The sequence below is a fragment of the Ornithodoros turicata genome, chromosome 1, assembly GCF_037126465.1.
Source record: "Ornithodoros turicata isolate Travis chromosome 1, ASM3712646v1, whole genome shotgun sequence".
Taxonomy (NCBI): Eukaryota; Metazoa; Arthropoda; class Arachnida; order Ixodida; family Argasidae; genus Ornithodoros; species Ornithodoros turicata.
Window position 1 is genome coordinate 104,290,339 of NC_088201.1, and position 144,179 is coordinate 104,434,517.

Sequence of the window (144,179 nt, forward strand, 5' to 3'; positions counted from 1 at the left end):
TTTGTGAAGTTGCACGCTGAGATCCTACCTGTTAAAGTATGGCTGAAGGAGAAAGGTTTTGATCTACCGGAGACTGACAGATGTTATGTGTGTGACTCACCGGAAACGCTAAGTCACCTTTTTCTGGAGTGCAGAAACGCCAGGCTGTTCTCGGCTGACCTAACGGCATCTCTTGGATTAGACTTTCACTTGACCTGGGAGGCGCTGAAACGACTAGAAGTTGGAGGGTGCACGGATACAGTTCTCAAACAGGTTCTTCTGGTGTCGGCTATGCATGCTCTATGGAGAGGAAGAACTGCTTCTGTGATGTGCCAAGAGAAGCCCATGCCACTATGGTGGTATTTTAAGACGGCTGTGCTGTGGTCTTATTCCATTGTGGGGGAAAGGTCTCCAGTTTGGTCAGAAAGTTGGAGCAAGTTCAGGAAAATTGTTACAGCACTGGAGAGTTCATGGTTTGGGAGCCACAGCATGATGCCTGTCAGGATAACCGGTACTATCTACTACCGGGGGGGGGGGGGGGGTCGGTACCCAGTGGGCACAGTGCTCGGCTGCAATGTATGAGGCCCGGGGATCGATTCCCGTCCGCGTTTTCTTCCTCAGGACAGGCACTGCTATAACGTGCACACTGACTCCACAAGAGGGTGGAGGGTCGGTAGCACAGTTTGCACACTGCTCGGCTGTGATGTGTGAGGGCCTGTGATCGATTCCCCTCCCATCCAAGTTTTCTTTCTCAACTGTGGACAGGCACTGCTATGACATACACTTTGACTTCGCAGGAGGGCGGGGGTTCGGTAGCAGAGTGGGCACAGTACTTGGTTGCCACGTTATGAGGTCCAGGGATCGATCACCCCCTCCGACCAACATTTCTTGGCCCTGCACACGAGGGCGGGGGATCGGTAGAACAGTGGGCACAGTGCTCGGCTGCGATGTATGAGGCCCGGGGATCGATTCCCTCCCGTCCAACATTTCTTTCTCAACTGTGGCCAGGCACTGCTATGACATACACTTTGACTCCAGAGGAGGGCGGAGGGTCGGTAGCACAGTGGGTACAGTGCTCGATTGCAAGGTACGAGGCCCTGGGGTCGATTCCCCTCCCATCCAACATTTCTTTCTCAGCTGTTTACAGGCACTGCGATGGCATGCACTTTGACTCTAAAGGAGGGTCGGGGATCGGTAGCTGAATGTTTTGTAGAAGTTGTGTTATTAACGTGTCCGGTATAGAGGAGAAACGCCATATTCTGTCTCTGTGATTGTGTCGTATTGTGTATGGTATTGTGAGTTATTGAGTCGTACGTGACTCAGCGTAGTAAGCTCTGAAAAATAAAGGTGGAAAAGAAAAAAGGGATCGGTAGCAGAGTGGACACAGTACTCGGTTGCCATGAATGAGGTGGAGGGATCGATTCCCCTCCCGTCCTACATTTTTTTTTTTTTTCAACTGTGGACTGGCACTGCCTATGACATGCACTTTCACTCCGCAGGACGGCGGGGGGTCGGTAGCACAGTGGGCACAGTGCTCGGCTGCGATGTATGAGGCCCGGGGATCTATTCCACTCCCGTCTAACATTTCTTTCTCAACTGTGGGCAGGCAATGCTATGACATACACTTTCACTCCACAGGAGGGCTGGGGCTCGGTAGCACAGTGGGCACAGCGTCGGCTGCGATGTATGAAGCCCGGGGATCGATTTCCCTCCCGTCCAACATTTCTTTCTCAACTGTGGACAGGCAGTGCTATGACATACACTTTCACTCCACAGGAGGGCTCGGTAGCACAGGATTCTACTTCAGGCAGCGTTAGCGAACGGACCTGGGAATCATGAGCTCCCCGGGAGCGGTCACAACGGCTAGGCGTAGCCGGGCTAGAAAGGATAATGCGACTGAAAACGCCTACAAGGTTATTTTGCCCACAATACCTCCAGGTAGTGTGTCTTACAATACTCTTTTGCTACATGCTGACCCGTTTGGGAGACCATACAACGCTGACAGCTTCGGTGATGCTCTGAAGGACATTGTTGGTAAAGAAGATGTGGCGGGGTTTGGGTCATATCAGTTCAATCGTGTCTGGGCCATAACATTTCACCGACGTTTTGAAAAAGAAAAGTTGCTAGCACAAGGGGAGCTGGTTGTGAAAGGAAAAAGGTGTATTATGGTTGACCCAAATAAGAAGGAAGTCAACATAAAGATCAATTGGATTCCCATACACGTGCCAAACGAAGACGTTGTGCAAGCGTTGCGGCCTTTTGGAACTGTGAAGGAGGTCGAACGTGTCAAATGGAAAGATACCTTCTTTGAAGGCGTAGAAACTACAACACGAATTGCTCACATGGAACTGAAAGGAGGAATTACCGCGGATGACGTTCCCCATCTGATACACATATCAGGGTGCCAGGTCTTGCTGGCAATACCGGGTAGACCGCCTTTATGCCTCAAGTGTAAATTGGTGGGGCACATTCGAAAACAATGTAGGACGCACTGGTGTAAATCGTGCCGTACGTTCGGACACACAGAAGAAGAATGTGTGAACAGCTATGCATCGAAGCTCCGCAGGTCCACCAGGGAAACAACTGACCACGACGCCCTAGAGCTTGCAGACGACCCGGAGATGGAGATTGAAGCACATGAACGTGTTGGTGAAAAAGAGGAAGAACCATCTACTGCAGTGACTATAAACAACGAGCATATAGACGAAGAAAGTATTCTATGCGAAAGTAACCAGGCAATAGAGAAGGATACCAATGCCAAGGATGATAAGGATGTCGAGGATGATAAGGATGCCAATAAAAAGGAGGATGCGAAAGGAGGATTCCAGAGCGTTGGACGACAGAGACAAACAAATGAAGCAACAACGAGATGGTGTAGTACCGATGGAAAGAGACGAACTTGCAGATGGAAGGAACAACAGGAGGAAACCGGAAAGCAACACTGGGAAAGGCCTTGAAATTGTGCCTGTAGGACAGTCGGCGCTGGAGAACATGAACGTTGGGGACATTTGATGTGAACCATGTGTCGTGAGAGTGAATGCCCGTCTTCATTGTAGTTATGAGGTAAGCTAAACAGTTTCCTCTAGAGAAGGAGAATGGGTGTGTGATCCTTTTAAACATGATGGAAGGGCATATAACTGTCGCGACAATCAACGTACGAGGTCTGTGTTCACGGAAAAAGCAGTATCATTTGAAAAGGTTTTTAGATTCGCAACCTGATATAGATGTGATAGCACTGCAGGACACGAAAATTAGTAGTGACGAAGGGACTAAAGAACTGCTTGAAAACTTTTTCCTACCGCAATATGAGGCAGTTGTAAGCCATTCATTTCAACACTCTGGAGGTTGTTTGCTGCTTGTTAAAAGATCACTGAAATATGTGCCAGTTTACATTCATGTTGATAGTAGTGGTCGTATGGCTCTGTTGGACATTGCTTATGAAAATGAAATCTGGCGACTCATATGTATTTATGCACCGAACGATGCAAAGGAGAGACAGACCTTTTTTAATTCTGTGGAAAAGTATGTTGACACAGACTACACTACAGTGCTGCTGGGTGATTTTAATTGTGTGCTGAATAATGTTGACACAAGTAGTTGCCGATTACAGCAGGATGTAGGCATCGAAGCATTGAGGAATATCACGCGAGAGTGTAATATGGTGGATGTAGCCGAATGTGCGAACCAGACTATCAAGTACACTCATTTCCAGAAGGGATGTGACGCGCGGCTCGACCGCATATACATTTCAGGAAATATAAGGGGCGAAATCAGCAAATACAACGTCATACCAGTTCACTTCACCGACCATTGCATGGTTATCGCTTCCATTGGGAAGATTCCGGCCAAAAGTAAAAAGTTTGGAGGGGAACACTGGAAGCTTAACAACAAACTATTGGAAGATGAAAGTTTTAATGACCTTGTAAGGGAACAGATTGAACAAATGAAAAAGTCGGATGAAGAATGGGGTATCAAGTGGGAACGTCTGAAGTTGAAAGTTCGGGAGGTGGCTATTGAAAAATTCAGTGTGATGGCGTATAAAAGAAAATACGAAGAAAACAACTTGAGGAAAAGGTTATGCACGCTGATTACACTAGAGTGCAAGATGCCTGGGGAATTTTGTGATGACATCCAGCATACAAAAGCTTCAGCTGAGCCTGATAGACGAAAACAAAAGCCAGGGCGCACTGATAAGGTCAAGGTCACAAAACTTCCTTGCGGATGAGCAGCCATGGAAAACATCCCATCAGGAGGAAAGGAAACATGTGGCTCGAAACAAGATTACAGAAATAAAAGTCGGTAATCGAATTTTTTAATCGACTATTTTAACTCATCACTTGGGACTGAGTCTTCGGATGGTGACAACATGATATATGAGCAAATGAAGGATACGATGCCCCAACTGCACAATAAGGAGAAGGAAGAGCTAGAGTTACCGATCACTGTTTGTGTACAATGTTTTCCTGCTCGCAAGGATTGTGTATTTGTTGCATGTATTGCCGTGTACGCGGAAGAGCATTCACGCGCTTCACAGGGTTTTTGCCACATTCATTTGGTGCTCTAAGTTTGAGCCAATGCGTCGGGAAAATATCTTCAAAAGTGTCAAAGATGGCGGCCTCGGACTGCATCATTTATTTGTTAAAAATCGTACTACGACTATTCTTTTTTCGTAATGCGAGCCATCCTGTTTTAAGAACTATGATACAATGCATAGCTGGTGAATATCTGCAAGGTGTAGCTGTGTTGGTGATAAAAGTAAGGCCTAAACTCCGCGGCTTTTACAAGGAGATTGTTGAATGTGTGAATTTTCTACTCTGTAGATTTTCTGTTGAAGAGACTGACAAATGATCTCATAGATTCGCTGTTCCCAACACCCATCTATCGTAGTGCTCCACAGATAACGCACGGCACTGATATATTATGTCGCGTTAAGAAAATGCCAATCAGGTCGAAAATCAAGACATTTTTCTTTCGACTCCATACGGGTACGCTTCCAGTGAAAACGTGGCTGGCCTCAAAAGGTATATTCGTGCCATGGACTGTTAATTGCCGTTTCTGTAAGGTACCGGAGACCATTGACCACGTCTTCCTGGATTGCACAGAAGCAATCTTTTTCTGGGATGATGTACAAAGAAAGCTGAAGAAAAACCTGTACTTAAATCCTCACACAATCCGGTTTTTACCCTTGGCTGGAAAAACAGGTGCACGTTACGATATGGTCGTTCTAATTGGACTTCATGCGTTTGGAAGCTTAAAGTTCGGGACATGAATGAGGAACCCCTACAGCCTCCGTTTGTGTATTTCAGACAGGAACTGGTAGAAACTTTCAAAATAAGCCAATACAGGGACGATGTGCCTGAATGGTTTCCATATATCATTAGAAATGTGTGTGATGAACAATGTCTTCCTTGGATGTAGCATGACGAGTGCACAAGATAGTTTAACAATAATCTTGTGCTGTGACGTGTACAAGCGTACGCGGTTTGCGGAATAAAAGCTTTTAAAACGAAAAAAAAAAAAGGCTCGGTAGCACAGTGGGCACAGCGTCGGCTGCGATGTATGAGGCCCGGGGATCGATTTCTCTCCCGTCCAACATTTCTTTCTCAACTGTGCACAGGCAGTGCTATGACATACACTTTCACTCAGCAGGATGGTGGAGGGTCGGTAGCACAATGGGTACAGTGCTCGGTTCGAATGTATGAGGCTCTGGGGTTGATTCCCCTCCCATCCAACATTTCTTTCTCAATTGTGTACAGACACTACAATGACATACATTTTGACTCCACACGGGGGCGGGGGGTGGGTAGCACAGTGCTCGGTTACGACGTATGAGGCCCGGGGATCGATTCCCCTCCCGTCCAACATTTCTTTCTCAACTGTGCACAGGCAGTGCTATGACATACACTTTCACTCAGCAGGATGGTGGAGGGTCGGTAGCACAATGGGTACAGTGCTCGGTTCGAATGTATGAGGCTCTGGGGTTGATTCCCCTCCCATCCAACATTTCTTTCTCAATTGTGTACAGACACTGCAATGACATACATTTTGACTCCACACGGGGGCGGGGGGTGGGTAGCACAGTGCTCGGTTACGACGTATGAGGCCCGGGGATCGATTCCCCTCCCGTCCAACATTTCTTTCTCAACTGTGCACAGGCAGTGCTATGACATACACTTTCACTCAGCAGGATGGTGGAGGGTCGGTACCACAATGGGTACAGTGCTCGGTTCGAATGTATGAGGCTCTGGGGTTGATTCCCCTCCCATCCAACATTTCTTTCTCAATTGTGTACAGACACTGCAATGACATACATTTTGACTCCACACGGGGGCGGGGGGTGGGTAGCACAGTGCTCGGTTACGACGTATGAGGCCCGGGGATCGATTCCCCTCCCGTCCAACATTTCTTTCTTAACTGTGCACAGGCAGTGCTATGACATACACTTTCACTCAGCAGGATGGTGGAGGGTCGGTAGCACAATGGGTACAGTGCTCGGTTCGAATGTATGAGGCTCTGGGGTTGATTCCCCTCCCATCCAACATTTCTTTCTCAATTGTGTACAGACACTGCAATGACATACATTTTGACTCCACACGGGGGCGGGGGGTGGGTAGCACAGTGCTCGGTTACGACGTATGAGGCCCGGGGATCGATTCCCCTCCCGTCCAACATTTCTTTCTCAACTGTGCACAGGCAGTGCTATGACATACACTTTCACTCAGCAGGATGGTGGAGGGTCGGTAGCACAATGGGTACAGTGCTCGGTTCGAATGTATGAGGCTCTGGGGTTTATTCCCCTCCCATCCAACATTTCTTTCTCAATTGTGTACAGACACTGCAATGACATACATTTTGACTCCACACGGGGGCGGGGGGTGGGTAGCACAGTGCTCGGTTACGACGTATGAGGCCCGGGGATCGATTCCCCTCCCGTCCAACATTTCTCTCTCAACTGTGCACAGGCAGTGCTATGACATACACTTTCACTCAGCAGGATGGTGGAGGGTCGGTAGCACAATGGGTACAGTGCTCGGTTCGAATGTATGAGGCTCTGGGGTTGATTCCCCTCCCATCCAACATTTCTTTCTCAATTGTGTACAGACACTGCAATGACATACATTTTGACTCCACACGGGGGCGGGGGGCGGGGGGCGGGGGGTGGGTAGCACAGTGCTCGGTTACGACGTATGAGGCCCGGGGATCGATTCCCCTCCCGTCTAACATTTCTTTCTCAACTGTGCACAGGCAGTGCTATGACATACACTTTCACTCAGCAGGATGGTGGAGGGTCGGTAGCACAATGGGTACAGTGCTCGGTTCGAATGTATGAGGCTCTGGGGTTGATTCCCCTCCCATCCAACATTTCTTTCTCAATTGTGTACAGACACTGCAATGAGATGCATTTTGACTCCACACGAGGGCGGGGGGTGGGTAGCACAGTGCTCGGTTACGACGTATGAGGCCCGGGGATCGATTCCCCTCCCGTCCAACATTTCTTTCTCAGCTGTGGACAGGCACTGCTATGACATGCACTTTGACTCCACAGGAGGGCGGGGGGTCGATAGCACAGTGCTCGGCTGCGATGTATCGATCCCGGGGATCGATTCCCATCCAACATTTCTTTCTCAATTGTGTACAGGCACTGCAATGCCATACACTTTGACTCCACACGAGGGCGGGGGGTCGGTAGCACAGTGGGCACAGTGCTCGGTTGCGATGTATGAGGCCCGGGGATCGATTCCCCTCCCGTCCAACATTTCTTTCTCAACAGTGGACAGGCACTGCTATCAAGTACGGGCCGTCGGTAGCACAGTGGACACAGTGCTCGGTTGCCATGTATGAGGTCCAGGGATCGGTTCCCCTGCCATCCAAGTTTTCTTTCTCAACTATGGACACGCACTGCTATGACATGCATTTTGACTCTACATGAGGCGGGGGGTCGGTAGCAGAGTGCTCGTTTGCGATGTATGAGGCCCCGGGGTCGATTTCCCTCCCGTCCAACATTTCTTTCTCAACTGTGGACAGGCACTGCTATGACATACACTTTGACTCCACAGGAGGGCGGGAGGTCGGTAGCACAGTGGGCGGTGTACGCACCAAACGTTACCACAGATAGGAAAGAGTCCTTTGAGTACTTGAAAGAATTTTTGGATACTCCTTCGAAAGTTGTCCTGGCAGGCGACTTCAACTGCGTGCTCAGCGAAAAAGATCGCACGGGTAAAGGACGCGTCAATGATGCCAGCACCAAAGAACTACGGTCTTTGTTGCAACAACCTGTACGATGTGGCCGAAGGGATTTCGGATGAGGTTTTAAAATTCACGCACTGGCAAGGGTCGTCGCATTCAAGGCTGGATAGGATATACCTTTCCGAAGAGCTGCACTCGTCTGGCTACAGAGTAACACCAGTGAGCTTGTCCGACCACGGATTCGTCGAGGTATGCGTCACATTTGGGCGCTCAGCGCGCGTTAAGGGAGATCAGTCGCTGCCGTGGAAATTAAATGTGAGTATTCTAGAAGATGAAGATTTCACGAAGAAAGTTGAAGAAATCCTGAAAGCTCTCAAGAAAGGAGGGGAAACAAATGCGTGTTCATGGGAAGAATTTAAACTTTAATTTCGGCAAGTGGCTATCGGATATGGCGAAAAGAAAAGTTCGCAGAGGAAGGTTCAGAAGGCACTGCAAGTAGAGACACTTCGTCGGTTAGTAAAACTCGAAGAAGAAAATCCAGGAAGCTATGTAGCGGATATCAAGGAATGCAAGAAACCACTCCAGAGGTGGCACGAAGAAAGGTGTAGGGGAGCAATGATTAGAAGTCGTATTGCTTTGCAAGAACGAGACGAAGTACCAAGCAAGGTGTATCGAACATTGGAGAAGAAGCACCACCTCAGCAAACAGATAAACTATATCAGACACAGCGACCAGGTTGTAACAGATCTCATGGACATCGAGCGAATCTTGGTGAAAGAATACGAACAGATGTTTAGAAAGGTGACATTGCCCGCAAACTGTGAATCTTTGTTTAAGGCAGATCCGAAGGTAACGGAGTCGGTGAGGGAACAGCTGGAGAAGCCAACCACTCCGAACGAAGTCGACAGGGCCATTAGAAAGCTAGCGGAGAATAAGGCTCCTGGGCATGATGGAATCGGAGCAAGCTTCTATAAGAAGTATCGAGAGCCACTCAGTGAGATCCTTGCAAGTGTGTATGCCGACATCCAAAAGCGACAGCTGCTTCCGCCATCAATGCGGCAGGCTATCACAGTTCTCATACCCAAGAACACCAAGAACGACGTTAAGGAAGTAGGTCACTTTCGGCCTACAAGTCTACTGTCAACTGACTACAAGATCCTGGCAAAGATTATTGCGAGCCGTCTAGAAGTAGACCTGCGAGGCACCATCGGACAATATCAAGTATACGGAATCAAAAAGCGCCGAATCAGCACGCACCTTCATCAGATGAGAGTGATATGCGAAAGAGCTAGTGCACGGTGTGCCCACCGCAGTGCTTCAACTGGACTTAAGCCGGGCTTTCGACCGGGTGTCCCATGACTTCCTGCTTCAGTTGCTGCAGTGGTGTGAGGTGGGAGAGGTCACAATTCAATGGATCTCAATCTGCTATCGTGAGCTGACGACGAGCCTAGTGGTAAACGGAAGAAGGACAAGAAGCATAGCCGTGAAGCGATCCGTACGCCACGGATGCCCCCTTTCCCCAATTCTCTTTGCACTCTACCTTGAGCCTATCTGTCGCATCATAGAAGCGGATTCTACGATAACCGGCATGAAGTGTGTAGCTGGAGAGGTAAAGCTGCTAGCTTACGCAGGTGACGTTACGCTGATATGCACAAGTAAGGAGAGTGTAGAACGGGCAACGCAAGAAATACAGCGGTTTTGTAAGGTGTCGGGAGCACTTCTCAACTGGGAGAAAACAAAAGGAGCTTGGCTGGGCGATTGGGTTGAAACTCCAACACGTTACATGGGAGCAACGTGGCCAACGCAGGTGGACACATACCTAGGTGTGCCCTTTAATCTAGAACTTCAGTTTTCTGGAGGAGAGATGTGGAGCACCAGACTGAACAAGTTAAAAGCGTCGTTGACAGTGTGGAACGGGACATATGTGTCCATTCTGAACCGTAGCATCATCTGCAACGTCTCCTTATATCCGGCGGTGTTGTACTACGCGCAGGCCAGAGTCTGCAGTGGACCGACGACTCACAGAATCCATCGCATTTTTCCCACTTTCATCTGGCGTTCAAGGATGGAGACGATGCGGCGCACAAATCTTTTCCACTCAAGGCTGCGAGGTGGCTTCCAGCTGGTGAATGTGGCAGTGAAGCTCGTCGTTCACCGCTTGATGCTGTTCCAAAGTGAGAAGAACGGTCACTTCCGGGAAGCGCTGCAGTGATTAGGAGCCGCATACTTGCTGCCATGGATAGCTACAACAGCGATCTTGCCTAAGAAGAACCCAGCCCTTGGCTTCTATAAAGATGTCGCCGAAGCGATACGCTTTCTAACCGACAGGTTCTCTTGGGACTACCTCAGTACAGTTAACAGTAGACAGCTGTATTATGACATCATCGATGTTGTGTTCCCGTCCCCCCTGTACCGGAGCAGCTTCTCCAACAGAAAAGACTCAGATGTCTTCAGTAAGGTTACGCGAATGCCTATCCCTACCTGGGTAAAAGACTGCTTCGTCCTCCTCCACACTGACACTTTGCCTGTCAAAACATGGAAGCACGCCAAGGGCTTTATCGTTCCGTGTTCTTTAAGATGTGACAGCTGCTTCGCTGAGCAAGAAACACCGGTGCACGTGTTCCTCAACTGCAGAAATGCAGTGCAGTTCTGGGGAGAAGCACGCTACGTAGCAGAGGTTGATAGCCCCTTTCAATGGGAACAGCTGAAGTTTTTAGACTTTAAGGATCACGCACGGAGGGAGTTAGTGGAAGTTATTGCAGTGGTGGGCATTCATTCCCTCTGGCCATACCGGCAAGACTACGTCAACTGTAAGGAAATACAGAAGCCGACACTGAAGATGAAGACATCTTCAATGTCGGCTTCTGTATTTTGTTTATGTGATCTACAGGACTTGACTCCCCTCTTCGTATACGCTTCCTCAACTGTAAGGAGAATATCAGCACTCCCTGGTTGCGTTTTGTGACCACCCTGTTGTGGACGATAGAGCTCGTGAACTCTTCGGAGTATTATGAAGTGGACGGCCTTCTCCGACTGAAAGAGAGGCTCATGCGAAACTCTTACTCATTTTGAGGAGCAAACTACATCGTGTGCCCTGGAAACACGCGCATATGCCAGTGTTGTAGTGCATTGTGATGACAGTGTTTAGGGAAAAATGTTGCAGTTGTGCGTGTGTTCAGCTGTGTGTTGTCGTAAGTGAGGAAATGAGGGCCCTCATATTTGCTTAAAATTTCTTTTTTGTCACCTGATATTACTGTCTCGCGAAGTGGTGATACATTGCGTTTTCTTGGAATGTGGAGTTTGTGACTTATGAAATGTGACGTTATTGATTTGATTATGAACTGAACTTATGGGCATGCAGTGTGGGCCTATGACATGCACTTTGACTCTACAGGAGGGCGGGGGGTCGGTAGCACACTGGTCGGCTGCGATGTATGAGGCCCGGGGATCGTTTTCCCTCCCGTCCAACATTTCTTTCTCAACTGTGGACAGGCAGTGCTATGACATGCACTTTCACTCCAAAGGCAGGCGGGGGGTCGGTAGCACAGTGGGCACAGTGCTCGGCTGCGATGTATGAGGCCCGAGGATCGTTTTCCCTCCCGTCCAACATTTCTTTCTCAACTGTGGCCAGGCACTGCTATGACATACACTTTGACTCCACTGGAGGGCGGGGGGTCGGTAGCGCAGTGGGCACAGTGGTCGGCTGCGATGTATGAGGCCCTGGGGTCGATTCCCCTCCCGTCCAACATTTCTTTCTCAACTGTGCACAGGCACTGCTATGACATACACTTTGACTCCGCTGGAGGGCGGGGGGTCGGTAGCACAGTGGGCACAGTGCTCGGCTGCGATGTATGAGGCCCTGGGGTCGATTCCCCTTCCGTCCAAATTTTCTTTCTCAACTGTGCACAGGCACTGCTATGACATACACTTTGACTCCACTGGAGGGCGGGGGGTCGGTAGCACAGTGATCGGCTGCGATGTATGAGGCCCGGGGATCGTTTTCCCTCCCGTCCAACATTTCTTTCTCAACTGTGGACAGGCAGTGCTATGACATGCACTTTGACTCCACATGAGGGCGGGGGGTCGGTAGCACAGTGGTCGGCTGCGATGTATGAGGCCCGGGGATCGTTTTCCCTCCCGTCCAACATTTCCTTCTCAACTGTGGACAGGCAGTGCTATGACATGCACTTTGACTCCACAGGAGGGCGGGGGGTCGGTAGCACAGTGCTCGGCTGCGATGTATGAGGCCCGAGGATCGTTTTCTCTCCCGTCCAACATTTCTTTCTCAACTGTGGACAGGCAGTGCTATGACATACACTTTCACTCCAAGGAGGGTGGAGGGTCGGTAGCACAATGGGTACAGTGCTCGGTTGCCATGTATGAGGCCCGGGGACCAATATCCCTCCCGTCCAACATTTATTTCTCAACTGTGGACAGGCACTGCTATGACATACACTTTGACTCCACAGGAGGGCGGGGGGTCGGTAGCACAGTGGTCGGCTGCGATGTATAAGGCCCGGGGATCGTTTTCCCTCCCGTCCAACATTTCTTTCTCAACTGTGGGCAGGCAGTGCTATGACATACACTTTCACTCCAAGGAGGGTGGGGGGTCGGTAGCACAATGGGTACAGTGCTCGGCTGCGATGTATGAGGCCCTGGGGTCGATTCCCCTTCCGTCCAAATTTTCTTTCTCAACTGTGCACAGGCACTGCTATGACATACACTTTGACTCCACTGGAGGGCGCGGGGTCGGTAGCACAGGGGGCACAGTGCTCGGTTGCGATGTATGAGGCCCGGGGACCAATATCCCTCCCGTCCAACATTTCTTTCCAACTGTGGACAGGCACTGCTACGACATACACTTTGACTCCACAGGAGGGCGGGGGGTCGGTAGCACAGTGATCGGCTGCGATGTATGAGGCCCGGGGATCGTTTTCCCTCCCGTCCAACATTTCTTTCTCAACTGTGGACAGGCAGTGCTATGACATGCACTTTGACTCCACATGAGGGCGGGGGGTCGGTAGCACAGTGGTCGACTGCGATGTATGAGGCCCGGGGATCGTTTTCCCTCCCGTCCAACATTTCCTTCTCAACTGTGGACAGGCAGTGCTATGACATGCACTTTGACTCCACAGGAGGGCGGGGGGTCGGTAGCACAGTGCTCGGCTGCGATGTATGAGGCCCGAGGATCGTTTTCTCTCCCGTCCAACATTTCTTTCTCAACTGTGGACAGGCAGTGCTATGACATAGACTTTCACTCCAAGGAGGGTGGAGGGTCGGTAGCACAATGGGTACAGTGCTCGGTTGCGATGTATGAGGCCCGGGGACCAATATCCCTCCCGTCCAACATTTATTTCTCAACTGTGGACAGGCACTGCTATGACATACACTTTGACTCCACAGGAGGGCGGGGGTTCGGTAGCACAGTGGTCGGCTGCGATGTATAAGGCCCGGGGATCGTTTTCCCTCCCGTCCAACATTTCTTTCTCAACTGTGGGCAGGCAGGGCTATGACATACACTTTCACTCCAAGGAGGGTGGGGGGTCGATAGCACAATGGGTACAGTGCTCGGCTGCGATGTATGAGGCCCTGGGGTCGATTCCCCTTCCGTCCAAATTTTCTTTCTCAACTGTGCACAGGCACTGCTATCACATACACTTTGACTCCACTGGAGGGCGCGGGGTCGGTAGCACAGGGGGCACAGTGCTCGGTTGCGATGTATGAGGCCCGGGGACCAATATCCCTCCCGTCCAACATTTCTTTCCAACTGTGGACAGGCACTGCTACGACATACACTTTGACTCCACAGGAGGGCGGGGGGTCGGTAGCACAGTGGTCGGCTGCGATGTATAAGGCCCGGGGATCGTTTTCCCTCCCGTCCAACATTTCTTTCTCAACTGTGGGCAGGCAGTGCTATGACATACACTTTGACTCCACTGGAGGGCGGGGGGTCGGTAGCACAGGGGGCACAGTGCTCGGTTGCGATGTATGAGGCCCGGGGACCAATTTCCCTCCCGTCCAACATTTCTTTCTCAACTGTGGACAGGCACTGCTATGACATACACTTTGACTCCACAGGAGGGCGGGGGGTCGGTAGCACAGTGCTCGGCTGCGATGTATGAGGCCCGAGGATCGTTTTCTCTCCCGTCCAACATTTCTTTCTCAACTGTGGGCAGGCAGTGCTATGACATACACTTTCACTCCAAGGAGGGTGGAGGGTCGGTAGCACAATGGGTACAGTGCTCGGTTGCGATGTATGAGGCCCGGGGACCAATATCCCTCCCGTCCAACATTTATTTCTCAACTGTGGACAGGCACTGCTATGACATACACTTTGACTCCACAGGAGGGCGGGGGGTCGGTAGCACAGTGGTCGGCTGCGATGTATAAGGCCCGGGGATCGTTTTCCCTCCCGTCCAACATTTCTTTCTCAACTGTGGGCAGGCAGTGCTATGACATACACTTTCACTCCAAGGAGGGTGGAGGGTCGGTAGCACAATGGGTACAGTGCTCGGTTGCGATGTATGAGGCCCGGGGACCAATATCCCTCCCGTCCAACATTTATTTCTCAACTGTGGACAGGCACTGCTATGACATACACTTTGACTCCACAGGAGGGCGGGGGGTCGGTAGCACAGTGGTCGGCTGCGATGTATAAGGCCCGGGGATCGTTTTCCCTCCCGTCCAACATTTCTTTCTCAACTGTGGACAGGCAGTGCTATGACATGCACTTTGACTCCACATGAGGGCGGGGGGTCGGTAGCACAGTGGTCGGCTGCGATGTATGAGGCCCGGGGATCGTTTTCCCTCCCGTCCAACATTTCCTTCTCAACTGTGGACAGGCAGTGCTATGACATGCACTTTGACTCCACAGGAGGGCGTGGGGTCGGTAGCACAGTGCTCGGCTGCGATGTATGAGGCCCGAGGATCGTTTTCTCTCCCGTCCAACATTTCTTTCTCAACTGTGGACAGGCAGTGCTATGACATAGACTTTCACTCCAAGGAAGGTGGAGGGTCGGTAGCACAATGGGTACAGTGCTCGGTTGCGATGTATGAGGCCCGGGGACCAATATCCCTCCCGTCCAACATTTATTTCTCAACTGTGGACAGGCACTGCTATGACATACACTTTGACTCCACAGGAGGGCGGGGGGTCGGTAGCACAGTGGTCGGCTGCGATGTATAAGGCCCGGGGATCGTTTTCCCTCCCGTCCAACATTTCTTTCTCAACTGTGGGCAGGCAGGGCTATGACATACACTTTCACTCCAAGGAGGGTGGGGGGTCGGTAGCACAATGGGTACAGTGCTCGGCTGCCATGTATGAGGCCCTGGGGTCGATTCCCCTTCCGTCCAAATTTTCTTTCTCAGCTGTGCACAGGCACTGCTATGACATACACTTTGACTCCATTGGAGGGCGCGGGGTCGGTAGCACAGGGGGCACAGTGCTCGGTTGCGATGTATGAGGCCCGGGGACCAATATCCCTCCCGTTCAACATTTCTTTCCAACTGTGGACAGGCACTGCTACGACATACACTTTGACTCCACAGGAGGGCGGGGGGTCGGTAGCACAGTGATCGGCTGCGATGTATGAGGCCCGGGGATCGTTTTCCCTCCCGTCCAACATTTCTTTCTCAACTGTGGACAGGCAGTGCTATGACACGCACTTTGACTCCACATGAGGGCGGGGGGTCGGTAGCACAGTGGTCGGCTGCGATGTATGAGGCCCGGGGATCGTTTTCCCTCCCGTCCAACATTTCTTTCTCAACTGTGGACAGGCAGTGCTATGACATGCACTTTGACTGCACAGGAGGGCGGGGGGTCGGTAGCACAGTGCTCGGCTGCGATGTATGAGGCCCGAGGATCGTTTTCTCTCCCGTCCAACATTTCTTTCTCAACTGTGGACAGGCAGTGCTATGACATACACTTTCACTCCAAGGAGGGTGGAGGGTCGGTAGCACAATGGGTACAGTGCTCGGTTGCAATGTATGAGGCCCGGGGACCAATATCCCTCCCGTCCAACATTTATTTCTCAACTGTGGACAGGCACTGCTATGACATACACTTTGACTCCACAGGAGGGCGGGGGGTCGGTAGCACAGTGGTCGGCTGCGATGTATAAGGCCCGGGGATCGTTTTCCCTCCCGTCCAACATTTCTTTCTCAACTGTGGGCAGGCAGTGCTATGACATACACTTTGACTCCACTGGAGGGCGGGGGGTCGGTAGCACAGGGGGCACAGTGCTCGGTTGCGATGTATGAGGCCCGGGGACCAATATCCCTCCCGTCCAACATTTCTTTCTCAACTGTGGACAGGCACTGCTATGACATACACTTTGACTCCACAGGAGGGCGGGGGGTCGGTAGCACAGTGGTCGGCTGCGATGTATAAGGCCCGGGGATCGTTTTCCCTCCCGTCCAACATTTCTTTCTCAACTGTGGGCAGGCAGTGCTATGACATACACTTTGACTCCACTGGAGGGCGGGGGGTCGGTAGCACAGGGGGCACAGTGCTCGGTTGCGATGTATGAGGCCCGGGGACCAATTTCCCTCCCGTCCAACATTTCTTTCTCAACTGTGGGCAGGCAGTGCTATGACATACACTTTCACTCCAAGGAGGGTGGGGGGTCGGTAGCACAATGGGTACAGCGCTCGGTTGCGATGTATGAGGCCCTGGGGTCGGTTCCCCTTCCGTCCAAATTTTCTTTCTCAACTGTGGACAGGCACTGCTATGACATACACTTTGACTCCACTGGAGGGCGGGGGGTCGGTAGCACAGGGGGCACAGTGCTCGGTTGCGATGTATGAGGCCCGGGGACCAATATCCCTCCCGTCCAACATTTCTTTCTCAACTGTGGACAGGCACTGCTATGACATACACTTTGACTCCACAGGAGGGCGGGGGGTCGGTAGCACAGTGGTCGGCTGCGATGTATAAGGCCCGGGGATCGTTTTCCCTCCCGTCCAACATTTCTTTCTCAACTGTGGGCAGGCAGTGCTATGACATACACTTTGACTCCACTGGAGGGCGGGGGGTCGGTAGCACAGGGGGCACAGTGCTCGGTTGCGATGTATGAGGCCCGGGGACCAATTTCCCTCCCGTCCAACATTTCTTTCTCAACTGTGGGCAGGCAGTGCTATGACATACACTTTCACTCCAAGGAGGGTGGGGGGTCGGTAGCACAATGGGTACAGTGCTCGGTTGCGATGTATGAGGCCCTGGGGTCGGTTCCCCTTCCGTCCAAATTTTCTTTCTCAACTGTGGACAGGCACTGCTATGACATACACTTTGACTCCACTGGAGGGCGGGGGGTCGGTAGCACAGGGGGCACAGTGCTCGGTTGCGATGTATGAGGCCCGGGGACCAATATCCCTCCCGTCCAACATTTCTTTCTCAACTGTGGACAGGCACTGCTATGACATACACTTTGACTCCACAGGAGGGCGGGGGGTCGGTAGCACAGTGGTCGGCTGCGATGTATAAGGCCCGGGGATCGTTTTCCCTCCCGTCCAACATTTCTTTCTCAACTGTGGGCAGGCAGTGCTATGACATACACTTTGACTCCACTGGAGGGCGGGGGGTCGGTAGCACAGGGGACACAGTGCTCGGTTGCGATGTATGAGGCCCGGGGACCAATTTCCCTCCCGTCCAACATTTCTTTCTCAACTGTGGGCAGGCAGTGCTATGACATACACTTTCACTCCAAGGAGGGTGGGGGGTCGGTAGCACAATGGGTACAGTGCTCGGTTGCGATGTATGAGGCCCTGGGGTCGGTTCCCCTTCCGTCCAAATTTTCTTTCTCAACTGTGGACAGGCACTGCTATGACATACACTTTGACTCCACTGGAGGGCGGGGGGTCGGTAGCACAGGGGGCACAGTGCTCGGTTGCGATGTATGAGGCCCGGGGACCAATATCCCTCCCGTCCAACATTTCTTTCTCAACTGTGGACAGGCACTGCTATGACATACACTTTGACTCCACAGGAGGGCGGGGGGTCGGTAGCACAGTGGTCGGCTGCGATGTATAAGGCCCGGGGATCGTTTTCCCTCCCGTCCAACATTTCTTTCTCAACTGTGGGCAGGCAGTGCTATGACATACACTTTGACTCCACTGGAGGGCGGGGGGTCGGTAGCACAGGGGGCACAGTGCTCGGTTGCGATGTATGAGGCCCGGGGACCAATTTCCCTCCCGTCCAACATTTCTTTCTCAACTGTGGGCAGGCAGTGCTATGACATACACTTTCACTCCAAGGAGGGTGGGGGGTCGGTAGCACAATGGGTACAGTGCTCGGTTGCGATGTATGAGGCCCTGGGGTCGGTTCCCCTTCCGTCCAAATTTTCTTTCTCAACTGTGGACAGGCACTGCTATGACATACACTTTGACTCCACTGGAGGGCGGGGGGTCGGTAGCACAGGGGGCACAGTGCTCGGTTGCGATGTATGAGGCCCGGGGACCAATATCCCTCCCGTCCAACATTTCTTTCTCAACTGTGGACAGGCACTGCTATGACATACACTTTGACTCCACAGGAGGGCGGGGGATCGGTAGCACAGTGGTCGGCTGCGATATATAAGGCCCGGGGATCGTTTTCCCTCCCGTCCAACATTTCTTTCTCAACTGTGGGCAGGCAGTGCTATGACATACACTTTGACTCCACTGGAGGGCGGGGGGTCGGTAGCACAGGGGGCACAGTGCTCGGTTGCGATGTATGAGACCCGGGGACCAATTTCCCTCCCGTCCAACATTTCTTTCTCAACTGTGGACAGGCAGTGCTATGACATACACTTTCACTTCACAGGAGGGTGGAGGGTCGGTAGCACAGTGCTCGGCTGCGATGTTTGAGGCCTGGGGATCGTTTTCCTTCCCGTCCAAGATTTCTTTCTCAACTGTGGGCAGGCACTGCTATGACATGCACTTTGACTCTACAGGAGGGCGGGGGGTCGGTAGCACAGTGGGCACAGTGGTCGGCTGCGATGTATGAGGCCCGGGGACCGATTTCCCTCCCGTCCAATATTTCTTTCTCAACTGTGGACAGGCACTGCTATGACATACACTTTGACTGCACAGGTGGGCGGAGGGTTGGTAGCACAGTGGGTACAGTGCTCGATTGCAAGGTACGAGGCCCTGGGGTCGATTCCCCTCCCGTCGAACATTTTTCTCAACTGTTTACAGGCACTGCTATGACATGCATTCCGCCCTGCACAAGAGGGCGGGAGGTCGGTAGAACAGTGGGCACAGTGGTCGACTGCAATGTGTGAGGCTCGAGGATCGATTTCCCTCCCGTCCAAGTTTTCTTTCTCATCTGTGGACAGGCACTGCTATGGCATACACTTTTCCATCAGCAGGATGGCGGGTGGTCGGTAGCACAGTGGGTACAGTGCTCGTTGCGATGTATAAGGCCCGAGGATCGGTTCCCGTCCAACATTTCTTTGTCAACTGTGGACAAGCACTGCTATGACATACACTTTGACTCCACACGAGGGCGGGGGGTCGGTAGCCCAGTGGGCACAGTGGTCGGCTGCAATGTATGAGCCCCGGGGATCGATTCCCGTCCGCGTTTTCTTTCTCAACTGTGGACAGGCACTGCTATGACATGCATTTTGACTCCACAGGAGGGCGGGGGTCGGTAGCAGAGTGGGCACAGTGCTCAGTTGCCATGTATGATGTCCAGGGATCGGTTCCCCTCCCGTCCAACATTTCTTTCTCAACTGTGGAGAGGCACCGCTATGACGTGCACATTGACTCCGGAAGAGGGTGGAGGGTCGGTAGCACAGTGGGCACACTGCTCGGCTGTGATGTGTGAGGCCTTGGGATCGATTCCCCTCTCGTCAAAGTTTTCTTTCTCAACTGTGGACAGGCACTGCTATGACATACACTTTGACTTCACAGGAGGGCGGGGGTTCGGTAGCACCGTGGGCACAGTGCTTAGTTGCCACGTATGAGGTCCAGGGATCGATTCCCCCGACCAATATTTCTTTCTCAACTGTACACAGGCACTGCTATGACATGGACTCCGCCCTGCACAGGAGGGCGGGGGATCGGTAGAACAGTGGGCGCAGTGCTCGGCTGCGATGTATGAGGCCCGGGGATCGATTCCCCTCTCGTGCAACATTTCTTTCTCAACTGTGGCCAGGCATTGCTACGACATACACTTTGAGGGGGGCGGACATACACAGGAGGGCGGGGGGTCGTTAGCAGATTGGGCACAGTGCTCGGTTGCCATGTTTGAGATCAAAGGATTGATTCCCCTCCCGTCCAACGTTTCTTTCTCAACTCTGGACAGGCACAGCTATGACATGCATTTTGACTCCACAGAAGGGCGGGGAGTCGGTAGCAGAGTGGACACAGTGCCCGGTTGCCATGTAAGATGTCCAGGGATCGGTTCCCCTCCCGTCCAACATTTCTTTCTCAACTGTGGACAGGCACTGCTATGACTTGCACTTTGACTCCACAGGAGGGCGGGGGGTCGGTAGCACAGTGCTCGTCTGCGATGTATGTGGCCCGGGGATCGATTCCCGTCCAACATTTCTTTCTCAACTGTGGCCAGGCATTGCTATGACATACACTTTGGCTCGGGAGGAGGGCTGGGGGTCGGTAGCTGAGTGGGCACTGCAACCTCCCGCGCTGCAAAACATGCAAGCACGTTCAACACGCTAACTCCATCAAAAGCACTGCGAGCAATTACACCCACCCCGTTAACCACAAAATCCGAAAACCCAAAAAAAAAACCCCGAAAATATGGCAGCATTTCCATCTTTGAATGCTCTGCAGAAACGAACGTTCCATTTCTACACATTACTGACAAGAGAACAGCCAATAGTTGGAGAAGGCTTCCCCTCAGCCATGGGACAGAGTAGATGAACTGTACATTAGTTTGGCATGAGTGTGCAGAGACAGATTCACAGTACTAGATTGAAAACATAAAGGCTGGTTAAAGTTTCAGTGCTGGAGGGTCACTGGATGTGCACTTTATGTGTGTACTTACACATCATTTGGAAGACTGTAAGAGCTATGAGTTTCAGTGAGCTCTTCATCGGTTATGCTGGTGCACAGGCTGTCTAACTCCTGCTTGTACTGTGCGTGTAGAGAGCTGACACTGCAGGCACTGAGTGGGAGGAAAGTAAAGACATTTCATAAGTTACCTGACAAACGTGCAGCTATATTTCGCTCGTCCTGTCTGAAACTAACGAATGTAGGTGAAGACCGAATTAAACTTTTACTCACATATCAACTGGAAGATCATCGGAGCTAACACTGTGGATGTGCTGGTGGGATGTTATGCTGCTGTCAGAAGAGTGATCAAATGGATAGGTGATGTTACTGCCACTGGGTGGGAGCAAAGTAAAAGCATGTTACAAGCTATGATGATGTGATGTGAAGCTATCTGAGTGATGTATACAGAATGGAACTCTGCGTGAGAGAAACCAACATGAACAGAACCTGAAATTTCAGGCAGTAACCTGAGACTTGCCTAAAATTTCATCCAGAAGCTGGGTCATTTAGAACAAAAACCTAAAGCATTTGCATGTGTCAATATCTCCTGAAAATATCAGGCTCTCCTGACAATCGACATACAATCGACATAGCTCTATGTATGTGCATAACTTGCAAGCGGGGATCTCAGGTTAATGCTGCGTAGTTTCTCCCACCAAGCCCTAGGCCTGTCTCGAATGAATGAACACAAGCAGCACAATGTACAGGTTAGTGGCTTGTTTGCACAGGCAATGTACTTGTCTAGCAAGTGCCTTATCAGTGCTACCCGTCCACCACTATGCACTCGAATGTTGAGTTCACTGTGCTGCTTGGGGAACTTGTCCATTAGTACGAGGGCTTCGTTTTGGGGTACAAATGCTGACCGGATAATGGCACCTATGTATTTTGAGCAGTCACCACGAACAACACAGTACCCAACATGCTACAATCTTAACTGTAACGTTACGATTACTTTAATTACAGTCGCGTTTCTCAAACTCCTCGAAAACCGAAGTTTTCGCCTCGTATCATTATTGTCGTTTGTCCAGTGAGGAGTTATCTTTGCGGTGGAGTAAGGTATCCCACTGCATATGTACTGGTCTGGATAACACGATTTCTAACCAGTTACGAACACCAGCAATAGCTCAACTTACTCTGCGCATGATGCCGGCGGGAAAGGCCTCGTCAAGTGCCCATGATCGTTGTATCCTGCGCCCTGGCGCGCTTCGCTTTCGGTGTAGCTTCGTCACTGCTTGGATAGTCGCTGCCGTACAGTTCTCGCAGTTGGTCTGCGATTTTTTTCCGTCGTGCTCTTTGTCGCTGACGTAGCAAGTGATTGGGACACTCGCCACTCATTTTAACATAGCGCAACAATTTTATGCAACAGGGCGACAGGTGAGGTGATGATGACGATGATATGAGGTGGGTGATATTATCGAAACATTCGATAGTATCGATAGTTTTTGACTATCGACTGTCCAACTATCGAGTGAACCGCGATTTCAGTAGCATCAGGATAGTTTTTTCGAACTACCGATTCAGGTTCAGGTTCGATAGTATCGTGACATATATGTGGTGCTGTTCTCCGACCCTCACGTCGCTTGAGTCAAGTCAATCCAGCACACCTGAATTCACGGTTCGCTCCTGCATAACTTTAGTTTGTTTCTTTCGAAAACGACAATAGAAACGGACAAGGACAAGTACGACGCATTTGCGTAGCTCTGCGTCGTCGTTGTCTGTGTCCCTTTCTATTGTCGACTTGCTCTACCAACCGGTCCCATACACTCTGTGTCTACTAAACTTCATTTTGCGTTACGAAATTTGCGGTTCGCTCCTGCAAACTAGGTTGTCCATTACGAATTGAACACTTTATTCATGTTCCTTTTAAAAACGAAAACGAAACCGTGCTTTTCGCTGATGCAAACTATTGATAGTTTTGTCTCTCGCAATTTTAAGGTTGAGCATATTTCCATCGGAATAAAAACCTTCTGAACTCTCGTTTTTCTCACGCAGTTCAACGATCGCGTTTCGCTCTTGATTTGTCGTTACCTATCCGGTGGGAGGTGGGGGGCACATTATGAAAACGAAGGGAAAGTTATGCAGCAAGCGTGATGGTGAGATGACGATCGTTGACTTGAAAACCCGAGACTAGGTAGGGACGGTAACAGACAAACACAAACCCTACCTCGTCTTGGGTTTTCAAGTCATAGGTACATTACGAAGTTCATGAAATATGAAATATCCAAGTATTATACATCTACACTGCATTTGGGCACTTAAATGGGATTAGGCACTTAAAGTGGGAATTTCTGAGGAGTTAACGGTCCTGATGTGACAAGCCCGTATTACCGTGACAGTAACGAACTATATATGAAGGCAGTGCCTCAGGATGAGAACACAGAAGAATGGCCTAGAAGAAGAACAGTCTGTTCGAAATAGCGACGCCTCCAACTCGCTCTCGATGCTATCCAGCAGTACCTGCCACTGGCGGGCTTAGACATATCGACGGAAAAGACAGTAGTACTTCCTTTTACAAGGCGGAACATCAGGCCCTTCCAGCTTTCCGTTGCTGGCATACCGTTGAAGCACGTGTCTCACCATAGGTTCCTCGGTCTCACTGTTGATGCTAGGCTCTCTTGGCGAAGGCATATTGCAAGCTTGGAGATCAAGATCCACAGTTGGATTGCAGTGATTCGTCGCTTGACAGGCATGAGATGGGGCAGTGACACGAGCTCTCTGTTGGCCGTCCACAGGGCTTTGGCTCGAGGGTCTCTCGCGTATAGTTTGCCGGTGCTTAATGGCCTGCCGACATCTTCAGATCATAAGCTGCAGTGCCTCCTGGCGCGAAGCCTCCGTGTGTGCCTCGGCGTCCCCCGAGCAGCAGAGACCCGAGCAGTTATTGCTGAAGGGAGGGACACCCCGCTGGAGCTTCTTCGCTACGGTGAGACCTGCCGACTTTTCCTCCGCCTTTTATCCCATCATCGGCGGCACCCGCTCGTATCGAAGGTCTTGAGGCGCAAGCACTGCAAGGTCCGCTCGGTGATGACTCAGCTGACGCCTAGCGTCCCACGTTTCGTAGTGAAGACAGTGGCTCCCAGTGCCCCTCCATGGTCTCTGTCAAGCCCAGTCACCTGCCTAACTGTTCCTGGTCTACATCGAAGGAAAAGGGACACAGCCCCGTGTGTCGCCAAGCAGCTTACCCTGGGCATGATGAACGACAACTACACGGCGTCAACGTCAGTTTTCACTGACGGGTCATCTACTCGGGGTGGATCGTCCTCGGCATTCGTCATTCCATCTCAGTCAGTCTCCTGCTGTCACCGTCTTTCTCACAGAACATCGTCGTGCCGAGCTTTACGCCATTCTATTTGCTATGCAAAAAATATCAGCCAGTCCAGCTCAGTCCTGGGTCGTCTTTACAGACTCAAGACCCGCGCTCCAGTGTGTGGCCAACTTGGGGATACGTGGACTCCTCGGTCCTGTTGTCTTTGAAATCCTGCAAGCTTATAAGAAGGCGACCATTATAGGGCACACTGTAGTATTGCAGTGGATCCCCGGACATGTCGGTATCAGCGGCAACGAAGAAGCAGACAGAGCCGCATTGAACGCCCATCAGCACGCAGCTTTTTCCCTGATAATGATGTCGTCCGGCGACCGAAGACACCTCCTCTCGACACTCACCGGTCCCAAAATGCAGGCTCAGTGAGAACACGACATAGCTCACTCCCTTCTCTCTGATGTAGACCCCACGCTTTCTCTCGTCCTTCCTCCGCGACTACCGCGCCCCTTAACTGCTCTCTTCCACCGCATGAGGCTCAACGTTGCCTTTACACCTGCCTTTCAACACCGTCTCGGCTCCACCTCGTCTTCCCTCTGCCCCACTTGTGGAGTCCACAGCGACCTCAGCCACGTCATCCTGGCTTGTGGGCAATTCCACCACGAGCGTGCCCTAATGGAACTCTCTATGCAACGCATTGACAAGCGGCCGTTCAACCTAGCGAAGATCCTCGGTCCGTGGTCGAACGCTGCCAACCAGACGCAGGGCCTTCGACTTCTGACGGAGTACTTGTGCTCCACCGGTCTGGCGACGGCTCTTTGAAAGCTCCATCATCATTCCTTCATCCTCCCCCAAAGCGAAATAGGGCAGTGTACCGCCTCAGCGGCGGTGAATCGCCCACCCCATCACCATCCAATGTATGTGTGTGTGTGTGTGTGTGTGTGTGTGTGTGTGTGTGTTCGAAATATCGGCGGCTCTCGTCCTGGGGCACTTCCTTGATGCTTCCTTACCGGTTCACTGTATTTCTACCCGTCTACATATAAACTATACTCATATAGTTTGACAGCTTATGCGACTGCTCTGATTAATGTCAACCATATGCATAGAGCACAACAATCCATGAAATAGCTTTTTTTTTTCTGCTTTGTTGGTTTAAACAGAGGTTCCCCTCTGTTTTCGGAACAGTTCCTCTGAAAGATGAAAGTCACTGAGAAGGTTAGCCAGCTGTAGGAGTCGAACCCACATCTTCTGGATTGCCGGTCCAGGGCTCTACCAATTGAGCTAAGCTAACACGCCTTCTCAGCGACTTCCAGGGTGCGTCATCTGAAGGGACAAACCAGCCATTCTCTCTCACTCATCCTCCTTTCACTCTTACATTTTTGCTCACTCACACACATCCATGGCAAATTGAGGCTTTGCATGTATTTGTCCCTTCTATGTCGTTCCAGCCTCAGAACATCAATTCTCTCATGTTCAACAGTTCCTGTGTTTTGTGTAATCGATTTTTCATGTTAACAATCCGAAACTATTCCAAAATATCAATACTGTGCAACTGTAAATAAAAGTATTTGATTACATTGATAATAAAACTGTGAGCAGTGACTTCTACATTTTTGCAGCAAGCGGGTTTGGACTGTGTTTAGCTTACTATCGATAGTTTTCAGCAAAACTATCCATAGTCAAATGAATCCCCCACCACAAGCGTTCAAGTCGCTTGCTTGCAGTTTATCATGCTTTGGCCGATGCGGGCAGACTGAGAGCCGGTTTCACCTAACTTCTTAAATAAACATTTGAAAGATCCACCAGCTAGCCTGCATCTACGCCATTCTGTATATTTTTAAGTGTAAGGTTTTGACGATTTGTTATTAACGGTGGATGGTTCATTTTTATTGTGGATTTATTTAAGCGTATATTTTGGAAGTTTTAGTTTTGACGGTGGATATTTAAACGTTTATTCCTTAGCGTTTATTTTTAACAGTTCCAAATAAGCTACACCACCTACGCCCGCAGCCCTGTTGAGAGCCTAGCAGTCTGGAAACATGGGTCTCAATCACCATCATCCTCCCTATAGTTACATAGCACAACACATAGCACATGTGATAGCTCAACATACGGAAGTTTGCAAGTTAACGAAAGAAGTCAGTCCGTCGTGTCTGTTTGCTTTTCTTTTTTCGTTTTGTTGTTTCTTGTGCCCCGAAACGTATGGCAGAGCACGGGAAGTTTTCCGTCGTCCATTTTAAGACAGGGAACACTCTAGAAGTTGTGCCCTCGTGCTGGGTCACGGCAGACAACAAGTCGTGTTGGTGGCCGCCATATTCAAAAACCCGGGTACTTCGTTCAATCAAGGCTTGCGAGCCAGTTGTGCAGACAACGTGGGAAGTTTTCTCAAACATCCGGCGGCTCTTCCATGGAAGTAAGTAATGGCCCAACCTTTATGCAGTGTTTAAATATGTAATGAAAGTAACGGAGGCCTATCTAGGAGAGGACCTCGATATTCCCGGTTGCGAAATCCAATTCACGACGGAACAGCATGTTTGTTAATTGTTAGGTTAGTCCTGAACAACGAGAAATGAATAAGTTAGTCATATTAGTTGTATTTGTCTGAATAGGTTAGTCCAAGATCGGTGTTTGCATTGTTATGTCCAGGTTACTCAAACTTCGCTGTTGGCAGTTTCCCGCGACTATCTGCGCATTGAAAAGCAGATTACCCTTTATTTACAAATTAATTGTAGTTTATTTTCCAGTATTTTTGTACAATTTAAGGTGATCGACATGCATTTGCATAGTCACTCCTGGTTGCTGTGCAAGTGTTCTTGTCTTTCAACGGCACTCTTCTATGTATAGGTAGTGTGAATAAACTCTGTATTTCTGATGTTTCAGCCTATGAGCAGGCTACCAGAGAATGCGAGAGCCTCAGGTATATCACAGACTTGTCACAGTCGAGTGACTGTGGTGAATCGCCAGCTGCGCCAATAAGGGCTGCATCTGATTCCGAGGATGAATGGAGAGATGAAGGTGGTGTGGTGCATTTTTCGCCTGTCATTTCTTTTTGCGTGCACCGTAATCATGTTTGTCTTGGAAGTAATTTCTGGTTTCACAGTTACTGTCGACTTCACATTTTAGAACCAAACAGCAACAGCCTCGGGGCCAGTCCTGGCGAAGGTCAAAGGAATGCCAGCTCGCGACGTGGGTCACTGGCCTCAGGTATTGAATTGTAGCTAGTTGTAGTAGCATAAAGTAACACCAGTTTAGTGTACCGAAGGCAACCACAATAAGGTAGAAAATTTTACGTGCATTTGTGCAATTCAGCTGCTTTTTTTTTTGGAGACCTCTAAGTGCAGGCAGCATAACGTTTTAAACCCATTCTTGGGGAGCACCTATGTCATAGCCCATTTTTTTTTTATTTTGGGAGGGTTACTTCTGTTCGTTTTTTTTTATTCAATCACATTCGGAATCAAATGTCTGGGTTTTGTGAGACACTGCTCTTCCCTGTCTGCAACCAGAACAGCACCCTGCTGTGGCGCATGCTGCTTATTTGTTGTAGGACATTATCAAATGGACTCTCGCGGTTGATGTGTGCTCAGCAATCTTTTTTCTCGTTATATTTGGTGAGGACTTCAGACTTCGAACTGTAGCATACTCCCGATATCTGTCCCTGCTATTGGAATATAGTGATTAAATGTTGTTGAAGCTGATTGACTCTTCCACATGGAGTCTTCAGTTGTGTGCAGTATTGTGTTCAATAGCAATAACAATAAAATAAGCACGCACTGATGGTGCTGAGATGCTCACTTTCATGTCAAAACATGAAACGAAAGCTTGCTGCCTTATCAGTGGAGTCCTTCAACTCGTTCAGTAACCTTGAGCCTTACCTGAACTGCCACCCACCCCCATGTTTTTGCACCTAAAGTCACATATGCACATTTTCAATTCCAGCCCACTTCATGTTTGGCGGCGTGCAGTCGGACGTAGCGGATAAACTGCTGAGGGTATATGCTCCTAAGTAGCGCTTTTGGTATTTACCTGCTGTGCTTGAGCACTTTTGTTGATGTTTGGCGAGTTTTAGGTTTTCACAAGAAGGTGCTTGGGCACCTCGAGCGTCAGATGGAAGAGATCAGGAACAAGAGAGAGGAAATCCGCCATTTGAAAATCATGCTGCAGCAGAAAGAACATAACAGTGCTGTAGTGATCGGTAACATTGAGGGATGCCGCAGCTGCCATTGCAAACCATGGATGAATTTAACAACATGGAGTCATTCATCACAGAAGAAAACAACTTCAATGCTGTGGTAAAGCCTCCTTCTACATTTCTACATAATTCTTGTTTTCAGTAATACATCATGGAGTACTATGCTTTAGTTTCGTGATTAAAATAATACCGATGCTGGCGGACTTCAGGGTCTCGTTTTTATGGCCATATAGCGCTAACAGAGCAGTGGCCTCTGCTGGAGCTCCCAGTGCTCAGTTCTTGCGCACGCTTCCGTGGTCTACATCATGGTGTCGCCTAGCGTAGACTTGTGACATAGTCCATGTTACACCTACCTTTTCTCCGCAGATAGCACCTTCCAATGGACTTTTCTTTGTAATTTCCAGGTGCAGCCTCTGCGAAGTGTTGGCGGCCACACCCCGAGAGACCTTACAAGGTGAATAATTAGAGAGCTGTTCTCCAAGGAGGTTGCTTCAGTCCTTGTGTACACAGCCCGACAGCCAAATAAGCGGGAATTTCAAGTAACGAAGATATGCCAGGCAGTGTTTAGTACGTGACTAATGATTATTTCTTCGGTGCATAATCTAGATAGGTTTCCAATAATTTGACCAGTGCTCGCCCGTCCTGCCTTTTCGGGGGGTACATGGATATCCAGTGCTGTGAACATGATAGCTGCATTTAAAAGATCATGTATACCACAAGAGCTTGCCCCTCTCAAGGGTTAATAGTGACTATTTCCGTAGAAGACTGGGCCAGCCTGACACCCTTCTTACTCGTTTTCTGGTGTTGCTGGTTTGTAGATCACCGAGCTGCTTTACATCAGCAGAGGAGTAGTAACAGAACACTGTGGCACTGTCCCCATTTTTTTATAATATTATAAGGGCACTGCCAGCTTATAACTGCTTTAGCTTGATATATCAATCCTTCTGCATTACACATTCCATTTCTCTGCTGTGAAGCACAAAATTAGATGTGGAAAGGGCTCGTGTGTGTGCTCCTGATGTCCGTGCACATACACAATTCCATGCGAACAATGTCAGTGCGCTAATTTCTGCCTATGTTTCTTTTAGTGGCTGTGAGGACTGCGTACACCAATGCAACAAACCTGGAAATCAGGGAAGAGATAGCGAAACAGTTCAGGCAGGCCTCCGGCAACCTACGTAAGCGTAAAAGGTAGGTGCCTCATCCAACCTTTGTCTTTTTATAGCAAACTGAAGAGGTGTACAGCCAAATGAGCAAGGTAGTGCAGTTTGGAAGTGATTGTGATACCCCCACTAGCACTATACGAAGTTACACAGAGGGAGGTTGACTCACAGTGCCTTCGGTCCGGTCGTGTTCACATGGTGAAAAGCGAAACCTTGCACAATATTGAGTCAAAAGTATGTAAATACGCCCTCTTGTAGAACCCACCTTCCATGCCCCCAAGGACTAAATTCTGTATAAGCCCCAGACAAGAATCATGATATCTTCCACGAAATGTTGCATTACGAACACACTTGGTGGCATGGAGGATGACATGTACATAGTGAGTGATGGCTCTGACAATGATGCTCCCTCAAGGATGATGTGCGTTAATTTGAGTAAATACGGTATTCCAATTTATGGACATAACCAACTACCGAACCTTTGTAGGAGGTGAGAAAGACACCTGGTAGACTGCTTCCAGAGCCATTTATTAGGAGAGTTTGGCCATTGGGAGGAGCCTGTCTTAAAGCGTGCCAGTTGACGTCACACGATGGGTGGTGCCAAGGCCAGTGGTTCTGACGTCACGGTGGCTCCCATCTCCAAAAAAAGAAGGCAAAATATCACAGAACGGCCAAACTCTCGTAAACGGCTCTGACTGGTTCATCATCGTGTGTCAACCTATTGGGTGTTCGATGAACCAGCCTGCCAGTTGTTTTTCTCTCCATCTACAGAGGTTCTGGTATTGGTTATGTTCATAAATTGGAATATTTCGAATAGTGCTAGTCGGGGTGCCACGATTGCTTCCAAATTGCACTCTCTTGCTTATTTTGCTCTAACCAGCACTCGGTAGGCCTCATTTTGCACGCAGTACCACACCACCTGTAGGAGCTGGGAGACGCGATATTCACGTAAGGGTGGGCCATATCTTTGCCGGAGAGATGTCATTGTGCAAATAGGCCCTGGCAGCTGCACAACATCTTAAGTGAACTTGTGCCAAACTGTAAGCAGGGAGCGCACAATCAGCACAGAGGTGCAATTACAGCATCACACGTGTACTTCTGATGACTAGCTTTGAATTTAAAAAAAAGAATGGCTGTGCTTCAGCAGCAGGTTGCACAGTGTGTCGAAGATTTTTGGCGCATGTTAATTAAAGATCCCCAGGTGGCCAAAATTATCCGCAGCCCTCCCCTGCGGTGGCACAGCATGGTCTCAGTCGTTCTTGAGCCATAAAAAAAAAACAAAAAAACAATCAACAGCAAGTTACATGCACCTTTGCATGCTTGTCATTTTAAGTTCCCTTATTTTTGTGGTGACATTGGCCATTGAGGTCACTGTGATGTCGCCACCTATGCTATGAAGTCCACATTGAAATTTTGTTGCATCTGCTAATAAACTTTTGTCTTTTCAGGCCTGAACCTCCAGTAGGCCTGAACCTCCAGTAGGCCTGAACCTCCAGTAGGCCTGAACATCCAGTAGGCCTGAAACTCCAGTAGCCCTGAAACTCCAGTAGGCCTGAACACCAGTGGCATTTGTGAATAAACCGTTACATTCACATAATTTCATTTTCTTGCATGCTGCACACTATGACACTGGCTATGCTCAGGCAGACATGAACCTCTGGAATATGCCGTCTGTGCAGACGTCGCTGTATTGCCGCAACGTCATTAGAACAGGCGCGGGATCAGTGTCGGAATACTGCTGGGCAGACGATATCGGAACAGTGTGAGGGCATACATTGTACTAACGTTGGAACATTGTTGGGACAGATGTTGATGTAATGTCGGAGCAGTGTCCACGCAAACGTGGGATCACTTTATAGGGGGCACATGTTCCTCAAATGTCGGAATGCTGCTGGGCGGATGATGTCGGAACTGTGTGTGGGCATACATTGTACTAATGTTGAAACATTGTTGGAGCAGATGTTGATGTAATGTCGGAGCAGCGGCAGCGCAAACGTGGGACCAGCATATAGGGGGCAGATGTTGCTCAAATGTTGGAATGCTGCTGGGCAGATGATATCGGAACAGTGTGTGGGCATACATTGTACTAACATTGGAACATTGTTGGAACAGATGTTGCTGTAACGTCTGAGCAGTGTCAGTGCGAACGTGGGACCAGTATGGGGGAGATGTTGCTTAAATGTCGGAACAATGTTAGGGAGACGTGGGACCAGCGTTGTAACCGTGAAATATTGTTGTCCAGCGCTGAATAGCATATGTTGTAAGAATGTCGTTGTTACATCAGAAGAAACGTTGCATACCAATGTAGATGTAACATTAAAGGAGGCGACATTCCCACAGTGTTCCAATGTTGGAATCCCTCGTTACTCCAACATTGGAGAGTGGAAAGGACAACGTCAGCCCAACGTTGATGCAACATTTCGTGTTACTTGGGATACACTGTGATTCTACAGGAGGGCGGGGGGTCGTGAGCAGAGTGAGCACAGTGCTCGGTTGCCATGTATGAGGCTCGGGGATCGATTCCCCTCCCGTGCAACATTTTTTTCTCAACTGTGGACAGGCATTGCTATGGCATACACTGATTCCACAGGAGGGGGGGGGGGGGGGTCGGTAACAGAGTGCACCGTTAGTAAAGCTCAAACACAAGTTGAAGTGGATGCTATGTGTGGGGGCAAAAGAGGAACTGGAAGAACAGTGGCACGGGATAAGAAATAAGTTTGAGAGGGGGGTACCTGGACTTGAGGGCTGCATGTTATGGAAAAGGGGGGCTCTGCTGAACGGCATCTTGGGCTGACAGAAGACATGTCAGCTTTTTATTGATTGTTACTTTTAAACTATATGAATAAAATCATAAAAAAGAGAGTGGATACAGTTCTCGGTCCCCATGTATGAGGCCCGGGGATCGATTCCCCTCCCGTCCAAAATTTATTTCTCAACTGTGGACAGGCATTGCTTTGACATGCATTTTGAGTCTACAGGAGGTGGAGGTTCGGTAGCACAGTGGGCACAGTGCTGGGTTGCCATCTATAAGGCCCGGGTATCGTTTCCCGTCCAACATTTTTTTCTCAATTGTGGACAGGCATTGCTATGACATACACTTTGATTCCACAGGAGGGCGGGGGGTCGGTAGCTGAGTGGGCATAGGGCTCGGTTGCCATGTATGAGGCCTGGAGATCGATTCCCCTCCCGTCAAACATTTCTTTCTCAATTGTGGGCAGGCCTTGCTATGACATACATTTTGGCTCCACAGGAGGGTGGGGGGTTGGTAGCACAGTGCTGGATTACATGTGTGAGGCTCGGAGATCGATTCCACTCCCGTCCAACATTTCTTTCTCAACTCTGGACAGGCATTGCTATGACATGCACTTCGACTCCACAGGAGGGTGGAGGGTAGGTAGCACAGTGCTGGGTTGCCGTGTATGAGGCCCGGGGATCGATTCCCCTACCGTCCAACATTTCTTTCTCTGCTATGACATACACCTTGACTCTACAGGAGGGCGGGGGTCGGTAGCAGAGTGGGCGCAGTGCTCGGATGACATGTATGAGGTCCAGGGATCGATTTCCCTCCCGTCCAACATTTCTTTCTCAACTGTGAACAGGCATTGCTTTGACATGCACTTTGAGTCTGCAGGAGGGTGGAGGTTCGGTAGCACAGTGGGCACAGTGCTGGGTTGCCATATATAAGGCCCGGGTATTGTTTCTCATCCAACATTTTTTCTCAATTGTGGACAGGCATTGCTATGACATACACTTTGATTCCACAGGAGGGCGGGGGGTCGATACCAGAGTGGGCACAGTGCTCGGTTGTAATGTATGAGGCCAGGGGATCGATTCCACTCCCGTCCATTTTTTTTTTCTCAACTGTGGACAGACATTGCTATGACATACACTTTGATTCCACTGGAGGGCAGGGTGTCGGTAGCACAGTGCTGGGTTACCATGTATGAGGCTCAGGGATCCATGTATGAGGCACGGGGATCGATTTCCTCCCGTCGAACATTGTTTTCTCAACTGTGGACAGGCATTGCTATGACATACACTTCGATTCCACAGGAGGGCAGGGGGTCGGTCGGATTCTACTTCCGGCCGCCGTAGCGTACGGACGTGTAGAGCATGGGCTCCGCTGGAGCTGCGATGAACACGGCTAACACTAGCCGGGAGAACACCATCTCAACTGTAAACACCTCGTCGACTGACAACTACAGGCTTCTGCTTCTTACCCTGCCGACAGGCAACATTTCTTCAAACGCAATTTTTCTGCAAGCGGACTCTTCCGCGAGGCCTTATCGTGCGGATGATTTCGCCGACGGAGTGCTGGCGGTGATCACGAAGGACGACGTGGCCCAATTTGGCGCTTATCTGTACAATCATGTTTGGGCTCTCACCCTGCACTCCAGACTACCGAAGGAAAAGCTAACTGCAATAAGAAAAATCGACGTGAAAGGCAGAAAGTGTTTAATCATCGACCCGAACCAAAAACAGGTGCAGTTGTCGGTGCATTGGCTTCCAATGCATGTTCCGGACAGTGCCGTAATAAGTGTACTGGGTGCCTTCGGGAAAGTGGAACAGATAGAGCGAGAGAGATGGCGATCTACGGCATTCGCTGGGGCCGAGACGACGACGCGGAAGGTCAGGATCGTCCTTGGTGATGGGGTAAGCACAGACAGCATACCGCACATCATGAAAATACTCGGGGGACAAGTGCTTATCGAGATTCCTGGCAGACCACCCTTGTGTCTTCGATGCAAAAGAGTAGGCCACCTTCGAAAACACTGCAAGGCTCAATGGTGTAGGATTTGCAAAAGATTCGGCCACGATGATGCCGACTGCGTCAGCACATACGCATCTAAAACGAGACCAACTCCAGAGGATGTATCGGCGGTTGACTTGATGGATGTGGAGGAATCCACACAAGCCGGGGACATGACAGAGGCAAGGAGTAACGCAGAACTTGCAATCGATGAGCCGCCACCCAAAGACAAAAGCAGCAGTGAGGACAACCATGGACTGCTTGAGGTTACTGCGGATCCGAACGCGGAAACTGGAAGTGCCGTCGAAACGTCACTGATGACTCCGCGCAATGATGGTGATGCACAGTGTGAGGACGGACGCACAATGGCTTCCATAGTTGGAACAACACAGCCCGACGAAGGCAAAGCAAGCATTTCCCAGAAGTCAGAGCAGGCTGAGCAGACGACAGGAAGGCGCACAGAGTATCTGGAAGAGGAGAGCAGCACCAGAAGCGAAATCGACAAAGCAGCGGGCAGTAGGCATAGCGGGGAAATAACAGACACCGAGAAAACTGACAGAAAGTGGAAGGAGACTGGTACAAGCTATAAAAGGTCGAGATATTTCCCGACACCCCATATGACGCCACAGGAAAGACGGCGACTTCTGAAGGAGCATAAGAAATAACGTATAGTTTAACCCCGAAAACATGAAGAACAAACACAAGCTAAAGGTAGCTACGATTAATGCCAACAGTCTAATAAGAAGCGAAAGGAAAGCCTGGTTAAGGGACACTGCAATATACGCCAATATAGATGTCCTCTGTGTACAAGAGACTAAAATATTTCTACCAGAACAGGAATTTGAACTGGTTGATGCCTTCAAGCGATGGTTCTTTGTATTTCATGCCTCCGGCGCTAGTGGAAGTGCGGGAACTGCGGTGATGATCAAGAAGGACAGCAAGGTAAAGGTGATAGACTGCAATTTGGAACAAAACGGGAGGTTTGCCAGTGTAGACTGTTTATGGAACGGGGAAATTATACGCGTGGTGAGCATATATGCTCCAAATGAGTCTGCTGAGCGAAAGCTCTTCTTTGAAACAAGCGTCGAGCACTTCGTTAACACAGCGAGTAACCTGATTTTAGCCGGGGACTTTAATTGCGTTGTGCGGCGACAAGACTGCACCTACAAGAAGGGAAAGCAAGATAGCAGCGTGGGCGTTCTGCAACGGATACTACAGCATCACGACCTGCATGACGTGGGAATAGGAACAGAAGATTCAGCGATTAAATTGGCATTTAATCACGCATTTAATTAAAAATGCATTGGCAAGGGACATCGCACGCAAGGTTAGACCGAATCTATATCTCCGGCGGCATCTGCTCCTTCTCAACAAGATATGACGTCACGCCTTTGGCCTTCACGGACCATGCATTTGTAAGCGTGCAGATAAATCCAGAAGTGAAAAAAGAAAAAAAAAAGAACCGGAAACGCAATACTGGCTGGAAGATGAATGAGAGCATCATCGAAGACCCAATCTTCACATCAGATGTTAATGATCTGATTGTCAGAGTAAAGGAAAAGGGGTTAAGCGCCCCAACCTCTGAATTTTTAAAGAAGTACGTGCCAAGGCAATTGAGCACTCTGAAAGAAGAGCAATGGAAAGGAACCTGGAGTTGAAAGCGCTGACGAGAAGCTTGCTGACGATATTGAAAGAGGAAGAGAAAACACCCGGTCTTTTCACTGCAGATGTAAAAGACACGAAACAGAAAATTTTAGAACGGATTCGAGAACGACATGTTGGGGCGCAGATACGAAGCCGCCTGGGAGCTTTTGAGCGAGACGAAACCCCGACTAAGGTTTTCCTTTTACGGGAAAGACAGCGTGCAAGACAAAATGAGCTCGCCAGTTTGAACGCTGATGGCACAGTTCAAGAAGGAGCTGAGGCAGTGCAGGCCGTGTTGCACGAGCACTACCAAAACGTATTCAACATGAAGCAATTCTCTCCCTCATCCAACACTGACCTTTTCAAGAATATGCGGCAGGTGACTAAGAACGACAAAGTGAAGGCAGAGGGAAGGATAACGGCGGAAGAAATATCAAGCGTAATAAGGAAGCTACCGAGGAACAAGGCGCTGGGACCCGATGGGCTCGGTGCGGCCTTCTACAAGAAATTCTACGCAGAGCTATCTCCGATCTTGGAAGCCGTTTTTGAGGATATCAGGGTCCGAGGTTTGATGAAGCCATCCATGAGAAAGTGCCACACAGTGCTGATACCAAAAGGAGCGAGTCACAAGGGAGTACGCACAGTGTCGGACCTGCGGCCCATTAGCCTACTATGCAGCGACTATAAGATCTTAGCGAAGGTGCTGGCTCGACGACTGAACAGCCTGCTGTGGAAAATCATCGCAAACATCAATCCTACGGAATCAAGAAAAGATACATCGCTACCAATCTGCATTTAATGCGCCCCGCCGCCGAAATCGCAAAAGCTACAGGATTGAAACTCGCAGTGTTCCAGTTGGATCTAATGCAGGCCTTCGACCGGGTGTCCCAAAAGTTTCTATTCGAACTTCTACACTATGTAGGTGTCGGAGATGACTTAGAGCAATGGGTGCAGATATGCTACCGGGACATTTCAGCTCAGCTGATCATAAATGGAACTGTAGGACAAAGATTCGCCGTGACCAACTCAGTGCGGCAAGGGTGCCCTACGTCCCCCACACTTTTCTCCCTATACCTAGAGCCACTGTGCCGGGCGATTATCAACAGCCAAGAAGTCAGGGGTCTCCAACTAGGACAAGAAGAAGTGAAGTTGCTTGCTTTTGCTGACGATATCGCTTTGCTGTGCCGAAGTGAGGAGCATGTGGAAGCTGCGCTGGGGATCCTCCAGATTTTTTGCGAATCATCAGGAGCGAGACTGAACTTGAAAAAATCTAACGGATCGTTTGTTGGCGATTGGGATGCGAAGCCCCGAGCAGTTCGTCCATCGAGTGTTCGAGTGAAATTGGGAAGTATCTGGGTGTGAACGTGGACGCGGATGCTGGAAATGCTCAGAACTGGCAAACAAAGCTAAACGCACTTCAAGGCAAGCTCCAACCTTACAGAGGACGGCTGGTTTCACTCCTTCATATAGTGCTCTACCCAACGGTGCTTTACCCGGGTCAAGCAATTCCGGTTGACTTACCGACTGTACAGCGTTTTCACCGCGTCTGTGCCACATTCCTGAGGGAATTTAAGTTGGAACGGATGCGGAGATCCAACATCTTCTGGCCCCTACAGGCAGGAGGGCTTGGCGTGGTCAACTTCGACTTGAAAATAAAGGTTCAGCGCTTCATGTTCTTCAGGGATGAGTCGAGACCTGAACTGCGTGCGGCAATGCAAATGTTGGGAGCTGTGCACCTGAAGCAATGGATTGTGAGTACAGCTGCGCTACAATTGAGACCAAAGGCGTTGAAGTTCTACCAGCAGGTAGAAGAATGCATAAAGTTTTTTCTTGAGAAGTTTTCTTGGGAGTACCTAGTGAAAGTCAACAAGAAAACACTGTACTGGGACAGTGTGGCCAGTGTCTTTCCCCTCCGCTCTACCGACAGAACTATTCGGCCACTAAGGGGCACGACGTGCTGAAACGTCTCAAGATGCTTCCAGTACCCACACGAACCAATGGTTTCTTTATCCGCTTTCATGTGGAGGTGCTTCCAGTTAAGCAATGGCTCCAGGGTAAAGGCTTCTACGTGCCATGGGAAGCGAAATGCCATGCTTGCAGCGAGATAGAGACACTCAGACACGTCTTCTACGACTGCAAGAATGCTCTTTTGTTCTGGAGCGACTTGCGAGCATCGTTGCAAGTGAGCGAAAACTTTTCATACGAGAGCCTAAAGTTTCTGATATTCTCAGATTCTGAACAGACCGAACTGTTCAGTGTCATCGCAACAGCGGGACTACACGCCATTTGGAGAGCACGGACTGGTCGCGATGAGTGTGACCTGAGAGCACAGGCACCAGTCACGTACCTCAAAACAAATTTAATGTGGATGTTAATGTTGTCGCTACTCGGACACAATAGGCTGCAGGAAGAAGAAGGCTGGAAGAGACGAGCACCAGCAATAAGGGCTCTCCATCCAACGACTTTTGGACGGCACATGAGGTAGAAGACCAGAAAGCGGAAACGTCACTGTGACAACTTACGGCGGGTTAAAGTGCGGTGTCATGTAAGATGCGGGGATGGCGGAGAATGATGATTTTTTAGATTGACACCTACACAGAGAGTGTGTACTGTTTTATGCGAATTAAAATAAAAGGAGGGTAGGGGGAGGTCCGTAGCATTGTGCTGGGTTGCCATGTATGAGGCCCGGGGATCGATTCCCCTCCCGTCCAACATTTCTTTCTGAACTGTGGACAGGCATTGCTATGACATACACTTTGACTCCACAGGACGTGGGGAGTCGGTTGTTAATAAAAGGTGGAAAAGAAAAAAAAAGAGTCGGTAGTGCAGTGGGTACAGTGCTTGGTTGCAATGTATGGGGCCCGGGGATCGATTCCTCTCCCGTCCAAAATTATTTTCTCAAATGTGGACAGGCATTGCTATGACATACACTTTGATTCCACAGGAGGGCGGCGGGTCAGTAGCACAGTCATTCTGGTTCCGGCCACAATCCCGTGAGGACGTAGAATGAGCTCCGTGAGAGCAGCAACAACGGCGTCAAGCCAGGATGAAAATAGGCCTACCCAAACCCAGAGGGACTACAAGTTGATTCTTCCGACAGTAACACCAGGTAACCTGATTCTAAGCACGGTCATTATGCATGCAGATCCGTCAGCTAAGCCTTATAAGGTGATCGATTTTAACGTGCCCTTGAAAGAAGTCGTTGAAAGGAAAGAAATATGCGCTTTCAGAGCGTACCGGTACAACCATATTTGGGACATAACTTTCAGCTACGAAGCAGCGAAGTTCAAGCTTTTGAATTTAAAGGAGATAGTCGTGAAAGGGAAACGGTGCGTGCTAGTTGACCCCCACGCAAAAGAAATCACGTTGAAGTTGCACTGGGTTTCTCCTCACCTGCCCAACGAAGTCATTCACGACGCTGTACAGGAATCTGGAAAAGTACTTGAAATTATAAAAGAAAAATGGAAAGTTGTTGAATTTGGCGGTATTGAGACATCGACAATAGTCCGAATTAGACTGTCCGAGAATTGCAACGCTTACCTGATACCCTATATGATTCATATCAGGGGCGATCCCGTCCTTATGTCTGTGCCCGGTAAACCTCCCCTCTGCCTGCTTTGCAAAGAGGTTGGCCACATACGCAGACAGTGCAAGGCCACGTGGTGTAGACAATGCAGAACGTTTGGCCACGAAGAAGAAGAATGCGTAAAATCTTATGCAAGCAAAACAAGAGAACAGGCACAGGAAGTAATCTCGGAAGATATGATGGACCAAGACGAGGCCGAAAAAACTGAGGATGATAAGCTTCATCCAGATGAAGAAATAACTGGCCAGGAATAGGCTTCCGATAATAATCAAACAGCACCAGTCGCGGATGATTCTGACAACCAGATGATAGAAAAAGAGGATATGGACTCCGAGGAAGGGTGGGAAAAAGTGAGCAAACGTAAACGGCTTGATAAGCAACACACAAAAGGGAAAGAATACATGAAGGAACAAAGGCGCGACGCAAGGCTGGAAAGTCGATGCAAAAAGACCGAGTTGTTGAGATCCGCGGTGTCCTTAGAAGAGATCGGCGCATCGCAACTGGATGACCCCAACAACACGGAAAGAGGGCACGTATAAAACAACAGATAACGCGAGTGGAGAAAATTAGAATTGGAACGCTGAATGTATATAGCCTTATTCGGTATCACAGAAAGCAATGGCTAATGGAAGTGATAAACAAGCACCAGCTGGACATAATCTGTCTGCAGGAAACTAAAATTTCTGCTGTTGAGCAAGAACGAGAACTAGTGAATTTCTTCAAGCACAGCATTTTCTGTTATCACTCAGCGAGATCTGGTCGAAGGGCAGGAACAGCAATTCTAATCAGGAAAAAGCAGGATATCACCGTGGTATATACTGTTTTGTTTTAGACCAAGCACGACGCTTTTACCAGTGTAGATATCCTTCTGCACAATAACTTGGTACGGGTGATTGGGGTTTATGCCCCATGTAATAAGGAACAACGAAAGGTTTTCTTCAAGGAGCTTCGCGCATTTGTTGACACTCCAGCAAGAGTGCTGCTATGCGGCGACTTTCATGTGGTGACTAGTAAACAAGACTGCAGCTACCCCTACAGAAGCGATTGCAGCGTGATGGTGCTCAAAAAGATGTTGGCAGACTACAGCTTGATAGACGTTGCTCAAGCACAGCCTATGGGAGACATCTGGTACACCCATCGGCAAGGTGCATCTCACGCAAGACTTGACCGTGTATATATTTCCGCAGACTGGGATAGGACAGCAGGACACTACTCTGTAACGCCAGTAGCTTTTACAGACATGGGTTAGTGAGAATTCAAGTGAGAGCCCAAATCAAGCAGCTACCCCCGACAGTCCGAAAGATAACGCCAGGAGGTCAGTATGGAAGCTGAATGAGAGTATTCTCGAAGATGAGAACTTCGTTCAACAGGTGGAAGATCAGCTAGACGAGTATCTGAATAGAGCAGAAGTCTCTGCAGCTTCGTGGGAAACCTTTAAAGGAAACATCAAGGCCAGAGCAATATCCTATTGCCAAGTGAAAAAATACCAGGAGCGTGCAAAAGTGGCGTGCTTGACTCGTGATCTGCGTGCTCTAGTTGCAGAAGAGAATGATAATCCTGGCCGTTATAAGGAGGAAATTCGACACGTCAAGAACGAAATCCTCAATATCATGAAGGAACGATATACAGGAGCGGCGGTTCGCAGCAGGGTCAACGCGGTCGCACGTGAAGAGGAGCCATCAAAGGTATTTCTAATCCGAGAAAGGAAACGCGCCTCTAGGAACGCCATCTCTGCCCTCACAGTCCCCAACGGTACGGTGGAAACGCAAGAGGGAATTGAAGATGTTTTTCACAAGATGTACACCGAACTGCTCTCATCGGAACAGGGAGCAGAGGCGCTAGAAATGCTATATGAAATGGGTGACCTTCCCACGGCGAATGAATAATTAGCTGAGGTAACGAATGTTCTGTTATCGGTGGAAGAAATAGCGAAAGCCATCAAGAAGCTTGGATTAAACAAAGCACCCGGGCCGGATGGATTGGGATCCGTCTTCTACAAAAAATACGCTGCACGGCTGTGTCCCATTCTTGAGACTGTCTTCAATGATATCGCTAGCCGGAAATTACTACCACCGTCGATGCGTCAGTCCATTACTGTGCTCATTCCGAAGAAAAACACCAAAGATGGCGAAACTCCAAATGTGAATGACTTTCGTCCCATCAGTCTACTCTGCACCGATTACAAAATCCTTGCAAAAGTCATCACCGCTCGACTGGAACCGCTTCTGAGAACCGCTATTGGCACCCACCGGACGTATGGAATCAACGGAAGTTCCATTCGAAGGAACCTACATATCAGGAGGTCAGTGTGTGAGGCTGCAGAGGTCCTCACTGCCCGGCTTTCTGTAGTACAGATCGATCTGAAGCAGGCCTTTGACAGAGTGATCCATCATTACTTGTAGGCAGCGCTGAAAAAGATGGGTGTACGTAGCTACCTGAGGAACTGGATTAAGGTTTGTTACACCGACATCTGCACTAGGCTGGTGGTGAACGGCAAGTTGAGTAGACCAATAAAAATCCGCTCATCTGTAAGACAAGGCTGCCCCCTTTCACCTGTGCTATTTGCTGCATATTTGGAGCCGCTTTGGCGGAAGATAATCAGTAAGTAATAAGTAAGTAAGATAATCGAACGTAATCAAGGGCTACAAATTGGCGCAGAAACTGTGAAACTACTCCCATATGCCGACGACGTTGCAATTGTGGGCACATCAAAAGAGGAAGTTGAAGAGGCACTGAAGATGACTAGGGAGTTCTGCAAGTACTCTGAGGCGCAACTAAACCTAAAAAAGACAGTGTGTAGCTGGCTTGGTGAATGGCAAGAAACACAAACCTCCTTTCTGGGTATACAATGGTCTTAAAGGGTAGAGAAATATCTGGGAGTCTCGTTCGACCTTCACAAGACTGTGGAACAACTGTGGTCCCCAAAACTACATGGGCTCAAGGGCGCACTGATACCATGGCACGGACGCTACGTCTCCCTTTTTAACAGAGCATATGTATGTAATACCTGCCTATACCCTGCAGTATTCTACACAGTCCAGTGCAGTAGGCAGAGTAATGCAGTTGTAAGCAAGTTCCACAGGATCTGTGCGACCTTTATATGGAACTCACCTATGGAAAGAATACGTCGGTCTAACCTATTCTGGAGCATAAAGAAGGGCGGATTGGGCCTTGTAAACCTGTCTATCAAAGTGCTAGTCCAACGGTTCCTATACTTCAGAGATCAGCTGGATCCGGTACTTAGAACTCGTATGCAATTGGTTAGCGCAGACTACCTCGCGAAGTGGACAGTGAGTGTGGGGCCATGTACGGGCAGGAAAAAAAGCCTTGAACTTTTAACAGGAACTCGGAGTCGTCATCGCCTTTTTTGAGGAATGGCTGTCATGGGAATACCTTTGTAAGGTAAAAAAGAAGAGCTTGTACTGGAACACTGTAGAAATTGTGCTCCCGCAACCGTTGTACAGGAACTTCACTTTAACAACCGAAGCTGAAAACGTTCTGAAAAGAGAAGTCAGAATGTTTTGTACACCAACGGGTACAAAGGATTTTTTCGCAAGGTTTCACTTCGAAGTGCTTCCTGTGAAACAGTGATTGCACAGAAGAGGCTTTTTTGTACCCTGGAACTTGCATTGTGATGTCTGTGGAACTGAAGAGACGGTCTACCGTGTATTCGTGTGCTGCAAAAGGGCGCGCGACTTTTGGGAGGACTTTTGGCTTTACACTCGTTTCGACATCGGTATTGAACATCGACATCTTCATTGTCTTCAGGGATGTGAGGACAACAACACCTCAGCTGCATTGGTAGCAGTCGGCTTGCATGCCTTATGGCGCTTTAGGATGGCAATCTCTGACTGTCTGGATAAGCCCAGGACTCCGTGGGTTCACTTTCTCAACTCACTAAAGTGGACAGAGGCTACAGTCAACGCCACAGACGACACTCTGGAAAAGGACGCCCTCAAAATGCAGCTCCGAAGGATGAAGTCAGAGGAACCCAGAGACAAATGAAGACCATGTTTTCGTCCCCTAGCGGCTACCTCTGAAAGTATACACTGAAAAGGTAGCAAAACTAGCATCGCCTCCCATCAAACAGAAGACGCAAGCGGACCAAACCCGGATGACACTCTGAAGAAAGCCACAGACGCACAAGTCCCGAGACGAGGAACAACCAGAGGTTCTGCTATCACTCTAAATCTTTTCACACCCCTAAAGGTGTAAAATGGGTGTAAAATGGCTGTACACAGGAGCAATACACCCTTTGTGCACCCCAAAATTGGTTTGAGAGCTCTTGAGGGTGTAAGAATGGTGTATTACATCCTTTTCTGGAAAATCTCGGTGAGGGTGTGATACAGGGTGTATCCTAGGGTGTGTTTGAATCTTGAACATACGTTTACTTTGTTCACTGAAAGGTGATCGAATACTGCAGACATGACCGGGAAACATTATAAAGGAGCGTATTACATAAAAACAACAACAATTATATTTTGACGATGATTGGTGTTTTATTGGCGCAGCAGAAACTTCTTTTTTTTTACGATGAAGTGGGCAGATTTTCCACATTACATAAAATTACATACGAAACACTAGAAGAACGCACGACATGACGAAATAATAAACACAAGCGATGATTAACAGCCAGGCGTGGATTAATTTAGGCACACTTAGGATAGCTTGACATCAGTTAAGAAATAACATAGGCAATCGGAGAGCTCGTCACATGAATTGACATAAGTAAGACACCCTACAGAAGCGCATGACATGGCTTGATAACGCGCCTGCCATCCGGGAGTTTGTGCAGGTTCAGCACGTCAGGTGAAACGCTCTTCCAATTTTCCAAAACAGCGGATTCCTGATTGGTGGTTACCACATGGATATGCAAGTGGCAATCGTATTCAACGGTGGTTAAACACAGGGCAATGAAAAGAATCTGATAATTTACAACATATATTCGTAAGATCTCTGAAAATACCGGCAAGTCATTTTCAGGAATTTCTTTTACAATTACACAACTTGCTGAAACTGCAAAGCTATCAATCGCGACACTTCTGACAGAAGCGTTCTTATGTGACATTCTGGTACCTGTTCAAGTGACACCCCTCTTGTTCTATCAGTTTTTCAGTAAAAAAAAAACAATTCAGAGCATATAACAAGCCATGCATACCATTTTTCATATAGCTCATTGAAGTGTGTTCTGGTGAATTGGACTATCCTTGAGTTGCCTGTGTATATATATAGTCGTATATATTTCCTTAACTTGGCATTCTTATACACATAGTTGATCTCACTAGAGTTCACCAGTTACCTATAGACATGCTGCATGAGCAGAGCAACTTTTACTGCATACTTTAGATGCAGTGAAACTTTCTATAGATATGTTCATTTGGTGATTATCAAAATGGCATACAAATACACTTCATTTATAGATGATCCTGGGCATATACCCAAAAAGTGTCGTCAGCTCGCTGACAACATTTTCTGCGTATTTTCTTATTCGGCGTTGAGAATTACACCCTTCCACATGATTACACCCTAACAATGTTGACGGTGTTTAACTACACCTTAAAAGGTGCGTGCCCTGCACATTTGCGTTTACACCCTTTAAGGTGTAAAAAGATTTAGAGTGTACAACTGAAGACGAAGTAGTCTTCCGTGGTTTTAATTGTGTCTTTTAAGCATGCAGTAAAGTAAAAAAAGGTCGCAAAAAAAAAAGGGTCGGCAGCACGTGGGCACAGTGCTCGGTTGCCATGTATCAGGCCCGGGGACCGATTCCCCTCCAGTCCAACATTTTGTTTCTCAACTGTGGACAGGCATTGCTATGATACAGGAGGGCGGGGTGTCGGTAGTAGAGGTTTTTTTTTCACCTTTATTTTTCCCAGCTTACTACTCTGAGTGACGTACGACTCAATAACTCACAATACCATACACAATACGACACAATCGCAGAGAGGGAATGCGGTGATTCTCCTCTATACCGGACACGTCAATAACACAACTTCTACAAAACATATAGCCTTTCGCAGACTGTATCTAACCACTCAGGCACTTCTAAGAGCTGAGTACAAGCTAACTTTACCTGCAGTAGTTCGGCTTTGAAATATTTCATAGGAGGACACAAGGGCTCTTCGTTCCTATCGGCCATACGAAGCTTCCACAAACAGTACATGGCAACAAGGAGAACGATACCGTATCTCACATTTTCGCCGGGGCGTAATGGGAAGAAGCGGATAGTATGAGGATTAAGCGGCGCTTAAAGACTTTGAACTGCAAGCCATAGCAAAAGAATAAAGCTTCTGTGCAGTCCAGAAAAAGGTGATCGACAGTCTCGGGCGTATTGCAAACTCTGCAATTCACGGACCACGGAACATAGAATCCCTTTTGTTGAAGCCAAGCTTCCACGGGCAGTGTGGACGTGTAGAGTAGGCACAGTGCTCGGTTGGCATGTATGACGCCTGGGGCCCTATCCTCGTCAAAAGTAATCGACCTCGATTACTTTACGTCACAAGCTGTAGGGCGGGGCTGCCACGAAATACTCCGCCCTTAAATCCCGCCCGTTTCAATTGAAATTTATACCTTGTTTTCCTTCGCAGCCTCTCGGCCCTAATCTCGGACCGTGACCCTACGTCATTTTGACGTAACAATGACGTAAAAGACTAGTTTCAAACCTGAAAAGTTGTGGCGGCCCGCGTGTGATGACGAAGACGTGCCTCTGCTGCCACGCGCTACGGCTCTGGCACGGAAGTTCTACCGGCACCGTCCTAGCGTGAGGCCACGACCATCTGCACTCTTAAAAATGAACTTCACCGCATAGCACGCTCCTAGCCAACCGCCATCACGAATGATATCGTTATCTGCCCTGATTTGTTGAAAACGGGAGGCGTACGCCTTTTTTGTGACACTTATGCGGTTCATAATTGTCACAAAAATGGCGTACGCCTCCCGTTTTCAACAAATCAGGGTAGATACTGATATCATTCGAGATTATGATTGGCTAGGAGCCTGCTATGCGGTGAAGTTCATTTTTAAGAGTGTGCCCGCTGGGACATTCCATCATCGCCGGTCAGGACTCATGTAGAGGAACTCCACCTCCTCTACATTTGGTGACCCGAACTATGAACACCATGTTCGGCGTAATTCGGCCCAATACCATCCGAAATTCCTGCAAGCCCACCTCTGAAGTCATCTCCGAAGGTGCGGTGCATCGTTCAACCGAGGAACCGCTAGGCGACGACGCCAATCCACCGCAGCTCTACTCATCGCAACGCCCGGCCGCGAAACACCGTGGTAGTACCCATCTACCCAGCTCACGTCGCAATGGTCCCACACTCCACGTCACGTCGCCACACGCTTCGTGATGGCACTCCTCGGGCTTCCACAAGCGGCACCTTCCCGAGCATCACGCTCCTGTACCGGTCGCGGTACGCCGTTGTCGACCGCCCCACCCGCATCTGCTACGCTTGCGGTCCAAGAACCCTGCCCGCCTCCCCTTCCCACCAGGCTTCCATACAAGACACTGGCAGCTCGTCCAGATGCGGTCAAGAGGCTCCGGGACCAACGTTCCACCGGGGACACGCACGGAGGCCACAGTGAGTTTTACTCCCGGTCTCCCCGTGCTTCACGATCGTCCTCCCCGCAGTCTCCTTGGCGACAACACTACGAGCCCAGCGCTCACGAACCGGTCACGGTTCTGTCACCCCTCTCTGAATTACTTCGGCATACCTGCCCTCACAGCGCCCCTGGAACCCGCCCGGTCAGCGCTTGCCCGCACCAACCATTCTGCTGCTACTGCGATTTCTGAACAAGTCGTCCCTGTTCCACGTGTCGCCCGTCTTCCTCCTCTTCATGTATCGACGCGGACCCCAACCGCTAGCTCTACACCGCTCCGCGTCTGAGGGGGGGAGTGATGTGGCGGCCCGCGTGTGATGACGAAGACGTGCCTCTGCTGCCACGCGCTACGGCTCTGGCACGGCAGTTCTACCGGCACCGTCCTAGCGTGAGGCCACAACCATCTGCCCGCTGGGACATTCCATCATCGCCGGTCAGGACTCATGTAGAGGAACTCCACCTCCTCTACAAAGTAATGTAGCGAAAGAGGGTCGATTACTTTGAGCGGCGATGGGTCCGCATGTGCATTTCCGTTTATTGTGTTGTATAAAGTCTGTATGTGCTCGTCACAACAAAAAATTCATATCTTTCTTCGTTTTTGTTTAATAATGATAGAAAAGCACCGCGTAACACCGTTTCTCTGCGCCGATCGCGGCATCGTATGCGTGAAAGTGGCGGGCTTTTCGAAGCGTCGTCCGGGCCGTACGTCGTACAATCAATGTTATTGCAACGTAGCGGTCTGCACACAAAAAAATCATCGATCAAAGTTCACTGTTTGTTGAGTAAAACTATCTCATTTGCGGTATCATTACCACCCCCACAGCTCACGAGCAAAAGAATCACATTGAAATGCGAATTATCATTTCGCATATCGAGCACACGAACATACAGAAATGTAAAGAAAAGCTCATAAATAAAGCCCAAGATTTAAAGCACGAACCGATTTCTCATAAACGCGTTTACGGCTCGCGCCACACAATCCGTTCGACCCTTTGCAATGATACTTCGCGCTTTCATTGCTTTCATCGTTTTGTTGCCTGCCATCAGCGCCATCTCACGGGCACATACCGAACTATAAATGCAATGTACAATCACGGTGTCACACAAACATTGCCGTCTTGCACACCTGTACGTCAAGAAAAATGACAAACAGCAAAAAAGGAAATTACGAGCGTGCTTTTCCGCGCGTTTTCCACGCAATTCAGTTTTACGCCGGTAGAGTTTTCTGTTTCCGACACCTAAGAACCGAAGCAACAAGGCAGGGCGGGCAGATCACAGGTGTGGCCTTCGGATTCTCAGGAGGAAACACCGATAAGGCGGGTCGCTTTCCAAGATAACACGTGGGGCGATTGGTTGATAGAAGGTGTCAACCACTTTTAATATTCACGCCTTTTTCGATTGTGCACCAATGACAGAAGGAATTTCAAGTAATCGAGGTAGATTACTTTGACCAGGATAGGGCCCCTGGGGATCGATTCCCCTCCCGTCCAAGATTTCTTTCTCAACTGTGGACAGGCATTGCTATGACACACACTTTGATTCCACAGGAGGGCAGGCGGTCGGTAGCAGAAGGGGCACAGTGCTGGGTTGACATGTATAACTCCCGGGGATCGATTCCCCTCACGTCAAAGATTTCTTTTTCAACTGTGGACAGGCATTGCTATGACAGAGGTGGGCGGGGTGTCGGTAGTAGAGTGGGCATAGTGCTGGGTTGCTATGTATGAGGCCCGGGGATCGATTCCCCTCCCGTCGAACATTTTTTTCTCAACTGTGGACAAGCATTGCAATGACCCGCACTTTGATTCCACAGGAGGGCAGGGGGTCGGTTGCAGTTGCTAATGCTTGCTTGTTGAAAGGGTGGACATTTCCTAAGATAAATCATTCACAAGAATACAAACAACGGCTTTGAGCTCACCAAGGGAATGCGTGCAATGCCAATTGATGTTATACTTTCATGGTAGAAAGCATGTGTTGCAGCTCAACAAACAATACCACCTGTCAGGGGCACAGTCACGCGGGAAGTTGTCTCATGATATTGCAGGAGAGTACTCAGTACTGGAGAGAAATGAGCACACAGAATAAAGCATTAACTGATTCGAATGGCTGAGTGGGCCTGTTAATATATAGCTATACGAGACATTGGAGCTGTAAGGACAAGGGACCAGTCCTGTGTATGTGTGTTCTTAATGTCCCTTGTCCTTACAGCTCCAATTTCTTCATATTAGCTACGTACCAACATGCTCACTCTTCCATTCTAATCAGTTTATGCCTTATTGTGTGTGTCCTCTCCAGTTCTGAGTACTCTCCTGCAATATAACGAGACAATTGCATCTGTGATTGCGCCCCTGGCTGATGGTACTGTTTTCTTAAACTGCAACAGATGCTTTTTACCAAAATGTACTTAGTGCGAGTACACAACTATCTCACAGAATGACCCACTTGTGGTGCCATGTATAGAATCTATGCACACTTTTCTTGGTGCCCAAATGCCTTAACAGCTGTCTTTGCCTGTCATGAGAACTAGCAAGAAATCCTCAACAAGTCATCCTCCTTGCAACAAGTCAGTATTTCCTGATTGAAAGAGAGTAGCAGCATCCTTCTTGCCTTTGTGTGTGAGGAAAAACACTGAACTGCTCGTTTGGGCTCTGACCAACAAGACAACACTGCTTTGATTGTGGTCATCTTTCCTCTCACTGTAATATATATTATAGTCCCTCATAGTGGTGCACAAGTACTGCCTTGTAAGGTGAATTGAATCCTTTGCAATGTGCCATCCATCACACCTCAAATACTCAGCTGCGTAGAAAGCCAAGTGCTACACAGTCACGTAATTTCCCTATTATCAACAAATACTTTATTGAAGGTATAAGAAGAAAAAAAGACATTCCAGTACAACATAGTGTCTCACAGGGGCCTGCATGGGCTGTCTCTATTGCATCTTCCTCTGTCTTTGTCAGTGCACAGCCGAAAGTCATGTCCATAACAGCAAGCTTGGAAGACAATGATACACTCTAAACCAGGTAACGCATATGTAACGGTTAAGTACCGCTTGGCCAAGAGGTACATTTTTTAAGAAATGTACCTCTTAAATTTAAGAGGTACACGCGGCCTCACATGCGGTACATGCAACGCATATTTAGGCCTACCCGTCGGAGTGGTTCCCCTCTTCTACGATATATAAACAGCCCCAGGAAGCTACACTGTACGATAAATATCACAAATAAATACCTTTATTCGAAAATTACATCCCTTTCAGGGGTGATGCTTGTCCATCGCGAGCGTGCATTGTCATGATGCACAAACACCGAACACACGGGGCACAACGTATATGGATGAACGCTGACCCCTGTATCTCTCCTTCACCATTGCGGCTGCTCTGTGATCACGCTTCTTTATCTTTTCCACACCTTTGGATTCCTGTTTTTACCCAGCTTCAGCTCCTTCCGCAGACCAAAACACCAACCGCAGAAGATGATTGACTCACCCACATACGACATCGCCTGGACGTAACCTAGGAGAAAATAAAATGTAAAAAAATCCAACAACCAAAATAGCTTGCCTGAGAAACACGCATACTTGCTTGTGTAATCCAGGTATAAACTGCAATCTAGGCTTCTCTAATTCACGCATCATCGTTCGTGCATGAAGCGCAAAGTTCGTTGTCTCCGTTCCTCAGTCGTTGTGTCCAGCCTGCCGGTGATCAGAACCACTGGGAATCAGAGCGAAGATGAACGAAAATGCGACGTGCGGACGAATAATTGCTTCATAGATATAATACGCACCTTAAATGACTCCAATCTTGAAAGCGTCCAACGAATTTCTTCAAAGACCGAGCAGACTCGTCATCGCTCCCCGACGTTTCAAAACAAACTGATTTGCCAGCGGTTGCAAGAAACGCATTCTTCCCAAACGTGCGATCCCTCACGGTCACGGGTTATAGTTATTGCACTTCTTTGATAGAATGATAGTGCAGACCCATTACGGCACTGCCGCATAAGGGAATTTATTGCCTGGTTTTCGGAATCACGCGAAATATTTTTGCAGCGCATGGAGGTCGTGAGAAGGCGTTCGTACTCATGCGCCGGAAACACGGGGTACACATGAGGTACAGCTGCTAGACCGCGCTTAAAAAGGTACCTAGCCGGTACGGATGGGGTGTCTGAGCCCTTGTACCGCTTGAATTTCGCAGTGGTCGCGAACTGTACCTGCTGGTTGAGGACCCTACCTCATGTGCACCGCTTGGCCAAGGTGCGGGTCCTCTTTCATGCGGTACATATCGGGTGCCGGATTTAGAGTGTACTTTGCCAGTTTAGAATGTTGCAGACACATCAGCAAGGCAGGTGTCCCCACGCATGATGGAACCATGTGATTTTATGTAACATTTCCTTTGATGTGTCCTCTGTGTAAAAGCGCCTGACCAGTCACAAATATAATAACGCCTTTCAATATTTGTGCCCCAGTAGAATGACTCTTGGCCTCCTTCTGCATTTCTTCCCTCCATGTATGAAGATATTTAATCAGTAATCATAAAATATCAGTATTAACACAATTCTCATGTGTTTTATTTTGTTGTTCCCAGTGAAGAACACAGCATGGGAATTCTGAGTAAACACACAAGTACAAAATTATAGGAATGATTAAGCACAACTCAAGATTATCGATAACTGTCGGAACTACGATATTTGTTACATATGTACCGACTTATGTGAAGACATAGAACAGGTGATACAATTAGATAGTTCGAACATGCCACCGAATTAGTCGATGGCGATGTGAACTGACGTTCTCAGACTGGAACACTGACATCCTTTCAGAATTAGTCGAACTCGACAGCGTGGGTGTTCATTACGCACCAGTCTGTCGTTTTGTGCAACAGCATCATTTACTGCAACACTTCCAAAATAAGTACATTGAGCGCGAATGGCATGTGTGTTCTATAGTGTAACAGAGCATGACACGTACCTGCCAGCGTCAGAATTGCACTCTTGCTTCTTAATTCACTCGGAAGTTGTGTACATTCGTCTGGTGCTGGTGTTGCCTCGTCTGAGGCAGTGCAGCAAGAAAAAACTGGAGTTGTTGCATATCTGTAGTAACAAAGCGGTCCACGGAAAATTTTATACAGATGCCCTCATCTTTTCAATCGACCATGCAACTCGCAGTCGTTACTGAAACGTTCCCTCACCTGGTGAACATCGACGGGCGTCTAGTGAGGAACTTGAACGGAATATTCAGCAAATTTGCTTCACCACTACCACAAATCGCATCCTCGAGCAAACCGCTGTCTGCTAACGCATGCGCACGTGAAGCGAGCAGATGGCAAGGCGGCGGCCGGGGCAGCAACACGTGACGTTACTGCTGGCGCATGCGCAGCGCAAATCATTTTCCTCTCCCGAAGGCCAAGTGGCCAAGTGTCCAACATTTCTTTCTCAATTGTGGACAGGCATTGCTATGACATACACTTGACTCCAGAGGAGGTGGGGGGTCGGTCGCACAGTGGTTACAGTGCTGGGTTGCAATTTATGAGGCTCGGGGATCGATTCCCCTACAGTCCAACATTTCTTTCTCAATTGTGGACAGGCATTGCTATGACACACACTTTGATTCTGCAGGTGGGCTGGGGGTCAGTAGCAGAGTGGGCGCAGTGCTCAGTTGCCATATATGAGGCACGGTGATCGATTCCCTTCCCGCCCAACATTTCTTTCTCAATTGTGGACAGGCATTGCTATGACATACACTTTGATTCCACAGGAGGGCCGGGGGTCGGTAGCAGAGTGGGCACAGTGCTCGGTTGCCATGTATGAGGCCCCGGGATCGATTCACCTCCAGTCGAACATTTTTTTCTCAACTGTGGACAGGCATTGCTCTGACATCCACTTTGATTTCTCAGGAGGGCGGAGGTTCGGTAGATGAGTGGGATTCTGCTTCCGGCTTCCGAAGGGAAAGGACGTAGAATGTCACGCGCCGACGGAGTACAAATTGATTCTTCCACCCATCCCAGCGGGAACATGCCTCACCAAGTCAAGGTGACTGTCTCGGTTGTGGCGCACGGGTGATCGCCGCTCTGTTTGAAGTGCAAAAGGGTGGGGCATGTACGTCGGGAGTGCCGTGCTGTCAAGTGTGGCAAATGTTTCCGCTTCGGGCACTCGGAAGAAGAGTGTGTGAGGTCGTATGCTACAGCGGCGCAGGTGGTGAGCAATGACGACAGGGATATCCAGGATATGCTAGTGGACGAAGAAGAAATGAATAGTTCACATCTTCAGGGTGAGGTTGCACCGGATATTGAAAGATCGGAGGGGCTTGCCTGTCCTCCCCGGAAAGAAGGGGAGGACAGGGAAGAGGTTATAGCACCCGAGGCTTCTTCTGAGGAGCATCCAGCTGAGGGCGGCAACGATGGTGTGGTCGATGGGAAGGGTAAAGGACAGGCCTGTGGGAAAGAAGAGACTCGAGAGCGGGACGCCGGGCTAGCTGTTGCCGTGTCGCTTTGAAGAGGGGGTCGTCCGTTCATCGGATGTGGCAACGAATCTGACAGCGGATGACTCGCAGCGAGACATTGATGGACTGAACAGTGAAGAAAGGTCAGGTCTAAAATGGAAAGTAGTCAATACCAGAAGAATCAGGTTCAACCCTGTGCCAAAGATACCGTCGGAAGAGCGAAGAAAGACTACATTAAGTAACATGAAAGAACTGATGTTCTGAGGCTGGAACAACATAGGAGGGACAAATACATACAAAGCCTCAATTTGCCTAAGAAATAAACGATGAAAGATGAAAGTCACTGAAAAGGCTAGCCGTCTGTAGGAGTCGAACCCACATCTTCTGAATTGCCGGTCCAGGGATCTACCAATTGAGCGAAGCTAACACTCCTTCCCAGCGACTTCCAAGGTGCGTCATCTGAAGGGACAAACCAGCAACTCTGTCTCACTCATTCTCCCTTCACTCTTACATTTTTGCTCACTCATACACATATTCATACGACGGGATCGACGCAGGCGGCAACTGTTGAACATGAAAGAACTGATGTTCTGAGGCGCTATGTACTGTACAATATGCCAATGTGTTTAGCAGTACTTCTCATAAAGCACACAAGTCACAGACTTGCCACGTAGAAAAAGGGAAATATCAGGAATTATAATGTGACAAAAATTTTCACTGGGAGTTCCAGTTCTGAAAATGCTTTTGTGACAAGTTTAACTTCCTGACAAGCCACTCTGTAATTTCATGTTATTTAACATCCAAAAGCTTGGAACATAAAAATGCACACATACAGTATGTACTCAATTTGTATCAGCAAACCCCCTTTTTTTTGCATGCTTTAGGCTCAGTTCTATTGCTGTTCAAAATTATTTTTCATTGATAACTGTCAAATGCAATTACTGAAGCGTACAACGTGGCTGTCTCATCATGTACAATGTGTGTACACTAGTGGGTACTATACCTAGAAAGAAAATGAGCGCTAGTGGTAGCAGCAGAGAGCTCCCTGGATGTTGACAATGAGATAGCCCTTATGACACAGAGAAAACCAAATTTGCGTTGCTATATTTATTTTGTTATGCTTAACTTCCATAATTTGTATGTACGCATAGCTTGCATAGATGTGCCATGATGCATCACCACTATTTTGTCGTGTAAGTAGGCAATGTGTGAGCAAAAGTGGCTTAGCTCTATCCGTACAATCTCTAGTATGCGGATGACACAAAAACAACTTGCACTTTATAATCCACAATACGTTATCCAATGCATTAGGTTCCAAAGGCATTCATGACAGATAATTCCTCTGCTGAAGAAGCAACCTTGAACAATGTCTGGCCTAAGGGACTCCAACTTCTTTGTCATTTCCACACACTTCAAGCTGAATGGCGATGGTTGACATCCGCGAAGAATAATGTGGACAAGTATGAAAAGCAGAAGCTAATTGCAGCATTCCAAAGGGTTAGTGCTCACCTTTTTACAGAGTAATTAACACCTCAAGGACGGTTTGACATTGTGACAAAAGCAACATGTAAAACATATTATTATTATTATTAGAGTTCTGACAATTTGGAATGTTAATTTGGCAAAAATCACAGGGTGCTTATCACAATTTACAATTATGTAGATTAGATTTCAAAACCTGCATCTGCTACATGGAATCAACTGCCAAAGCTTAAACACCCGATTTAATTAACACTCCTACTTATATTGTCCACGTCCCATTTCTTTTGGACTTCTTTCACAAAGGTTCCCAGTCCAGATAATTCGTACAGAGCTAGTGCTATTTGAGAGCTTTCTTTTCAGTAAAGATCCTTCAGGCATTGGCCATGAACTGTGCAATGAGTGGCTCATTTGAATATGTGCACTAATTAAATAAATATCCTAACTTTACTTTGGACACTTTCGGTACGTACCAGGGCCCGCTGCCACTAAACTTATGCTAGGATCCTAACCTTGAGGAATTTGCTTCAGTGTCTTGCTAGTGCTTGTGTCACATGCTACTGAAGTAAACTTTCCTATCAGCAAAATGCACTGCCAGAGGAAATGCCTCAAGGTTAGGATCCTTGCACAAGTATCGTGCAAGCGGGCCCAGGACCTTCAGCAAAAAATATTCTGAGAACGTACCAGAATTGACACTCAGTGACTTTTTTTAGTTATTAGTTGGATTTTGTTTACATATTTCTTGCGTGAATCAGTGTACAAATGTGCTCTTTGACTGCTGGGTAGTTTCATTTATAATCGAATGATGCCTGCCGGTCACATCTTTTATTTTTCTCGAAAAAAATATATGTTATCCCACCCGCACAGAGATGCAAAAGGTGCCTGACCGCAGGTCTCTGCGACATTTCCTTCTCTGTCTACGGTGCTTCGAAGCAACCGGCGCGATTTCGCGGCTTACATTTTTTCCAACTTTGTGACCTTGTATCTCCTGAACGGAGTGTCCCATTTGAACGTTTTTCTTTTTTTTTTTTTTTTTTGCTGACAGAGTGGATGGTGGACATTCCACCGTGGGCTATTAAATTTATATGGTCAAAAGAAAAGTATACGAAAAAAATCCCGAAAGCGCAACAGAGAGCCTTTTTATCGCACGTTTGGAAGCTCATGGCCGAGGTCCTTGATCTCCGGCTGTAATGTTCTTGGCATGAGCAGAAATATCATTCTCTCCTCTTTCGTTTGGCGTTAAATACATTGCTTTATCTTCAGCCATTATCCGGTAACATAGCCGTAAACACGGAAAGCTAGGGGAAAATTCTAATTTTGGTGGCAGTTTTTACCCCAAAAGGACACCTTCAAATTTTCCGATATTTTGCATCAACATAGCTGAGCCATAGCTCTTTCAGGATATGCAATAAAATGTTTGCTTATTTTGGTCCCACAGGGCGCGCAATTTTTTTTTTTTTTTGCACCCCTATTCGGCAGCGCTCACAGGGGTCAAACACACGTACAAAGAGTGGACTTCTACCCCACTCCCAGTCTATATTTGTTATATTTTTATTTTTGGTTTCAGTGAGGATGTCGTCATGCCGTAGGCCGACTATAGTAATATGCAAAGCTCACTGTGATGTCCGCAGACAAACTGTGATGTCCGCTGAAGTCAGCGTCGTCAGGGCTTGAAGCCGGAAGACCTTGTTCACCTGATGGCCCTGCTTCACAACCTACAGTCGAAACGTGTTGTAGCAGTCCACACATATTTCGTCAGTGTCGTGGACGTGGACTGCCTCCTAGGTGCTCAAGATGGTCTTCAAAAGCCCTTATCCTATCAACGATACTAACTTGAAGTTCTTGTTCCAGGGTATTTCTTTCTTGTTTCGTTGAGTGTAGTCCTGCAGTATAGTCGACTTCTGGTGTGGCTACGGCTGGCCATGGGGAGCGCAGAAGTGCACGCTACGCCGACGACAAAACGAAATCCACGTCGTAACATCGAGGAAAGCAAGGCCCTTGTCTTAAAGTGTGGACAGCGGCAGGAACCGCGTAGACGCATACAGACCGTCTTTTCCCACGCAGCGCCCCGACTTTCTTACCCATTGGAAGGCTAGCTCCTTCAAATAATATTTCGAGAAAGAGTTCACCTTGAAGAAATAAGGGGCCGGACATGTCCTATCATTACCAGGAAGACCGGGAGACCAGTCCATTGGGTGATCTGTCGGCATCGTAGCACATCCCCTGAGTGTTTCAAATTCTGTCTTTGTTCACAAATAGAAGAAACCAGCAAATAACAGAACAAAATTACAAGAGAATAGACGTCTCGAGCTTCGGTTCGGCAAAGCCAGAGTATTTACAAATGCCATGTTCCCACGTCCGATTTCCTTCAAGCACATAACCTTGAATGGATTAACCGGGTTGGAAAGCCTAAGCAACGAACCTTTGCTTGTCTGCGGACAACACAGTGAGCTGCGCATATTACTATAGTCGGCCTTCGGCATGACAGCACCCTCACCGAAAGCAAAAAAGAAGGGGAAAAAAACGAAAGACAGGGGGTGGGGTAGAAGTCCACTCTTTGTACGTGTGTTTGACCCATGCGAGCGCCGCCCAATAGGGGTGCGAAAAAAAATTGCGCGCCCTGTGGTACCAAAGTAAGCAAACATTTTATTGCATATCCTGAAAGAGCTATGTCTCAGCTACGTTAGTACAAAATATCGAAAAATTTGAAGATGTCCTTTTCGGTAAAAACTGCCGCGAAAATCAGAATTTTCCCCTAGCCTTCCGTGTTCACGGTCATGTTACGGGATAATGGCTGAAGATAACGCAATGTATTTAACGTCAAACGAAAGAGGAGAGAATTATCTTGCTGCTCATGCAAAGAGCATCACAGTCGGAGATCCAGGACCACGACCATAACCTTCCAAACGTGCGGTAAAAAGGCTCTCTGTTGCGTTTCCGGGAGTTTTTTTTTTATACCTTTCTTTTGACCATATAAATTTAATAGCCCACGGTGGAATGCGCACCATCCACTCTGCCAGCAAAAAAAAAATTCGTTCAAATGGGACGCCCCGTTCAAGAGATACAAGGTCACAAAGTTGGAACAAAAATTTAAGCCGCGAAATCGCGCCGGTTGCCTCGAAGCGCCGTAGACGGACAAGAAAATGCCGCAGAGACCTGCGGTCAGGTACCTTTTGCATCTCTGTGTGGGTGGGATAACATATATTTTTTTCGAGAGAAATAAAAAATGTGACCGGCGGGCATCATTCGATAATAAATGAAACTACCCTGCTGTCAGTTGTGTGTTCATCGGCCTGGTTCACACATAGGGGGTGGAAGTTAAGGATCAGATGGAAGGCACACTTCGTTTTTTGTTCCTTTTCCCTACCGAACTGGTGCAGAGCGCTGTTTGCAAGTCAGGTAAATAAGGAATTCCAAAGCGTGCCTTGTGGCTGTTCCTCAGGCAGCGTTCACACAGACCAACTCTGTTTACCAACACGAACCAACGTTTTACAAGCAACTTCGAGGTGGTGCCATCTCTGTATTCACAAGTACCAACTAGGCAGCTCCGCTGACAAACAATCTCGACTCATCTTATTCCACCATGAGGACAACATTCTCTTTAAAAAATGCCAACTGGGATGCCTCTGCGGCTTTCGGTTTTCAAGGAAGCAGTTATTTTTAGCTACACCCGCACAACTCGTAACCAATGCAATTTAATAATAGTTGTACGGCACTATGCCACAAATAAAATTGCATCGCCATTGGGAATGAAGGCATAAGGCATGTGGCAATGCACCTCTCACTGACTGGCCAATGTATTACCAATTTCTGAAGGTTTCGCTTTGTAACAGATTCCCTCCAACTTGAGTCTGTCATGATTAGTGGTGTCGGCTGACAGTCACCAACTGCAAAGTTGGTGCAGAAAGTTGGCAGTGTGAATGCTGTCTTATTGTTCGACACCGTTGTTTGTGTGGCAGGTCACCAAGTGCCAACGTAATTTTTTAAAATGTTTTTTTTTTTGTTCCTTTCGCGATACATAAAACCTAGGCTCCAAAAGTGTCCAAAGTAAAATTTTAATGTTCGAAGTTTAGTTTTATTTTATTTGCGAGCAAATGCAAATGAGCAATCCACTGCACAGTCCATGACACCGCACTCGGAAGTTTACGGAGGTCTAATCTAATTCCGAGTGCTATAGTTCGCACTCGTGAAACCCAGCGTAAGACATACAAAATTAATTTATGTCAGTTTTGACTGAGTTACATGTGTCAAATGTGAACCACACACACTGTTTCCTGGCTGTAGGTCCTCTATGCCCACTCCGAAGAAGAGCTTGATGCAGCAACAGCCAGCCTTCAGAGCCAGTCCCACCCAGGGTACACTGCGAGGGTCGAAGCAATGCTTGAAAGGAAAGAGGAGTGGATGTTGCTCTTCAGGAACACGATTACAATCCGCGGACACAACACCAATAACTTTGCCGAGGCCTCGATACGGATTTTAAAAGACATCATCCTTAATCGCACTAAAGCCTTCAATGCTGTTGCCCTAGCTGATTTTGTTGTAACAGTATGGGAAAAGTACTTTGAAGGAATAATATTAAAGCATGCGTATAGCCGTGTTGCAGCACATCAACTCCAGTACCACCACCATGTCTGCAGAAAGCCGGACAGTGCAGCAGACAATATTGTACTTCTAGATGATGATCTGTACAATGTCCCAAGCAGAAAGCAGGATGGAACATCTGATGAGGTCTGGGCAAAGACAGGGGTTTGCAGTTGCCCAAGTGGACCGCAAGGTGCCTTCTGCAAACACCAGGCAGTTGTCCACATGAGATATGGTGGTCTTTTCCCAAATGCTCCTGTAATAACTTCTGAAGATAGCTACGAATTAGGAAGGTTAGCCCTTGGAGAGAAGTGTCCACCATATGAATTTTTCTGCAGCTTCCAGGACAGTGTGAACCATTTTAACCTGAATGCCCCATAGTACATGAGAGGGAGTCTGATCTGTGTGCACCCCCTTCCACAGACCCATTGCCATCAACATCTGGCTTCAATGAGCCAGAATCGGTTCATCTGGTATGTATTGCAATTGTACTTTATCACTACCATCAGATGATGGTTCTGCCATAATTGTAGTGATACTTTTTGTTTATATCAGGGTACTGCAACCAATACAAAATGAGCTGCAACGACTATCCACACTGGTCGGACACAACGACACCTTTGAAAAGTGTCTTGGAAAGATCGCATCACACCTGAGCCACATGAAGACAGGATGTGGTGCAGTCGGAGCACGGGGGGAGGGATGTATATTTATTGAATGGAAAGGTCCAGTCGGAGCAGCTATCACAATAAGTGCTTCACTTGTGAACCATGCAAGAAAGGGTGGGAAAATTCGAGTTCAGCCCACAGCAATAGCACGAAGGCGGGGTGGGGTTACGAGGGGCTCAAAGAGAATTCCTGCCGGTCGACCTCCCAAGGAACCAGCTCAGAAAAGGGCAAAGAAACAAAGAAACTAGGTCACACAATCAGCAGCAGCATAAGAAAGAACGTTCCCCATTCTAAGCACCACGCTCAGGGATACTAAATCGTTCACTAGGTCCCTTGCTAGATCATCAAAACAAGGGCCTTGAGAACCAGCATGAGCAGAAATGCTGCACTTGGGATATGGAGCTATATGGTTTCCTATAATGGGTAGTAGTAGTTATGCTGATGTGCGGAAGTTGGCTTGAGAGCTACATCAATCTTATCCATGAACTCCACGATAGGCAAGCCTGAGCGATGGGCAAGACACGTAAACAAACACAAACACGAGGGCTCAAACAAGGGCTTCTTGCTTATCATGAAGTTTATCTATCAGCTAGCCGGCATTTACGCCATTTTGTTTATTCATGAAATGTTGCTTTGTGTTAGCCACCAATGTCTCTTTATTACAAACATCCAATCAATACATTATTTTATATCATACATTATTCTTTGTTTGACACAATATGGTTTTCCTTCACTACAAGTCTAGGCCACATCTGTCGTTCGTTTGACTCGCCTGCAAATTTGTTGCTGATGACTGCAAAATATAACGAGTTACAAAACATTCCCTATATTAACCATTTTGGGGTCGGTCTACTTGCGTGTGCTCACATTTGTAACTACTTGTTATCTGTATAGTGACATAACAGGTACAATATGGTCCTCATTTTTGCACTGAAATATAGATAGCCTGTTTGTGTTCCTCGCTTCACAGCATGTCTCACCCTAAGCATTATACACGCTGCAGCAGCACATAGCTTGACCCATCGTATTGACAATTCAGTATAGGGTGGATCTATTCTACGCACACTGTTTACTCACGGCATATGAATTATAAGTGGACGCCCCTTAATAACAACTGTTTTGACACAAGGGACCAATCATGTGTTTCGAACGTGGGCCGAGATAAATAACAAATCACACAGGGAACGAACGACATTTCCATTAACACAGTGCGGCTGGACATGCTGGTGCTTGTATGACAGTTTGCAACCGTTTAAATTAGCAGTTGTTGCCCTCTTGCTTTTTATGGGTTAACACATTCTTGAATGTTGTCTGTCTGGTTAACTATAATTTTATAACGTTCCGTCTCATCTACAGCCCAAAGGGTAGTCAAATTTGATCCACCCTTGCTTGTAATTCAAAGACATAGTAAATAACTTCAAAATTACGTCTGTTCCAACCTAATCTTGTCCTCCAGCACTTTTGCCACACTCCGCCATCCATGCTGAGTACAAATTTACAAATAGGCGCCGCCGGCGTCCGTACGGCCAACGCAGCGGGTTTTCAGGTTTTCTGTCGCCGCCGCTCTTCTGTATCGGTCAGGGTTTCGAAATACGCCTCCCGTCCAACATTTCTTTTTCAATTGTGGACAGGCATTGCTATGAGATACACTTTGATTCCACAGGAGGGCGGGGGGTCGGTAGCAGAGTGGGCACAGGCATCGATTCCCCTCCCGTCCAACATTTCTTTCCCAATTGTGGACAGGCATTGCGGATTGTGGACAGGCATTGTGGAAAAAATAGAAATAGAATGATGGAGATCGACAGCTTTCGCAGGTGCTGAGACGACTACGCGCAAGGTTGCGAAAATTGCGCGTGACGGGGTGTCCGTGGTGGACAATCCTCATGTTATGAAGATCATGGGAGGCCAGGTCTTGATAGATATACCGGGAAGACCGCCGATGTGTGTGTCTCAGGTGCAAGAAGGTGGGGCACCTAAGGAAGATATGTAAAGCCTCCTGGTGCAAAACATGCAGAAATTTCGGCCATGTTGCAGATTACTGCATTAGTACCTACGCTGCCAAGACGAGAGCACCTGCCGAAAATACGACGGCAGCAGAACTCATGGACGTGAACGAAAATGCACAAGCGGGGGCAACGTCGCAAGAGAAAAGAGAGCATCAGTCTGAGCCAGAGCGGCACATGCAAGCACAAGGAGTCGATGACGAAACAGCCATCCTGTCGGAAAGAACGATCAATGAGGAGACAACGAGCGGCACCGGTACAGATAAGCCACAGTGCAAGCCAGTGAATTATAATGGGGAAAAGGCCCCGATTTCCCCCATTATTTCCCTTTTTTTTTCATTATAATTCACTGGCTTGCACTGGGGCATTGAGGAGTGCTCAGTCACACTCCCAGGTGTATATCTCTCGCTGAGCGACCCCTGGTTTGGCAATTCCGAGCGTTGCCCAGTTATCCAGAGCTGACGAGCCGCAAACACGGCGAAACACCTGTCCTCTGGTGCTGTCGCATCGTTCCATGAGGATCTGTTTCTCTGCGTGCAGCCATAGAAGCCATCTTAATCTGTAATTTTCAATTTCAAATAGATCTAGTGTCATTTATTTGTTGCTTTAATGGCTTTTTCCCCCATTATAATTCACTGGCTTGCACTTGGCATTGAGGAGTGCTCAGTCACAATCCCAGGTGTATATCGCTCGCTGAGCGACTCCTGGTTTGCCAATTCCGAACGATGCGCAGCTACCCAGAGCTGACGAGACGCAAACACGGCGAAACACGTGTCCTCTGGTGCTGTCGCATCGTTCCATGAGTATCTGTTTCTCTGCGTGCAGCCATAGAAGCCATCTTAATCTGTAATTTTGAATTTCAAACGCGTCAAGTGTCATTTACGTGTTTCTTTAATGGCTTTTTTCCTTCATTATATGTATATATAAGGTGTTCCACGAAAATCCACCGGGTGAATAATTCGTGAACTGGTGGCGCTATGGAAGAAATTTCCTTTTGGTAAAGATCCTTGCGACATCGGACATCGGCCATGAGTTGTGAGTAGCTCACTTGCATACGCTCACTAATTAGGTAAACAACTTAATTTTTAACTTTTACTTCGGACGCTTACGGAACCTCTGTTTTACGCATCGGGACCTTCAGTGAAGAATATTGCAAGAAAAAAAAAAAAACGCCCACACTTAGTGATTTTTTTAGTAATTAATCGGTTTCTGTTTACATATTTCTTGCGCAGAGCAGTGCACCAATGCGCTCTTTGGATCAGCTATCCGACTGTCAATTTCGCGTTCATCCGCTTGGTTGACACACTGGGGTGACGGAAGATAAAAACAGCCGCAATACCGCAGGAGCCGCTTTAGTGTTTCCTCTCCTTCTCTACACTCCTAAAATGATCTTCACCCCATCGCACTACCCTGGCCAAAGATCCTCCCTGATGACAACGTTGCCTCCTTGGATTTCAGAAATATGGGAGGAGTACGCCTTTCTTCTTCTTTTTTTTTTGATACCAATGATGCTGTACATAAGGACAAAGAGAAAAGCCATCCGCCTCCTGTCTTCCAAATAGGGCAAGTACGTTGTCATTCGGGATGATGGTTGGTTAGGAACGTGCTACGTGGTGTAGTTAAGAGTGTAGTTCACAGCGCTCGCGGTGCATTCGTCATCATCCATGATAACAGCACGCTATCCCGCCTACGGAACGACAGACCAGTCGCTTTGAGAAGGAATATCAAAGCGTCTCTTGCGCCTGTTCCTAATCTCCAGTCAACCCCATGTGTCAACTAGGCGGATGAACACGAAATTGACAGCCGGATAGCTGATCCAAAGAACGCATTGGTGCACTGCTCCGCCCAAGAAATATGTAAAGCGACACCGATTAATTACTTGAAAAAATCACTAAATGTCGACGCGATTTTTTTCTTGCAATATTCTTCGCTGAACGTCCCGATGCAGAAAACACAGGTTCCGTAAGCGTGTGAAGTAAAAGTTAAAAGTCAAGATGTTTATCTAATTAGTGAGCGTATGCAAATGAGCTGCTCACTACTCAGTTCATGGCTGATGTCCCAAGGATCTTTATCAAAAAGAAACTTCTTCGATAGCGCCACCTGTTCACGAATTATTCAGCCGGAGGATTTTCGTGAAACACCCTGTATATATGGGATAAGAGCAACCAAGATGGAAACGGCCGTTCACAGCTGGGATTGTGGCACGCTTGACTTGTAAACACATACCTCACATGCAGCCATGGAGCATTCGCTCATTTCTCTATTCGTATAAACATATACTGGGTGTTTCGGTTAAATTCCTCGGCTAAATAATTCGCGAACGGGTGCACCAATCTTTCTTTTTTACAGGCATCTATCCGATATTGCGTACAAGCTGCGCCGAGATGCGCGAGCCGACCACGTGCTGTTCCTGCAGCACAGATTCGCGACGGCTGAAAAGTTGTACAGCCCATTTGCGCCAAAAGTCGCGAGCGCTAGCGCATGGTCTTCTCTCTGGTTGTTTATTTAGTTTTCATGTGCAAATATAGCTCGTCCGGGACGTTGAACGATTGCTGCGTAAGACATTCTGTGAGTTGGCAATACAAAAAGGCATTCTGTGAGATCAGACGCATTAAAGCAAATATTCCCTTGCCGCAGTAACACTGCGAAACGTAAAATTTTTGGGAAGGCCCAATATGGGTTGGCTAGCTACCAATGCATACACCCATAGACATTGATTAATAAACACCCCCTAGCATGGGCGCCGCTAGGATTTTCTCCAGGGGGGGGGGGGGGGAACCAATGCCGACCGAGATGGTGGTGGTGGTGGTGGTGGTGGTGGGGGGGGTCGTTGTGGGTGCCACGAGTACAGGGCGGGTGTGGAGGCGTTCGGGCTGGTGCTCAAGGTACGGGATATTCCTCTAGTTATGGGTGTCGAATGCGCCCGCAACTATATGGTTTTGGCTCAGTAACCCTATGCTTCGGAATTTTTACGTTTTGCCGTTTCTCGGTAACGCAATCCCTTGTCCGTGCAAAGGCTCGCTCCTGATTTTCTTTTTCATACTACGTTTGCCGTCGCCACTCCTGCTGCCCTTTCCGTCAGCGATTATCTCATTTCTGTTGAGCTCGCAAAAGCGAGAACACACGGTGAAACAGCCGTGTCTACTTGTGACATGTTGACAATATCTAGTGGTGGCTTATTTTTAGCAGATATTGACATCAGTATCAGTATAGACGATAATTCTCTACGCTCACTCCGTATGTCCCTCACTCTTTAGACAGAAACTGTAGGCGCCTTTGCTTTTCTCGCGCAAAAGAGTTGATAGCTTTTTCCACAAATGTGTTGTCGCCACCCATTTTTTCGCGATGGACCGTTCATCATACACAGCGCGTTTAGCCGGTCCTCAGTCATTATGGAACGAAGCCAGGTTCTTACCCTCCGCAGGGTGCTGAAAACTGTTCCGCGGTACATGTTGTAGCAGGCAAACACCATGAAAGAAAAGTGTGCTGCTCCCAATACGAGCTGACCCCAGATGGACATTGTTCATCGTCGTTAAATGTGTTGGGGAATAAGGCATAAAATGCTTTGTTTGCAAGGTGCTGACCCGTGTTTACGCTGTCTGGCAAATTAGATATCGACGTTCCCACGACAGGATTTATCTGGTGTATCCTTGGAGGCCGGAATCGTCATAACAATCCGAGACGGAGATAGCGTCTGAAGAGACATTAGCAAGGAGGCTAAACCTTGCACTAATTGGATAGGAATAGTGGATAATGCGTACTCAGGAAAATAAATATCCTCAGTCAGCATGATGTACAGCAGGCCATGCCAGTCACCTGTAACTGCTTACATGAAAAGCCAGTCATAATAACGACGAACAGAAAGTTCGTTACGCACTGCCCCAAGCTAACCACGTAAAAAAAGAAAAGAAAGGAAACGTGATTGTGTTCAAACGACCATGTTAGATGGGCCAGGAAGCCTAGGGCCGGGGGGGGGGGCAAACTGCCCCCTTGCTTCCCCCCTGACGCCCTCCCAACCAGAGTTGTACGTAACTCATTACAAGTAACTCGCCAGTTACTTTTTTCGGTAACGAAGTAACGACCTAGTTACTTTTCTAAAAATTGGAACTAATAACGTGTTCAGTTATAAACATCGGTAACTCGTTACTCACGTTACTCGTTCCTTTCCTTCGTTCGCGCTCGGGTTTAACGTGGACGACATGGTCAGTTAGTGTGTGGAAATTCCCGAAATCTCGTACGCTTCTAACACGAGGTGACCTGACCTGGATGTTCAGCTCCTGGGAGCCTCTGGTCGGCAGTCATTCTTTTGTTGAGTCCTAAGGTGACCGGCATGACGAATGCCGCAACACTTCCCGGTCGTGTCATTGACCATGAAAGCATTCTTGGAAAAATACCCTGGATTTGTTTGCGGGTGTGGGTGTTATCTCCCAGCAGTTGCCAATGGAGATACTAGAATAACTAAGCTCGCCGAAACTTGGATTCTGGGATGGCATTGTCATTCTCTGCTGATTCGCCGTGTTGTTGTAAAGTGGGTCCACCCGACGTGGACCACGAAATCCCGGGTTTATTATATGCAGCTCCTCATTGGCCTAGCCGCGTATACCGGGAAGAAATCTTAGTCCCTGTATTTTCGCTCCCACCTCCACACTTGTGGGCTCCAGTGAGGATCACTCGTTGGATTATACGATGGCACAGATAATAATCACGTGAGTGTGGCCTGGGTTGGACGAGACGTTCAGGGTGAAGGCGGCAAAAGGTGACGGGAATGTAGTATTTTAGTGTCTTCTTTGCCTTCCCAAACTAAAATGACCGAGTGCATCCCACTCGTCGCATTCGAATTTGGAGAAGCGTGCTCAGGTAAGCGTCTTCAATATTTTAGTTAGCTGTAGCAGTTACCGTATCGAGGGTTATACGTTAAACGCACTGCTTTCCACGAATGAATCGAACACCTTGTGGAGCCAATGTCGTGTTGTGAGGAGGTAGCCCGAGAACCTTGGCTGCTTTGATGGTTTACAACGGGGGGTTGCGGGGTGGGCGGTTATGTTTAGTAAAAGGAAGGAAAGGTTAGCCATGCAAAGAGCCAGTTTATACAACGGCTTGTAGACGTTGGTGTAGCATTTATCAGTTTACGTAAACGCACAATATCGCGCTGACGTCGTGTAGCCTCCTAACAGTGGTGCCAAAATAAGAGAATAAAAGCAGCTGTTGACCTTGAATTCACAGAACAAAAACAAAAAAAAAAGAATGAAGGAAAGTTGGCCTCGCTACTAATTAGGCGCATCCAACACATGCATCAAACAAAGGTGGCTGTATTTTATGCAACTATGCCTTTCCACAGCAATTTTTCAGTCTTGCCACAGGGGCTCTCTCGAGCAAACGTACCAAAAAGGACCGATGCCCATTTCGAGCACCAAGTATTCTTCAAAGTGAATTCCATGGAATTGTCGGACCAAATGAAGCACGTGCCAATTTAGACATTGTCGCGGCTCTGTAATAGCGTGGTAACGTAAAAGTAACTCGTTACTATCGAGTAACGGGAACGCGTTCCGTTTGTTACTTTGGTAACGGGTAACGTATTTAGTTCCTTTTTTTACGGTAACGAGTAACGGTATTTAGTTCTTTTTTTTTAGGTAACGTGTACAGGTCTGCTCCCAATCCCCTCAAAGGTCGATTACTGGGAAAACTACTACGGCGCGCGTAATGCACAGCGTTTGAGATGCAAACGTTATGCCCGCTAAGTTGTGCATTTGCTCTTGCACGGCTCCGAAGGTCCTGTGGGAGCACATGAAAACTATGCTTTGCGACCGTGGGGCTTCTGCGCTCAAAGCTATGCCGAGGGTCACGCTTGCGCATACACATCCGAGCCTGTGTGATAAAATGTGGGTGAACCTAGCCGTTCAGATTCGAAGAGACCTTAACGACCTCACGCTGTACAAGCCTCGCATCCCCCGAAGCAAGAGTTCGTCAAACTCATGCTCACCATTACCGAACCGTTTCCTTTCGTACACTTTGAGATGTACAGCATGGGACACATTTCATTACCCAGTAGTTTGACAGCTCGCGTTGGTTTCGTCATCCACCAATATGCTCGACCAAAACTGTGTTCGAAACAGGCAACAATATGCCTCATGATGACTTTTTATTTGGGATACGCACCTTTGCCTCAGCTGCAAATGCAAGACCGCCCATCACAGTACACATCGATACTAACTCACTTAATTGATACGCCGCATAATTTTTTATGTGCAAAAAGCCCTGCGGCAGTCTAAAGTTTCTATTTGTGTGCTTCACCAATCGTGCAAATGATGTTCGCACATTACCGTTTCTGTTTATGTTTGCCATATACATGTTGAAGGAAACACGATTTGTCTTTGAGAGTGCATTTGTTGCAGCTGCCGAGACCGACAGCACGTGCGTATAAGTCAGCTATGAGCACGCGCACGCTTCGCTTGTATTTATTTTGTATTTTAGGTAGATTCCATCTATTTTTCTCATGCGCTGCACTCCGGAGCGCGCTCAGATGCAGTTCGCATACCCTATCGCGTGAGGGAGAGGGCGCCGGAAACGACAGCGCAAGCAGCCCGTGGTAGCCACCTGTTGGCAGGCCCGTCGTCCCGACCCGCCTTCATCCTTCGCTCAGCACACCATTCATTCTAGCCCTCCCCAGTGGGGAGGCCGTTTTCGGCACCGATTCCGGGTACAGAGAGGGTGAGGAGGCAGAGAAGAGAGCGGCTAGGGAAACGATGCTGCCCTTCTCTCCCAGGGCATCCCGCCTCGCCTAGTGAGCTTGCTGTTTGCGGCGGCTGCTATGCTGGCTATGCGCCGGCCCGCGAATGCTGTCACGAATGATTCCTATCACCAGTACAACGTTCGTATTTTCAAGTTGTTAAGAGACAATTAGTGGATCTAAATACCTCCAGAAACGAATACACAAAACAAAATTGCATTTTATGTGCAACATGGTAATCGAGTAAGGAATTTAGCGTACACGCTGGATGTGCATCGCTGTCATAATCATAAACAATGAGAAAGAGAACGGTCAACACCACTATTAATGGGAGGCGTGACAATTCACTTCATATTGATGCCCGATAACCAAATTGCATTATACAGGGCGTTTGCTCTAACGTGTCCAGAAATTATATATATAAAGCGCGGGCGATAAAAGAAAAGCAAGTGGTACTTTTCTGCTATTTGAGTAAGAAACAGGCACTGCTACATTATAGTAGCACCTGTTTCTTAGTCAAGTAGCTGAAAAGTAGTGCTCCTTTCTCGTTTATCGCTGACTTTAAATAAAATTTCTGGACACGTTAGAGCAAACACCCTGTACATGGAACCGAAAATGTAACGAAGTTGATAACCAATAATCATTTGCATGCATAATAATCCTAAATTATAGTTGAGCGTAGTACGGACTTTTTGTGATAGTCTTTCTAAACTCCAATGCAATAATCATTAATATAGTATAGGAATGCCACCATGTTCCCGTAAAGGCGTTCTGTCTACTCCTCCGTCGAGCGCGAATTGAACTTTGCCCCCAGGCTTTCGCGCCTTTTTGCTCGTAGGTGTAGCCTCAGACAACGAATGTATGACCATAGAAAGGGTCATGTATTACACAAGCCTGGCGATGATGTTGAGTGTTCTCACTTATTATTTTAAAAGAGCAGTGGTAGTTTACTGGTGATGTGATTCTAATGACCATGATGAGCCTTTGGGGGTGAAAATCGTCAACATGCACAATGCTTTTTGTTGAATTTTAATGTAAGAATGATTATAATTAAGAGTAGGACAAAGCAAATACTCTTGCGATTCAATAAATAATAGGAGTCTTGGTCTTTGCCGCTGTCTTCTTCAAACAGGATGCGATGACGTCACATAGTCTGCCGCAGTGCATTGAGCGTTACTGGAAAAAAGTGTAGCAATAGAAAAATGTGTATTGCCCTGGACGGATTTATGATGAGCACTGTTTTTGAATAAGAGGAGTGCGTGTGCTTAGAAATAGTTTGATGCTGGTTTTCTTCTTCTTTGTTCAAGTGTTTCTTTTCGCTTTTTCCCCCCTTGTTGTCTGACAAAGATGCGCTGACCATGCCTGGGCCTGTTCTGACATACTTTCCTTCTACATGTAGTTTTTTTTCTTTTTGAAAAGAAACATTCTTGACGATGTCGATAGGGCTGCCCTGAATGGGAATAGTGCTAGAACAATTCTTAATAATTTTGCGATTGGTTTAGTTCAGAGAGTAACCGCGAGGGGGACAGGTGTCTGACTTTATTCAGGAGGAACAAAGCGTCATTATTCAGTTAGCAGCCTGGGTCTCGGATGGGATGGACATGTCTTGCTGAACCATTATTTTTTCCCTGTACAGTAAGACTTTGGGAATGAAATGCTTAATTCCTACAATCTCCTCTCATATATGGTATTTTTCTGCAAATCCCTATGCAATCATTATAGTAGAATAAAGGAAATAACTTGGGATAGTGATTCAATAAATAACAGGTCCTCTGTCTAGAGCATAGGCGTCCTTGAGCCACGCACCTGCATGATGACGTCATACCGCAAGACTATTGTTTCAGGATGACCTTGTCTAGAGAAGCATTAGTGGAAAAAAGCAGTGTAGCCCTCAGACAATAGGATGACGTCACGACCAATGAGAACGGCCTGCAAGGGGCGCAAGGATTCACTTCTCTCTTGGACACTGGCGCGTGTGGACACGCTAATTCTGCTCCTGGCAATTGCGTTGGCCGTCAGTGGGAGAGCGTAGCTTCGGTGGGGTTCTGTCTGCCTCTGATGGGTGCGGTGTGTGGTTCGTCACTGGTGAATGATGTTCGACGATGCAGGTGAATTTTGTGACGAACGGATTTACAATGAGGGAATGCTGTGAACGTGAAAAATGATGGTGAGTGTCTTTTTCACTCAAGTGTCTCTGTGTTTGTTTTCCTCTGTTGCCCAGCAGTCGTACGATTTGTCCTGACGTGTCCTGACATGCCCCGACATGCATGCTTTCTTTTGTTGAATCTTTGTATTTTTTTCCTTTTTTGACAAGTAACATTTTTGTCTTGAGGATGTCGATAGTGCTGCCCTGAATGGGAATTGCACTATTCTTAATAATTTTATGGTTAAATTAGTTCAGAAATCAACCGCAAGAGGGACAGATGCATGACTTTATAGAGGAGAAAAGCATTACGATTCAGTTCCGTGCCTGGCTGTCGGATGGAGTAGACGCATCGTTCTGCGCTGCTTGTTACTCGTATTCTGTGTTGATTTGCTGAGTGCCTAGTCCTCTTATTAGCCATTGATGGGGTTACATGTTAGGATATTTTGTTCTTTTGCAGGTCTCATTTAGTAAGACTTTGGAATTCCTACGATTGGTTTTCATGCATGGTGCTCTTCTGCAATAGTTTCCTATGCAATCGTTATAGAAGAATAAAGGAAATAATCTTTGGATAGTAATTCAATAAAGTAGGTCGTCTGTCTAGAGCGTACGCGTCCTTGAGCCACGCAGGTGCATGATGACGTCATGCCATGGCTTCATTGTAGATTGACCTTGTCCAAAGGAGCATTAGTGGAAAAAAACAGTGTAGCCCTGAGACAATAGGATGACGTCACGACCAATGAGAACGGCCCGCAGGAATGCTCTTCTCTCTTAGCCACTTGCAGGTGGTCGCCGCAGAGGGCGCTAAGAGGGCGCGCGCATGCGTAGCGGCCGCGACCGCGAGCCCAGTCAGTTTCTCGCTGGCTGTCGCGGAGAGCAGACGTGCGCTCGGTTGCTCCGCAATCCCTGTGCTCGCTCAGTTTCTGGCTGGCTGATGAGCAGTCGCAGGGGAAAAAGGTAGGTGATTTACCGATGTTTGTGCCTTGTTTTACCGTGCTCGTGTTAAGCCTTTTCTCGCTGTACGCGCATCTTTAGACTTGTTTAGAGGTGTCCCGTACCAAGCTTGTTGACGCACGGTTACCGTCCAGTGGCTAGTGGTTCCCGCCTTGTGTTAGCCGCGTAGTGTTGTGACACTGTGGTTAGGCCGAGTCGATTGCCTTTTCCCCGATGTGTACTGTTTTCTCCGTGCTGTTTAGCAGTAGCGGTTAGACCTTTTCTCTCGCATGCCTAGACTTGTTCAGCAGTGTTGGCATTTTCTACCTGCCGCTAGTATCTTGTTCTGTCTTTCTCGCATAGAGCTATGGTGGTGGCGCGATCTGGTGTGATGCCTTGCAACTAAGTGGCCACCTGTCGTCGATCTCTGCAACTGCTGGGTGCCAACTACCAACATGGCTGTCGCTGGTCACCCTGGAGCGGTTTCTTCGCTACGACATTGTTGAGTTTCGAATAAATTGTTTCTCTCCACTCTATTTATATCTATTTACTTTCATTTCTACCTATTTTTTTTTATCAGCTCAAGTAGCCGGAAACTCACACAGTGGTCTGGACACGTCTCAGATGCTCCCCAATTAGTGTAATGACTCGCTGAAGGATCTTAACTACTGTGGGGGGTCCCAAATTGCTCTAATTGCTAATTAATGGTGTCCAGATGACTGTGTGAGTTTTCTGATACTTCAGCTGATCCAATACTACTAGTGACTCAATCAATTTTCTTACTGGATATAATTCTTTCAATGGGATATGGATCTTCATCCCCTTTGATCACGTACTGCAATTCATTTGCATAATATGTGCCCTCTTCTTCTACACCACCTGGGCCTGAAATGTAAAAGACTGGGGTATCTGTTTTCTTATACCTCACAACTGTGTAGACAATGTGAGACCAGTGTCCTGTGTACCCCGTATCAAAGACTGATCGATTCAATAGAACCCGAACTTGCTGGCCAATTTTGAATCGTATTGTGATATCAACATCATCTTTTTTACTATTGAGTCTATTGAAGATTTCAACCTCGTTACTTTCATTCACTTCATTCGGTGCCATTTTAATAGTTCCATGGTAAGAGTTGTTATAATCCTCTATAATCTTTGGAAGAATTTTAAGGTATTTGTGATGGCCTTTACTACGGAAATAGCGGAAGAGGCGCCCTTTAATTGTCCTAATCGCTCTCTCAGCCAAAGACGCTTTCATAAGAGAAAACGAGTGATAAAGAACTATACTGTCACGCCTACAGCAAGCCTGCACGTTTGTTGAAGAATTCACGCCCCTGATCCACCTGGATGAGGCAGGGTTTTTCCTTATTTCTGTATACCTTCAAAAAATCCTATTTGCTAATCCAGTTCTAGGAATTTCTAATCCACCACCCATTTCTAATCCAGGTCAAGCCAGGTCTAATCCAGGCTCCACCCCTTCATGGTTATCCATCTAATTTCTATGTGATTGGCTGCCCTTCATTGCCACATTTGCTCACTCGTTCATAGACACCAAAATTATATATTCTATTCAATTCTAAGTCAGCTCATAGGCTTCCAAATCGCTCTTTTTTCTAATCCAGTTCTAGGAATTTCTAATTCACCACCCAAGTCTAATCCAGGTCAAGCCACTTCTAAGTCCTCTGGTTGGTTGGTCACAGCTTCACCCCTTCAAGCTGATTGACTGATCCAGGCTCCACCCCTTCATGGTGATCCATCTAATTTCTATGTGATTGGCTACCCTTCATTGCCACAACATCTGGTCACTCGCTCGTAGAGACCAAAATGATCTATTCAATTCTAAGTCGACTCATAGGCTTCCAAAACGCTCACCTGTGTATTGGTCTGGGGGTGGTCACTTCCATTCATTTCTAAAACCTGGTGATTGGCCTATTGGCTGCCTCTCATACATGCTCGATAGACTCATTTGTCATTTCCACTCTCTAGTTACTCGGTCACACGCTTTCAACTGCATATTGCTTCATAACTTCAACCGCAGCATAGACAACCGCTGATGGGTCAATTCCATTCATTTCTGCGACAGCTCACAGGCCCCCCAAATTGCATATTGGCTTGGGATGCTTTCTAGTTAAGCCAGGACAACGCTTCGGAACAATAGGGACACAGAAAAACACGGGAAATAGTTTTCAGCATTTATTAAACACATCATGGCATTCTCAGAGAGATTGTAGTTCTCTCTGGGGCACTTCCAGGCACACTGGACATTTCCGCCCGCATCCATGGCGTTTTTCGCATAAGTACCATGTGGATCACCCAGGTGTTCGTCCTTCTCCATCCACGGCTCAGTCCCAGACCGCACGCTAGAACCGCATGTCGCAGAAGTATCAGTTCTCTTCCTGCACATCTTCTGGAGCGAAAAAAGAACGTTATGAGCTTCACTATTTACATCATCCATTTAAACTTACCATATTCACAGCTTCCGTAAGGGTAGGATTCGATGTCATTGCAGAGGTATCGCTTGTCGTCATGTGCCATCAGACTTCTTTTGACGTTTCTGATGGTGTACATGCACTGTTTCTTTCCAACTATTGACACTTGCTCATTCGATACGCTCGTGTGATTGAACAAGGTATCACAGTATGTCTCATGGAGGAGGTGCTTGCGTACAATATTTTTCTTTACCCCTTTAGCTCTTGCAATTTGCTTTTCTCCAGCTAGTTTGATGGAGTACATTTTAGCTTTCAAGCATATTACTTCTTCGATAGGTACACTACCAGTTTCGCTTTTGAATGCCCCAAGTCTCCCACGATTCTTTTCACTGTACAGTGGATGATCCCGGATCGAAGGAAGACAAATCTAAGTGGTCGTCCGGCGATCGCTCGTAACTGATCTTCGTAGTCCTTGCAGAATAGGCCGAGGATCAGAGAATCCGTGTCAAAGTAACAGGTAATCACTGGACAAGTGAGCTTACTCAAGAGGGTTTCGTAGTAGAATGAGTACATGGTTAATTTACTCAGTTCCAAAATCGTAAACCAATCTGCGAGCGGGAAATCGCATCGCACTTTTCTTTTGCGCATTTCGTACATGACACAATCCGGGGACAAAATTTCCATCCTCACGCATTCCGCCCGACTCCCGAGGCGACTCGCCATCTCCTCATCGAAGGCTACTCGAATGTCCCGCATGTTAAATTTATTTAAAAGCGTTCTCCCGAATACCGCATTATTTGAGAGTCTATAGAAATTTTTTTCGAACGTCGTGCTCGAGGCAACGCGTCTGGCAACATTGTCCTCGATGTGTGGACGCAGGAATGGTGCCTGGCGAAATTTTAGAATTCTGTTAATTTTCGTCACTCTCATACCCAATCTACAATAGAGTGCCAGCAGCGCGTAATGAATGACGTACTCGACCTTGTTCTTGCATGTGAGCAGCAGGTTTTTGCTGTTAGCTTGCTGATACATTAATTCTTCGAGAAGCCCTCGCTGGAATGGTGACAGCCAATCCTTCAGGACGACCATCTTCTCAGGAGCCAGGGGAAAGTACCGTGTCAGTGCGTGGATAGATTTTGGATACTCCAAGTCACATACATACACGTAGCCAAATTCTGAATCAGTGGGGTGACGCATAAAATCCACGGAGGTAAAATCCTCGACCCATTCGAAATCACCAACGGGGAGGTGCTTTATCATACTGAATCCATAATGATTGTTGCAATCTATGTATGATATATACACCTCCTCTTTATCGGGATCATAGCCACTACACAGAGGGTTGTTGGCACGTAAATGACGCCTGCTCGCCTGACAGAGTCCGCCTCTAACGCCCGATTCGATGGCTCTGTACATGTCCTCGTCGATGATTAACTCCAATTTTGCCTGTGTGTAATTTAGAGCGCACTGCCACGAATAGGATGCCAGAGAAACACAATGAAGCAATTCCAATCTGCGTGCGCTGTAGCACAAACGTCGGAAGTGCTGCATCACGTCTGCATGTATTAGGGCATCCGTTTTCAAGTACAGTCCTTTATAATCTCTCAAATTTGAGCATCCAAAATGTTCAAATACGAGCAACGCAATACTGGTAGTCCTCCTCACTTATATCCTCCCCGTGAGATCGTTTCGAAAGGAGGATTTTTCTGGCAAGGCCAATTCATCGTACACCGCGAAAGAACTGAAATGGCTGTACGGGAATACACCTTTACGAAGTAAAATTTCGTAGTCGTTTCCAAATGCCTGCTTCAAACATTGGAATGCCTCTGCACCCCCACGGATTTGACGGTTTCCACGAGCTCCTCCAGCGACGAATTTAGATATTGCATGATATCTCTAAACAGTAAGGTGCCAATTTCGAATGAACGAATTTTTTCCATGGAGCTGGCCACAATGAAGGGAGGTCGCTTCCATCCAAGAATGTGACATTCCGGCAGCAGCCCGGCCAAATCGTAGGACAAATTGTGTACCATGATCGGCAATTTTTCCCTCGTCGTGCACGCGACGTTACAGGGGTTACACAATGTCGCAATATAATTTGTCTCGCCCGAACTACAATGCTTTGAATGGTCGTGATGCCGCACACGGGGTAGATCTTCGATAAACTCCTGTTTACAGTACGCACAGTGGGTAGCAGCTCTGTGCTCAGCGCATTGCTCATCATTCAGCACCATTGCGGCGGGGCAAGCGTTCAGGGCGATCATCTCATCCCGCATTTCCATCAGTGCTCTGATGCACTGCCTCGCAGCATCTTCCCATGGTGCGTCCTGATGCGCATCACCTTGAGTCGTGGGTGTGCCCAAGCACTGCACAGAAGCTAGAGGTAATGTGATGTTGCATGCCAACACCACTGGGTGCGAGTACGCTCTCCGTGTCCAATGCAACGACGTAGTTGTACTGCTGCATGTACTGTATTTTAGTAAATTCTACAAAATTTTATCCGGATTCACAAAATTCTAACAGGATTTCGTTTACGTCCGCGCAAAGGCGTCGATGTTTCGCCATGCTCTTTTCCTCATTCAAAGAGCGAGTGCAACGTTCGCATACGAAACGCGTGTTCTTTCTCGTCAACAAACGCTCGAGGGACTTAATTCCGAAAAAATGCTCATCAACCTCCAATAAGTGAATTTTCTTTTCGCTTTCCAGTTTTGGGGGTCGTGACAGTGCACTCCCTGATCGACGTACACGTACACGTACACAGATATCTATTTTTCTCTTCGAACTCGTCCACATCAGCGAATGAAACAGGGAATTGAGTGGCCACCAGTACTCTATTGCATAATTTTCATATTTTTTCCATCGGTTCCTTTCCTGTGGGTGCAAGAGGCGTGCGTATTGTATTTAAAGCACTCGCCCACCTTACGCTCTGGTAGAGGGACATTCGTTAGGACATTCTTACGACTAGCCAAATTAGTGGGAAGTACCCCATTGCATCCTAACTTTTTTAGTTTTCACAGCGGAAATACACATTTGAACTTTTTGGACGTCAGTGGATACAAACCCACTACCCTCGCGCTGGTAATTTTCAATGCGCCCGGTGGACTCCTGAATCACGTCCATCAAAGTATTTGCGATAGCTCCGTCGCTGTGGACTTCGCGAGCAAGCGCCATAAAATGAGCTATGTGTGTGGTTATATCCCCTCGATTTTTTTTCATCATTAGAACGTCAGAACAAATGCAACACCTAAAGGGTATCCTTTGCGCTCGCAAAATAGCAATTACATTGTGGAGGTGGTTCATTAAATATTGTCGCAAGTCCTCTACTCCCTGATCGTGAACAGATGCCAATAGCACAAACGCTTTGACGATACCTCGAAATGCGCTATCAGTTTAAAGAAAGGCAGGAAGGAAATGTCCACATAGGGATGTGATCGCTCGACGTGAGCATGCAATGTGTCAGGTGAAATGTCTGGAGAAGATGGTGAATTCTCTTCCAATGGCTCATCATCCCCTATATCATGAGGATCAAAAAGCAGAACACGCATCTAGGCACTGGAAAACAAGAAGAAACACTAAGAAAACGTGCACCACGGAGTGTGGATGAAAAATACTTACTCTTGAAGCGAGCTCCGCACACTCCCGAAGCGATGCGAAGACTGCTGCCTCTTCACACATCCTCCCCATTTATATAGCAACGACCTCGCTGCATGCCCCAACATGCACGGGTGCGGGGAGTCGTCATAGCCTAAATATAACCTGCTCTGCATGTTCAAGGTCGCAGCTTGCCCTTGGCTTCACGTAATGCTCCGTCCGCCTACACCATTGCCGCACCTGAGCGCAAAGTTCGCTCTCATCACATGTCATTCCGATATGCAAGTTGCTTTCATGAGCAGGCACACAACGATCCCTTTTTGTTCAGTGGCTGTGGAATTTCAATAATAGTACTTAAATGAAACAAATTGCAGTGCAATACAGATTCATCTCAGACAGGAATTTCTACCCTCAGCGTTAAACCCTCAGATACCAGCATTTCTACTCGAATAGCAAAATAGCTATGACTTCAAAAATTAAACACATGCTAACACACTACCATCAACTGACAAAACACCCATTTCTGCTATCAGATAATTATTGCATAATGCTACATACAGTCGCATTGTCCCTACGTAAAGAAACCACAGGACAAGGGTACACAAATTCACTTAAGCGATGAGGGAAAAGGCTTAAGACATCAGGAATAATCGCAGAGTCACCAAACATCGTTACGGCTAACAAAAGATAAGATACTAGCGGCGGGTAAAATTGTAACACTGCTAAACAAGCCCCAACATGCCATGATGACGTCACAAACCAGGAAAAAAGCACACACGCGCGCGCACGCAGCAGCTCAGGAATGCACAAGGAGAGGTGCTTTATTGGAATCTCTACTCCTGGCTCAGACACCAACATTTCTGCTCAAATACCCATAACTGCAAGATTAAGCACTGCTTACTTCATCAATATATCGAGCACCCAACAAAATCTAACAAACAAACAAACAAAAACAAACAGACCCACTTTCCGTGATAGAACACTATTCAGCTTTACGAAGTGATTTTCTTCTGCTTCAGCAGTCAAAGAAGAAAAGAGCCATGAAAAATTACGCGTACTTTTGCCTGAATAGCTATAACTGCAAAAAAAAAAGAAAGAATCAAGCATATGCTAATAAACGGGGAAAAAGGCACTCATTTCTGCTATCAGATAATTATTGCATAATGCTACATACACAGTCGCGTTGTCCCTGTGTAAAGAAAGCACAGGACAAGGGTACACAAATCGAATTGGGAAAATCACTTCTACTCACGCAGCATAATACGATATACGCTGATTTTTTTACGGGCGAAAATTGCAATAAGAAGCGACTGCTATGCAAGTGCAACAACCCTTATTTTTAAACCAACCATTTCATGCAATACCACATAAATTTATCAATCGAGTCACACGAAAAGGCATACACAATGTACTTACTGGTTAATTGGGGTCACAGTTGCCCACACACACACACATACACAACACAGACACAATGAGCGACAGTGAAAAATAAGAAATTACATGCACTTCTGCTCGAATAGCAAAGTGTCAAGCATGACAAAACACATTTTCTACCACCAGAAAATTATTAAACAGAATAATACAATATTCGCAAAAATTAAGCTCGTGTGGCAAACACACAACCCGAGAAACACACCCATTCACATCTGCTTTCTGGATTTGTTATACAGGCGTGAGCGATTCGATAAGAATAAAGCACGCTGCTTGGAGAAAGCATATATCATGTGTAGCTCAGTCTACTCTATTGAACATGCGATAAACCTTATTTTTCAAACAAAAAAAATCACAGTCGGCATAATATACGGCAATATCGGCAATATCACTGAAGTCAAACACAGTGAACTTACTTGTCAAGTGGGGTCCCAGCTGCACAAACGCGCACGCACACTCACACATTTTTAGTGCCTCACAACGAGCAAAACCCCAAAGTCTATTCACAGCCACATAAATTCATATTATTCCTCACGTCAATAATTATCCAACCATCGTCAAAACGGGGAACACGCATATGCGAATACGAAACAATAGACCTTCCCGCCGGATGTAATTTGATATCGCCAGTCGACCGTCCCAAAGCAAAAAAAGAAACACATCATCTCAGGAATGCATGTTGCCTATACATCCAAAAACAGCGTGCAGCAATTATAATACAGAATGGGATTCATTTCTTTGTACTTTTGTTTGCTTGCATATAAATATTTCACAAGAAATATTACAGAGTGTAAAAGGAGAACAGCATTCGCTACACCCTGTAGCTCTTATCATTTTTAAGCAAACCAGTTTTCATATGTTCATAACCACACTACCATTCACTAAATAGGGGAGTCACTAATGATTCAAATAAGATAAAATGTCATTCCATCATCATTGATTGCAAACTTCACGCAATAATAAGCAACTGCTGCGCGTCCTATTTTTCTTATAAGAAACACCAAATAGACTCAATCTCGCCGTGTTAAACACCAACACCAACTTTGTATTTATTTTTGTCGTTTCCAGCAGCTCATTACTTTGTGCGAGTCATCAAAAATTAAAAATTTCTGATCTGCTGCTGTTAAACTGATAAAAATAAATACAAAATTGCATAGTTTTCGTTGCTGTTGGTGTTTAACACGGCGAGATTGAGTCTATTTGGTGTTCCTTATAAGAAAAATACGACGCGCAGCAGTTGCTTATTATTGCGTGAAGTTTGCAATCAATGGTGATGGAATGATATTTTATCTTACTTGAATCATTAGTGACTCCCCTATTTAGTGAATGGTAGTGTGGTTATGAACATATGAAAACTGGTTTGCTTAAAAATGATAAGAGCTACCGGGTGTAGCGAATGCTGTTCTCCTTTTACACTCTGTAATATTTCTTGTGAAATATTTATATGCAAGCAAACAAAAGTACAAAGAAATGAATCCCAATCTGTATTATAATTGCTGCACGCTGTTCTTGGATGTATAGGCAACATGCATTCCTGAGATGCTGTGTTTCTTTTTTTGCTTTGGGACGGTCGACTGGCGATATCGTATTACATCCGGCGGGAAGGCCTATTGTTTCGTATTCGCATATGCGTGTTCCCCGTTTTGACGATGGTTGGATAATTATTGACGTGAGGAATAATATGAATTTATGTGGCTGTGAATAGACTTTGGGGTTTTGCTCGTTGTGAGGCACTAAAAATGTGTGAGTGTGCGTGCGCGTTTGTGCAGCTGGGACCCCACTTGACATGTAAGTTCATTGTGTTTGACTTCAGTGATATTGTCGATATTGCCGTATATTATGCCGACTGTGATTTTTTTTGTTTGAAAAATAAGGTTTATCGCATTTTCAATAGAGTAGACTGAGCTACACATGATATATGCTTTCTCCAAGCAGCGTGCTTTATTCTTATCGAATCGCTCACGCCTGTATAACAAATTCAGAAAGCAGATGTGAATGGGTGTGTTTTTCGGGTTGTGTGTTTGCCACACGAGCTTAATTTTTGCGAATATTGTATTATTCTGTTTAATATTTTCTGGTGGTAGAAAATGTGTTTTGTCATGCTTGACACTTTGCTATTCGAGCAGAAGTGCATGTAATTTCTTATTTTTCACTGTCGCTCGTTGTGTCTGTGTTGTGTATGTGTGTGTGTGTGTGTGTGTGTGTGTGTGCAACTGTGACCCCACTTAACCAGTAAGTACATTGTGACTTTTCGTGTGACTCGATTGATAAATTTATGTGGTATTGCATGAAATGGTTGGTTTAAAAATAAGGGTTGTTGCACTTGCATAGGAGTGGCTTCTTATTGCAATTTTCGCCCGTAAAAAAAATCAGCGTATATCGTATTATGCTGCGTGAGTAGAAGTGATTTTCCCAATTCGATTTGTGTACCCTTGTCCTGTGCTTTCTTTACACAGGGACAACGCGACTGTGTATGTAGCATTATGCAATAATTATCTGATAGCAGAAATGAGTGCCTTTTTCCCCGTTTATTAGCATATGCTTCGTTTCTTTCTTTTTTTTTGCAGTTATAGCTATTCAGGCAAAAGTACGTGTAATTTTTCATGGCTCTTTTCTTCTTTGACTGCTGAAGCAGAAAAAAATCACTTCGTAAAGCTGAATAGTGTTCTATCACGGAAAGTGGGTCTGTTTGTTTTTGTTTGTTTGTTTGTTAGATTTTGTTGGGTGCTCGATATATTGATGAAGTAAGCAGTGCTTAATCTTGCAGTTATGGGTATTTGAGCAGAAATGTTGGTGTCTGAGCCAGGAGTAGAGATTCCAATAAAGCACCTCTCCTTGTGCATTCCTGAGCTGCTGCGTGCGCGCGCGTGTGTGCTTTTTTCCTGGTTTGTGACGTCATCATGGCATGTTGGGGCTTGTTTAGCAGTGTTACAATTTTACCCGCCGCTAGTATCTTATCTTTTGTTAGCCGTAACGATGTTTGGTGACTCTGCGATTATTCCTGAGGTCTTAAGCCTTTTCCCTCATCGCTTAAGTGAATTTGTGTACCCTTGTCCTGTGGTTTCTTTACGTAGGGACAATGCGACTGTATGTAGCATTATGCAATAATTATCTGATAGCAGAAATGGGTGTTTTGTCAGTTGATGGTAGTGTGTTAGCATGTGTTTAATTTGTGAAGTCATAGCTATTTTGCTATTCGAGTAGAAATGCTGGTATCTGAGGGTAGAAATTCCTGTCTGAGATGAATCTGCATTTCACTGCAATTTGTTTCATTTAAGTCCTATTATTGAAATTCCACAGCCACTGAACAAAAAGGGATCGTTGTGTGCCTGCTCATGAAAGCAACTTGCATATCGGAATGACATGTGATGAGAGCGAACTTTGCGCTCAGGTGCGGCAATGGTGTAGGCGGACGGAGCATTACGTGAAGCCAAGGGCAAGCTGCGACCTTGAACATGCAGAGCAGGTTATTTTTAGGCTATGACGACTCCCCGCACCCGTGCATGTTGGGGCATGCAGCGAGGTCGTTGCTATATAAATGGGGAGGATGTGTGAAGAGGCAGCAGTCTTTGCATCGCTTCGGGAGTGTGCGGAGCTCGCTTCAAGAGTAAGTATTTTTCATCCACGCTCCATGGTGCACGTTTTCTTAGTGTTTCTTCTTGTTTTCCAGTGCCTAGATGCGTGTTCTGCTTTTTTGATCCTCATGATATAGGGGATGATGAGCCATTGGAAGAGAATTCGCCATCTTCTCCAGACATTTCACCTGGCACATTGCATGCTCACGTCGAGCTATCACATCCCTATATGGACATTTCCTTCCTGCCTTTCTTTTAAACTGATAGCACATTTCGAGGTATCGTCAAAGCGTTTGTGCTATTGGCATCTGTGCACGATCAGGGAGTAGAGGACTTGCGACAATAATTAATGAACCACCTCCACAATGTAATTGCTATTTTGCGAGCGCAAAGAATACCCTTTAGGTTTTGCATTTGTTCTGACATTCTAATGATGAAAGAAAATCGAGGGGATATAACCACACACATAGCTCATTTTATGGCGCTTGCTCGCGAAGTCCACAGCGACGGAGCTATCGCAAATACTTTGATGGACGTGATTCAGGAGTCCACCGGGCGCATTGAAAATTACCAGCGCGAGGGTGGTGGGTTTGTATCCACTGACGTCCAGAAAGTTCAAATGTGTATTTCCGCTGTGAAAACTAAAAAGTTTGGATGCAATGGGGTACTTCCCACTAATTTGGCTAGTCGTAAGAATGTCCTAACGAATGTCCCTCTACCAGAGCCTAAGGTGGGCGAGTGCTTTAAATACAATACGCACGCCCTCCTGCACCCACAAGAAAGGAACCGATGGAAAAAATATGAAAATTATGCAACAGAGTACTGGTGGCCTACTCAATTCCCTGTTTCATTCGCTGATGTGGACGAGTTCGAAGAGAAAAATAGGATATCTGTGTACGTGTACGCGTACGTCGATCAGGGAGTGCACTGTCACGACCCCCAAAACTGGAAAGCGAAAAGAAAATTCACTTATTGGAGGTTGATGAGCATTTTTTCGGAATTAAGTCCCTCGAGCGTTTGTTGACGAGAAAGAACACGCGTTTCGTATGCGAACGTTGCACTCGCTCTTTTAATGAGGAAAAGAGCATGGCCAAACATCGACGCCTTTGCGCGAACGTGAACGAAATCCTATTAGAATTTTGTGAATCCGGAGAAAATTTTGTAGAATTTACTAAAATACAGTACATGCAGCAGTACAACTACGTCGTTGCGTTGGACACGGAGAGCGTACTCGCACCCAGTGGTGTTGGTATGCAACATCACATTACCTCTAGCTTCTTTGCTGTGCTTGTGCGCACCCACGACTGAAAGGTGATGCGCATCAGGACGCACCATGGGGAAGATACTGCGAGGCAGTGCGTCAGAGCACTGATGGAAATGCGGGATGAGATGATCGCCCTGAACGCTTGCCCCGCCGCAATGGTGCTGAATGATGAGCAATGCGCTGAGCACAGAGCTGCTACCCACTGTGCGTACTGTAAACAGGAGTTTACCGAAGATCTATCCCGTGTCCGGCATCACGACCATTCAAAGCATTGTAGTGCAGGCGAGACAAATTATATTGCGACATTGTGTAACCCCTGTAACGTCGCGTGCACGACGAGGGAAAAATTGCCGATCATGGTACACAATTTGTCCTACGATTTGGCTGGGCTGCTGCGAGAATTTCACATTCTTAGATGGAAGCGACCTCCCTTCATTGTGGCCAGTTCCATGGAAAAAATTCGTTCATTCGAAATTGGCACCTGTTCCTGTTTAGAGATACCATGCAATATCTAAATTCGTCGCTGGAGGAGCTCGTGGAAACCGTCAAATCCATGGGGGGTGCAGAGGCATTCCAATGTTTGAAACAGGCATTTGGAAACGACTACGAAATTTTACTTCGTAAAGGTGTATTCCCGTACAGCCATGTCAGTTCTTTCGCGGTGTACGATGAATTGGCCTTGCCAGAAAAATCCTCCTTTCGAAACGATCTCACGGGGAGGATATAAGTGAGGAGGACTACCAGTATGCGTTGCTTGTATTTGAACATTTTGGATGCTCAAATTTGAGAGATTATAATGCACTGTACTTGAAAACGGATGCCCTATTACATGCGGACGTGATGCAGCACTTCCGACGTTTGTGCTACAGCGAACGCAGATTGGAATTGCTTCATTGTGTTTCTCTGGCATCCTATTCGTGGCAATGCGCTCTAAATTACACACAGGCAAAATTGGAGTTAATCATCGACGAGGACATGTACAGAGCCATCGAATCGAGCGTTAGAGGCGGACTCTGTCAGGCGAGCAGACGTCATTTACGTGCCAACAACCCTCTGTGTAGTGGCTATGATCCCGATAAAGAGGAGGTGTATATATCATACATAGATTGCAACAATCTTTACGGATTCAGTATGATAAAGCACCTCGCCGTTGGTGATTTCGAATGGGTCGAGGATTTTACCTCCGTGGATTTTATGCGTCACCCCACTGATTCAGACGTTGGCTACGTGTATGTATGTAACTTGGAGTATCCAAAATCTATCCACGCACTGACACGGTACTTTCCCCTGGCTCCTGAGAAGATGGTCGTCCCGAAGGATTGGCTCTCACCATTCCAGCGAGGGCTTCTCGAAGAATTAATGTATCAGCCAGCTAACAGCAAAAAGCTGCTGCTCACATGCAAGAACAAGGTCGAGTACGTCGTTCATTACGCGCTGCTCGCACTCTATTGTAGATAGGTTATGAGAGTGAGGAAAATTCACAGAATTCTAAAATTTCGCCAGGCACCATTCCTGCATCCCTACATCGAGGACAATGTTGCCAGACGCGTTGCCTCGAGCAGACGTTCGAAAAAAATTTCTATAAACTCTCAAATAATGCGGTATTCGGGAGAACGCTTTTAAATAAATTTAACATGCGGGACATTCGAGTAGCCTTCGATGAGGAGACGGCGAGTCGCCTCGGGAGTCGGGCGGAATGCGTGAGGATGGAAATTTTGTCCCCGGATTGTGTCATGTATGAAATGCGCAAAAGAAAAGTGCGATGCGATTTCCTGCTCCAGATTGGGTTTCCGATTTTGGAACTGAGTAAATTAACCATGTACTCATTCTACTACGAAACCCTCTTGAGTAAGGTCACTTGTCCAGTGATTACCTGTTACTTTGACACGGATTCTCTGATCCTTGGCCTATTCTGCAAGGACTACGAAGATCAGTTACGAGCAATCGCCGACGACCACTTAGATTTGTCTTCCTTTGATCGGGATCATCCACTGTACAGTGCAAAGAATCGTGGAAGACTTGGGGCATTCAAAAGCGAAACTGGTAGTGTACCTATCGAAGAAGTAATATGATTAAAAGCTAAAATGTACTCCATCAAACTAGCTGGAGAAAAGCAAATTGCAAGAGCTAAAGGGGTAAAGAAAAATATTTTACGCAAGCACCTCCTCCATGAGACATACTACGATACATTGTTCAATCACACGAGCGTATCGAATGAGCAAGTGTCAATAGTTGGAAAGAAACAGTGCATGTACACCGTCAGAAATGCCAAAAGAAGTCTGATGGCACATGAGGACAAGCGTTACCTCTGCAATGACATCGAATCCTACCCTTACGGAAGCTGTGAATATGGTAAGTTTAAATGGATGATGTAAATAGTGAAGCTCATAACGTTCTTTTTTCGCTCCAGAAGATGTGCAGGAAGAGAACTGATACTTCTGCGACATGCTGTTCTAGCGTGCGGTCTGGGACTGAGCCGTGGATGGAGAAGGACGAATGCCTGAGTTATCCACATGGTACTTATGCGAAAAACGCCATGGATGCGGGCGGAAATGTCCAGTGTGACTGGAAGTGCCCCAGAGAGAACTACAATCACTCTGAGAATGCCATGATGTGTTTAATAAATGCTGAAAACTATTTCCCGTGTTTTTCTATGTCCCTAATGTTCCGAAGCGTTGTCCTGGCTTAACTAGAACGCATCCTAAGCCAATATGCAATTTGGGGGGCCTGTGAGCTGGCCCAGAAATGAATGGAATTGACTCACCAGCGGTTGTCTATGCTGCAGTTGAAATTATGAAGCAATATGCAGTTGAAAGCGTGTGACCAAGTAACTAGAGAGTGGAAATGACAAATGAGTCTATCGAGCATGTATGAGAGGCAGCCAATAGGCCAATCACTGGGTTTTAGAAATGAATGGAAGTGACCACCCCCAGACCAATAGACAGGTGAGCGTTTTGGAAGCCTATGAGTCGACTTAGAATTGAATAGATCATTTTGGTCTCTACAAGCGAGTGAGTAGATGTTGTGGCAATGAAGGGTAGCCAATCACATAGAAATTAGATGGATCACCATGAAGGGGTGGAGCCTGGATCGGTCAATTAGCGTGAAGGGGTGAAGCTGTGACCAACCAACCAGAGGACTTAGAAGTGGCTTGGCCTGGATTAGACTTGGGTGTTGAATTAGAAATTCCTAGAACTGGATTAGAAAAAAGAGCGATTTGGAAGCCTATGAGCTGACTTAGAATTGAATAGAATAGATAATTTTGGTGTCTATGAACGAGTGAGCAAATGTGGGAATGAAGGGCAGCCAATCACATAGAAATTAGATGGATCACCATGAAGGGGTGGAGCCTGGATTAGACCTGGCTTGACCTGGATTAGAAATGGGTGGTGGATTAGAAATTCCTAGAACTGGATTAGAAAAAAGTGGCTGTTGTGGGGCTCGAATCTATACTACTCACGTCTTCACCTCGTTTGGTCTTGAGAGGTCTGGCCATGATTTGCCTCGACAAACAGTCTATCACAAGCAGCATGTAGGAGAATCCTTTATTGTATTTCTTGTATTGAATGAATGAAATGAGGTCTGGCTTGTGGAGGTCGTTCAGGTGGAGTAAGATGACTTTCCTTCTCTTAAATCTTCGTCTTGCATCTTTGTGGAGAGTACAGACATCGTCACGTTGTAATTGTTGTAGTGCTTCGTTACTTGTGATTTTCCGTGCCTTTTCATAACGTTTAACCCCTCCAAGGCCACCGTTAGGGTCCTGTAGCTCATTCTTCTTACATGAAATATCCTTCGTCCGAAGATGAAAGCAACTTTGTTCTTTGCGGCGACTTGTAGGTCTCCCACAATATTTTCTTCTTTGATTTTCTTTTCTGCCTGATTTTGTGTGATGGTAGAAGTTTTGACACCTTTAGAAACCAAGCGGGCCTCACTCCTTTATGACTGGATAGGTACAAGATCAATTCCGTTACACTGGAGCCTTGAATGGTTTTGCTGCTATGAATGATTTCTTCTTTTTCATTCCACGACAAACTCCTTGGTAGCGCTGACACTATTTGTCTTACTTTTTAATATTTATTTGATTTGGTAGAGAAGCATAATCGAATTTTCTGCTAATGCTTTCCTCCATTTGTAGTTGTTTTATCATTGGCGGATCTGATTCTATTGATGGTTTCAATTGATTTTTTATGGTGTAGTACATAGCTGTTAGCATACGTTTTACATCTTCGCTTTCATTATATCCCAAAATTGTATCCACTGGGTTTAATACCTCGATTTTTGTTGCCATTTTCAGACACCGGCTACTTTAGCTATAGCCCACCCTGCTACACCACCTAATATACTGGTCAAACCTGTGAGTAACAGTGGGAGTAAGGTAGCCAAACCTCCTCGTTGGCAATATAGAAACTTTTGTAGCTTTTTGGCGATTTGTGCAATGTTTTATACGTGATGTAGCGAATGGTGGCTTTATATTTCTTTAGATCTTTGTATAGTTTTTGGTGAAAGTTTAACATTATCATTCAATATATTCTTGCAAACTTCGGAAAGAGCTTCAGTGCTGTGTGGAGGAGCCTCCCTCGAAATGCTTTCCCGCTCTTCTGGAGTACAGGTTGCAAGCACTTTAAGGAAAGTTAAATGATGACATAGACTTTTCATTTTGGTATGAAAACAAATTGTCACTCGAGCTTGGTTATTCCCGTTCGCAATCTTTTATCAGACTGTATAAGTGGATGTAGGTCAATCACTAGATAACCAAATGGTTTCTCTGTTGCCTGTTCGAATGCGTTCATCCAGTATGGTAACTGCGATTTCCCATAGATTTGCCATCCTAGAAGTTCGAGTTGTTATCCTAGAAGTCGAGACCTTAAATTATTGAATAATATTATATATGTACTGTAGTGGGATAGGGTGCGATAGTTTACATCGTTATGGAATAAGTACTGTCAGAGAAAAATAATCGATGCATTCTTGTGATGTGATGCTCGCGTGTAGAGATGAACCATATCCTGCATAACATTATTTTCAGTCATGAGATCGTCAACTATAATCAGTGTTGGTATGTTCTCATCCCATGTCTTTGGTAATTTTTTACTAAGTGTTATTTTAGTGAATTCATTCTGCCAGCTAGCATCATATTTACTGACATAACATATTTGTTCGGGGGCTACAGTGAATACTGATAAGTTTCTCAGGATGTTACGAACTAGGTAAGTTTTTCCTGACAAGGAAGGTACACATATAATGATTCGAGCCGGGTGGATGAAAGAAAACGGTCTTATGTCGGAGATTGTGTCGCAGAGGTAGAAACGAAAATGAAAATAAGATGACTTGAAAACTAGATTTATTACCATCCAGTGCTCCCCCAACCATCGATTTGATCAAGTTGACTTTTCGCCGACTGTCGTTTGAGTGCAAGAAGATGTTCATGTGACAAAACACGCCTGATAGCATCAGCTTTTGCTTCATAAATTTCTTGTTTCAGTCGCCATGTCTTCTCTTCGGTTGACTCAACCTTCTCCTCCTCCTCCTCCTGTTTCTTTCCAATACATTGGCGAAAGAGCTTCCACATAATTATTTTTTGGAGGGACAAAGTTGACGGTTTGGGGAACGAATAGGAAAATGATGAGCTGACCTTGCTTGACATGTAATAAATGGAAGCGCGTGGAGAGGAGGTTATATGATAATGAGAATTGACCACATTTAAAGTGAAAGTTCCTTGATGTCATCAGTTCAAAGGTGTCTGACGATAGTGGTAAGTGTTTGCTTTGCAGTGTGGGTGTTTTTTCTCATGAATATTGTCTTTTCTCAGTATTCAGCTCAAGCCTGCTGTTTTTCTTTGAAAATGGTAAGGAATAATAATGAATATGAAAAGTGTTCAAATTGTATTTCTTGTTTCAGATCAGGAATCACCTCCTCCAAGATGTGTGTAATAAGAAAATTTGATTAATTTGACTTTAATATATGAGTTCCATTTCAGACGATTTTGCTGGAGCTACTGACTGGTCTTGTATGTACTAACATATGACTATGTTTAGTTATTACTAATTGCATGTATCTTTTTCAGACAATAGACAACAACGACCACCTCACCCAGAATCTGAGTAAAAGTTATAGGATACAATTACAATAACAAATTAGATTCTCTTTCGGACGCTTGGGGTCCACCACCTCAATGTATGTATTATTGAAAGTAGAATATTAATCGAGATCATTGTTGCTATAATGGCAGTGTGTTGATATTAAAATGTACCTTTTTCAGATTATTCAATGTGGCAGCCGCTATGTATGTATTATTGAAAATAGAACATGATATTAAATGAGATTCTCTTTTAGATTATTCGGGTCCACCAGCACAGTGTATGTATTATTGGAAGTAGAATATTAATTGATATTATTGTTTCTATAATGACAGTGTGTTGATATTAAAATATATTTTTTCAGATTATCCGATGTGGCCACAATACTGTATGTACTATTGAATGCGAATGTAGTTTCGTATTATAATAAGTCATCTTTCAGGTCACTGGTGCGGGGCTCCATAAGTGAACAATTGGAAAGCAATGTGATGAATATCGATTTTATGTTTTCTTTCAGAATCTCAGGACTGGATATAGTTGATAAATTTTGTATATTCTTTACATGTACTGTCTTGTGTTTCTTCTGATATAGGACGTGAAGGTTTGTCGGCTGGGTTTTTCTCCTTCACCTGATTGGCATCACAATTGGCAGCACTATTGGCATTACAATTCCCAGCACAATTGGCTTTAATAAATATATTTCAACTTGTACTTTTTGTGTATGACTCCTCTTTGCATGTCCATGCATGTTATAACCTCGCGGACAACCCTACGCACACGCGCCGCGCGGGGAAAAATATGCGCAGGACTCAGGGGTGAACGGCACAGGGTCCAGGGGTCCAGGTTGCTAAGTGGACACCCCTAGAGTACGACAGACTACATACTACTCCCGTCCTGCCATCCAACTTGAAGTCAGGTCTCATCTGGATTCTTGGGTAGCATGAGTGGTTCCAATGTGCCTCCAGGCTGGGCCCCGTCCTGCCATCCCACTTGAAGTCAGGTCCTATTGGGGATCCTCGGGTAGCATGAGTGGTTCCAATGTGCCTCCAGGCTGGGCCCCGTCCCATGTCCCATTCTGGATTCTTGAGTATATATATAAACTATTGACTATTGACATTAATAAATATATTTTCACTTGTACTTTTGTATATGGGCATCCTTTGCATGTCTATACTTGCATGTAAACCGCCCACTGCACACCTGTTGTACCGGAAAAAATTCTGATGGAAGTCCGCGCAGGGGGAAAAATAGCAAAAGAAGTTGGCCCAGGTTGAAAAATACGCTACGATAAGCGCACGCGCAGCCCTCCCCCTGCCGGTAAGCGCGCGGACAACCCTCCGCACACGCGCCACGCGGGAAGAAATACGCGAAGGATACAACTTGTAATTTTGTTTGTAATCATATTGATTAAGAATACCTTCTTTGATTAAATGTGCTACTACATTTTAATTCTGATTCATTGAAAACTTGTGTGTATAATTACAGTTAATAAAAATATTGTGTTTGATCTGTGATACCTATATTAAATGCTATTGCATCATGCCTGTAATAAGTATATTCTTTGTTACGTGTATTGTGTTTCTTCTGCATCAGGTTTTTTGGCTGGGTTTTTCTCCTTCACAGAGTCATAACATAATTTCTGACACTTATGACTTTAATAAATATATTTTCACTTGTACTTTTGTGTATGGCTATCCTTTGCATGTAAAGAGACTACTGCACACCTGTTGTAGCTGGTAAAAATTGCGATTGAATTCGGCACAGATTGAAAAATGATGAAAGAAGTCGGCCCAGGATGAAAAATGTGAGCGGGGAAGCGTGCGCGCAGCCCTCTGGCCACGCTCCGCCCACTGGTGAGAGCCTCCACCCGAGCGCCGCCTGCCGCGCAGTGCAAACTGAGTGCATGTACTTGTTCGCTGGCCACTACAGCAACAGGTTAGTGACACAGAGTGTTTGTGGCTTGCTTCACTTTGGGGCATCCAAATACACATTTTTTTTAACGTGCGATTTCGGTGCGCCCTTGAGCACGTAGCCACAAAATTTTGGTACATGAATTTAGTGCACGACTTTATTTTAAACACTCTATACACGCATGTAAAGGCTATCAGTGGACGCTTTCCACAAAGAGTCACAAAAAGCACGAATATGGTGGTTGCAGACAGCTAACCCGACAGACTTAACGAACGATAACGGAAAAACGGGACTACAACATACCTGTAATGCGCACACGCCTCCCACGGCTTCCGTAGGTTGATTCCAAGGTACACACACAAAACACCTTCAGTGATCACTGAAACGGCACAAAGACACTATCACAGCATGGAGACGGCGATGAAAATATGAGACCCACGCAGAGGAGCGAAATACGTCCAGACGGCTCCGTGAAGCAGGGTAGAATAAGCAAGTAAGCGGCCAAGCACTGAGATGGCACCCGCAACGGCTTGGAGGAGAATCCAGGAGCCAAATAGAATGCTGTAGGACACTGAACGGGAAATATGCACCTAAAATTTGAACAGAATCGGACGAAGGGGAATGGAGTTCCGACCGTTACGGCCCGCCGACAGTGACGAGCGTCTCTTGAAAGACCATCGCCAGACGTTGTGGCGCCAGCACTCCGAGGTGAATAACTGGTTAACTAAACGGCCCGCGGTCATACCTTCCTCATTCTGCTCGAAATGCAACCCATACTGCCCATAACGCCGCTCATAGTGCTCATTGCTTTTCTCAGATTGCTTAGATCTGCGCACCTAGGGCGTCGTTGGCCTTGCCGTGTGGTTCATAACATATTGTTCATACTCCCCATAACGTTGCTCGTACTGCCCATAGCGTCGCTCATACTGCTCACTGCTTTTCTCCTATTGCTCATTTCTTTACACATATAAAGTTCTATGAGTTTTTTCATGAGTTTTTATAGCATGAGTGGTTCCAATATGCTGTCAGGCTGGGCCCCTTCCTGCCTTCCCACTTCAAGTCAGGTCCCATTGTGGATCCTTGGGTAGCATGAGTAGTTTCAATGTGCCTCCAGGTTGTGCCCTGTCCTGCCATATCACTTGAAGTCATATCCCACTGTGGATCCTTGGGTAACATGAGTCGTTCCAGTGTGCCTCCAGGCTGGGCCTCGTCCTCCCATCCCCCTTGAAGTCAGGTCCCACTGTGGATCCTTGGGTAGCATGAGTGGTTCCAATGTGCCTCCAGACTGGGCCCTGTCCTGCCATCCCACTTGAAGTCAGGTCCCATTGTAGATCCTTGGGCTGCATGAGTGGTTCCAATGTGCCTCCAGGCTGGGCCCCGTCCTGCCATCCCACTTCAAGTCAGGTCCCATTGTGGATCCTTGATAGCATGAGTGGTTTCAATGTGCCTCCAGGTTGGGCCCCGTCCTGCTATATCATTTCAAGTCAGGTCCCATTGTGGATCCTTGGATAGCATGAGTGGTTCCAGTGTGCCTCCAGGCTGGGCCTCGTCCTGCCATCCCCCTTGAAGTCAGGTCCCATTGTGGATCCTTGATAGCATGAGTGGTTCCAGTGTGCTTCCAGGCTGGGCCTCGTCCTGCCATCCCCCTTGAAGTCAGGTCTCATTGTGTATCTTTGGGTAGCAGAGTGGTTCCAGTGTGCCTCCAGTCTGGGCCCTGTCCTGCCATCCCACCTGATGTCAGATCCCATTGTGGATCCTTGGGTAGCAGGAATGGTTCCAATGTGCCTCCAGGCTGGGCCACGTCCTGCCATCCCACTTGAAGTTAGGACCCATTGTGGTATTTCAAGTGTTATGTGCGGCGCACTGTGTATCCATCCTGCATGCACAACCCAGCAGCCCACGTAAAGCCGGGACCAATTGTGGATATGTCTGGCCCCAGTGTTCCACCATCACACTTGATATTGGAAACTACTTTCAAGCCAGTACTACGTATGAGTTATGCATGTTACATTGTACAATTACACACAATCACCATGTAGCGTTCTCCTATTTAAAATCTTCTAGCTTCATTTCAGAGTACTGTATCACAGGGCCAAGGTACTATTGTTGTTGAATATGTGACTTTGTGAAGTGGTTCCACTTGATTACAAAGTGGTTTCTAACTGGCTTCACCCAGTTACCAGGTCAACTGGATGTCCCTATACCTCCAGGTCCCACTTCATTACACGGTCGTTTCCAGCTGGTTTTGCGCAGGCTGCAGTTCAACTGGATGTGTGTACGTCTGGCTCCACTTCACTGCCAAGTGGTTTCCAACTGGTTGAACCCAGGCTCCAGTTGAAATGGATGCCATTAAGTGGGAAGTAGATGTGGTGTCCCGCTTCGCTGGCAAGTGGACTTGTGCCAGGTCCACTGTAATTTTGAGACCTGCCCTAGAAATATGCGAATCTTCGCCGGGCTGAATTGAAGACGCCCTGCATTAGTTGCAGATGCATACAGCTGCTCAAGTAGTACGTGCAGGTATGTGCACCGGGAGTTTTTTCAAGGCAAATGATAATCTTAAGTTACATTTCATAATATATCTGTCGTTTATGGCGCTACCGCAATTCGCAAAAGTTACTTTTTCGTCGCTAACTATGCCAGAAACATTCGCGCAGCGTACCGAAATTAAATATTGCGTAATTTTCACATGAGTTTGAAACCGAAACTTTAAAGGCCTCGTCGTCGACAACAGGAGCAGACTGAGCGCCATCTGCATCAGTATGTACTTTTAAACAGGGATGACACAAACCCACGATTGTTGCAGATATCCTCAAGCGGGTGCCTTTGGCAAAACTGCCATCTTCTCCTGGTCACACGTAATGGAAAACGTCATTTTGATGTCATGTGACTTTGTTTGCATGTCGTTTTGCTGCTGACCGACATATTTCCGTCATCATAAAGCCAAGAGATAGAGCGTATTTTGCCAGCATAAATTATGCGGTGCTTCTTCCGCAACAAGGTAGCCAATTTCTCCTTAGTTCAAGTACATCGCATCGGCTGAGTGAGTCTTAACGCGCGGTCGTCATAACATCTGTTGAAGTCGTCAGTACTACGACGCCTAATGTGTAAAACCGCGCGATTTACTGCGAGATCATTGGATAAAAATAATTACCGTGATCGAAAGACATCCAAAACGCAGAAACAACTGGCCCATTGTTTACAAACGGTTTCACGCGCGCCGCCATCTTTAAGGTCACGTGTGCCTTAGTAGTATATTATCAGCTCAACTGGCCCACAACTCACACAGTGGCCTGGACGCCATTAATGAGCAATGAGAGCAATTTGGGACCCCCCACAGTAATTAGGATCATTCAGTGAGTCATTACACTAATTGGGGTGCATCTAAGACGTGTCCAGACCACTGTGTGAGTTGTGGGCCAGTTGAGCTGCTAAAAAAATAAAAAATAGGTAGAAAATAAAATAAATAGATAGAAATAGAGTGGAGAGAAACAATTTATTCGAAAATCGACGATGCCGCGGCGAAGAAACCGCTCCGGGGTAACCAGCGGCAGCCATGTTGGTAGTTGGCACCCAGCAGTTGCAGAGATCGCCGACAGGTGGCCACTTAGTTGCAAGGCATCACACCAGATGGCGCCACCATCATAGCTCTAGACGAGAAAGACAGAGAATAAGATACTAGCGGCAGGTAAAAATGGCAGCACTGCTAAACAAGTCTAGGCATGCGAGAGAAAAGGTCTAACCGCTACTGCTAAAACAGCACGGAGAAAACAGTACACATCGGGGAAAAAGGCTTACGGGGGCGATCGCTTAGGCCTAACCGCAGCCTCACAACACTATGCAGCTGACACAAGGCGGGAACCACTGGGCACACATCGCTAAACATGCGTCAACACGAACAAAAGGCTTGCTCACCGCGAAACAAGTCTAAACATGCGAGAAAAGGCTTAACACGAGCGCGGTCAAATCACTCGTTGGTCACCGCTAAACACGGCAAACATGCGAGAAAAGGAGCGCGTCAAATCACTCACCTTTTCCCCCGTGGCGACTGCTCATCAGCCAGGCAGAAACTGAGCGAGCGCGGACCACCCGAGCATACGTCTGTTCTCCGCGTCAGCCAGCCAGAAACTGAGCGAGCGCGGGGAGCGCACGTCTGCTTTCCGCGACAGCCAGAGAGAAACTGTCTGAGGCGACGCGCCGCGGCAGCTATGGATGCGCTCGCGCCCTCTGCTCCTCCCGACCGCGCATGCGCGCGCGCGCTGCTAGCGCCCTCTGCGCCGCCCGCGGGTGTTTTCGGTTTCGGCTCTCCGCTGCGCGCGCGCTCCTAGCGGCGACGGGTGGCTTCTGAGTTTCGGTTTCACGCTCCTTTCTTTGCGCGCGCGCGTTTATCTGTATAAAAGCAGCGCGAACCGCGCTCGCGTCATCAATACGTGAAGATGTTCAGCTACCACTCGTTACAAAATTGTTCCCGCACCCACGCTTCTTGGGAAGAAGTGGAGAAGGAATGTTTCAGCAGCGAAAGTCCCCGCAACGAGCTCGTCATCACTGCTTTTCGCTACGTGATAGACATGGTAGGCTTTGGCAATATAGGAGAGATCTCGCCGGGGCCGCTGCAGGAGATGTTGCGTCGGATCTACGCCCGTTACAAGAACGTCTGCATAACAGTTCCGGACGGACCCCTGGGACTGATGAGCGAATTTGTGAGTCTGCCCAACTCAGAATTCAACTACATCGCTGCAGACATCGCGGACCTTCTCGCTCGTGCCATCGCTCATATTAAGCACGCCCTGCGGAAGCAGCGACATTTGCAAGCAGTCTACATCGTCAACTTTGTTGCCGATTTATTGAAATACCGCTTGGTTATCGACATGCAACGCATTAAACAGTCTGAATAACTTTGACGAGCGTGTTTTCTTTCACTGAAACATCTTTATTGAATACAAACAAAGGAGTTGGACGATAGATGCCTGCACCCTCCCTAACTTCTCTGATCTCACGAACAGAACGAGATGATCAGACGTGCCAGAAAAGGGGAATCTTCATCGTGCCGACGTCATTGCGCGGGTCACGGTACCAGCACGATGACGGTATGGTCATTCATTTCGTACACCCATTCCGCTACCACACTGCCACGATGACCCGTGCTTCTCCTGTCTGCGAGAGAGAGAGAAAGAGAGAGAAGCATATCTCGACTACAACGTTTATTCTCGATTATACGCGTGTGCACGAAGGCCTTGCTCTTTGTTCCACATCACTCGATCCCTGACGACGACGCTCTCGGGCTCTCTTCCGGGTTTTCCGATGCTGCACAAAGAAAGAGTACTATCGTAATCCTGTACGCGTCAAATCGTCATCACAGCCTACCGTATTCGCAGCTTCCGTAAGGGAAGGAATGTACGGCATCCACGAGATAGCGCTTGTCGTCGTAGGGGACCAAGCTCTTCTTGAGTCTCGAAATTGTGTACATTGTTTGCTTTATACTCTGGATGGTGCACTGCTTCTGTGAGACCGTCTTTTCATTGAACAGAGAATCTCGGTAGACTTCGTGCAATAAATGTTTCCTCACCACGTCTTTCTTAACTCCTTTCGCTCTCGCGATCTGTTTGTGTGACCCAGCCAAGAGAATGCTGTACATTTTCGCTCGGATGGCTACGACTTCCTGAATAACACCACCTCCCGTCTCATCTTTGAAGTACCCCATCTGGTTCGCATGCTTGTCGTTGAAAAGCGGGTGGTCCGGTGGTTAGGAGGACAGATCTAGCTCGCTCTCAATTTTCATCAGCTGCTGTTCAAGGCTTTCACACGTGAGAGAATAAATTAGGCTGTCCGTATCGCTATAGATCAATTGCACTGGACACGTCAAGCGAGAAAAGAGAGACTCGTTGATGAAACTGTACATTCGGACTTTGGATATTTGTAGAATGCAAAGCACACGTAAAGAGGGTGCGTGCATTTGATGCGACGCTGTTTCATCTCGTATAAGATGCACTTCTCATTCAGAATGAGAAAATGCTGGCAGTCGACGCAGCTAGCTTTTCGGAGCGCGGTTTCTTTGTCGTAGGCTAGGGCACACTTTTTCATGCGTCTCACATTTTGTATCGTCTTACCGAACGTACTGTTCGACATGGTTTTGTACAGAAGTCGCTCGAATTTCGTGGACGCGGCATTCCTCAACGCGACGTTCCTCTGCACGAAGGTTCGCAAAAAGTTGTCTTGCCGGAACGAGATGATGCTGTGAACACGTTTTATTTTCATGCCCAACCTCACGTACAGTGCGAGCAATGCATGATGAACGACGTAGCGTTCTTTGTCGTAACACGGCAGCAAGAGTTTTTTTGTGGGAGGGGTGTTCAGCACCAACGCATCTTTCAAGTGCTGCTGGTAGGGGCACAGTTCGTTCTCGTCCACGCATCTGTGTTCGGGTGCCAGGGGAAAATCCCTGGTGAGCGCGTGCAGTTCTTCGGGATACGACAAGTCTACTACGTAGACGTAACCCACTTCCGAATCGTGAGGAATGTTGAGAAAATCGATCTCGCTCCACCTCGAAGGATCGCCCCATTCAAAAGCACCTGTCGGGAGATGGAAAGTCATCGCGTGCGGGTACAAACTGTTGACGTCGAGATACTGGATAAAAGTCTTTTCTTTCTGGGGGTCGTAATCGTTGCACCCCTCGTGATTAGCCCGACAGTATCTGTGGAAGCTGTTACAAATGCCTCCCCTGATTGCCTTCTCGATCGTTTCGTACATCTCTTGGTCGCTTATGAGCTCGAGTTTGACATTGGTGAGCTTCAGAGCGCTACTCCACGCATAACTGGCGAGGGACACGGTGCGTAAGATATCTATCCCATCCGTCTCTAGCGCAATCTTTCTGAAATACAGCACGATGTCGCACAGCTGACAGGTGTCGAGCGTGACGTAGAGACGTGTGTAATCTCCTAGGTCCTGACATTCGAACAATTCGAAAATCTCGAGGGCGTACTGATAGTCCTCGTCCGTGATCTCTTGGTCGTTCAGGTCACTTTTGAAAGCTTCCTTTGGCGGTAGTGCGGGCAAATTGTAGGTTTCGAAACTGTCGACGAAGGTGTACGGGTAAATTCCCTTCCTGAGAAGGCGACGGAAACGGTCACCAAACATTTGGCGGGTGCAATGAAACGCACTCTCGCCACCACTGGAGAGGAGCGTTTCTACCAGGTTAGACAACGAGAGGTTGAAAAACTGCGTGGTATCGCGGAAATGGAGCTCGCCAATATTGAAGCCTCGTATTTTTTCTGTGGTAGACGCTAAGATCCACGGTTCTCCCATATTTAGAACGTGCATGTGGAGGAGAATGGAGCTCAAATCGTACTGCAGGTTGTGCACGCACACGACGAGTTCTTTGGTGTTACAACACGTAAGGTTACACGTATCACACAGCGTCGCAACAAAATTCGAGGAACCGGGGTCTACGAAATGGGTGTGGTCGTGATGCGACACCTTCCGCGTATGTCGGTTAAATCCGCACCCGCAAAATTCGCAGTGCGTCACGCACTCGTGTCGAACAAGGTCTACCACACTCATGACCAACGGTGAGGGAAGACGGTTCAGCCTATCGATTTGTTCGCTAAATCCCTTCAATGCGAGCAAGCATTTTTCTACCGCGTTAGGTCCCAAATAGCCATCTACACCCATTATTTTCCCACCACAACTTCTCACTAGCACGATGCTGTACGACCTCATCCTGTGCACACTCGAGGCGTCCTTAACGAGTGCATCCTTTTCCAAGACGCTCTCCGTGTCCAACACAGCAAAATAGGGGTAGGGATGCATGTACTGTATCTTGGTGAAGGAGACGCTCTCTCCCGCTTTTGGCATTTCGAGAATTACTTCGTTTACGTCTCGACACAGACGTTCGTGCTGCTCCAACGCCCCTCTCGTCCTATAACCGCTCGTGCATTTCTCAGAATAAAAATAGTCACCTCGTCCCATGAAAGTGCTAAATTTTCTGATTCCATACAAAATGCTCCCTAACCTCGAGCAGGTGGACTTTATCCTGATAGAGCGTGCAGGGAATCCGCCCGGTAGATATCGAACTCGTCTGCTCGTCGAACACGTAGATGTACACGGAGATTTTGTTTTTTCTCTCCCACAGGGAAATGTCTTCGTAAGTGACTGGAAAGCAGGGCGGCCAGTACATTACACGCGTCTCCGGATTCGAAGGATTCATGTATTTGTGGTATCTGACATAATCGTTTGGGTTGTTCCTCAAAGGATGCAAGAGTGCCAGCACGCTATACTTGAAACACTCGTTTTCGTGATTCGGTGGAAGTTTGACGTTTGTGAGAGTCTTTGTTTTTCTCTTCAACATTACGGGAAGCTCGACCGGGCACCCAATCCGCTTCGGTTTTAAGCGCGTTAGCTTTAAGTCGACACATTGGACGGCGTTCGAGGTGAAACCAGATCCTTCTCTCGCATAGTTTTCTACACGTTGCGAGGACTCTGCGATGGCAGCATTTATCGCGCCTTCGATTTCTTGACGGTTATGAACCACTCTCAAGTGAAGGTTCACGTGGAGGAGATGAGAAGTCAACCCATCGGCTCCGTCCTTAATCATGAGCGCTTTCGAGCACAGACAAAATTTGAAAGGCGCGGGATAAGCTTCGAGGACGCGCGTGATTACTGGAGCTATGCTCGGTAGATAGAGTCGCAAATCGTCGACGTTGTCGTCGTGCGGGCAACAGAGAAGCGTGTACCTAGTAGCCGTTCCGTCGAATGCCTCATCTGTGACAAAAAAAGGAAGGAATCGTCTCTCCGTGACGGAGGGATGATTCTCTACGACGTGTTCTCGCAATTCAACGATTCTACGACCCTGGACAGGCTCAGCTTCGTTTTGAAATTCTGGGCTTGCATCTGGTGATTCATCTCCAACCCTACCAGACAGAGGAATGAAATCTGCATACGACTGATCCCCTTCCCACATGAGCAATTCGTCTGCATTGTCATGTCCATTTAGGGATTCGTCGTCGCCGTCCGTTTCAGGTATTACGAAAGGCGGACTACTGACTCTGTCGTCGTCGTCGTCATCTGAAAGGACGACTGGGCTATTACCGAGATTCTCTATTCTAGCTTCGTGCTCCCTTTCTACGGCCACGAGCATGGCATCGATGGGGTCGTACTGACATACGAGACAGCGTGGCACTGCGGTCAAACAAAATCAGTACGAGATTTCCCCTCACGAAACAATGCTCACTTTTCCCTTCAGTTGAGGAACGCTTGAGATTGATGATGATGACAGAGGATGGGGGTGAGTCCCTGTGTGTTCAGTGTCATGCGGAGACAGCGGCTATTGGTTCCTGAAAAAAACAGTGCCATACATAGAATACACTCTCACAGCAGAGATGGTCAACTTACATTTTGCTCCACGAAACGTCTCACGTCGCGGATGAATGCCCCTCGTGGGCTTCCTATCAATCGTCGTAGAATCAGAGCACCTTTTATAGGCGCTACATCGCTCTCCTCCTCCTCGCATTGCGACGGTGTCGTCTGTACTTTGACCACCCCGCCTTCCGTCTTTCGCGCCTTTTTGCGATGTCGCATATGACAATGATATCATCGACGTTGAATAAAACATTACACTAATGTCTAGCTAACACTCTGGACCGACTTCTACATGACGACGAGAAGATCCAGTGTGGGATTCGAACTCAGGAACCTTCTACACTGGACGCGACACACTAACCACTAGTCTAATTCGTGCTGCGTGACGTTTTTTATATCGTAGAGCTCGTGTCTACACACGTCCAAACACGTTCAATGACGTCATAGAGAGGGATAGAGAGAGAGGAACTAGTGTGTCCAGGGGGACTTCGACGGTTCGCCGCCCGTGTCTCAACACGTCCAAACATGTTCAAACAGGTTCAGTGACATCATAGAGAGGGAGAGAGAAAAAATAGCGTGTCTAGGGACATGTCGCTACAATGCAGCACTGAGACGGGACGAAGGGTGGTTAAAACAAGGAGACAAACGTATCTGCAAACTCTCAACTGACAGGAATTTATTTGCGCAGGCATATTTAAACAATCAAAAGGAAACTAGGTGGTGTGTCCAGGGACGACTTCGACGGTTCGCCCGTGTCTGAACACGTCCAAACATGTACAAACACGTCTTAACATGTCCAAACACGTTCAATGACGTCATAGAGAGTGAGAGGAAAAGCTTTACTATAAATGTGGAAGCGAACGTTTGATCGTCATTCTCGTGCCATCATGATCAGCTTGGTAGATCCTCGTAAGTAATACCCATGTCGTCACCATCGTCGAAATGTTTGAAGAGTTTCGTTTCCAGTTTACAACACTTTTGCAGCGCGTGAAGTCGGTTTTTTCCCGCCTCACATATTTCGGGAGGTTGGCAGCGCCCGCTTCTTCTGCAGCAATTGCGGGGGATTGTGGTCCAAAGGTACGCTTCCTCGTTATTTTTTAATACGTTCTATAACCAGTCACATTTTTTTCAGAGCAAAAGCATTGGACGGACCGATTGATTCGCCCGTTTCTCGGCTGTCGGACGGTACCGTTCGACGTACGTTGCGAAGGACTTCGACTATTGAAGGAAGATGGAGAAGATGGACCATCAGTGTCACTCTGTGACTGAAGAAGATTGTACGTGTGTGTGTGTTTGAGATAAAAAAACACGCGTTTCTCACGCACCTTTCGTTGCAGATTACGAATGGCTACTGACGGGAGATCTACCCCTGGTCCTAACCTTCAAGCCTCCTCCGAAGACCTTCTTTTTGCGGATCGGCGATCAACTGACCACCTGTCGTTGCGGTGGACTGTGGTCGAGAAACCCCTGCCATTGGTTAGACTCGAGCCTTCGTCCGTATTTGGGCTGTCTTCCCGGCTACGAAACCAAAGTTGGAGCCTGATTCATGTGTAACGAGAAATAAAATAGGTTGTCTACTCTCATTCCGCCTCAGTCATGACGCCCGAGCAGAGGTTTGCAACCTTTGTGCAAACGCGAATGTATCGGGACTTGTTGCGATTACGCGATTATATTCATGGCGATAGCTGCGAGGGTGACTTTCGCTCGATTCTCAAGACGATACCCTTACGTCTGTTCACCGTCAGTGGGAAGATTGCAAAGAAAACGAAGAGATTCGTAGATTACAAGCTCGAGCTGTTGGAAAAGTATAGACGAGGAGAGACAGTCGACCCGTGTCTCATCAACGCGGGTTTCAACCGACCTATCGTCCGTCGCTACTGGCTTCTCCACACATCCCTCGACGTCACGGTGACCGGCGACGACGAGCGTCGGGTCAGCACGTTGGAAGATCGTCTCGCAAGCGTCTTGTGTATGCACTCTTAAACCCGTACCTTTTATTGTAACTTTTAGAAACATGTAACTTCTATATAGACGTAGATTTCGAGATTTCTTATAGGTTACACCAATGTAACGTATATTTAGAGGTTAAAAGCGACCAAAGTCATGTCTTTACAACACGAATAGAAGTTACATCTCGGGAAAAAACAAAAACAGCTTGTTGTAACTTATAAATGTACCCCCTACTCCGACACTGTAACTTCTAAGCGAAATCTCCAAAGATAATTTCTTTGTTAGTTTCGTATCGTTTGTTTTCCTTCTGTTTTTCAGCATAATGCTGCGTTTCAGCCTCCCATTCGAGACGACAGTTGCGAATCTACGCTGTTATTTTTTATCTGTTTCAGCGTCATCTATACGTCGATTACATGTTATCAATGCTGTATGAACACAGATTATAAGTTCGCAGTCTGGAATACTGATAGTATGTTTCTTTCTAAAGCGTGGAAAACCATTGTCAATGCCGCAACCACCAAGATTTCCGATTTCGCTGCGTAGCCGAGCCTGGTCTAGGTCTATCCACACGGACAGCGGTTTCCTTGAAACGCCTAACGCTCGTCGTCCGTCCGTTAACAAGTGTAATCTGTTTTAATCAGTGGTTTTCCTCGCGTTTATCATAGTATCGTCAGGAACAACGTAAAAGCTAGATGTCGCTAGCAAACAAGGATATTTTCGGTGTTCTCAGGGGAAAGTGTAGTGAGTGCGAAGATTGCAAAGAATATATAACCGAAAACGAACGTCACCACTGCAGCCCTAATTCCCACACTTCATACACTGGGTAAGTGTACATTTTGTGCTAGGTACGTGCGTTATTTTGATAGCAAGAGCCCTTAGCGCATGTTTGTTGTGATTATGGCAAGCGTTTTGCCGTCCTGCATATGAACGCCACTTACGCTTGCTACTTTTCTGCTCTTACTTGGTCGCCAAGTCAATACACCGGCGTGCATTTTGCGAGCTGCGGATATATGCATCGAGATATATAATTCGCAGCTTCCTACTTGTTGTATTCTTACGATATTCTAAGACTCAATCGCGGAGTGAACGCCTTCCCGCATTTATGCTGCTTTGTACCTTGTGCTTTGTACGGATTTGAATGGTTGCGTAAATGTTACTCTCATTGCCCAAACTTTTGTTCCCAGGATCCCACATGCAGGTTCACAAACTGCCACCAGCGCAATGCAGTACCTCACAAACTCGTCCCAGAGCGCCTCCAACGCTGATAACGCAGTAATGTAGTGTCTCCTGCGTTACTGTACACTCATATTCCTCAAGGTTGTGTGCGTTTTATGTAATACTGTATTGCCATTTGCGCTCGCATCTGCAACACCAATGTGGAATAATTTTTTTTCTGCGGCAATTCTCCATTTCGTTGGGTCTGTTCAGCTTAGCAAACAGGTCAGTTGTTTTGACTCGCTGGCTTCCTCGCACTTTTATGCATTGCTTCTCACTTAGAAGATAGTTCTTTTTTCCACATACATGGTAAAGTGACCATGGTTTCTACTCACATCAGAATCGCACTTGTGCACAATGTGTCACCTCTCGACAGACTTCTGTTTTTGTAATATACATATGTACAATATCTCCTTTCTGCTGGTTCATTTTGATACCTTGGTGTGTTCTGTAAATGTCTGTCCATATCCCACGCACAGGGCGTTTGTTTTTATTCGCATCACACCAGCGCTCATTTGACAGGTCGGTTATGTTAATTTTCGCAAATTAACCCATTCGTAGTTACAAACATTTCCGACATTTCCTGACGCATGTGTTTGTAACTACGGATCGATTAATCAGCAAAAATTCACATAACCCACCTGCCAAATGAGCGCTACCCTGTTGCGAATAAAAATGAATATCCTGTATAAAAAGCCGCACGTTGGCGTAACCTTTACCGGGCAGGTGCTGGATTGAAGGCCGTAACCTCTAATTAGCGGGTTTCCTTGTAACTTTTATGAAAGGTACTGCTCAGAGGGTACTTAGTAGCTTCTGAAATAGAGAGTAAAATATTGCGATTTTTTACCCTTTACTAAAGGGTACCGAGTTAAGAGTGTGTCGTGAAAAAATCAATGGACTATTTTATGAAACGAGTTCGCTCACGAGGAGACGTTTTATTGTTTCGTCATTCTCTTCGAGGTTACAGGAAAACATGGATACACAATTTTTCAAGCTGTAGCGTTTCGACATGTGCGTGGCTACGTAGATACAAAAAAGCCCGCAGTAAGGCTAAAAAGGTGATTGAATACACTTGTCGTTATACTCATTCACTGCAGGTAAAGTCCTTCGAAGGTTTGCTTCGATGGGGGGAAGTCCGTAGCTGTCGAAAAACACGGCAGACCCGTCGTAGATTTTCAGGTAGAGCACCCAGTGCTGCCCGCGCTTTCTTCGCTCTTTGGTATTGATGATTAAATAGCCGGGCTTGCGTAAAACGAAGGCTTCGTCGGAAGCGCAAATGCCTCTCAGCATGGAGGAAGCGAGGGGGTTCAGGGACACGAGTTCCAAGATGTCGCTCTCGTACATCTTTTCTTATGGGAAGGTGACCGTACGGTCCTTGTCGACGCACTTGAGCTTGGGACACTCGGAAATCAAGAGGACGGTGACCGCGTGTGGAAGGGCTTTAGCGAAGCGTAATTGCAGGCGAACGTTTCCTTTTCGCCACTCGTTCAAATGCGAAGGAGAAGAACACTTGTCCACGTCCAAGTTGAAGTAGAGAAGGAACCCGTTCGTTTTAAATCGCTCGTAGCTATACTTGAAATGTTTCTCACCCAGTTCTTGCAAGAAGTTAAAGTAGGGAATTTTGACGAGGTCGTTCTGAAAGTCGTACTCGGCTCGCACTTGCTGACCGTCCACGGAGAGCATCGAATGAGACAGGTCGTAATGGCGGAATTTGTAGGGGTTCGATTAGATGTCGCCGAGAAAGTCGGACGTGGCGAGCAGGGCGACGCATAATTTGGAAGGTACCCTTTCGGGGTAAACGTTTTCAAAGTGAGCGTCCAAGCTCCCGGCACTCAAGCTCCGCACCTTGGTTTCCAATCCGCGTAACACGTAGATGGCGGGCGTGGTCTGAAGCCGCCGCTCGTATTCCAGAAACAGGGAAGGTGCCAGCGTCACCTTTTTCAAGTGTAACGCCATTTCCTTAATGTCCACCTCGCAATTGTACGTTTTCTTGGCGTTGGTGACCGATATGAGTTTAACTTCGTCGTTGTTTAACAGGAAAACGACGCGAATTTCGACGGCAGGTACCATCAGACGCAGCTGTTGAAACAGGTCGGTATTGATCTGACCGAGCAGGTTAAAGTATTTTCTACCCTTCGTCGCTTCGTAACGTTGTTTCGGACCGCGAGACGAGACGTCGTAATCGTTCTTTAAATGTTCGTCGTCCTCGACATAGAGTCCAGCCGCGTGCACTGTTTCTTGAGCCATGGGCGTGGAATGAAGCACGACGTCCAAAATACTCCTGTACGCGTACAACTCGTTGGAACTGACGAGCTTGTTCGCATAAACGGTGACCGTCTTAAACATGCCGCTCAACAGGTGGATTATTGGGAAAACGACATCTTTCATCCACACACATCATCGTCCATTTCTTCCCCGTCGTCGCGAACAATGCGCACGGTCAAAGACACGAAACTGCCGTAGAGATCCAAGTGTGCCCTTTGCAAATTTTGAATAGAAAATTCGATCACGGAATTATTTACCCCGTTGACCGGATAAAAGAGTTGGTACGAAGTATCTTCCACGCCGTCTTGAATGGAAGGGGGTTTGAATATCATCACGTGACTCGTAAGACAATGCGGTGACTGTTGCGTCTGTATTTTTGCTTTCGTTGACGTCATGATGGACGGAGCGCGCACAGCGGATGTGTGACCTTCACGGCGTACCAAAGATATCTGCAGGGGCGTCTTGTGTCGGCGCGTTTTGTTGTCTTTTGCGGCGTTTCTTTCCATTGTTGTTGTTTCCAGAGCCCTCCATGGAATCCAGCATGTCTCTCCCCATTGCTATGGCCGTCTTTTTTACTGCGCGCGATATTCCTTCGCCATCGGCCAAATTCCGCGCCAAGCGCTTCAACGTTCTCTTGGCGATCGGTTTTATTTGCTGCCAGATGGGAACGATAAACTTGGGTATGTTGCTCAACACACCACCCCCTCGTTGGAAAAGGGGTCCAGTGTACACGGGAATTATTTTGGGGGAATTACGGTACATATTTGAAATGCAACGTTCGATTGGTTCTGCCTTTGAACCGCAACGGCAAACGTCTTCCCGTTTCGTCCGCGAGAACGATCGTCACTGAGGGAATTTCGAATTCAGGCAGGTTAAAATACTGGATGTTATCTTACGTGTAGGTGACGACGTGCTTGTCTTTCTCGTAATAAAAGGGTATTATTTTTAATATCGGTTTTTTCCCGCTCCCCACGTACGTGGGTTCCACGATATCCGTGTAGACGATTATGTTGTGAAACAGGGGTTGTAGGAGTACCTCGACGGAGCTCGTGGCATCCTCCCCCGTGAATACGGTACGCGATTCGAAGCCCAAAAGCACTGCAAGGTACTCGGAAAGTCTTAGGGTGGAGGTGCCCTCGGAAAGCCGAATTTTACATTTCTGTTCGGTTTCGTCGAAGCTGAAGCGCGCGCGTTCGCCTACGCGCTGGTTAATCGCATCCAGAAGTGCTGGCGGCGTCGCATAATAGCCGGGAGGCAGATGTACTTGCAAAGATCGAGGAATTTTCGTCTTGATCGTGAAAGAAAATTGGCGCGCTACGGGGAGAGAGACGCGTAGCGTTTCTCCGTGTCGACGGCTGTGAGATGTAGCAGCTTGACAAAGGGTTCCGGTACGTGCAACCCTTTCGGAGTTTTCAGAGAGTAGACGTTATCCGCGAATTCTAGCGAGGCGTCCAGCTTGTGCGTCTGGAAATACTTGTTGAGTGTGTTCCGTAGGGACGTGGTTTCCGAATTCAGAGTGACGTCGCCGAAAGCGACGGGTGCGACGTGCTCTAATAAGATGGAGGTGGCTTCGCGTTCGGTCAGTTTGGGAGGCTTCACCGCACGACCTGCTTCGCGGGACGCTAGCGAGGCGTCGAGTGCCTGTGCGAGTCGAGGGTCCAATTCCACGGCTTTCACGTCCACGGGTAAGACGAAGTCGTATCGCGATTTATTGTACGCGAAAGAAACGTTAAATTCCGAAAGGGCTTTTCCCAAATCCCTCTCGAGACCCGAGGTGACACGAAAAGTTCTGCCGGCTTCCACCGTGTCCTCGAAAGAAACCTCGATTTTCGCATCTTGCCTTTCATACCCGATATTTAAAAAATCGTTACTTATGCTGAGATCCATCAGACCGACTTTATACCGATTCGAGAGCTGAAGCGGACTATCGAAAGCTACCGTGAAGGCGTTGAGTTTATTCGAGGGAAACTGATCCATGCTGGCGTTCGAGAGCAGGTGGACGTACATGTCGGACGTCATTTCCCAATCTTGACCACGTCACTGCTCAGAACCCAACTGTCGTGTTCTTTGTCGTAACCGAACCAGCGAACCAAGGAGAAGCTCTGACCATTCACTTGCTTCTTTCTCAGCACTTTCGTTACTGGCCAAGGCTGATTGGCGTCTCGGGTTACGACGAGTACCTACTCCGGGTAGAAAGATCCGTCCACTTCCTTACCCCGGTAATCTTCCAGGTGCATGACAGGAGGGGAGGTGTCTCTCAGGCGGGAGACGGTGAAAATCTGAGGCGACCAACTCCCTTCCGAGCTCTTATGAAAACTTTTTCTGTGTAGTAGGACCCTCACTTTATCCCCCACTTTGAGCTTCTTTTTCACGGAGGGTACGACGGGCTTCCCATTTATCTTATTGAACAGCTCCAATTCGTTTTCGGGTGTGACTTCGGACGGGCTGAGGCCCAAAGTCCTGTGTTTGGTGTTGTTGGAGTCGCGCACGATCTTGGGAAGCGCGGAAACGAAGTGGTATTTTCCGGTTACTCTAAAATAGCGGAATATTCTGTCGCGTAAAGTGCGTATCACGCATTCAGCCTGCGATGCTTTGATTACTGGAGAGAAGGTGGAATACATGTGTACCTTCTTTCGTGAGAGATACTCCTTGACGGTCTTGTTGTAGAATTCCCCTCCTCTGTCGCAAAAGATGCGTGTAGGTACGTTACCTCCCCGAAAAAGTCTTATCATGGCCCTTTTCATTTCGGCGGGGCGCTTCGTCTTTAGCGGGATGGTGCGCAGAAAGCGGGAGAGGGAATCGATTGCCACGAGAATGTAGCGGTAGCCACCGTTGAATCTCTTGTATTTTGAAAAGTCGGCGAGGTCCATTTGCCACACGTCGTTGATCTTGAGCGTGATGATGCGTCTCCTATTAAACTTTCTTCTGACCGGATGGTGGAGCGTGTAGGCATCCAGCTTTCTGAGAATGGCAAGAGCCTTCTTTTTGCTCAAGTGACGGGCTTTTCTATAGCGGTCCACACCCCCCAAACCACCCGCTGGCTTTTCATATCCCTCCATAAGTCGTCCACGCAATGGAGGCCTGCTGCTGCTGCTGCTGCTGCTGTTGAGGCTCGCGAGATTTGGGCAGAGAAATCAGACGCAATAGTTTCGAGACTTTGGGGAACCAGGAAGGTTTCTTTCCCGTCTTACGTTGTAACAAATAATTGACGAGTTCGTAAACGGAGGAGTGTCTGATGGGCTTGCCCAACACGGAGACACAACCCTCGCGATCCCAGGAGAGAACCTTCTTTAATTCCGAGACGACCCTTTCCGCTTCCTCTTCGTTCACCTCTGGAGAGAGGAGCGAATAGTCAAAGTCATTTGTAGCGTCGGACGCCTTGTTTTTATTGTCGTAGGGGTCAAATCCGTACTGCTTGAGTATGCGATACACTGCTTGCAGTATGAGTTTCACTTTGACGTCGTCACTCGCCTTCGAGGAAGGAACGTTTCCGATGGAGGAGGAGGAGGTGGTCACTTCAATTCTCTTGGCCATTGGCGAAAAGGTTCAACACGGCGGAAAGCAGGAGAGGAACCACCGACCAAAGAACGCCCTGTCCTCACTGCTGAGACAGATAGCACTTCAAACGTTGCGGATTCTTGTGAATCTTTTTGTAGGCGAGCCGTCGTAAAAAGCGTTTGTGCTTCTTCAAACGCGCGAACGTATCTGGAGCTAGAGCCACCTTTCCGTTCAATACATTGAGGCAAATTTCGGAGAGGTGTTTCATGTCGGACGAGGACGAACGTCTCAAGACGTCGCGACGGCGCGGAGGGGGTAGAGTGGAGAGTACTTTGAGTAAAGTGAGGTGAGGACGGAGATTCATTTCGGAGCGTAGATATATTGACGTTCTCCGGGGAAGATATTGCTACGCAACCTGTGATCCTCGTGCGTATAGTTGTGAAGATCCATGAGTAAATATGGGTGGGGCGACGACATCGCTTGTTTATATGCATCCAGAAAATACTCCAATCTTTTTCTGCCAAATAGCTGTTGGCCGAAATGTTCCATCTGGTGCACGCTGCGCACGGTGCGCCACAGGACGACGTAACTGGCGTTGTAGGATATAGTTCTAAAATGGCTACTGTCAAAAAAGATGTTTTGAACGAGTAAGAAGATCGACGCGTTGGCGTGGTGAGAACCCCGAATGAAAAGATTGGTCACCTCCTTCAAGGAACCGGCGTCGGTCATGTGATCGTCGACGACGATCAGCGTAGCGCGCGACGAGTCCCACTCTCGCGGTAGCTCCTTGGTAAATTTTACGGAGTCCCCGAATTCGTCCTGCATGCTCGGCGAAGCATATTTCTGCACGTAGAATATTTGTGACGGAGGCTTGTTCACCACGTCGTTCAGGTTCCTGAGCACGTTAGCAACGAAAGTAGATTTGCCGCACATGGAGGGGCCGCTTAAGATACAGCGAAAAGGATGACGGAAACGAAAAGGTTCGGGGGAAGACATGTTGCGTGCGTACACGTTGCACGAAGAGAAAGAAGAGACTGAGACTCGAAGAGAAATGCATCGCTTTTATTTAGACGTCGTCGTCGTCGTCCTCTACATCGGAACTGCGTTCCCAATACAGATTATTCAGGCTAAAGTTGGACTTCTTTTTCGCCAGTCTGTCCGCCGCTAAGATTCGGTCGAGCGTCTTCATCTTGTCCTGACACATTTCTTGACGCGCTTGCAACCATTCCAGGCGGTGGACTTGAAAGGCTTCCTCCACGATGCCGCGAATAAATTCGCGAAGTTCTTCGTTTTTTGTCTTTTCCTTGCGACGACGAGAAACGCAGGGGAATAAACCACACATGGCGTTTTCCACGTATCGGTCAGAATGATGACGCGAGCGCGGTGCGCGCTGCCTTTATACAGATAAACGCGCGCGCGCAAAGAACGGAGAGTGAAACCGAAACTCAGAAGCCACCTGTCGCCGCTAGGAGCGCGCGCGCGCATGCGCGGTCGGGTGGAGCAGAGGGCGCGCGCGCATCCATAGCTGCCGCGGCGCGTCGCCTCAGTCAGTTTCTCTCTGGCTGTCGCGGAAAGCAGAGTGCGCTCCCCGCACTCGCTCAGTTTCTGGCTGGTTGTCGCGGAAAGCAGACGTATGCTCCGCGCTCGCTCAGTTTCTGCCTGGCTGATGAGCAGTTGCCGCGGGAGAAAAGGTGAGCGATTTGACGCGCTCCTTTTCCGGCATGTTTGCCGTGTTTAGCGGCGACCAACGAGTGATTTGACCGCGCTCGTGTTAAGCCTTTTCTCGCATGTTTAGACTTGTTTTGCGGTGAGCAAGCCTTTTGTTCGTGTTGCCGCATGTTTAGCGATGTGTGCCCAGTGGTTCCCGCCTTGTGTTAGCTGCATAGTGTTGTGACGCTGTGGTTAGGCCTAAGCGATCGCCCCCGTACGCCTTTTTCCCCGATGTGTACTGTTTTCTCCGTGCTGTTTTAGCAGTTGCGGTTAGACCTTTTCTCTCGCATGCTTAGACTTGTGATGCCTTGCAACTAAGTGGCCACCTGTCGTCGATCTCTGCAACTGCTGGGTGTCAACTACCAACATGGCTGCCGCTGGTCACCCCGGAGCGGTTTCTTCGCCGCGGCATCGTCGATTTTCGAATAAATTGTTTCTCTCCACTCTATTTCTATCTAGTTATTTTATTTTCTACCTATTTTTTATTTTTTAGCAGCTCAACTGGCCCACAACTCACACAGTGGTGTGGACACGTCCTAGATGCTCCCCAATTAGTGTAATGACTCCCTGAATTATCCTAATTACTGCGGGGGGTCCCAAATTGATCTAATTGCTCATTAATGGTGTCCAGGCCACTGTGTGAGTTGTGTACTACTTGCCTTGACATCTGCTGTGATGTGCGACCAGGAACTGTCCAGGATGCATTGCGTTCGCACAGCGTGCTCCCGTCTACGGAACAATATATTGGGTGCCACCCCTGTGCGTTTTGAAATGTCGTTGCTGTAGACGGTTGGTCGTCGGTAGTTCCCGTCATTGACTCTTCAAAACAGGTAAAAAAAGAACGTGCACGTATTTGAATCTCTATGGTCAAGCGCTGTATTATGCATAATTTGTCTGTCTTGCGACTTCTGCACCAGCTAAATCGCGAGAAATTACGAGCGACGCATGTTGGCTTGCATTTACGCTAGTGAGTAGCATCGTGATTTGATACTAAAGTAGCAATGTGGGGTAATTGGCGTTGACTATTCATTACAAAAGTGCAACACAGGACAAGGGCGAGTAACGAAAAAGAAGGGTGTCAAAGGTGCAGCTCCTCTATGAGGGTGGCTCCAGCGATGGAGTGACATCAAATATGTTCCTGTTGAATTCACTTCGAAGCTGATTGTGAGCGAGCTGCAAGCTATTTTAGCTCTAAAATCCACTTTCAAGTGGATCATAGAAGCAGAAATGTATTTCCACCTAGGAATCAATTTCCACTTTGGAAGTGGATCCACTTCCTAGCTGGAAATCAATTTTTGGTTCCATAATTCACGTGGAAGCGGATCCTCTTCCAAGATGGAAATTCATTCCTAGCTGGAAATCACCTACTGGTTCCATAATCCACATACAAGTGGATCCATTTCAACAATTTTTCCACCTGGGATGTAGTGTGCTTATGTTCCCGGTATCTTTTTGCTGTGTTTCAGTAAGTGTTGGTTGAACTAAAATTCAGCAAGGCCTGTGTGTCACTTACTACGCATACTACATAATCATTCACAGTGTTGAATACAATAAGTGGGGTAGCCCTTGTAGAACTGTACGCGTACAATAAAGGTTTTAATAGAATGACACATATGTGCACAAAATCGAGCTTCCTTTCAGCAGTAGTCTAACGGTCCCAGCGGCTATGTGTACTTTTCGTGACATTTAGCTGAGGGAACCACTGTATTGGGACCAGGACGCTCCGAACCCTACATTAATTTGGGATCGGGGCCTAGACTAGTCCCACTGAAATCCCATCCGCCAAGTGGTCCCAGTTCCTGACTGATTCTAGATCCCAAGCAGTCCCCATTCCAGAATGGTTCCCTACGGAGACCATCTGGGAATGGGGACCAGCCCGAAACCTGTCTAAAAGACTACTTTGAACTGGTCCCATTCTTGATTTTTGACTGGGATGAAAAAGATACGATAAAAGAAGTTGCCAAGTCGAGCATGTGATGTCCTAACAAGAAACAGGGCTTGGAAGGAACAGGGCGATTGGCAAATCATGTTTTCGGAACTGTTATCATGAAAACCTTGCCTTTTACTAGAATTCGCTAATATCCTCGAACCCATTCGAAAACCGGAACGAAAAACGTGTCGGTTCGACACATTGCTTAGTGGTAAAAAAGCGCACGCAGAAAAAGAACAAGGGGTCAATACTGTTTTTTTTTTTATTGCCTGCTGTTACATGGTTTGCCAGCGCACTGCTAAGGTGCTTGGCGCCGGTCAGGCTTGTGCCTTTTGGCCTAGCTGCTCATTTCCGTATCATTAAATTAAACAAATAAATAAATAAATAAAATAGAACGCAAATTTGGATTTTTCTGGCGCATTAGCTACTAAGGCCTTAATGTAGAACGCAAATGAGAAGAGACACAAGCGCTGACTTTCAACGACTGATTTTAGACGAAAGCATACGCTCTTTTTAAGCACTCAGCAAACTTCTGCCGGCAAAGTCGTTGGCAAATTATCGTTGGCTATTCTTCTCCTGTGCGCGCTTTTACCACTGAGGTTATGAGGTTATCAGGCTGTCAAAAAGTTGAGCTTTAAACTATGTTTAACCACGTCTTAAAGGAGTGATGAGGTGGCATTTAACATGGCTCGAAACCCGGTGTCATTCGCGAAGTTACACATCAGAAGCTACAGTGCAAGATATTTTCGCCCCGCAGTCTTTAACTGCGCAATCAAATTTAAGTTTGGTCCTCAATGGTGCGTTTTGATGCAAAGCATCGGTTCCATTGGCATGTATACTCAGTGCTCAACGCAGCGCAATTCGTTGACATGTTCTCACTGCCACAGACCTACGTCCGTCTGTTGACGGTAATCGACACATGTGGTCGACAAAGCGGACCAACGTGCGTTCAGTGCATGACCATACAACATTGACGAAGGCACAGGGAAGGCACTAAGATTAAACATCGTGTTTTAAAAGGGTTTTGGTTGCGTGCTGTGGTGCCTCATTACCACGGGACCACGTTACATCACGACGCTCCCTTGTTCTCCGATGGACTCTTTTCACGAGCGGGAGATTTTTTAAGGTTGTGTGGAACAGAGGTATCGTGTGCACTCTGGTGGTAACTTGCACTTGTCATTCCTCCGTAGTATCTCATTTTATTTGCTGCAGAACACGCCGCAGCAAAAAAAAAAAAAAAAATCACCTCAAGGCTCGGTCAATCAAGCCACATTTGCGCTGACCACTACCGCCACTACATTAACCAGCGCAATGGGTTCTGCAACGGCAGATCCGTGATATCTGTGCTCCGTTGCTTTGCTTAGACCGGACAAATATTTGCTAACTATTGATTTATTGATTTTAAAGACAGCCTCGGTCCCACAACTTCCTTTATGACCCATACAGTCGTACGTATGCAGTGAATTTGCTGCATGTTAGGCTTCCTTCAGCGTTCTGGGCGGCGTCAATGCGCTTGGTTTCTTCTTTGGTTTCTCGGACGAAGTCGGAGGGAGCTGATGTCCTCCTCGGTATTTGTTACAGAACCCTTTGTAACAGTACCCATCACGCTCTACATCTATCTGCATAAAGATAAAAATACATATGATCAAGTAATATATCACTATTCATTTTGAATTTATTGAACAAATATAATATCGTGTGAGAATACACATATCACAAGCTAAATAGTTCTGCGGTAGCAGTATTGTAGATTTAACGTGGAGTCCTACAGAAGTGCAAGAGGATTCAAGAAGAGCTCTAGCAGCTCAGGAGCGCTCTACGAAAACGATGCGATAAGAGAAGCTGGGTCGTCTGATGCCATATGATCGCATCGGGCCTTTCACTGTCGCAGGTATTTAAAAAAATTTACGTATAATGGGTTCATGAAGTCTTAATTTTGCATTTCCGAGCTCAGAATATGATCACACGCTATTTTCTTAAGGGGTGTTTGAGGACCTAACGGGTAGCCAGAACTCAGAAAAACGAACCTCACATTTTGTGTCTTACTTTGTATCTTAAGTACTTATAGTCGTTTTTATGCTATTCGAAGACGCAGTACTATGTCCATGATTAAACAAGCCTGAACATGGTCTACACGAAATGTAAGAACATATAGAACGAAGCTTTTTTGGTCCACCAGCTGGTCATCGCTTATGCTATTTTATCTGTATAACTCACGCAAAATGTCTCTCTCCTTCGGCCTCTAATCATGCGGGCTCGTGACGTCATTTTCACTTCCTGTACAACTCGCGGGTGTAGTAAACGCAGTCATCTATCGAATAGCATCCCAGAACCGTAAAAATATGTTTCGTACATATGTGTTTCTTTTTAAAAAAATGAAACTTTAAATTTTCGAAATTCTGGACCACAACGTTGTTGCTGTCCAGATAACAATAGCTGCAATATCTCAAGCATGTAACGCCAACTGTGGCCCTCAGCCGGAGGTTTACGATATCTTGGTGGATAAGTAGGTTGATCTGTACTTTCGGATACATTGTGTACTGATGATGCTGCCTGAATAGGTCGATGAAACGTCTACGTTTTTCAATTATTTTTTCCCACTGTTGTGCTAAGCCGCAGATAAAACACATTTTAAAGTCTGCAATATCTCATCCGATAGAACATAGATGGTGCAAGAACTAGATAAACTACATGAGTCAGGGAAACCTAGAGACTACTATCTGAAATGCGCAAGAATATGTTCTTCTCTGAATCAATAACGGTACTGGACTCATATACTGGGTTGGTATAGTACATCCATAACTTGGGAGTACATAATTGGGCAACCCTCGAGAGAGAGAGAGAGAGAGAGAGAGAAAGAGCTGACCGTGCCGTCCTTTCCTTGGTTCCTCAATCCTGCACTCGCAAGTTAAGAATCATTTCTGAACCACGTTTTCTGTTGAACCGTTGGACCGGGAATAGTTCAAATAACTCTTTTCCAGATTTTTGTTGTATCATGTATTCGAATCCTGCATCATGTGGACACATTCTACTGAATGATATATGCCAGCGGCAATGCCAAGTGGGTTAAAGCGTCCCGCTCGTTGCTGGTAGCCAAGGTCGTGCTGAAGACTGGGAGGTGGTGGGTTTGAATCCTTCCACCGGCTGGTGCTGTCTGAGATTTCTGCTGGGTGTTTCGAACACTTTCCAGACGAATGTCGACACAGTTCCCCATGAAGCCTGCCTAGCACGCATACTAATCCTCACGCCCCCCCCCCCCCACACACACACTCCTTCCTGCTATCCTCGCTCCGTCTGTCAACATCTGTACGTCGCTCATAGCCACAGTTGGTTCGCGGCGGCAATGCGGAATAAAAAGATATTGAATGACGCTTTTTTAATCGGACCACCGCACTACAACAACTACGTTCGAAAATTCTAAAATCTCCAAATGCATGCGCCGCACCGATAAAAAATATTTGGCGCAGAAACACAAACCTTTTTGTGAACATGAATGCCTGAGCTAGAGCCCTGCACGGGCCCCGGGCCCCCGAAGCGGCCCACAGCTCGGGTCGGGCTGGGCTTGGTATTGGCTGGGAGCTCCGGGCCGGGCAGAGCCCGGGCCGACAAAATACGCATGCACCGCGGGCCGGGCCTGGGCCGACAAACATGCTTCGGAGAGTCAGGCCCGGCCGGGCCACGCACTTCCACACAATGGAGATCTATTAGTTCATATCATTATGCGCTTGCGTCATTCCTGTACATATTTTGCAAAGACAAACAAAGAACACTATATGATTCGACCCTCTAGAACATTCCCAAAGCCACTTTACATTGCTCCTCACTCCTCACGTATTTCACAATCAAGTTGGCAAAGCTTGGTGAGAGGGGTAGGGACTGGAAGAAGGAGTTTGTCGACAGCATCCTCTACCTCCGCAAAAACTTGACAGTGTAACGACAACGCCCATGACCGCGTGCGTCCTGGATTTAATTCAGTCGCGTGCGGTTACGGTGCTAAACCGCCATCACTTGTATGTTTGCGGCCTTGTCTTCTCTACTTATAAATTTACTTATAAATTTGATTGATAAGCGCCAGAAACGCGTACGTCACGGCTGGAAATATATAGACCGGGATCTACTCGCCGAGTCACCAGGCCGGGCCGGGCCGCATAAAAATATGAAGGTCCGGGCGCGGGTCGGCCCGGGCCATTTTTCGATGCGCCCGGGCTCATGAAGCTCTTTGAATGCCTGGGATGCTATTCAATAAAGGTCCGTGCACTTCACCACCTTACTAGTTACCTTACCTGCAAGTTGTGATGGAAAGACATGACATAATGACAAACGGAGCGGAAGTGGCATCTTCTGCGAGCATAATTAGATGGTTAAGGAGGGACGAGACCTTGGTCCCTTTACTGGCTGTGTCTTCCAATAACGTAAAAATGATGTTACGTACTTGATCGGATAAAACAGTGGGGAATAAATGGCGGAAATATGAGCTACACCTTTCTGGCTTCACGTTACCTATTAGGTCCTTCCAGACCTTACAGAGAGCTGGGATCTCGAAAGCTGCTTATCTGCGGATGACCTTCCACGCGCACATATATCGGGAGAATATCAGATGAGGTCGAGCGGCCCGATCATCTGACATGACGTTGCCCAGCTGTCAAATCAGACGTGGTCAACTTGATGTCATCAACTTCACAGGAACGAGGCGATTGGCTGATCACGTTCTCTGAACCATCGTCATGAACATCGAAAACACATGGTGCGTCACCTACGAAAGTGGTCCATGTGATCGGTTCTTTGGGTTTTCGGGAGCCATAACTTGCTGAAACGAGTGAGTATTACTTGTATTTCTTGTTGTTGTTACCTCGTCTTCCGTGATTTCATATAGCCACTTGTACCATTATTGTCTATACTGAATGTTTAATGAAATAAACTAAACGGGAAGCAATTACGAACAGTTCTTGTGCACATTTTCTGATTGGTACAAGCAATTTCGAAGTTACCTGACAATGTGTGCCGTCCTTGAAGATGCCATATTTCCAGATTCCATCGGTATCTATTCCACAGTAGTATACGCAGGCCGTTCGAGGATACTCTGCATGTACCTGTGAACGTTGAGCAATACATTGTTATGTATAAAGAATTCGAGAGGACAGGAGACGTGCCATATAATAAGAACTTCTTGTAATGTATGGGATATAGAGACGAAAACAGAAATTCGTAAGGTATACATTTCGGGTGATTTGTAATGACTAGAGCGCGGATGAATATGCACTAAAAAACTCGCGAAATATGCATGCGACTATGCACAGAAAAGCTTCAAAATATGCAGTAAACATCGTCAATATATGCAATTTTTTTATTGTAATTGGTAAGAAAGTAATGCAAATGCCCATTTAAAGAACTATTTTATTGGGGACAACAGGGTAAAATAAAGTCACCTTCGTTCTGCAGCATACAACAAAGAATACCTGTGCCACAGATATACATCATGGAGCTGAAGGCTTTGCGTTCCTGATTGATAAAATAGCGTAAACCAAGGATAGCTGGTGGACGAAATTTATGACAAAACATCTGGCCGTTACCAGCAGATGGATCGAACAGGAAACTGAAAGGGCAGGTTCATGTCCTTCTGTCCGTGACCGAGGGCTATCTGCGGCCAGCGGTGGGTGCTCTGCGCCGCTTCTCCAGAAAGGCGGAAAACAAGCACGCGTATAGGCGGGGTGCGCCCGTTCACGAGAAAGAGGGAAGAAGCACGGGTAAAACTATGGTGTGACCAGGGCCGTATATTTAAAGGGAGTCCTGCCTTTAATGGGGCATGCTCATACCTGACCCGCTCCACCCGCTTTTCAGCTTTCTGACCAATGACGTCTTCAAATATGGGGCACTATCAATCCACCTATCCTCACTATTTGTCCCCTATCCAACATGGGCAACGCCATTCCGGGTGGCAAGTGGATTGGATGGGATTGACGTGGATTCCTCTCGCGACCTCTACCATTAGTGGATTTTTGGTGCGAATTGGATGAACACCACCTAGGCTGCGCAAGACACGTCGGGTACTGTCGTCTGCTTCCGTCGTTGTACCGCTGCTGGCAGAACCACTTGCTGATGCACATCCTGTCGTCGGCACGATTTTTTAACTTATCTACATGAATAGTTGGAATAAAAAAGGCAAGCATGTTTATATGCATTAGATTCAGTAAGTAAATACAACATTTTACAGCACAGCGCCGTTTTTGTTATGATTTCGTTATGATCGCCGTGTTCGCTAGGTCTAACACCGACCATAAAACGTATTAGTCTCGGTTAGATATCGATAGCGGAGCATCAGTTGAAACTGATTTGACAAACTTATATGAGAATGTACAGCTACAAAGTGAAATCAGAGGAGTCTGTGAAACAATTTTTATCACGAAATTCTCGCTTCACCGTGTTTGATTTCGTCGTCATTTTGGGTGGCAGCAAGGTGTCATGGCGACCCCCTCGGTAGAAAGCAAACCATTCACGGGAGCGAAACTGTGATTGACAGGTCGAGCCTCTTTTTCTGACTCCTCCCATTGGCCAGACTCCCGTTTAATATACGGCTCTGGATGTGACGTCACGTGCACGCCGCATATACGGGGTTTTCGGGAACCGGCGCGGTGCATACGGTCGATAGGTGCGCGTTCGAAGTGAGAGAAACCGATCGGTGCCAGAGAGAGTTTAAGAGATTCGGGAGTGGAAACAACAGTTACGATATACGTATGTGGAACCACCTCTGGTCAACAATAGAAGAAAAACATTGCGGAGCACGAAACAATATTATTCCGTAATAATTTCGCGGAACAATAATAATAATCGTAATCCCCTACATATTCAACAGAGAAGACATTGTACACTTTACTACACCACAGCATCCCTTCATGGAATGGCATTCAAAATGGCGGCAGCATTCTTTTCAGACATCTTCCACGAGGAGTTTGAACATCTACCCTGAATGGCGATGAACCAGAAACGTTAATATCCCACGATTTTCGATCCCAGGTTTTCGACTAGCGGAACTCTGTGAGGAACCATTACGCCATCCGGGGTATGCTCGACTGCTGCAGAGTTGATGGATACAATCGCGTCGGTGTCGACCGTGTTATAGTTTCGTTCGGGAGTCTCCGAAACGCAACGACAGGAAGCAGACCGATCCTCACCTCGAAGCGGTGAGCGCCGCGTGTGATGGATAATCCCACGAGGTCAAGCGCATGCGAGCCTTTTTCGTCTCTCCCAACTTATTGTTCCTAGTGTTGGGGATCCCGGATCATTATTTCGATCCCGGGATTGATCTGAACCAATCCCGCGATCCCGGGATGGGATTTCGGTTTCTGAGATAAAACTGATGTAATGCGCATACACAACATTTATGCTGTAGCTCTGACGTTTCCGGTATGCGTTTGTGTGTGTGTCTCTCCTCAGCGCTCCGTCTCTACGTGTCACTAATTGCGTTTGCATGGACGGATATGTCGACTGAAGTCCACAATCGTCTGATCGTTAAGGTCGACTGGCGATGGTTTATATGAAAGTCGACTAGGGCGCCATAGAGCTCTTCAGAATTCAGTCGACTGATCCTCGACTAAGCCGCCACCCTCATATTTGAGTTGTAACCTTGAAAGTTAGATTACATTGTACAACTTTGTGATCGCGTGAATTCTTTTACTACTTTTCCCTACTGCCCTATCGGCACGCCGTTCTTTTCATCAGCTATTCTTCTTCCTCTGTCTCCTGCTGTCATCGCCCTATTCTATTGTCAGGCGAGTGAGGACGAGGCATCGGGCACTCGCGTATGGGAAGTTGCTGAATACGTCGACTGACGCGGTTTATATTGAGAAGTTCAGTCGACATTTTTCGTCTGAACAACCCAGGTTGAACGACTTATCCTTACTGTATTGGTTGTCTTTTATGTCGATATAGACCGGTTTACATGCAGACGATAGATGGACTTCAGTCAACTTGTGTCGCCTTCATGTCAACGCAGCTAATGAAAACATCCGTCATAACCTAATGCTTCTGATTTGGTTTCGTATGCGGCGTTTATAGAGGGCTTTTTTGTATCATTTACAGAAATGCTATGAGAGCAACACAGATGTCGTTTTTGCAATTGAGTTACATGGCCAGGCGAATATCCTCACAAAGACAGTATGTAACTACAAGATGACTGATTACCTAAAATTCTTTAATTCATTCTTCAAGTACGCAATTTAGGGCAAAAACGAGATAGCAGAGCGGGAGCCATTCTTTGTTTAGAGTCATTCTATCTTTTAAAAATCTAGAAAAGAAGGTGTGCCTTGAACTATCCACTGCAGAATCCCGGTATGCATATCAGCCGAAACCGAAGAAAGAGCGCTCCAGGAGCGCCCCACGTTCGCCTACTGAGGGTTATCTGCGCCGGGAAGTGGTTTATATGGCCAGCGGATCGGCACCTAGTCTAATCAACTCCATCGCACCAATTCACGTGGCCCTCCGACGTGAAATGAGCGCGTCGAAACTGCGACGACCGAAACCGAGCGAAACCGCGGCCACCCTGTCGGGAATTTCCAGTTCCCGCTGTTTCGGTTTCGGTTCATTTGCATATCACCATTCGAGGATGAATATTTTAACGCATGTGCCGGTTTTGGGGTTTTTTAAACGTGGAATGGCTTTTAACGAGGATAGTCTCTGATTCTGCTATCTCGCTTTTGCCTGATATCCCCATTTAAAGAGTTCATTAATGAATTTTAGGTAACTAGCCACGTTCTCGTTGCACACTTTCTTCTAGACGATGTCCATCTGACCATATAACTCAAATGTAAAAGCGAGATATATGCTGTCTTCATAGTTTTTTTTTTAAGAAATATCTCCAACAGCTAGAACGAAACACATCTACAGGGTGTTTCCCCTAAAAAATCGTATCCCGTGGGATAAAAATCGTATTAAGCAAGCTAAATAAAACGGACCGCTGGGCTAGTTGGTGTTCCATGGCAAAAGGTGCAAAAAAACGCTGCGAAGTGTTACAAAACGGACAGCGAAGGGACAAACAGAAACGATTGCTTCAGTGTTTTCTTCTGTCCGTTTTGTAACACTTCGCAGCGTTTTTTGCACTTTTTGCTAAGAAAGCTACTTGTCTGAACATTATGTGGCCCACGCTACTTATCTCGGGTGAGATTTCATTTCACCGTAATTTCCGAGCACTTTTATCAAAATTATTTCGTGAAATAAACGGGTAATGGTAGGGTGACGGAAGATAAGAAAGAGTCATGTAGCGTGCATTTATCGTGGTGACGAGGATTGCACAGAAATGTATCATCTGTCTGTTCGTTATCTTCCGTCAGCCCTGCGTGTGAACTACACTCTTAAAAACGAGCTTCACCGCATAGCACGCTCCCAGCCAACCATCATCTCGAATGATATCGTTATCTGCCCTGATTTGTTGAAAACGGGGGGCGTACGCCTTTTTTGTGACACTTATGCTGTTCATAATTGTCACAAAAAGGCGTAGACCCCCCGTTTTCAACAAATCAGAGACGAGAACGATATCATTCGAGATGATGGTTGGCTGGGAGCATGCTATGCTGTGAAGTTCATTTTTAAGAGTGTAGGCGGATGAACACGTAATTGGCAGCTAGATAGCCTAGCGAAAGAGCGCATTGGCACGCTGCTCCACGCAAGAAATATGTAAACCGAAACCAATTAATTACTCTAAAAATGGCTATGTATCGACGCGTTTTTGTTATTTTCTTCTTTTTTTTCTGGAACATTTTTCGCTTAAGGTTGCGTTCTGTAACACACATGTTCCGAACGCGTCCGAAGTAAATTTTAAAGTTTTGAGTTTTATTTCATTAATGATCGCCGTTATGTATTCACCGTTGACGTAATCTTTGCCTGCGGACCAAGGAAACAACAAGTACAACGATGAAAGGGCACGTGGGTGGTGCGCCACGTGATGTCGTCACTGAAGTTACTGTTACTTTTTTCTTATAAACGAATGACACTGTTTGCCCGAATTAACCTGGCCTTTGTCACCACATGGCCCCTTGTCATTGGGCCCTGAAACCCAGGCGCGACACTACGCAACAGCGCATGCAAATGAGCTGCTCGCTGTTCAGTTCTTGGCTGATGTCTGAGAGATGCTCGCTGAAAAGAAAGCTTTTCGTTAGCGCCACCTGTTTACCAATTATTCAGCATGGGGACCTTCGTGGAACACCCGGTATATAAAAACTGGCAATGCCATTTTTACGCCCTCCTCAAACAAGAGGCTCAGTAGTTTCGGGTGTACCCTGTTACCCACTCTTAATAATAAAATTTTCGAAATCCACCCTTCAAAATGCAACCCTTTGAAATTCACGCTGTCAAAATAAATCACAATGTGTCTATGCAGTCCAGTGTTAAGCATGGTTTTACGCGAGAAAATCAGTGTTTAAGAGGGTCACACTCCAGAATAACGAGTCTTTATGCAATTCTGTGTTTACCAATTTTTCTACCTGTTTACCACCTGTTTACCAATTATTCAGCCTGGGGATCTTCGTGAAACACCCGGTATATAAAAACTGGCAATGCCATTTTTACGCCCTCCTCAAACAAGAGTCTCAGTAGTTTCATGCGGAGTTCTCACGTACAGCGCCACTCGATCTGTTTGTTAGTGACGGAACCAAGCTTCCACGTAGAAAACTAGAGGATCGAAATATCAAAACAACAAGCAACAGGAAATGCGCCGGCCGTTTGATGTTGAAGGAACAGCTGGTTGTCGATAATGCAGATGGCATATTAGAAAAGTCAGCACTTCATGTTACATTGAAGGAGACGTGTCTGTGGACCTTTCGTAGAGGCTCCAAAAGTCTTCAGTAGTTTGCTACATCTCCTTCACTTAGCGGTCACTCCACCTTAGGCACGCTATAAACAAGACCACATGCCGATTCAATCTGTTTCTGCGGGAAGGCACTATTTTTCGTTTGGGTGCCCAGCGTAGAAGTTAAACAGACTTCTGTGATCAGGGGCCTGTCTTCTTTTTGTTCTATTTCGTTTTTCTGTTCGCAAGCACGGCGCCACACACGCCGTTTGGCGTAGGCAATGCCCGCGAAAGGGCAAAGCAATGCACAGAGCTCCCGCGCGTGTGACACTGGCCTCAACAATCGAAGCCCCATATCACGTCCCGCAAGGAACGAAATATGGGCACCCTCTTAGCGTGCTTCGATGGCAACTAAGGAGAAAGAACTGGTTCATACCTGTGCTACAAATTAAACAACTCGTTATTATTCCACGGGTCCGCGCCAATTTTCCGTGGCTTTGCAGTGTTTGCATGTCTCGTATGCAATTTTCGTTTCGTTCCGTAGACAATTTTCGCAAATGTTTTCCCCATTGTAGTAGGAACGAACTTTGTAATCGAATGGGGTAAATCGAACGTGTGCTGTGCGTCTCCTGCAAATAAACGTTGCATTGATTTGTCCAATTTCTTCACTTCAATTCAATAAAATTGTTCAATTAAAACTTGATAGAGTTACTTGTAGTACGTAGTAAATGTCGCTGATCGCACATTCTTACTGAAACACTCTGTATATAGACACCTTTTCTTCTTTGTTTCGTGTTGTTTGGCGCACGAGTTTACTTGACCAGAGGCGCATGCCTCGAACTAGCAGCCCAAGCTATTGGGGCAGCATGTCTCTGGAGGGCCTTTATTCGCATGTCTGTGATAGAGCTCCCTTAAGAACATCCACTTCAATATACTGGCGGAGTGCTATTTCTCGCACGAGTTATTTGTAATGAGGGTACAGTGGATTTATATACAGAGGAGTACTCACCTTGGGATCTCTAACGACTGTAGGGCACTTACGTTTCGACTCTGGCAATTCCCCGCATACTGCGTGTATGCTCACTGTAATGTGCCACAGAAAAGGAGGACAAGCATAAATACTTAACCATGCACAACTGTCGTGGTCCGCATCATACCAAATCTTGTCATTTGTAAACTATTATGTCATTGGTTCACCATTACATTTACAACACAATGCCACTGCAATTTGCAGCCTTGGATTTAAAGAATGTAACGCCTTCACAGAAGGGAAGTGTTGAACTTGCTGCAAGGTTAGGTACTTCTTACTAAAACCGAGGTTACGGATCGGCACATGGCCGACAAGAAGGAACTTGTGGCAGGGTACAATATTCTTGCACACGTGGTTGTTCCCTATGTGTTGAGATTTCAGGAAGCCTTAAAAATCCCTAAGGCGGGAAATATTAATCCCAACCGATCACTCTGACATCGCCTATGGGGTGATTTTTTACGATGAACTATATCTTTCTCCCCACTAGGACTGTCCAGGAGGAAGGCTGGAAACTGCCTGTAAAATACAAGTGCATCCCCGTGGTCGCATGGAAGATGTAAATTGCGACCAAAGTGGATTGCCTAAAGTCGAACAATCGATGTCGTCAACGTTTCCTGGACGACGACTAACGTACTACAGCGCACCAACACACCACCGAAGGCATGGACACATTCCCAAGCCGCAGAGACGATTGATAGTTACAAGACGCGGCTCCACAAGATGACCGTCGTTCAAGGCGACGGGGTACCCTATACATGCTGAGCTACAACGTGGAAGTGGAGCACGAATTGGTCAACGGCGAGATCAAGAACCCAGGCAGGCATATAAGCTTCAGCATATGTGGTTTCACTTTTAGAGCCCCTACATGGGTTCCAAATTACGTGTCAAGAAGATGCGGTGACGTCTCTGGGTGTGGTGGCTCGTGAGTGGGAACATATTGCAATGACCCAGAATTGACAAAGCTGGACCAACGTTGGACCAATGTGGAGTATATGGGCACAATATTTCCAAGATTGCCCCAATTTTGGGTAAAGACCAGCGTCATGGCCGAGTGGGCTAAGGCGTCCGCTCGTTGGTGGTAACCAAGGTCGGGCTGTAGACTGGGAGGTGGTGGGTTCGAATCTTACCGCCGGCTGTGCTTCTGAGGTTTTTCCTGGGCTTTCCGAAGACTTTCCAGACGAATGCCGGCACAGTCGGCCCAGGACGCATACTAATCCCTCTGTCCCCCACTCCTTCCTGCTGTCCTCCCTCCGTCTGTCCACATCTGTACGCCGCTCATAGCCACGGTTGCTTCGCGGCGCTAGCACGCAATCAAAAAATAATAATTTTGGCTAAAGATTGGACCTATTATTTAGGCAAAACTGTAACTGGTAGAAAAAGGTGTGATAGCAAAGGCGTGATTGTGTATCACAAATTGTTTCAGAAACGTCTGACGTTACTAAAGGAGCAATGATGTGACATTTAACGTGGCTTGAAACCCATCATCATCTGTCAAGCTGTCCATTAGGAGCAACCATGCAACATATTTTCGCTCTGCATCGTGTTGTAACTGGGTGATTCCATCTCAAGTCAGGCACATTTAAGCACCTAGTCGTCAAGAACTCAGTTATTTGTACACAATATTTTCCAGAGAAGCGATAACACAGATCACATTACTTGCAAGGTATAACCTGGCTGGACGATGCCGTTAATGTTGAGGCCCGGTATGTTTCTGGGAAACTTGCTTCTAGTAAGAAAAGCGTAGTTCTCTCTTTTTTTTTACTTAAGGTGGCTACCATTGCACCGCATAATCGGCACAGTACACGCGATCCATACTGTACTTGGAATTCATGTCGGAAACACAAGCCACCGTCTCAGAACGTCGCTGAACTTAACGTGAGCGGCATTGAGATTCGACTGTGAGAAAAACGAGTCAGAAAGACACAAAATATATTGCTAGGACGGGAATTGCCGTAGGCCTGCATCCTGAGCTCTGTCGTTCAAGACCAGAGACGTTGGCTATAGCACACGCCACTGATCCTGTTAGCTTTGTGGCGTTGTTCTCCCGGTAGAGGTGTACATCTTGTGCACCGTGTAGAGGACGGTGGTCTTCCTCTACATGAGCCCCGACCGGCGATGATGGTATGCCACGGAGAGGCGATGACGGTGGCCTGTCTCCATGGCCGCGCCGGTGGAACTGAAGCCGGTGCTCCACGCGCGTGGCCATCGTTGTCGTCGTTGTCGTCATCCGCTACAGGGGTCCCCCGGCCGTCAGATGCGTTGCGGACGCATCGCAAGAACAGGGAACAGCGGGAACAGGGGCACGGCACGCGTTGGCGGCATTTCAGAGAGGATGAAGACGGGAACAGCATCCGTGTGTAGGTAGTCATCCCTGTGGTAGGTGTGGACGGGAACAGCGATCCGTCGCAGAGAGAGTGAGGCGCTCGGTGTCGTGGTCCTGGGGCGCCGCGACCGGCACGGGAGCCGAAGCTCGATAGTCCCAGGTGGAGTGAGTGAGGTGCCGAGACGGGCTTAAGCGTGCCGAGGCGTCGGCTGCCGCGACTGCCGCAACCGGCAGGTGAGCGCAAGGCTCGAGTGTCGCGGCCGGCAGTGAGAAGCGTGAGAAGACTTGAGCGAAGAGAGAAGCGTAGGTGAGAGAGAGCGAAGAGTGCGGTAGGAGTGAAGGTGGGCCGTGTGTGCCGGAGGTAGTGGTGCTCGATGGCGTGGTCAGAAATTTGGGATGGTGAAGGGCCGAATTGCTCCGGACGTGATGTTCTTTGTCCGGGTCACCAAATGTAGAGGACGGTGGTCTTCCTCTACATGAGCCCCGACCGGCGATGATGGTATGCCACGGAGAGGCGATGACGGTGGCCTGTCTCCATGGCCGCGCCGGTGGAACTGAAGCCGGTGCTCCACGCGCGTGGCCATCGTTGTCGTCGTTGTCGTCGTCCGCTACACACCGCACCCCACGTTCGTTGCGCGCTATCCCGAGTTGTGCTGAAAGGGAACCTTCCCTTTTGCGGAAACAGGTAGGTCATAGGCTAGGCTGTATAACTACAAAACTTGAAGGAAATCGGAGGTGGGGTTTTTGAGAAACGAGAGTAAAAAAAAAAAAAACATTTTTAGAGCATAGCTCTACTCTGCACCCCCTTGCTGAAAGGGGGCAAGGCACAGACATGCAAATTTGACATCAATTCAAAGAGCACGCTTCGACCTACACGCCGCTACTTCATAGATCTCGATGGCGTATATAGGAGGAGTAAGGCGCAAAGACAAATATGAGCAAAATCTAATTTTGTTGTAATGGTAATTTTTAATTCAAGATCAAGTAGGAATTGACCCGTGCTATTTGTGCACGCTGAAAGTCGTTGTACCTGACATATTGCGCAACAAAAATCTATAGTTTGGGAACGTCCGATAGCAAGGAATACAATACCAAAGTTGCTCCGCAGGCAGCTCCGCCGCCGAGCTGATTTGTTTGGGATTTTTTTTTTTTTCTGGCGGACCACAACACATAGAGCCAAAATATTTATTGCTCCTGTGTGTACGCGTGTTGCAGTACAACATATATTTTTTCAAAGGAAATCTGCGATGGTGTCCGGACCACCCTGCCCGAGTTGTGATGGGGTTACCCAACTGCGAAAACAAATTTAACAAAACAGCCGGAGAAAGCAGATGCGGAAGGCTGAAACGTGGCGTAAGGAATATCCCCTTTCCTTTTTTTTTCTTTGTTCTCAGTTCACGCGGCGCGCATACCTGCTTTAGTTAATCCGCCCTACGCCACGAGCCACCTGCACGGCAGCAACGTTGCATCACGACGTTCCCTCGTTCTCCGATACGCTCCTTTCACGAGTGGAGGATTTCTTAAAGGTGTGCGGAACAGAGGACATCGCACGCGCTCTGTAGGTCACCTGCACTCTCGTTCTTTCACATGTTATTTCTTGCAGAACTTGTTTTAGATCTTGTAAATATTTGGGGGCGGAAACTTCAGTGCTCCGTTTATGTCTGCGATTTTTTCGGCGCCTAGAGGACTGATGAGAAAAGCAGGTGCATTGCACATGCATTTATCTTGTTTAGAGTGCAGTTTTCTGCAGCATCAAATAAGAGGCTCAGAGTGCTCTTGGATTGTGTCTCAGAATGGCAAAAGTAGCGGGTGACCGGCACAAATCCAGAGTTTACCGTTACGTCCCTGGAAGCCCCCCACATACAGACAGCTCTTTTACCCAGGCCTATCAGGCGGATTCCTCCAAGACGGGAGGAAAAGAACGGAGACATGGTGACCAAACAAACGCTGTTTCTCATATGCTGGTTAGAAGCGCATTATGAAAACTTTGAATATTGGGAATATTTGTTTACCAGTACTCGACTAATATTGGGAGTACTGGCGGAACTTTGGTAGAACTGGCTTGTCACTATTGGGCCGGTATTAGTAATACTCGCAGAACATTGGCAATACCGGCTGGTCAATATTTGCCACATTTGCCAATAGGGGCAGTGTTGTAAGCCAGCCTTAGACCGATATTGGACGAATAGTGGTGTGTTGCGTGGGTAGAGAAGGGAAACTCACCGCAATGTTGTGCAGAAACAGTCGAAATATGCAGCCATCGAAAAAGCCTGTTCAGCTGTTCTGCTCCCTCGAAGAGCTCTAAACAGAACTCCGACCTGTCTTCGCGTCGCGTTCACCATAATTCATCATCTCATATTAAGCTCTGTGAGCTGGAGTAGGCTCCTGTGGCTAGCACGGGGAACAACAACAACTTTATTTTGAAGCCCGCATTCCTCGGCAACATAGCCCTGGCCCACTATCCTGACCCATCTCTGCCACCGGACATAGTCACCCCTCCCAGGCCTCCAAAGCGTGTCACATGGGCTCCGACTCCGCTCGCCCCAACACGTTCCTCCGGAACTCTGAAAGGGGGGCATATGTAGTGCGACGACAACAGCGACACTACATTCCTCCCACGCCACGCGCTCTTGCCTCACGCAGGAATAAAACGTTTCTTTTTTCGTTCACCGACAACGACGGTTCTAGCCTGTCCTTATTCTCCAGTGAGAACCCCACACTGGTGACCCGAAACATCCCATGTTACCACCAGTTCTCCTTCAATTATTGTTGTTGTTGTTGTTGAAAGGATATAAAGAAGGAGTACACATTTTTGTTCCAAATGTAATATTGCAGTAATATCTTCAGCGGAGAACGAACATGTTAATCCAGCGGAAATCCAGAATATTGCACTTACAAGAGATCAGGATAACAGCGAAGATGTCTCTGCTCATGGCAACAGTCTCTACTGTAACGCTTTGCGCTTCCAAGCTGTAGTGCGCTGTTGCGTACGTGAGAATTGTTAGACGTGCTTTCCCTCACCACTTGCAAGTCAAAGCAGTATCATTTAATTTATCTAAGCAAGAAAGGATAGCACTATGGAATCTCAAGTCTTGTGATGATATCATAATCAGGCCCGCTGATAAAGGCGGACGAATTGCCGTGATGAATACTTCAGACTACGTCAGCAAAGCAAATGAGCACCTCAGTGATGCTAGGTTCTACAAGCCTCTTGACTCTGACCCCACTCCACTATTTTGTCGCACAATTAACCAAAAGATCAGCGCGCTAATCACTAACGATTCTATTCCACGTAACATTGCGGAGTTCATTAGACCCAAAAATGCTACTCCAGGTTCATTTTACCTATTGATTAAGGTACACAAGAAGAATAACCCCGGCAGGCCTATAATATCAGGAATAAACACACCCACCGAAAACATTTCTCTCCTTTTAGATCATTGTATCAAACACGTTCCTCCGCTTCTGTCCTCTTACGTAAAAGACACCAATGACTTTCTCCTCAAAGTCGATTCGATTAATAAGCAGAACAGCGATTTGAGCAACGTCATCTTGGCTACTATGGATGTTACATCCCTTTATACAAACATACCACACGATGAGGGTCTCGATGCGGTTAAAGTTTTTCTTGAATCTTTCCCGTCTGAAGTTCTCCAGACAGCAGCTGTCCTCTCGCTCCTCGAGCTTGTGCTCATGCACAACAACTTTAACGAAAAACATTTTGTCCAAATTCAAGGTGCAGCAATGGGGTCACGCGTGTCTCCCAACTATGCGAATCTTTTCATGGGGCAATTCGAAGAAAAAACATTAGCATCCTTCCCGATCAAACCTTTAGTCTTCTTAAGGTACATTGACGACATTTTCATCGTATGGTCGGGTGATGAACCATCCTTAATTGCGTTTTTCGAGCATTTTAACTCCGTACATCACGCCATCAAGTTCACGTGTAATCTTTCCCACGCATCCGTGAATTTTCTAGCCGTGACTGTCTCTATACAGTCTGGTAAGCTGGTCACGAATCTATACAAGAAACCCACTGACAAACGCCAGTACCTTCATTTTAACAGCTACCATCCTAATACTCAGAAAAGGAACATCCCCTTTGGTCAATTCACACGTCTAAAACGCATATGCTCTAACCCAGAAGATTTTGAGGCATGGGCTGAAGAAATGTCGAACGATTTTAGAAAACGAAACTACCCTCCCAACCTTATAAACAATGCTCTCTCCGCGTGCAAATCTCTAGATCGGGAAAAATTACTTTCACATGAACCGCGGCAGCAACAAAACCCCTTATCCTTCGTTACCGCCTATAACAAAGCACTGAGTGGCGCAGGGTCCATCTTCACCCGCCATCTCAACATACTTCACAGCGACGAAAAACTTACAATAATTTTTCCTGCTCCCCCCAATATCACATTCCGTCGATCACGTAACATTCGTAACTTACTAGTTTCATCCCGTCTATCCCGACCAAATCCTGGGTGTTCCCCTTGTGGCAACAAACGCTGCCAAACATGTCATTTCATTACCCCATGTACATTTATCTCGAGCACTTCAAACTCTTTTATTTTCGAAATCCGACAGGGATTGCACTGCAAGTCTTTTAACGTATGTTACCTTATTATGTGTGCTAAATGTTGTCTAAATGTTGTGCTAAATGCCATAAATCCGATATTGTTAATAACCATCCTACACCCCTTTCTACACATTTTAACCTTCCTGGACACGCTTTAGGTACAGACCTCAAAATCGTTATCCTTGAATCGGGTTATAACAGTGACATGAAGCGCAAAAATCGCGAATCCTTTTTAATTGCAAAATTCCAGTCTCTGATGCCTCATGGTTTAAACATCCACGCAGGCCCACTACAATTATTTAACCCGTAAATATCATTTTTCAAATGAAAAAAGATAATGATAAACACACACACACAACTCTCCAATCCACCTTTTGCCATGGAAGTGGCGCCGTCTGTTAGGAAATGAGGTCGCGTCTGGGTTCGAGCGTAGACGGTTGTGAATTTCCACGCGTTGTCTGCTGTTCATTTAGCTGTGTCGTTCACTTCATTTATTGACGCTGTGCTGCGATTGATCGCAAAATGATCGAAGAGGACGGCGTACCTTTTCCGTTCTTGCATTCTGCATGGACTGGCAATCTATCAGCGTGCATAAGTGTGCGACAAGAGCAGGTGTGGGAGTACTTAAACAGCAACACGCCATCCGTAAAACAAGCGCACCGCGGCTGGTCCTTTATGATGGAGGGACATGTGCGGAACGTAATGATTAATACTGTTTCGGCGGATTCTGAGTTGTTGCTTATCAGAGGAGTTTGCACCCCATCAATGAAAGCCGGACAACATGTTGTGTCGGCATGGTTCCGGCGCAACGATGGTCGTATCCTTGGTGGTCACTGCACTTGTGTTGCCGGGTAAGTCGTCTGTCTAGCTTTACGTTGGCAAAAGCGCGTTACAGCAAGGGTCGGAGTCCTATGTATGTCATTGTTGTTACTTTTGAGGCTCAGTGAAACGTGCCACCACGTTGCGGGGCTGTTATTTTATATGACAGAGAAAGCTCATGGACTTGCTGCGAATCCACCGTCATGCACCGATCTGCCTTGTCAGTGGATTATCCCCAGCAAGTGTGAGTTTGTGCGATATACTCCCTAGCATAAACCATTTTAGTTGTGATCCACATAATTAAGTTCAGTTTTAATGGAGGAGAGCTCTCACCTAACTAATCTTATTCCCAATGCAGCCAAAGAACGTGGTCCACCTGTTCCTTTGCAAGATATAACCTTCAGAAAATTTATTGTCAACAAGCCAACACCACAAGTGAAGAAAAGAACGTACAGTCCATGTCACGGAGCGCAAGGGTACTCCCATCCTGAGTACAACACTCTGGAAGAGAAGCTTACAGAATGCTGCCCCTCTCTGCAGTGGCTCAGGTATAGCAGCCCTTCAAGCAGCCGCTCAAACAAACCAAAACCTATCATTGATGATGATGATGAAGATCTTTGGGAAGCAAGGGCTGTGCATGAAGTACAGCAGTACATGAACTGTATATTCCCAATGTCAACGGAAGAGAGGGAGAACATCACAGAACAGACAAAGGGACAGGCTGAGAATAAGAAGTGGCACAAAGAAAGGACCGGGCGCATTACAGCATCCAACTTTGGGCGTATTGTCAACTGTGAAAAACCGGACAAACTGCTCAGAGACATACTGTATCCACGACAACAGGTTGCAGCTAAACCACTAATTTATGGAAGACAGCACGAGGGTCATGCAGTACAGGCATACAGGGAAATTCTCTCGCTATATGGGAAACATGTGATGATTTATGACACTGGTCTCCACATCCACCCTGAGCACAACTTCTTAGCTGCGTCACCTGACAGGATTGTGGTTGTGGACGGTGAAGAAGGTCTCCTCGAGGTGAAATGCCCTTACAGCAAACAGGGCATGTCACCATTAGAAGCCTGTGCATCTAAGGACTTCTGCTGTGAAGTGATTGGCAATGAAATAATGCTCAAACGGACACATGGTTATTACATGCAGGTGCAAGGCCAAATGGCTATCACGGGACACAAGTGGTGCGATTTTGTGATTTGGACAAACCATCCTGAGTTTGCCAGGTCCATTAACATCGAAAGAATATGTTTTGATAAGGACTTTTGGGAAGACAGGTGCCTGCCAGCATTACTGTACTTTGCAGAGCGTGCCCTCATGCCTGAGGTAATGACGAGGCGAGTGCGCCGACTGGGCACCCTAGGACCTTATGTTTCGTACAAAAAATATGTGAAAGGGTATTATGGAGCAAGTGCAAAAGGAGACCTCAAAATACATATAAGGAGACTCCGCTGAAGTTACATGTTGCTATTTTATTGAGCAGGTCCACACACATGCACATCAGGCTAAGGCTCTGCAACGTGCTAACTTCACATTTTAGTCTGTGTCATCCTTAATCAAAAGACAGCGAAAGTTACTTAGGTAACAACAGACATGGAATATATGCTCTGCTATATCCACCATATTGATTGGAAAGGGCTTGTCTAGAATGTGAAATGCCTTAACTCTTCTGATCACGCGTTCAACATGTACTCTAGCACTCGCCACACTTCTTGTGTTCAGAACTGCCTCACGAGACATTTGAGCTTCTCCCCTCACCCTAAAAGGAGGATAGTATACATCAATTCCTGGAGGAACACATGGGAAGGTAAAACCCTTGTCTACCATAATAGCATCACCAGGTTCGAGGCGATCAAACAATCCACTTTTCTCAACAACATGAACATCAGATACAGACCCTCCCCAGAGTCTCGACACAAAACTTATATAACCATCCGGGGTACATCCAATAACAACTTTGTACGTGTTATAGTGTTTGTAGTGCGAAAATGTCTGTCTTTGTGCTTTCAGAGAAGACGGTTTCTGAATTCTGACTTCTGTTGCATCCAGCACCAATCTGGTATTCGGAAACTTCATAAATGCCTTCGGCAGATGTGGTTTTATCTGGTCAACTGTTGGGAAGGATGTAATGCTCTTCAGTTCGTGATTAAGAAAATTTATCCACGTGGCAAATACTTTACTGAAATGACCTTCAGATATCCCGAAATTTCGAGAGATCTCTTTTCCAGACATGCCGTTCCTTAGTCTGACCAGGATCATGAAAAATTCTTCCATCAGCTCTCTTTCTCGTACAATTGGCCAGCATGGCGCCAAAACACAGGAGGAACTTCGAAAATGGCGGTTGCCTTCCAACCACTTCGAGACCCGCGCGGAGCAAGGAAGGAGGAGAGGATGCGCGCAAGCGCGCTCGCTTTTTTGAAAATGGTGGATTTCCACATTTTCTTCGTTTGTTTCTCTCCTGAGACCACCTCCGTCTTCACGTTCTCACGGTCCACCGGTCACCTTTGTACTCCGCACCTGTGTCCTCATTCCGTCGCCATACCCCCCCCCCCCCCCTTTTTATCCTTAATTCATCGAAAGTCACCAACAAGTGTTCTCGTTTCCTGTGTATAACCCCTGGGGCTCGCGTTATGTTTCGCTTCTGATACCCCTGCTTTTGTATTTATGTTCTTTTGATTTTTATCTGTGTTTGCATCCTTTCCATAAACCTGTTACCCTCTCATGCCAGAACTCCCCCGTCAACTGTAGACAGGGTGTCCCAGAAAACGTGTCATTGAATTATAATAAAAAAACTACACCACCTAGAGTTATGCGGTCAATGGCATTTGTTCTTACTGGGTTTTTGCCACCTCCTCATGTGAATGTCGTGTAATGTAAGTTTAATTACGTAAATTTTTGCGAGCTTAAGTCGGAAATTTGCCTAGTAAATGTCACTTTTTTACCCCACCAATGTGAAGAGCGTGTCTAATTTAGTCAAAATAATGATAATTGACAGGGATATTCAGGAGCTATCCCATCGGAAAAAATAGCCGAACATCATGCTCTACGGAGGTCGCACAGAATTTTTCAGCGCAATCTTTGTCAGTCCGACGAAAGGAGGTTGGAAACCCAGCCCTCCCCGACATCGCAGAAAGAGATAAAACAGGCACGGCTTATCACGTACGACTTTCGCTGGGATAATGCTTTCCCTCTCCCAATTTCAGGAACTGTTACTTTTTCTACTATCACTCTGTGGGCTGGCTTCGGAACCTCCTTTCGTCGCACTGAGAGCGATTGCGCTCACAAAGTCATCGCGCGCTATGGTCCGGTGCTGCGAAAAGCATGATATTCGGCTATTTTTTCCGATGGGATAGCTCGTGAATATCTCTGTGAATTACCATGAATTTGAGTGAATTCGGCACGCTCTTCATCTTGGTGGGGTAAAAAAGTGACCTTTACTTGGCAAATTTCCGAGTTCAGTTCACAAATATTTACATAATTAAACTTGGAGTACATGACATTCACATTAGGAGGTGGCAAAAACCTAATAAGAACAAATGCTGTTGACCGCATGATTCTAGGTGGCGTAGTTTTTTTATTATAATTCAATGACACGTTTTCTGGGACACCCTGTATATGTGCCTGTACCATGTTTATATTTTTGTAACCTGAAGAAGTGCAGTCTCGTGCACGAAAGTCTTGTTTACCATGTGTAAATAAATAAGTTGTTCCTACCGTTTAATATCACTCTTTGATTTACTCACCACCGGCAACTTGACATCGGCTATTGTTTCTGCCTTCGTATCTTTTAGTATTTATGTAATTACACTGCATTTTTTGGTTACTTAATTGAAGCCCATATGTCTTCAAGTTCCCTTGTCTATCCGAGACAAAGGAACTTGTGGCGGTTAGCAACTCAATAACGATTATTAATTATTTGCGCTTCCCATAGCGATATCAATGATAGTTTAAAAGCCAAAGGAGAAAAGGATGCTGACCGTACTTATTGTGACTGCAAAGGTTAGCAGCGCGCGGTTTGATCCCTTCGAAGAAATCTCATTTCATTTCCTGCACGTTTAAACGACTCACCAAGTATCCCCATTAAAATAAATTTGTCGTTCTCAAGAAAATCTGTTTACTTTCTATTGTTTCTTTGAGTACACACATCGATGCAACATCAACAGGATGCAAAGCATTGACGTTCACACCCGAGTTCCTGTCAGACTGGCTTTCTAAGAAGACGCTACTAAGAATGATTTTTAATGCGGCCATTGCGTAGCGGAAATCGTTATCAATCAGTCAGTCAAGCATGTCATTCGTTAGCATGATCCATTCGGTTGTGACGGTTTTATTCACAAAGTGCTGCGCTAATGCCTATTAAAATTCGCGTTCGATTAGTTGCACTATTTGTATGTACCGAATGGAAGACAGTTATAGGCTCCGTCAATGCGCACTGCGTATAAAATGTGTAAAATGAATTAATTGCATAATATTGCAGGAATCGGGTGGTCTTTTTTTTTCGCGTTTCATTTTTTTTTCTTTCCTTTTTCTTCTTTTTTAGTGATTCAATCAGACGCTGCTGAATATGCGTTTGAACATGATCATTGTACATTGCAGACAGTTATGATAATCAATTCGATCGCTTCATTTTGTTCGCGACTGCCAGCTCTACCACCAACGAGGACTCACATCGGATTATGTGGTATTTTTATAGCAAGAACAGTTATAATTTTGGTCATGAATAATACGTATAAAATGACTGAAGTGAATAAATCGTCTAGGGTGAACTTGACTAATTGGGACTCCTATGGAAAACCAGTGTTCAAGTCTGAAAGGTTAAACCCCATAGATGAACATAGATGAACAAAAAAAATGTTTAAGAAATTGTGATAAAACCCCACAGCCGAGTACATAAGAAACACTTTCGTAGGAGGGGAAAATGCTACTGCGTATAAAGATGTACGCAAAAGCGCTGTACTTCGAGAAGAAGCATAGTACGCGTCACACACATAAGTGTTGCTATAACCAAACCCAACCAACCTAAAATGTATAACTGATATTCAGTATCTATTTTAGTTCGACGCAATAACCGCTTGAGAGCGCACAGAAGCAATCTTATCAAACAAATACGGACACGTGCAATACTTAGTACAATCACATGGGAATGCACACAAGACGCAATTTTTATGGACCAGAGTCTGCATTAAGGAAAACAGTCAATCAATGGATACATCACGTAGGCGTCCATCCTTCTGCTTTTCTTTTTTCATTCTGGCACATATGATGAAACTAAGCTTCAACATATAAAGCTCAATCGCTGAAGTATCAAAACCTGGCAAGCAACAGGAACTGAAGGCTTCCGGCTCCTTAATGTCAAAGGATGGCTTTCGTAACTGCAGCTGGTGTATTTGTCATGTCAGTGACTCATATCGTGTTGAAGACGCTTATGGTGACTTTTTGTAGAAGGCCCCAAGAAGTTTCATTATTTTGCCACACCTCTTAGCGTCGAGCCCACCTGCGGCACACAGGGAGTGTTTACCATAGATTGAGAAGTTACCCGTCAAAAAGAACTCGTTACAAGTTAAGTTACCGTGTGAAAAATGTAACTAAGTTAATAACGAAGTTCTTCAGCTTGAAATGTAACTCCCAGTTATTGAGTTACTTAAAAAAAAGAACGAGTTACTTCCAAGTTACTTCGGACGCAAAATAGCATTACGTAGGCGCAGCGCGCGTGAGCAGCTGAGTTAGACCTTGAGTTGCCTGCGGAGGAGTGCAACACGCTTAGATCGTTTTCGTATATGTCCAACAATAGACCTCTCCCTGTTTGTAAACAAATAACGTCATAGTGTTCGACAGCGCGACAAATTTGTTAGAATTGAAGCACACTCGCAGCTAGAGGTGAACAAGGTCGCGCCCGAAAGCCATGTCTTGAGGGGATTACGATATGGTCCCTTGAAAGGACGCGACCCTCTGTCCTGCTTTTATTTCAATGGGAGGCAGCGAACAAGTGCCCGTTCGTGGAACCCAGCCCTCTCCTTCCGATTTGTTTCGGTTTCAGTCTGTCCACCATTGTCATGATGACGTTTATCTGGTAAAGGTCTATTCGAACGCTTTGCATCTTACTCCCTGTGGGCGCACAATGGTTCAGCTTCATTTCAATGGCAGCGGTTCTCACTTCCTCAATAAAATACTGTCATTGATTGAATATCACGTTTTATGGCAAAAAATGCCACGAAGGAACCGGAGAGAAAACAAGAAAATATATGTGGACGCAAGTGAAAAGCGAGTTAAAAGTAACTTGGAACTTAAGTTACTTTGGCAAAGTTACCTGAAAAAGGAACGAGTTCCTCTGAAAGTTACCACGGCGCAAAAGTACTGAGTTAAGTTACAAGTTACCAAAAAAAGGAACTTAGTTACAGTAACGACTTACTTGTAACGAGTTACTTCGAACTCTGGTGTTTAGCATGCTGGCTGAATCGCCTGATTTCTGCGGGACTCCGTACACTTCATGTGTCTGTTCATTGTGGAAACCCAGTCAACACCGACTGTTAGTGGAATGTAGAATATACGTTGTCTAATGCTGATTAATGTTGAACAATGTTGAATGTGGAAGGATAAGGCTGAACCAACACTGTTTCAACTTTACCTGGTCAACGGTGGATTGCGAACGTAACGAAAAACGTTGATGTTCCATGAGCCACTCAACTGTAGATATACACAGCAAATATTTTCCTTGATTCTACATTGTACCTACAACATATTGTCAACCTTTATCACGAATGGAAAAGTCGTTGCTTCTTCAGTGCGCATCAAATTGTTTCGCCGACATGGTTCTACTGCTTCTACCAACCGCATCCAACAAACTCACAATGCAGTGGTGGGGACTTTTCCCCATCGCTGAACAACGAGGAGCAGTCGACTTCGTGATGGACCTTGGTCACACGAAAAAGATATTCCATATATCTCCTCTGCTGTAATGCCTCACGGCGCTGCAGAGCTCTCTGAATAAATAAACATGCTAAAGAAATACGAAGAGCGTCTAGACTCCCCAGAAACCACTTCCAAACAGGTTGCTATGACCATGGTCGAGCTCGATCAAGCGGAGGAAGATTCAGAGCTTCCCGAACTCAACTGCGAGCCCAAGGAAATTCACCGCGATGTTGTGACTGCGACGACGCTGTCCCTGGACCAGGAAGAAGAGCTGCGGAGAACCATAAGCGACCACATGAAGGTGTTATCCGATATCCCGGGAAAAACTTCTGAGGTACAATGTCACCTGCACCTAAACACACGGCCGATCCACACAAAGCAGTACCCGCTAGGCCGCTACCATTCGCTTTAAAGCAGGCTGTGGAGCAAGAGGTAGAAGACATGCTGCGACTGGGTGTTTTTGAGGCATCTCAGTTATCATAGAACTCGCCGGCGATCATAGTGAAAAAGTCTGACGGCGAAAACAGACTTTGCATTGACTTTCGCCAGCTGAACAAACATTTGGTATCCGAAGCTGAAACGATTCCCCGAGCGGATTCCCTACTGGCGGAAATTGGGCAACAGAAGTATTTCTCTAAAACGAACCTTACAATGGGGTACTGCCAGGTACCCCTGAGTAACGAATCGAGGGAGTTGACTGCATTTTCTACTGCGAACGGACATTACCATTTCAAGAATATGCCCTTTGGGATAAAAACCGCTCCCGCTGTTTTTGCGAAACTGATGAGAGAGACCTGCCAAACGTTTATCACTATTACGATGATTTACTCATCGCAACACCTACGTGGGAGGCGCACCTCGTTAGCCCTCCGAAGAGGTCTGGTAACAATAGGAGAAGCTGGCCTTACTGTAAGACCTACGAAGTGTAAAGTTGGCTTTCGACAGCTCCCTTTCCTGGGACAAACAGTGGGTATGGGAAGCCTTGCACCACAAGACGCTCCTGCAAAGAATTCAGGAAGCATAAATATAAGCATAAATATATATATATATATATACAGGGTGTCCACGCTAAGTGTGAACAGATTTTTTAAAAATATATATAAGACTTTTTCCAAGATGAAATCAATTGCAATATAGCATATGCTAAAGGGCACTCCCTAGCAGGGCATTAGCAAAGTCCAAAGGCAATGTCTTAATTAACTTTCATTAATTAACTTTTTAATTATAAAAGCTACAAAGTTGTCCCAATGAGAACATCTGTTCCTTTCGGTCACCTGATATGTAGCCGTTTTCAGAACAAGAATCCGTTCGATAGATCGCCCGCAAAAAATTCGTGAAAGAACGCCATTTTTTCTTTATTTTGTTCATTGCGCTTCTTAGAAGACGCGTCTTTCTTTCACCCCCAATGTGAGAGGGAGAAAGAGCACACTATCGCCTCTCGCGTCCTGGAAAAAGATTAAAAGGAAACAGAAAATGCAACCCAAGATATCCGATATCAACCGAAGACCAAAAAGCAAGTCCGCTCTTTTCTCGGGCTAGCAGGCTACTACCGTGACTTTGTCCCGAATTATGCCGCAATTGCTTTCCCACTGACTGAACTGACCAAGAGGGGGCAGAGCAATGTGGTTCCGTGGACCGACGAGCACCAAGCGGCGTTTGACGCCCTCAAGCGCGCCCTATCAGGGCCGCCTATCCTAATGGCCCCCGACTTCAACAAGCCGTTCGTGCTACGAACGGACGCCTCCGACGTCGGACTTGGGACTGTCCTCCTTCAAGAGGGGGAAAAGTCTCTCCATCCTGTAGCCTATGCGAGCCGCAAACTATCTCCCCGTGAGCAAGCGTATTCCGCTATAGCAAAGGAATACCTCGCCATCATATGAACTATAAAACGGTTTCATGTCTACTTATACGGTACCCATTTTGTCCTTCAAACTGACCACCAGCCCCTTAAATATCTCAACGATGCGAAATTCCTCAATATGAGAATTTCGCGGTGGGCCTCCTCCTGCAGGAGTATGATTTTACAGTCCAATACATAAGAGGACAGGAAAACATGGGTTCAGATTACATAAGCCGCATCGACTAAGCGTTATGGGAGCCATAAATGCATGTATGTGACGGAATCCGACAATTTGCTATCTCTAGCCGCAGGCTTCCCCGTCCTTCAACGACAACTTACTGTTGTGTCGAGGAGTGCAAAGAATACTTTTTGTTAGCCTTCTTTGACTTCGGATTTCCATCCCCGCTAATACTAATCCTTCGACTTGAGCTCCTCAACGTGACGGGAGAGACGACTCCCCCCATATCTGATTAGACGGACATCGCAGCTGCTAAGAGTGTAATAGCTCTGAGTGTACGCTGAGTGACTCTACGTGAAACCACCTGTTGAAGAGTATGTCTTCCAGAAAGAGAGTATAACCATGCATAATCAACATAAGTGAAGTGCCATTAGCGAGACTAAAAATACGGAAGTAAAAACAGGTGCTGTACGATGACAGGTGCAGTGGTTGATGCACACCATTACCACCACCGCAGGTCTGAGCCTTTAATTGCAAACGTATCGAGAAGCTTCTAGAACCCCAAGGGTCCTTGAGGCCTAAAGGGCTGCCTTAAAACACTACGGGGAAAATAAATGTAAAAAGAAAACTACACGAGGAGCTTAATAAAAACCAACGCGAAACCCCCTGGTGGGCAGTCAGACCATCATATAGCTTCCAGTCAGTCGGCCACTCGCTAGCCTCCTAAAGTTGAAATAGTTCATTTCTTTAAAAGTTGTTCTGAGTTTGTGAAGTGAAGTGAAGTGATGTGCGATCTCCAACTGGGCACTCAGGAAGACAACAACAGCTGCAGCACCCGAAGACAACATTGCCAGCAACAAAACAGATAAGACTGATTATAATTGAATTTGGATCTCTATCTACACTATCCGGAACCCCATTACCCCTAAGTTGTTACCATGCTTTGCGAATCTTTTGATCAGTGTTAACGCTACCCTGTAACCACTAGCATTGATTTGTTGAGTTGTGTAGCAGCGAGCTAGAACAGATTATGATTGCCGGTGGAGATTAGCTTAGTCCTCCCCATCGTATAGATTGGAGGTGACGGCCTACTCGGTGCGATCATCTCGCAGCCACAGTGTGATTGCGCGCAAATCAAGAGGCATACCGGGTTTCCGTGACAAAAATCTGGCGTCCGCGACAGGACGGATTGTTCACACACGC

General features: G+C 47.0%; 2 protein-coding genes and 1 long non-coding RNA gene across 3 annotated transcripts; 2 read left to right on the forward strand and 1 right to left on the reverse strand.

The window, feature by feature from the left end:
• Positions 1-27,239: 27,239 nt before the first annotated feature.
• On the forward strand, positions 27,240-29,046 carry LOC135367280 (uncharacterized). Its single transcript, XR_010414418.1, has 5 exons — positions 27,240-27,430; positions 27,539-27,619; positions 28,352-28,404; positions 28,482-28,704; positions 29,009-29,046. It is a non-coding gene; the product is annotated as an uncharacterized LOC135367280 (long non-coding RNA).
• A 26,058-nt stretch (positions 29,047-55,104) lies between these two features.
• Positions 55,105-60,219, forward strand: LOC135381481 (uncharacterized). Its single transcript, XM_064612551.1, has 2 exons — positions 55,105-55,275; positions 59,542-60,219. The coding sequence occupies exons 1-2, from the start codon at positions 55,105-55,107 to the stop codon at positions 60,217-60,219; spliced, it is 849 nt and encodes a 282-aa protein (XP_064468621.1).
• Positions 60,220-135,578: 75,359 nt separating this feature from the next.
• Positions 135,579-136,308, reverse strand: LOC135367286 (uncharacterized). Its single transcript, XM_064600487.1, has one exon. The coding sequence runs from the start codon at positions 136,306-136,308 to the stop codon at positions 135,586-135,588; it is 723 nt and encodes a 240-aa protein (XP_064456557.1). The 3' UTR covers positions 135,579-135,585.
• Between the last annotated feature and the right edge of the window lie 7,871 nt (positions 136,309-144,179).

Coding starts and splice junctions, on each gene's coding strand:
- LOC135381481 (XM_064612551.1), top strand. CDS start 55,105: ATGACAGATAATTCCTCTGCTGAAGAAGCAACCTTGAACAATGTCTGG. Junction 55,276..59,541: donor TAATTGCAGCATTCCAAAGG/GTTAGTGCTCAC, acceptor TCCTGGCTGTAG/GTCCTCTATGCCCACTCCGA.
- LOC135367286 (XM_064600487.1), bottom strand. CDS start 136,308: ATGATCCTGGTCAGACTAAGGAACGGCATGTCTGGAAAAGAGATCTCT.